The 142,894-nt window shown below is 45.6% G+C and overlaps 3 protein-coding genes and 1 long non-coding RNA gene across 5 annotated transcripts; 1 reads left to right on the top strand and 3 right to left on the bottom strand.

The window, feature by feature from the left end:
* Window positions 1-24,300: 24,300 nt before the first annotated feature.
* Window positions 24,301-37,086, bottom strand: PARD6B (par-6 family cell polarity regulator beta). Its single transcript, XM_014876089.2, has 3 exons — window positions 36,896-37,086; window positions 32,099-32,321; window positions 24,301-25,515 (listed from the first exon to the last, which is right to left on the bottom strand). Exons 1-3 carry the CDS (start codon window positions 36,959-36,961, stop codon window positions 24,686-24,688), a joined length of 1,119 nt encoding a protein of 372 aa, XP_014731575.1. The 5' UTR covers window positions 36,962-37,086; the 3' UTR covers window positions 24,301-24,685.
* Window positions 37,087-47,308: 10,222 nt separating this feature from the next.
* Window positions 47,309-89,210, top strand: RIPOR3 (RIPOR family member 3). 2 transcript variants are annotated; one of them, XM_014876083.2, is made up of 22 exons: window positions 47,309-47,461; window positions 64,898-65,022; window positions 68,961-69,107; window positions 71,275-71,353; window positions 71,723-71,746; window positions 71,880-71,933; window positions 72,608-72,757; window positions 73,179-73,242; window positions 73,637-73,680; window positions 74,149-74,274; window positions 75,210-75,355; window positions 80,098-80,227; window positions 80,593-81,150; window positions 82,267-82,403; window positions 82,641-82,773; window positions 83,221-83,329; window positions 84,404-84,568; window positions 84,725-84,883; window positions 85,629-85,831; window positions 86,556-86,639; window positions 87,396-87,486; window positions 88,244-89,210. In XM_014876083.2, exons 2-22 carry the CDS (start codon window positions 64,922-64,924, stop codon window positions 88,339-88,341), a joined length of 2,802 nt encoding a protein of 933 aa, XP_014731569.1. In that variant the 5' UTR covers window positions 47,309-47,461; window positions 64,898-64,921; the 3' UTR covers window positions 88,342-89,210. The 2 variants fall into 2 exon arrangements, with proteins under 2 accessions (XP_014731569.1, XP_088031229.1); XM_088175103.1 differs by having other exon boundaries at window positions 47,375-47,451.
* Window positions 48,144-56,992, bottom strand: LOC148221835 (uncharacterized). The gene is made up of 3 exons (XR_015807365.1): window positions 52,393-56,992; window positions 51,434-51,480; window positions 48,144-49,845 (listed from the first exon to the last, which is right to left on the bottom strand). It is a non-coding gene; the product is annotated as an uncharacterized LOC148221835 (long non-coding RNA).
* A 461-nt stretch (window positions 89,211-89,671) lies between the features above and the next one.
* Window positions 89,672-120,839, bottom strand: PTPN1 (protein tyrosine phosphatase non-receptor type 1). The gene is made up of 9 exons (XM_014876088.2): window positions 120,686-120,839; window positions 99,624-99,714; window positions 98,292-98,392; window positions 96,992-97,090; window positions 95,382-95,519; window positions 94,704-94,913; window positions 94,141-94,302; window positions 93,289-93,524; window positions 89,672-92,808 (listed from the first exon to the last, which is right to left on the bottom strand). Exons 1-9 carry the CDS (start codon window positions 120,746-120,748, stop codon window positions 92,604-92,606), a joined length of 1,305 nt encoding a protein of 434 aa, XP_014731574.2. The 5' UTR covers window positions 120,749-120,839; the 3' UTR covers window positions 89,672-92,603.
* Window positions 120,840-142,894: the final 22,055 nt, after the last annotated feature.

Here is a 142,894-nt window from a genome sequence, read left to right as displayed (position 1 = left end):
CCTGGATGGGCTGGAAGTTACCCACATTTCACAGCCCCTCTGCAGGCCTGGAGCACATCCTCACCAGTCAATACTTGACCCTTTGACACGGATTTTCGTGGCAAACCTGAATACTCACCCAGTATTTTTATAGAAGAATTCTGTCATTCTTGCTATAAGAAATGAGCAAGTTTCAAATACTCATTAGTTCGGTTACAGGAAAGTTTCCCATTGTGTAGAACACACATTTCACACACTGCTATGGTAGGAAAACAAATTAATTTCCATTTTAGTCAGAACCAAAAGATTTCAGAAATATGTCATGTGCTTTGTCTCTCCAGTTTTGTTAATAAAGAAGCTGATATCTGCCTAAGCAGATTGGTATAACCAGGAGTATTTTGTCTGATTTGCCTCTCTAACCCCTCATTTGTGATGATCCATTACAAGAACCTGCATTGCAGGGGCAGAGGCAGCCACTCGCTCTTGTCTCTATTGCTTTATATTTTAATTTGACTTTATCTTTCATCATCAGTCCCACTAATAAATATGAAAAGGTTGTGTTCATTTATTTCTGCATCAGAAGAGCTTTGGTCTCCATGGTTACAGCCATGCAGCTTTACTTTCACCATAAGCTTGGCTTTTTTTTTTTTCCCCTTTACAGACTTTGCAGTGGGTTCTCCATCTTGAGCTTCTCCACAGGCATTTGTAAAACAAGCATTTTTTTCCATTTCTCCATATTGTACTTGATGCAAAGCCAATCATCTAAAAGGTACATCCCCTCCTTGGTTCCCTGTTAAAGAACTTAGGGGGTTCAGTGTTCCTGGGCCTGTTTTGAAGTTAAAACCTCACAAATGCTGCAGTGCAGGGATGGGCTGTGCTGCTGCTGGTCCTGCCTAAATCACACCTACACTGCAAAGTGACACATCCAGAGGTCCAGAACATCTGCACAGACAGAAAGTTTATCTCTGTCATCCAGGTTATATCACACAACAGATTGTAAAATACTGCTCCTGGTGCAAAGTGTGCTGGAAGCTTCAGCCACGTGGTGTTTGTGGCATTTTAAAATTCTGCCATACACTTCATGTTCTCTTACAAAATCTGAGTGTTTGTGGAGCTGGCAGTGTTGGCACAGGACTGGCAGGTTTGACAGGCTGCACTAGAGCACTCCTCAACCCTCTGATCATTTCAAATATAAAACATGAAGGGAAACAAAGTGAGCTTTTGGACATTGTCTTCACTGATTTTGGAAGCTCAACCAAGTACAGACTCCTGGGATCAAATCTTGGAATAAATCTTCCTTCTCCACAGAGCTACAACAGGGTCAGAAATGTGTGCTTCCCCTTAGAGCTGCCAGCCAAAGCAGAGATGTAACAGTCAGGATATCCTAAAGTAATGAACCTTTACGAATAAACTCAGGCACCTTTCCTAGAAACCTCTTGGTTATCAAGAATTACTTGCTTTGATTTTTGGTACCTGCACAGTTCCCAGAGAGAAAATCTTTAGCTGGGGAAGGCTCTGCAGGTTGGAGGGGCGAGGTGCTGCCAGGGGCTGTCAGAAACAGAAACAGGGCAGAAATTCAGCTTCTTGCTCAAGAACATGAAATAATACTTGAGGGAATTGTCTGCTGAAAGAGACAAGGAGGTGGAATCATCATCTCAGAACTGAAGTTGCTCTCCAATAATAATAACTGACTTTGTAAGCAGTGCTGAAAATGTGAAGTTGTTTACTCTCACACCTGATTCTACAGACTTTGAAATTGTCTTAGCTGGGTTAATATTGAACAGATAAAAATAGAGTAGAACACGGGGGAAATTAGTTTTAAAGCACAGAGAAATGCAAATGGATTAATACCACTTGAAAATACTGACTACAGAAGAAATACAGAATGGGATTTGGGCTTGCTTCTGGGGGTTTTTAAGAATTCAAATAATTGATTAATCCCGAATTGAGGAGATAAAATAATTTCTGTAGTGCAGCAATCCAAACCTCTAGCTAAAATCCCAGTCTTGGTGGAAAAGAAAGAGCCTGTCTTTCCCCTGAGGTTGATGCTCTCCAGGATCTAAACTTCACCTATTTCCAGAGGCCAGTTTGCTATTTAGATTAAATCCTCCCGTGTATTTATGTGCAATTCTCATCCCTGTGTTTCATCACCTCCTTCCCATGGGCACAACTTCTAATGTAACACAAACCCAAGTTTTTCTTCTCCGACTCAGCCTTCACGAGCACTGGGAAAGACAAGCTGAAGAACCTGAATTGATCATGGAAGTGCTACTAGTCATGACCTGCACCCCTGTGAAACAGAAAGGACAAAAAGCCTGAAGCAAAGAAACTGAGAGAACATCCAGCTGTAATAATTCATGGTGGAATATGAACACTGCCATTGTCTTCTCCAAAATAAAAGGAGAGAGAAGGAAAAGTTCCAGATCACTCAGCTTTCCAAGTAAAATAATCTGCCTCATTTCTAGGGCAGCACTGCCAGTGGTCAGCCCGGGAGCCAAGGGCAGAAATGGGGCTGTGAATGACAGTAATTAGGCTTAACGAGCTGGGTGCCAATCTGTGCAGAAAGCTCTGGCCAGAGCAGCCCACGGGCACAGCCTTGAAAGCAGCCTCGGGCTTTCCCACAGCTCATGAAACCACTGTCCCACTCTGGTTTGGAACCACTTACTTGAGAGGTAGTGAGAGCACTTACTATCCAAAATTCCTCCAGAAAGACGATGCCACAGTTGCAATGAGAATTTACTATTTTTTTAGATTCCTGTGATAGTAAATCTGATACTTTGATGTCTAATACCTTACTACATCTATAATATTGCAGCTGTTTTGACTCACCTTCCCCTCTGACCTGCAGGTACCACGTGTTTTCTCTGTACCCCCTTGCCATGGGGCGTTTTTGGGGGTGATTTCCCACAACTGTGCCATAACCACTTCCAAAACCACTCCTCCTTTGACTGCATCCACCAAACTCATGGAGGAACTCTTGTTACCAGCCCGAGTTAAAGAAGCTCCTTCACTCTTACCTGAGGTTCAGCTGCTGAATCACTGGGAAATGAGAGGCAAAGCTCCCAGTCCATGCAAGGTTTTCCAAAGAGGGGGCCAAGGAAAGTTTTCCACAGTGGAACAAATGCCCCCAGGGCAGGAGGAATCTCTGTGCTGTGCACAGCTCACAGGCTGAGATGAAATAATTCCTTTGTGGTCAGGCTGCTGGGAAACTCAAAGGAGAAGTGAGGGGGTTGCCTGCTAAACAGGAGGGGGATGTGGGGAAGAGGGAGATGTCTTGAAATTTCAAAGGCTCTTGAAGTGATCAAAAGAGAAAGGTTTAAACAGAAGGAAAGCGTTTTTGCCTCCACATCATTCCTGTGTGTCCCCAGATCATAAAGGCCAGATCATGCTGGCTGCTGGAAGATCTCTCTTGATCTGCCCCTGTATTCTATTAACTTAAAGATCCAACAATAAGGCAATAAACTGAGAAAATCAAGATTAAAAGAATTACAGAGGAATTTAGCATTTGGAAGGCAGCATAGCATGTTCAGATGAGGCCTGATCAAATAATAGTAATGAAAGGATTAAAACATTTGCGAGAGCTTTTGAAAAATCAAGTACACACAGTTCTGCACTTGCAGGCAAATAAAAGCACTGGCATGTAGAATCATGCCTGGAAGATTAAAACTTCTGGTGGCAGCTTTAGAGACTTCAGTCAGCTGCATTTTAACAGGCAGCCAGGTTATGCAGGGAGACAAATTGTGGGCACACTGTGGAAGGCACTAAAAGCAGCCTGGAGAAATGCAGCTGGGAGCCCCCAAGACCCAGTCCCAGAAGGCACAGGAAACACAAGGAACAGTAAGAAAACGACCCTTTAAGGGCAGAGTGGCCACTCTGAGCACTGCAGCCCAGCAACAGAGCAAAGCTGGGTCTAAAGGTGATAATTTCCAGGGTACAGCACAAAAAATTCTCTTCAGGACAGGAGTAGTTTCTGTCCTAAGGCAAACGCAGCAATGTCAAACCACTCCAACATTCTGAGCACAAGCCTTGGAGCCCAAGTTTTGCTTTCCTCCCACACTGCACATCCTTCACCCAGCATTCCTTGCAGGAGTTGGATTCCATTCTCCATATGGAGCACCTTTACTACCACAGACAGGTAAAGGAATCAAACTACTGCTCTGCAAGACCAAAATGACTGAATGAGGAGCACAAGCTGCAGAATTTTCTTCCTGGAGAAACACAAAAGTCCTTTCCTTCCTGTTCTAAACATTTCTGTGCAAGAACTTTGGAGCAAAGTCAATTCCATGCAAGTTCCAGAAAGCATCACGTAGATCTTGTTGACTGAAACTGGTCATTAATGACAACCTTTCACTTACAACATATAATTTCCTCAAGGCAAGGATAAATCAGGCTTCCCTTGTGAAATACAATACCATGAAAATACAAAAAATCTGCCAAAGAGTTATTTGTATTTCATAAATAATAATGAGATGCATGAAGTCAAGAGAATTTAGAAAAACACAGGAGAAAACCCAACAACCATATCCCATTTTCCACCCTCAATCTCTCCATATCTGTTCAGCAGCTGCAATAATGATCTGCACAAATCAATAATCTTGCTGAAGCCTTGGGAACTCAGTTCACTGGCTGCTTGGTGAGGAGACAGAGAACAAGGATGCACACAGGAGTGTGGGACAGCCCCCAGGAGCTCACACAAAATGTGCTCTCAGTGTACAGTGCCAGCCTTGGTGCTTGTTCTGTTCTGTTACACAGCAGGTGATGGGTTCAGCTCCTCACTGACACAATCATTTCCCCAAGATGCTGATGCCAGAAGGAGCAAGTCCTTTCCAGCAGGAGGGCTGGATGTGTTTTGTTGCCATTTGTGGCTGGTGTGACAATCTGTGTCTGTGAGGATCCTCGGGCAGCCAGCCCTGGCTGTGCCTGCCCAGACTCCCAACTGCCTCGTGCTCAGCTTCAGGAAAGCCAAAAGGGAACAGGAGTGAAACAAGAATGAGGCAAACCAAGGGAAATAAAAACCAACATTCTGATCATTTCAACCTTCAGGAGCAGCACAGGCAGAGACCTTCACAGCGCCCTTCTACCACAAATACTCTCATTTCATCAGTCAGGTAACTCCTTGTGTCCTTGGCTTTTACTGCCAGCTCTGTTCTCAGGTTCCCAGGTCCCTGTCCAGTGGGATGGGCAGATCCAGAGAGGGACTATTACAGCAAGCTGGTAAAAAAAGAAAAAAAGAACAACAAACACTAACAAAACCTTTGGGACCAGAGGATGCATTTGGGGATGCTAAAGCTGCTGGTTCACATCATTGTGAGGCTGCTGTCAATCACCTGAAATGTCAGAGCAATCAGAGCAGGTTCTTGATGACTGGAAAAAAGCCAAATGTCATGTTCAGCTCCCAGAAGGCTGAGGAGGAACTACAGGATGTTCAACCTAACCTCAGTCACAAAAAAACCAACACGGGCACACTTACAGACACACACAGGCAGGCAGACACACAGACAGACACACACATGTCCTGCATGCCAGCTCCTGGAAGCACTGGGCAATCCTTGCAGGTGTCCCCGAGCAGGCGCAGCCCAGCAGGGAGCGCGCCCCAGCCCGGCCCAGCCCAGCCCGGCCCGGCCCGGCCCAGCCCAGGTGTGAAATGCTCCCCGGCACAGCCGGCTCCCTGCGGCGTTCAGTGAAGCACAAAACCAAGGGCGAACATGCCACGCTCACACCTGTCTGTCTTTTTTTCCCCCCCAACTATATTGACACATGGACTCTGCGACAAAATGAATGCTACTGAAGCCCAAAAATATCTGCACTGACTATAAATATATTATGAAAGAGCGTTAAACTGTGCCCTAAAGCACTGCCGATTGGCTGCCTGTGATGTCACACAGCCCCGAGCCCGGGGAAGCGCCGGGCTGGGCAGGCTCCGCTCCGAGCCGAGCTGCGGGCAGCGCGGGGACAGCCACGGTGTGAGCGCCGTGTAACCAGAGCGTAACCATGGAGGAACCAGAGTGTAACCGTGGTGTAACCAGAGTGTAACCGCAGTCTAACCAGTGTAACCACACTGTATAACCAGATTGTAACCACGGTTTAAACAGAGTGTAACCATAGTATAACCAGAGTGTAACTACATCGTGTAACCAGAGTCTAACCACCCTGTGTAACCAGTGTTACCAGGGTTTAACCAGAGTGCAACCACACTGTATAACCAGAGTGTAACCACGGCATAACTGCACAGTGTAACCGCACGGTGTAACCCCACTGCAACCACAGTGTAACCCCACTGTAACCCCACGCTCACTGTCCCACAAGCACAGCGCAGCTGCAGCAGACCCTCACCTTCCCCCAGGACCCGCTGTGCCCTCAGGCCCTGCTGTATTCACAGCCCGATCCCAAGGCACAGGACAGCGTTTTACTTGCAGAGAAGCTTCCTAAAGGGTGGAGTAAATCAGCGTTTGGGTATTAAAGACGCATTTGAGCACATGCAGAGGAAGCAGTTTGTTGTTCCCCTGCAGTGGTGACCTTACATTTCAAGTCAGAGGTGAGCTAGGTACAGCACTCTTCCCTGTCCCAACAGGAACCTGGCCTTCAATCCTTTTGAATAAACTGCTATGGGAGTGAGGAAAATTTTACACAAACACCAACAATACCATTGTCCCAGGCTGCTCCAAACCCTGTCTAACCTGGCCTAGGCACTTCCAGGGATAGGGCAGCCACAGCTCTGGGCAGCCTGTGCCAGGACATCACCACATTCACAGCAAAGAATTTCTTCCCAACATCCCATCTAACATTGCTCTCCAGGCATTGCCCCTTGTCCTGTCACTCCAGGACCTTTTAAACAGTCCCTTTCCATCTTTCTTGTTGGCACCTTCAGGTGAAGGCTACATGTTGTTATACACAGTTGTTCCTTCTTCCTTTCTTTGCAGTTTCATATTAAAGACAAATGTGCTAAAATCAGTCACAGGAAAAAAAAAAAAACAAACCCTTTCCTCGATTACTCCTAAAGGATCTCTTGACCGCTGAACCCAGTACATACCATGAGTTACTTGGAGTGGAACAAGTCCATTAACTTGTAAACACTCCTGAAAACCGGGAGGCAGCGCCAGCCCAGCTCCGTGTTCCCGGCTCCAGGCAGAGCCGCAGTCCGTGTGTTCGCACTCGCCATCTGCTCGGCTGCGTTCGTACCGCAGGAAAATCGGGACTGCTGAGTAAAGACACCTCACAGGCTCCAGAGGAGGAACCCGAGCTCGCCGAGCCATAAACTCGGGGTTGTTGGGGTTTTCCTCACAGCCGCACACCCCCCGCTCGCTCCCCGCTCAGCGCACCTGTGTGGAACGGGCTGCTCTGGGAACGGCCACGCTGCGAAACGGGAAAAAACAGCGGGGCCCGGGCGTGTGGAGTGCGGGGAACGAGGGACAGGCGGGGACGGGCGGGGACGGGCGGCAGGAGGAGCGCGGGGATGCGAGGGTGAGCGCAGGGATGCGCAGGAATTCGGAGGGATGCGCAGGATTTCGGAGGGATGCGGAGGATTTCGGAGGGATGCGGAGGATTTCGGAGGGATGCGCGGTGAGCGCAGGGATGCGGAGGATTTCGGAGGGATGCGCAGGATTTCGGAGCGGTGCGCGGGGGCGCTCAGGGGCGCACACGGAGCTGCCGCTGCTGCGCAGCAAAGCCCCTTCCCTGAAACACTGCGACATCAGCTCAGAGTGCCCGAGGCCACGGGAACAGTGATGGAATGTGCTCCATTTCGGGAAGCGGGCATGGGTTAAAGTCACTCTTTTCCTAAATTAGATTTACAGTACAACCCCCTTCTCACTCCCTGGGAAACTAAGGAAGATCAATACTTTGCCCCAAAAGTCACACACAGCTGAACAAAAGGGCTGTCGCAGGACATTTGATGCCACAAACACCTGAGCACAAGGCATTCCTCAGACTGAAAAACGCTTCACCTGGTCCCAGACCCTTCACCCTTCACACTCAGCCCTTTCACTGCCAGTCCAGCTCTTTCCTCTGCACAAAGGAGTCCAGGTGTTTCTTGAATTCCCTTTGCCTTTCCAACACTTCCCTCATTCCCATATTAATGAAACCCATATGGTTAAGTATTACTGCCCTCCCTGTTTTCCTCGAGGCTCTTTTCCAGAGACTTGAATTCACTTTATGAGTAGCTTTCCCTGTACTACAAAAACTTGCAGAGGCTTTATGAACACCTTTCACAATTCTGAAGGCTACTATAAAATAGTTTATTTACTCGAGCCCATTTGGACACAAGGAATCAAAGATGAGTGTCTCCTATTTTCAAAAGTACCTTGGTCCAAGATCACCCCTTTTACAGCTTCCTACTTAAGAGCCACTTCAAGAATTAATGTGGCAGACTGCATATATTAAACTGGAAGCTCAGAGACAGAACAGCTTGCATGAAGACAGCTGCAGTGATTTTCAACCCCAATTGAATCCTGAGTATAAATTATGAACTTGTTTTTATAAAGTAAAATGTTTGTAAACAGATAATTTTATGGCTTTTTTTTTCCTGTGCAAAAATAAAAATAGGAACAGAATAAACACAGTAATTTTTGCTTTTGTCACACTGAGACCACACTTTCCACAGACATTCCTCTGATGGGACACCATTCCAAAAGTATCTATTACATGGTTACAGCAGTAAGGAGAGGAGCATAACGTGCTTGGAGTCAATAATCCACAGAAAATTGGTAAAACAAAGTTCCCAACACGCTCACCACAACTATGGCTGGCCAGAACAGGAATTCTCAGTGTACTAAAATCCATGTGAGATGTTTAACCCCAACATCATACAGTCTGCAGGATGTACCCTCAGCTGGAATGTAAGGTGTAGCTGGTAGAGCACAGACCCAGAAAAACAGTTTAACCAAAGAGACCCTGAAACAGGAAACAGAGTCAGCCTTCCCTGCTAAGGCAACTCTAATATTTGGGAAACGTGGTTAGTTTCTCTTAATAGCAGCTGTATAAATGGCTCACTGTAGCAAAGTTACAGCCCAGGTTTATGAAGAGGAGCCCTGACCCAAGAGTATTTCACAGACATTGTTTTGTAACACCGAGCACACCCAGCCCTGCCTGAGAGTGTAAATGTGGCACTGAGCCTGCACTGCAGACAGAAACACAAGTAGAGACAGCAAAGCTGCTGCAGCTGCAGCCACCCCCCTGGACCAGCAGCCAGGCCTGCTGAGCTGCACTGGAACATGCAAACACTCCCATCAGTGTGAGCAGTGAACACAAACACTCCCATCAGTGTGAGCAGCACACACACAAACACTCCCATCAGTGTGAGCAGCAGTTCTGCTCCTGCATTCCTGGCAGCAATACCTGCTGTGTGAGTAACTCACTTTAACTCTGCACAGGGCACTGTTATGTAAAACGCTGCCGAATGAAGATTTTTCCTGCTTTTCAAGAGCAAGCATTAGAGCCAGCAGCCGTGTGCTGCAGAGTGCATTTCAAGCTGAACTAACCAATAGTCCCTGGCACTGACACGGGGGAGGAGCTCTGGTTCCTATTTTCTGGCACAGATCAGACCAGCTTACAGAAAGGCAGCATTTTACAAATCTTTACATATGTAGCCAGAAGCTTTTGTCAGTGAGCTCCAATTATAGCTTAAAAACAATTCCTATGACAGAAGGAGACGAGAGCTCTAATGAAGGTGCCTCTCTGACAAATCAAGTTTTTTCTGGTTATTTTTGTACATTCATTTGATCTCAGTACTGGAATTTTGTAACAAAAATTGGTTCAGTATCTTTCAAAACATAAAGGGCCTAATCCCTCCCATTAGAGAACAGGAAGTCAGAAGCCAATCTTAGCACTGACTAAAAAAAGGAATCTGGATTGTTATTTTAACTTCTTTGTGTCACATAAATGAGACCATTTTTTCCCCTGGTGCCATTGCAGCATGATGGCTCAATCAAAAGCTGATTCTCCCCAAAAAGTGGCACCTGTTTCCACAAGAGCTTTGTCTCAGGTGCAGTGTCTGGAGCAGTGGTGGCCCTGCAGTGTCCCCTGTTGCTGTGTGTGTAACTCCTGTGCTGCTCAGACCCTGATGGTTGTGCCTGTGCTGTCCTGTCCTGCCTGGCACAGGTGACAAGGACACTTCTGCTGTAAATCCTTTTTACACTGCTCTGAGTGCAGTCAGACACAGTTCAGGTGGGACAGGCAGTACTTTAGTATTTCAACTTCAGTTCCTGCCCACTTGAAATCTGCAACACGACAGCTGAAATCTTGACTTCTGGGCCTACTGCATCCTCTCCCTTGAATGTTCCCATTTTAAACTGTTTTCTTTCTCAGCACAGAAGCAACTACAGCTTTCAAACCAGTTAATGCATCAGTCCAGGTCACAATGGAACTGGATGAACTTCAAGCATAGCTGCAGGTAAAATAAAGTGAACATCCCCCTAAAATTCTTAACATTAAATATTTAAACATGTGCTAGATTTTTTTTATTTTCCACATTATTAAAAATATGGCCTGTAGTACTCAGCACTTGAAAATTAATGAGTTTTAAATATGAACATAATGCACCCCCAGCTTTGAAATATTCTGCTCTATTTTCCCTCCTCTCATCTTTCCCGTCTGGTATGGTTTAGTATTAATTTAACAAATATTTTTCTTCAAGGCTGTCAGAAAAATCTCATAGCACTTTGAAAACATCAAGTATTATCTCCTGAGGAAAATTAGAACACAAAAAGTAGCATGACATACATGTGATCACACATTGTCAGTGGCAAAGAATAACAGAAATTGCAATATGTGCTGCTCTGGAGTCTACAAGAAGAGAAACTGCTAATACACAGCAAAGAGTGAGGCTGACACCTCCCTCGAGTTACATTTGAAGGACGATTGCAAAAGTTAAAAAGTGCAAAGTCTCCACACAGGAAAGATTTCTTACTCCTGTGATTTATTTCTGGTAAGACACAGCTTCTACATGAAGCAGAGCTTGAACTCCACAGAGCTCCTCAGCTCTCCTGACCCCAGAGAAGGGGTCTCCTGTCAATCCACGGAGCCTGCAGCCAGCACTGAGGGATTCCACAACCTCTGGGAAGCACTGCTAAGCACTCTAAGATCTCTTCCCTAGACACTCCATCAATAACTCGTGCTCGTACTGAGCTCAGGTGAACCAGTAAAGGAACACAGAGAATGTTCCTTATCCCACTCTTCAATTTCCCTCTTCCATTTTTGAGAATCAGCTCCAGGTGTCAGGAAAAACCAGCAGCCAGCACCCTTAGCCAGGAGAAGAGAGCAAAACCCCACCTCAGAGGAGCAGCTGCTGGTCTGCAGATTACAGTATTTGTACAGGTAAAAAGCCTCCAGAACAATTATCTAATAAATGTGCACTTTTTCTTCATACCAACAGCATGAGATTCTTTTGGACATTATGTTTTATAAGTCTGCAATTATACAAGGGTTAAAAAATACTCTTAAAAGAAATATTTGACGAGATTCTCAGCCAATGCCATTGAAAGTGACTTTCCAGCTTTAAGAACACAACAGCTATTACAAGCTGAAAACAGCAAGAGTTGCTAATGTGCAGCTTTCTTCCATCAGAAGATACAAGTGGTTTCTTTAAACTCCACATGCTGAAGTTCTCTAAAATAGATTTCCTGTCCTTTTTCTAAGACTGCTGCATCCCATTCAGCCAGGGCACAGATAACAACTCTGAATAAAAATGTCTGAAATCACAGTTTCTCCCATACGAAGTTCAAGCTTTACAGCAGAAAAGCTTTTCTGCCGCAGAGTTGCAAACTTCACAAGAGAAGGTTCCTTCCCCTGTTCTGCTCCCTCTGGAGGTGTTTTATTCTTCCAGCCCAGCAGACTTTCCCAGCCATGTTTGTAATTTATATTTAGCACAAGGTCCTTTCTGCTCAGCCCACCTCTGGATATTGCAAAAACACAAAGAGTGAATCCTGACAATTACTCATTTTTCTCTTAGGGATTAGATCCCTTTCTCTTTTCTTCACTAATGTCATCATTCCAAGGTGCTTGCAAGCATGAGCACATCGTTATGCAAAATTTCGATATTTTTCTTTAAAAATAAATAAATAAATGAAAGCACTGTACTTGTTCAAGCCCAACTCAAGGAAGTTTCTGTTTTTCCAGCCTGGCCTTCGTGTTCTTGCTGGTGTCCCAGTTACACAACATTGTTTGTATGGGCAGCCCAGCCCTGCAGAACCTCCAGCTTTGATCTTTTCTCCAGATTGGGTATTTGCTGCAGGTTTAACAACTTTAGAAAGCTTTAGGGAATAAAACCAAATCAATTCAGATAATGAAATTAAGGAAAAGTATGTGTTGTTTAGCTCTTTTGAAAAGCCCCAGTGCCTCCATAAGCTACAGCAGAGATTTTAAATTGGCAGAAAACCACCCTCATCTGGGACATATTTTCCCATTTCCAGGAAAATATGACCGAATTTGGCCAAGTTACAATTCTTTACTGAATTCTTTACTCTGTATAAACTGTGTTCTCCTGAAGATTCACTGGAGCTCGACAGCTGAGGATGAAATCAATGTGCACCATCTCCTGCCCACGCCACTCTGAGCAGCCATTATTGTCTTGGGCAGCTCTTCTTTTCCTGGAGCTGCAGGAACTGAACAGAATTCTTCCTGCAGCTGAAGCTCCCAGATCTTGCTCTGGCACGTGGCAGAGCTGTGGATTTGTGCTGCTGGACCCAGCTCACTGGCACCTGTGAGGAATGGAAGGGCTGCCTGGAGCTAAAAGTAAGTCTTTAACCACACAGAAAAGAGTGAGGATCTTTCAGCCAGGATGGAGAGAACCTGGCTCCAGGCTAATAGTGCAGGGAATTCTTTGGGCATTTTCAGGTATTTAATCTAGAATCTCAAATAAAGCATAAATGACCGCTGTAGGTAATTTAATCCATGGGTCAAGCTTTATAAACTCCAACAGGTACTTGCACATTTTAGTGGTTTACTTGTACACTACATTTACATTTTAATCCAACAGGTACTTGTACATTTTTAGCTCCTAAAAAAAGCAAAGACACAAATGAGTCACACTTTTTCACAAAATGTGACTCATTTGTGTCTTTGCTTTTTTTAGGTAGTTGTGCTCTTAACCACTGAATATAAACAAAACAATATAATATATAATTACTCCTAGTAAGATTTTATGGTATTTTTATTCCCAGAAGGAGTAGATCAATGCAGATCAAGTGCTTTTGTAGTGCTCTAAGTGTTGTGCAATAGCAGACCAAACAGTAGAAGCTCTCTCCAGTGAACAAACCAACAGTGTCCCCTGCACTGCTGGTGTCAGCACTGCAGCCCCAAATGCACATCTGGCCACTCCCCCAGCAGTGACACCACTGCAGCCCGGACTCTGGGGTGTCTTCACAGGATGTGCTGCAGAGCCACCAGCACAGACACCCAGGGTGGGACCCTGCCAGTGCAGGCAGACTGATGTTCCCGAAGGTTAAATCAAAATACAGAATTAATACAGAATGGGGGAGACGAAGCAGATTGATTTCAGGTTTGTTCTACTGAATTGTTTTGGGTTGATGGCAGGCAGGAAAATCCTCCTCTATCATAACACACGTATGAGGAACAGATTGGTGGGCTGGGGTAAGGCTTATATTCAGGTAAACTACATCAGATTTAAATTTGAGCCTGGAATTTCCAAACATAATAAGAAAAGAGTAGGGAAAAGCCACTCCTACAGCATAATGCTGCTGTAATTGATGTGATAACTGCTGCAATTCTGAACAAGAGCTTGGAACAGAGCCAGAGAGATGGTGCACAAACCCAGGATAACAACGGCAGACCAGACAAGAAACAAATTTAAATCATCTTTCTTTGAGGGTAAAAGAAAATGACCAATCCAAGACCCAAGAGAGCTGCTGTTGCAGCAGCAGCCTGTGCTGGAAAGAAATGAAATGCAAATCTGGTTGCAGAGTGGTTGTGCACAGCCTGCAGAGCCACAGCCGGGTTCAACAGGAGTCAGTGCTGACAAAGGGAAGGGATGCTCTGGGTGCAGCCACGAGCTCTGAAACCCTCACTGTGAAACAGCATCGATTGCCCTTGGGCTGTGTATTTTACTTCATCTTACTGAAGATTTACTCAGCACAAACATCAGAGCACAACAGTCCATGGGAAAAAAAAAACAAACAAAAAACCAAAAACCTGTTTCTCTTCTAAGATTTTACTGTGCTAATTGGAGAAGGGAAGTTTTGACTGAGCTTTGTCTTCAATTCAAATCAGAAAGACTAAGTTTTGTAACTGCAGAGTATGGCTGAAGGATCAACACATGCATTTAAAAATACCAAAAAGTATTATCAATGCAAGCAGGGATTTTGTAGCTATCTGTACATCCTCTTCAAGGACTAGGAGCCAAAGAAATGGAAACAGTGAATTTCCACTCGTAACTAAAGCAGCTGTGCATGTCTGAGTAACCACCTTTTCCAATCATGCTGTAACACAAAAAATCCTGTCTCAAGAGGTAACCAGCACTTACCCATGGAAACAATAAGAGAACAGCAGGTACAAGAGTCTGGGGTAGGAAAGCCTGGCAAGAGAAGGTTCACAAAAGCTTCAAAAGCTTGTGGGACCCATCTGAACAAACTTGTCACCTACCCTTCACTGGAGCTAGAAATGTGATGGCACAAAGCACCAGGAACATAAAAAACCTTAGCATGGGCTCCCAGCTGGGCGAGTGAACCTAAGAGCAAACCAGGCAGAACAGAAGCAGCAGTGCAGAGCTATTGATTCAACCAGTGCCCCTGAGCAGGCGTGCCCTGGCGGTACCAGAGCAAGCAGCACCTTCTGCTGGGAAAAGAAACCAAACTCTCTGTGCTGCACTCAGACGAAATGTGCCCAGTTTCCAGGAATCTGTAGGGGTGTGCAGGGGTCTGTAGGTGTCTGTAGGGGTGTATAGGGCTGTGTTGGGGCCCATTCAGGTCCACAGGTGTTTGTAGGGCTGTGTCGGGGTGTGTAGGAGTATTATTTGTAGGGTCCATAGGTGTTTATTTGCAGGGCTGTGTTGGGGTCTGTACCTACCTGTAGGTGTTTGTAGGGCTGTGTCAGGGTATGTAGGGGTATTTGTAGGTGTTTATAGAGCTGTGTCAGGGTGCAGAGGAGTATTTATAGGGGTATTTGTAGGTGTTTATAGGGCTGTCATGGTATATAGAGGTATTTGTAGGTGTTTATAGGGCTGTGTCGGGGTCTGTACCTGGCTGTAGGTGTTTGCAGGGCCGTGTCAGAGTGCACAGGGGTATTTATAGATCCATAGGCGTCTGTGTCAGGGTGTATAGGGGTATTTGTAGGTATTTATTTGTAGGGCTGTTTTGGGGTCCGTACAGGTGTTTATATGACTCTTTATCTGTCCGTATTTGTAAGGTCCGCAGGTGTTTATTTGCAGGGCTCTGTCGGGGCCTGTACCTGTCCGTAGGTGTTTGTAGGGATGTGCCGGGGTGCAGAGGGGCATTTATAGCGGTATTTGATAGGTCCGTAGGTGTTTGTAGGGCCGTTCCGGGGTGCAGAGGGGTATTTTTAGGTTATTTTTAGGTTATTTATGGGGGTATTTGTAGGGTGTTTGTTCCGGGCCCTGCCGCTCCCCTCCCGCCCCTCAGGCGGCCCCGCGCGCGCCCCGGCGCCACCTGGCGGCGGCGGCCCCGCAGCGCTGCCCGCGGCCAAGATGGCGCCTGAGGGCCCGGGCCCAGAGCAAAGCCTGGCCAGGCCAAACCCTGCCCCGGGCACAGCCGGGCCGTGAGGGCACAGAACCTCGGGCACAGCCGGGCTGTGAGGGGACAGAACCCTGAGCAAACCCAGATTGTGAAGGCACAGAACCCTGGGCAAATCCAGGTTATGAGGGCACAGAACCCTAAGCAAACCCAGGTTGTGAGGGCACGGAACCCTGAGCAAACCCAGGCTGTGAGGGCACAGAACGAGTGGAACAGCAACAGAACTGTCACAGCTCTGCCCAGGGACACTCGTGTCAGCCACCACGATGTCCTGCAGCAGAGGTGTCGGAGTTTCCGCTGGGCAAAGGCTTCTGCTGGACTGGGCAAAGCTCATGGGGAGCGCAGCTTCACGTGCTACAGCTGCTACACAAAATTAAACACCCCAATGACAGAAGCTATACACTATAGTGCTATTCCTGATTGAAAATGTAAAAAACACAATGCTAAGGCAACTCTCTGTGAAAAGGAACCATTCCCATTTCTGCTGTGCAGGGCCAGGCCCACCCAAAGTGATGCTCAAGAAGAAGCAGCCACAAAAGCTGTGATCAATTCCCAGACAGGAAAACACCCAAATTACACGGCTGCTTGGAGATGTGCAAGGATCAAGAGAGGTCGGCAGTAAAACAGGTGTTTAATTTCAGCTGAAGAGGTCTGAAGGAAACAGAATGACTTCCAAGCAGCAAAGAACACAAATTATTTCTGTATTTCTCATCAGAACTAACAGGCACTCACTTGCTGTACAGCACTGTACCAGAAAGTCGTTTGTGACTTCTTTATTTCTTATTTAATGCCAGTACAAGTGGCACTTGACTAAACCAATAGATTCCAGCTGACATGAACTAATACATGAATGAAACTTGTTCCCTAACAAGTAGTTCACTTTGCAGCATCATCTTAATCAAGCTTGAAAATCCATTTTTTGTAAATGTAAAAAGCAATAACGAGATTTGTGTCTTCCCAACTGCAGATGACAGAAGTAAGACAAACACTGTCAGTGGTTTAACCACATGAAAATGATGTGGGTATCCTGCACCAAGCATTGTGTCATCACCTTGAAAATGCTGAACACAAAACCAAACCAAAGATCCCAAGATGTGGGTACGTGTAAGTGGTCTGACTTACTGCAAATCATTGTCAGCCACATATGAAAAGATGATGTCAAGGAAGAAGCATGGGAAAAAAATTCTCTGAATAATGAAACAGAGCATTTTTTTTCCTTGGAGACAGAAATAAATCACATCAACATTTTACTGTCAAAATGAAGGAAAGGGGTGAAGGGGAAGCTATTTAAAAGGTTGGTTTAGGAGCATCTTTTGTCATGACAAGAGAAAATTTTAAATAAACTGCCCCAAGAGAATATTACCAACTTTACATCACCACCAGGCTCAGGTGGGATATCGGCTTCCTGCAGGTCACAAAGGGAACACTCCCAAGTGTTCCAAGCCCACTTTGGGGCTTGGAGCCTTCCTCTCTTTTTTGGTGGTGGAAGGGAAGTGTCTCAGCCTACAAAAGGGCAACTTCAAAACCTCTGTCTTCGCCTTGAGGGATCCCAGGTGTGGTCCGTTCCTTACCAGTGGAGCTCAGAGCTGGAGGGGAGCTGGCTGCACCTCGGACTCTCAACCTGCACATGGTCCCACCGAATCCCATCGGCACTGGAGCCCAGCCTCACACACCAGCACGCTTCATTCCTACCAACCAAATAACCAGTACCAGGAGCAGTGATTGACAAGGAAAAATATTCTAAACAAACAAAAGCATGCAAATAGTTATTCAGCAGCAGCTCAGCTTTACCCAGTGCTGCATCCCAGCCACGGCAGTTCCGCAGACCCGACTGTGCTCATGCCGAGGGCCACAGCGGCAATTCACGGAGCATCGGCCGGGCCGGGGCCGCTCGTGGCACGGTCCCGCCGAGGGCTCGGTCCGGGCACGGGAGCTCCGCGGCTGCAGGGGCTGCAGCCCCCCCGGTGCCGTCCTGCCGGTCCTGCAGCCTCCCTGGCGGTGCTGCCGGTGCCCGCGGAAGGAGCTGCTCGGGAGGCAGCCCCCGCTCCGCACCCACCTCCTCCGGCCGCGGCATCCCGAGCGTTCCCGGTGCGCTCCGGGCGGGGACTGCTCCAGCCACGGCATCCCGAGAGCTCCTGGAGCGTTCCCGGTGCGCTCCGGGAGAGGACAGCTCCGGCCGCGGTATCCCGAGCGATCAATCCCGAGCGCTCCCCGGCGGGCATCCCCGACCGATCAATCTCGGAGCGCATCCCCGGAGCGCTCCCGGCGCGCATCCCGAGCGTTCTCCGGCGCATCCTCGGAGCGCTCCCGGTGAGCATTCCCGAGCGTTGTCCGGCGCATCGCCGGAGCGCTCCCGGCGCTCTCCGTGCCCGGCTGAGCTCAGCGCGCTGAGCGCAGCCCCCGGCGGTGCGGGCGGGAGCGGGGCGGGCTCGGTGCTGGTTTTAGTGACCGGGAAATTAAAGGGCTGCAGAGGAAAATGCAGCTCGGAATAACTCTGTCCTCGTTTGTGGGTATTGAAAGGATTTGAGGTTAGAGATGTGCCTGGCTCACAACCAGGTCTTGTCCTTATCCCCTTTCCTTTCTGCATTCCTTTCTACACTGTAGAGATCCAGTTATGAACCACCTGAAGCATATTTGAAAGACAGTAAATACATTCTGATGTTTAATAAAACCCAAATGGTCTTTTGCAAGTAGTTTTTGCTTTAAGTTTGAGCTCATTTAAAAACTCCTGAGTTTGCAAAAATATATCTACTTTTCTCACCTTGCTGTGCAGGAAAGAAAGAATATGAATGGCAGACTTAGTAACAAGGTTTTTATAAGATTTAAGCTATTAGGATTTTAAATTTCAGAATTACAAGACCAAGCATTTTATGTAACCTCGTGCAGCATTCAGAAAGTCACAGAAATCCATGTTTCTGTATTCAAGTCATTTGAATTTCAAATCATGTGTGCCTTCCAACAGAGAATCCCACTTTTTTTTTTTTTTAAATTGGGTACACAATATCCCGAACAATAGCAAAGAAGTGAAGCAAAAGAAAAAAAGGCAAGAAGTCTTGAGAAATTCTAGTGTCTCACAAGAAGAACACTCTTCTCATGCCTAGAATTTACTGCTACAGCTGTGAGGTCTAAAGGGCTCAGGCTGGCAGAGTTAGGATCTTTTCTTTGACCTTTTCTTATACAGCTTCATGGAATAGACAAACTTGTGGCCATTGCAGAATTACATTTTCCTTTCTGCAATGTGCTGGGACTCACCTCCTTCATTAGCCAATCTCCCATTTGCTTCCCACTCTTTACTTTTATCTCCATTTTCTCTTGCAGCTGTGGGTAGTGAGGCCACTTTCAGCACTGATTCAGACAGGACAGACTGTGATACACACCGAGCAAATGTCATTTACAAAAGCACGACCCCTGCACTGGGTGGTGTCTTTACCTGCTCTGGCTCCTTTCCCATCAGCTGCTGTTCTCTGCTCCTCAGGTTCTGAGTGCTGCCATTCCATTTGTGATTACAAAAAAGCCATTATCAGTACCCAGGCATTGCCAGGTGCTCACGAGAGCACTCTGGAGAAGTCACTGCATCACACAGGATGAGAACCACGTTCTGATGTGGGGACAATAAATACACTCATACACCTTCTTAAACATAACACCACAGAGCCTGAAACAAGGCTCTCACTGATGAAATGCAAGGTATTTCCTTAAGGTATCAGGTAATAAAATAGTAGTTCAATAGAAAGGAATGTTAATTGGAAAGACAGGAAATGATATCTTATTAGCAACACTTCTGAACTTGGGATAAGAACTGCTGGTTTAATAGCACAGCACTTCTTTAATCGCTTTGTGCTTCATGGCTCTAAAGCACTTTTAAATCAAGCACACGACATTAAGTCCCCAGAGACAAATTTATCTCCTGTGTGAGAGGAAAAGTACACAAGTGATCTGTCAGAGCTGCACAAGGAGTCTGAATTCCTACATCTTGGCTGCAGTCTCGTCTCCCCAAGGACCAGCAGTGCCATTTATTGCATACTTCTACAGCATCCAAGAACATTGTTACCATCCAACACATCTTCCCTCGTGTTAGCATTGGCAGCCAATTATGAAGCTTAAAGATGATTTTTCCTCTCTAGCATTACCACACACAACTACATCCCCAGTATCTGAGTGTGACACTTGCATTGTGTGAACACGTGCTCAGAAGACTCCTGGAAAGTCTCTAACTAGAATGCCAAAGATAACAAAAATATTTCAAAGGGGTATTTAGCACTAGTCTAAATCTTTCTCCTTTTGGCATACCAGGGAGAGAAGGATTCTCACTTCATTACTTATGAAAAATCCTGTATCTGTAAGCATATATGAATTTTCAATCTCATAAAATAACCCAAGTCCTAATGCCTTGTTAAGAGCTCACCTTGAGAAAAGTTAAATGCTGCTGGGTTTAAAGGACAGATGCAATTAACAGCTGCATTCCTTCCTCAAGGAGGCAGCAGTAGGGAAAGTTAGAGCCTTCCTTTAAATAAGTTTCTCAGTTTTAAGAAAACTACTGTAGGTATGAGTGCTCTGTAAAAGCAGCATTGCTGACCTGTGTGAGTGCACTCGAGCCTCATTCCCTGGGTGTCCCAGAGCAGCTCCTGTGCTGTGCCTGCTCTGCAGAGCCAGCCCTGTCAGCCTCACTCCTCCTCACAGACAGAGACATTCCCAAGGAGTTCTTCAGTGGGTGACCCCACAGCCCGAGCCCCAGAACACTGAGAGAGCTCACACCATTCCAGGAGTGCCACTCTGATTCCAGCATTCCTTCCAAGTGTCCTGTGCAAAGACAGGAGAACTCTTCCAGCTGCAAGACACTCAAGCTCCAGTGCCCAGAGCAGCAGCCTGGATTCTTTGGGCTGCACTGAGTCAGTGCTGATCCCAGCCTTGCTGAACCCTCCCCAAGGCTCTGACTGCAGGGATGGAAAGCACGAGCACACACACAAACCAGTCCTGCAGACACAAAGGAGGGCAGAGCAGAACTCTCCATGTGCAGGGATGGAAAGCACTGAGCACACACACAAACCAGTCCCACAGACACGAGGAAGGGCAGAGCAGAACTCAGTGCTCAGCCCCAGAGCAGCAGGAACAAAAGCCACACGCAGAGGGGCTGAGCACAGCCCGAGTCTCTCCTCCCTGGGTAAATGTTTACAAGGGCTGCCAAGGCAAAAGAGGTGGGAGAAAACATTTGCAAGTGAAATGGGTTTGAGTTCAAGCTGACACTTCCAGAGATACTCACGGCAGCAGTGATGTCCCCAGCAGCAGCAGCACCTGGTGCAGGTGACAGCAGGAGGGACCTGCACCTGTCCCAGGAGCAGAGCTCAGCAATGCAGCCATGCAGGGGTCCCTGCTGCAGCTGCAAGTGCAGCACAGACCTGCTCCAGGCAGGGCCAGGGCCACGAGGAGAACACTGCAGGAAAACAGCCTGGTGTGCTGGCCAGGAGAGAAAAATTAAGCCTACCTGTTGTCACACTTGAGAAAAAGAATACATTCTTCCTCAGTTTGATTTATCTGACAAAATAATTGAGAAAAAAACATTTCATTTCTATATCCATTTATTATTTTGGTCTGTAAAAATATAAGACTAATATACAACTACATCTAGCTTGATTTTTGTAAAATCAATCTTCATTCGGTGAGATACCAATGTACATTATACATTAAAGTTGTAAGAAAAATACTGATATTTGACATTTTAAACAAGTTCATTCATGTAAAAATCACATTGCAAGTAAAATTTAATTAGAAAATACATAATATTCACAAAAATACACATGTTAAAGACAGCTTGTGAGAACATTGTCCTAAATTTAATTCAGGTGTGGAAAAAAACCATGATTCACAGTTAGGCTTGACTTCTCCAGTACCACTGCAGAACTTCAAAGTAAATGCATCTTAATTCTATTAAGAATTTGTTCTTCTTCCTATTAAGGTGCACTTAGATCTCCCAGTCACCACGGAGGAATCACTTTCCCCCTCTGTGCATGTACACAACATATAACACTAGTCAAAGGAATTTTAGTTTTTCATTCCATTCTGAAATAATTTGGAATATCTCATAAATTAATTTATAAAATCTGGATTGAAAATACAATTTACACACACAGGATACTTAATACACAGATTACATCAATAGCAGCGGAATATTGTCAATCATGCGCAGCATCCTCACTAGCACTTCTGGATTTTCTTCTCCTCTTTTTAGCTATAGATAAAATCTATATAAAACAGTCAAGCCTTTAAGTATTGTCTTCCAGGGAGAAAACAGTATAGATGTTAAAAATTTAGGAGGTAGTGAATGAAAGGCTAACAATATCAGCATATTTTAAAAAACCTTATACTGAATCCCGGTATCATTTATATATAAAATTAAATTTAGCCACTCATAATCAACCATTGATCATCCCGAAATAGCAATTTAAAAATCTTTTGTAATTAACAGTGTATGTATTAGTAAGATATGGAAGAACTTTAGAAACTTTATGGTAACTGCAGCATTAAGCAATTACATGCCGTGCAGTCTGTCATTGTAACTGTAAATATACATTTTTTAGATTTATTTTTTAAAGTTTTTATCAAGTCCCAAATGCTTAGTTTTTACTACATGCCACCAAATTTCTGTGAAACAGAACATGATCTATGTCATAAAGAACATTATGTCACGTTTAGATTACTCAGTTTGCAGGAAAGGTCCTAGAGATGAAGTCTCATGCAGTTTAGGGTAGGACCCCAGTTCAATTTCTACAAGTCCTTAATACTGGCATAAATACAATTCAAAGTACCCATGCACGTGCCTGGCAGCACAGCAGCCTCGGGGGGGAACCTGCCCAGGCTCAGCCCTCCCAGATGGTCAGAGCTGCAAAATCCTCGTGGACCACACCTCGAGGTGGATCAGCACGGAATGAAATCATAACACCTGCCTGAAGTGCACTACCAGCTCATTCTCTGCACCTCTGGACCTCTCTTCTCTTCCCATCCAAGTGCCTTTATTCCTTTGATTATTCACAATACATTCAAGTAAACCAAAGGCACAGAAGTGCAAACTAGCAGAATTTTAAGTCTCACCCTCCACTGGTGATTTCATACAGGAAGGGAAGTCTTTTGACAAAGGAAAATAAAAAAGATATTTTCAAAGTAAACAATCTTCCACAAAGAAAGGAAGTGTAGAGCAGCGTTGAGAGAAAACATGTCCAGGTAAAGTCTCCATGGTGCAGAATGAACATTTCTTTTGCTCATTTCACACTAACTGGATGTAGTTACTTCATTTTTAATAATTATTAGCAAAACAAGTGAAACACTTGAAAGATCCTGCCCTTGTAAAAGATTCCAGGGCTCTCCACACACACACACACACAAAGAAACCATAAATAAGAGTGACAAAAGAGCCCCTCACCTGCATTTGCAGAGTACCACTGCCTGCTGTGCCTAACTCCACAAATCCCAAAGGGAATGAATGCCTCTCCTGGCATCTTGGACTCCAGTGGCATTGGAGCTTTGAGAAAACTACTGCTCATCAGATACTAATCTCAAATGTGCACTTTGTAACATCAAACAGCAGGGATTTGTTTCTGCAGCAGAGTTTGCATCATCACAAAAACCTGAAACAAACACAGGTTTAGCCTCTTGACAGTCTGTGAAGACTTTTACAGATGCCCTAACATTAAACTTACAGTTGGTCTCCTGTTAGTAGAGGTAGATTTTCCTCAAATAGACTGAGGGGAAAAAAAAGAAAGGGGTGAGTCTCCCTTCCCACTCATCCCACCTTCCCAGAGGGTGGAACACTCCCAAGCATCTGACTGCTGCTCTGGGGAGCACAGGACACAACCAGCAGCACCCCACTCCTCCTGACAGGCCACAGCATCCCTGGGGACATCCTTCTCCCAGTCCTGTCAGTCCCCAGTTCACTTTCCTGCCACAGTTATTATCACATGGCTCAAACAAGGTGTAGTAAAGCCTCATTCTGATTTAAAACTTGTTTTTTTAATTCAGGGATTTAACTTAGACTGTTCTAACTTGTTCAGGTTTGAAGAAAGTCACTTTTATACAATCCAGACTCATTCCAACAAACCTTTGCTAGTAGAAATCTTTACAGTTTCTACTAGGACTGCAATTGTAACAGAGACTATGTTATGCTATTTCCATAGCATTAAGTTTACCTTTGTTTGTAATTTACTGGGATTAGTAACTAAATCCAATGATATTCTTAAATATGGCAAACTAGAATGAGAACAGGTCTTTGATGCATTAGTGTTAAGACTTTCACATTTGAATTTCAAAATCAGAGTCATTAAAAGTAAGCTTGCCTGGCCATTAAAAACAGTAATGGTGCCTGACTAATGAGCCTGTGGTTGCACATTCACTCACTAAGGAGCAGTGCCCTCCCAAGCCCCAGTGCAGGTGCTGCCCACAGAGCCCTGCTGTCCCTGTGTCACCACTCCCAGCTCTTCCCAGCCCAAGCCAGCTCTCTCCCAGTTTCCTCTTGCCCAGAGCCCACGCACAGCTCTGCCAGTGGAGCAGCAGCCAGGACAGCAGTGAGGGGCTGGAGCAGCTCCATCACACGAGAGCAGCACTTCAGAGGAACACCAGGTGAAACCACAGTCCATGACATGGTCAGCCTCACACGTGAGGAAGTTTACTTCCATAGAACCAGTAGTATACGGCATTAAAAAAATAATAAAAATCAAGTACCTTTAAAAGAAAGCTCACAGCCATCTCTTAGCTATCCTTCATTCTCAATTTAAATTTTCTTCATTCAATTTCAGCTATTTATCAATTATCATCCAGCTTTGTGAATTATTTACACTGAAGTGCAGAATTAATGAAGTTAGTCAACTTACGTAATTTTGAATTTCTTGTATTTACTTTTTTCCCTCCTTTTAATCTAACTGCAGTGCTTGGTAGATGGAGAGGTATAAAATGTGTTACATATTAAGCCCGATTAAAACATGTATGGCATCCTTACTTATCCGAAGTACACCAATGCCATTTCATAGTGTTATTATAGTTCCATCTTCTTCTAAGGACTTCTGCCCCTGCTCTGGTACTTCATACTCCATGCTAATGCTGCCTGCTGAGTGATTCAAGTTCATCTCACTGGAAGGAAGGAACCCATTTTGCGTGGACTCGTGGAGCAGTTCAATTTGTGATAAGGATTCTATGCTTTCGCTGGTGGGCGCAGCTTTTGGGATCTGCTGTGGCTCACCACTGTCTTCAATAATAATGTCCTCGTCATCGCTCTCCTCCTCTCCCTGCAGCACACTGCCCAGGATGTTGGGGGTGCTGCTGGGAAGGCTGGACTCAGTGGACTGGCCAGAGCTGCCCGAAGTCCGACTGTTCCTCACCACGTTGTTCCTCTGGTTGGCGGGTCTGACCGTGATGATCAGGTTGCGGCTGTTTGCAATCATCATGTCTGTAACTTGATCCAGGCTCTTCCCTGACACCTCTATCCCGTTCACCTCCAGCACCTCGTCATTGACAGCCAGCAGGCCCGTGCTCTGAGCCAGCCCCCCGGGGACCAGCCTGGAGATAAAGATGCCTGGCACCTTCTCCAGGCCGTGCGGGGTGACCCTGACGCTGGAGCCGTCGCGGATGTAGAAGCCCAGGGGTTTGTCGGTGCCGTACTTGTAGAGCCGCACCCTGCGGTGGGTCTCGGGCAGAATGTCCACGTCGATGATGGATGACACGGGCCTGAAGTCCTGGGGCATGCTGATCACAATGTGGGGCTTCTTCTTGTGGTTATCTGGACGTAGCACGTTGGATAAGACGTTCTTCTTCCTGGTCATGGTGTCTGTCCCGAAGGCACTGTAGTCTGCATCTTCTGTAAGACAGAGCACACGGGGATCAGAGCAGGCACAGGTCACACTGCCGCCACGTCAGCTCACCCAAATAGAAGCTGTTAGCCTCACTATCACAGAAACCCTTCATAGAAACCCTTCTCTCCACTCACGAAACAAAAGCTTTAATGTTACAAGATTCAAAGTTTGGAATACTTTTGGTTTGCTTCTACCGAAGGGAAGAGCGTGCACAAAAGAAATTAAAGCAAGCTAGCAGCAGCAGATACAAAGAGCTACAGCTGCCTGAGAAAGGGTAGAATGGAAAGAGTGAGTACATTCCTAGAAACATTTTAATTTTATTCAGAGTAATTCCACTTGCTAGTTTTCTCTCCTCAGGTTTCAGATCATTGGAAAAGAAAGAATGAAAAAGGGAAAGCAGCCAGTGTGCCTATTATTGCCTAGCTACTGGGAGCCAGCCAAGTGACCTGGATTCAAACTCCAGAAAGCTTATTCCATTCTGCACTCTTCCCTGCCCCCATGCCATGTAGGTAAAATGGCTGTGGAGCAGAAACAAAGAGACCTTGCACACAAATACTCCAAGCAAAACTGTTCATGCAAGCAATGCTGTAACTGCCACAACTTAGTGCAGGAATAGGCAAATGGCTCAGAGCTTAAAAAAACCCCAAAAGAAAACATATTACTCCTACAACTACTTGTAAGGGAGGAGAAAACATGTTCTGTGAAAGCAATACTGATTTCTGAAATGCTTATTTACCAAAGGTTCCAGTTGTCTTTTTAATATGCAATAACTCACCAAAAAGAATGAACCTAAATACATTCAGATCTGATCTTCCTCAGATTTACACTCGTACTCATTGCACACATCTTTGTTCTGCAGGGGAAAACCCGCAATAATCATGCAGACCTGGACCCAGGGAAGTTGGGATTTCTTTGTATTGTCCCATTCAGAGGCCATTGGTACAGCCAAGGAAGTGGAAGAATGGCTATACATTTCAATCTGTGCACTGGGCTGACTGTGGCAATGCTGCCCTGGTGGCATTTCAGGACAGCTGCCAGCTGCTGAGGAAATCAATGAGTGCACTTGTTCCTGAGGCTGAGACATACAGACACGAACCCTCAGATTTGGACCCCTCCGATGCTTTAAGCAAAACAGAACAGAGAAAGTATTCCTGGAGCAACAGGCTAACACTACTGCAGCATGTAACAGCAACTCCTCCCTTCCCAGCCTTCAGGGCTGGGAAAACAACAACAGTCCTCTGGCCTGCTCTGGGAAGGCAGCCTTGGACCTGCTACTCTAAAAGATAAAGAACAAGTTTAAATTAGCCCACAAAAAAACCTCAAAGGGATTTATTGTCAGCTCCTTGTTTGTGTGTACACAATAGTTCATCAACATGTTTAAGAAAAATATGTCCTGATGATGGCCTCATTTACATTTCTTTATTTCCTTTGTTTAAAAAAAAGAATTACACCATAAGGAAGGCAAAGCTCTTGCTTAGCTGTTTGCTAAACGCAGAGCATCTTTTGCACTGCTGTTTACAGCTAAAGTTGTTCAACAGTTTAATTCACACAACCAGGAGTTATTTCTGAAGATGCCCGATTGGCACAGCCCTATTATAGCCTGAAGTCACTTCCACAGCAATCTCGATTACGTTGTAATTGAAAGTTTAATTAATATAACATTAGATCTTAACATCAAGTACAAAGGCTTTAAAAATAGCCTAAAATCTGATCTTCATATGTCTAAGAGTGTTAGGTCAGTTGTGTTGAAGAGTTGGTGCATTAAAAAAGAATCCAACCTCCCCAGCCAAAGTATTTTAACAGGTGAACTGTGTCTGAAGTGAAACACCTACAAAAATGCAAATTCAGCCTTTTTCTCTTAGAAGGCCCTTTGGGATGTCTGAGATCAGCTGGTTAAACCCTGCACTCCACTGCTGACAAACTAATATGCTGACTTTTCAGACAACATGGAGAAATTCTTTTCATGTTTGCTAAAAATTTATGATCAAAGAAAAAAGTGAGAGAAGTTTTGCCCTTATCTCTCCTGACAACCCATCCAACCAGTTTCCAGTTAGACATCTGGTGTTTCATTGAAAGGATTTTTGCAATTCAATGAGGTGCAATAACGCCTCTCTTTTTTTATTTAGAACTGTAATTGTTTACAAAACAACCTGGAAAGGACAAATGTGAAATCAGATCCTAGACAGGTCTTGCTTTAAATACAAGCTAACACTTGCACTCATTGCTGCTGACAGCTCCAGGACACGGGTCCCCACAGACTGGAGCCAGCCAGGCACTCTGCTCCTGCTGCTTTTAGTGCATCAGCTGGTTTAGAAAAAGACTCGAGAGAACAGGACAGCAAAGCTTTGTCAGGTCTGATTTTCTCACAAGTGCTCTCCCACATGCACTGCAACGTTTGAAGGCAATCAACTGGTGGCGTTTTCTCCCTAAATTCAAAGCGCACAAATTCAGAGGATCAGACAGGCTCTGTGGTGTTTTACCCATTCTGTCAGATCAAACATGTAAAGCATTCAACGATCCCAGCTTGCCACAGTGGCTATAAGGCTTCTTCACCTTCATGGCAGGCCACACACCCTGCAGGACGTCTGCCATGAACTGGATATACAAACACGTTTATTACATCCAAGTAGATCTATCATTTCCTGTAAATTATCAAAGACAGTTTGTGCTCTTTACTCAAGTTAGATTTAGAACTGTTCCCAACTTCCTTCACAGAGATCACCTCCCAGCCTGCCTTCCACAACTATCAGTTGGCAACTTCTGTCCAAATCAATTTTTCCAGTTAGCAGAGAAACATGAAAATCGGCTCCAAGAGGACTGGCTTTGAAAGGAATACTATGGAAATGTCTGTATGTGAAATAACAGATTCAAAAGGGTTTTTAAACATAAACTAAGATCAGAAAAACGTTTCTTGGAAAAGAGAGGAACTTTACAAGTCTCTTTCAGAAGACAAATATACAATCAGAAATCTTAAATTGAGCAGGTGCTTCTCTTTTTAGTAACTTTAAGTTACAGAACACATGGCTGAAATAAAAGCATCCCAAGACTGCAAGCCAGATGTCAAAACATTTAAGAAATGACACATCAGAGAATAAGGTTTTTTTTATTATAACTGCTCTTAATAGCTTAATAGTTTAATAATTCAGAACTAGCACGAACCTTAAGATAGACAGTTAAGGTTAGAGAATTTGTGAGGAAAAAAATAGTGAAAGGTTGATAAACTCATCTCCCCAAATGTCAGCAGAACTGCACACTCTGGGTAACCTCTCTTCCACTGCTGAACAAGTTTTCTACAGCAATACTCTCAAGTACAAAGGCATCTTTGTTCTGGCACCTCACTAATCAGTTTAAAGCCCTGGCAAAAATATTTTGGCCTAAAGCCAAAGGACAAGGTGTTAAGTGCAGACAGTGTGAAGGAGAATGGCCACACGGTGAAGGAAGGATTTCTCCCCCCAGCAGCTTCAAGCTCAAGGTGGCACCAAACTGTACAGACTTATTACATGAAATTGAAAACAAAAGCCTGTGAATGCCAAATCTGGTTGCAATTTAATGTTATTGAAGACAGATTTTTAAAATATTTTCCTGACCCATTTGCAAATCAATGTAGAGTTACCCCTTGAGAATTAAATTTTCATAGCCCCCAAGCAGTTAGTGTATTTGAGGAGATGCAATTTAGCAATTTTAAATACGACCCAAAAAATCTCCTCTTATTTAGTCACAAAATACAACAACAACAAAAAAACAACCTGTGTTTTTAGGAAGAGGCCTCGGAATAGCTAGGCTAGTCCACAAAGAGCTGTTTTAAAAGCCAACTTCTCTTACTTCTCACCAAAGTAAAGCTTCTCAGTGACAAAGTCTCTCTCAAGAGGCACAAGTGGATTAATCATAGAATCCACTTCTCACTAAATCCAGCCACATCCATGCAGAACTTGCAGGAGTTGGATATTGTAATTTAGAATGCTGCAAGGGACTGTTAGGGATATTACAATGAAATGTATCTTCTGTTATCTCTACTGTTCTCATATTTACAATGCAAAGTCCCCCACATCAAGCTGCCCTGCAGCCTGTGCAGGCTGCTCCCTCCATTTTCTCTTCAGGAAGGTTTTTCTCACAGACAGAGTGACTCCCATACATCTGGATTTAATCACAATACATCAGTTTAACCTTTAAATACCAGATGTCAACAGTACCTGTTAATCTGTTAAACTGCAGAATGAAATTCCAGCGAGGAATGTTTTCTGCAAGCTGACAGCCAATCCTGACTTGGGAAACATCAAGGCCCAGTTTAGATTTAGCACTGGAGCAGTTTATAAAGTATTTTAAAGGAATTTGGTGAAATACAATTAGAGGAGTCAAAGGCAAATAATGTGATTTCATTACAGGACCTCTAGGTTTTTTATCAAATCAACCAAGACACATAAATGTTCAGGGCAAACAGAGCTTTCAGGAATGAGGAGTGAAAAAATCAAACAGGAGAGGAAAGAGTTCTTACTCTGACATAACATATCCCAAATTCTGGACTCCCATTATCACAACCACCACTTATTAATAAAAGCAAAACCACTTTGCAGCTCCCATTTCAACCTCTCAAGGTGTTTCTTGGATGCAGTACACTCAGAAGTTAACATTGTTTACATTAGATTTCACTGCAGCCTGCTTGTACCTCAAGTTAGCTTTGCAGAAATTACATGTACTTTCTAAATAGTTAAGAGAGAATGATAAAAATTTCATCTATTATAAGGCATCAAAACATTTTCTCTCCTCCCCACAGTGGCTTTTTGTCAAAGATCTTAAATTCCCAACTACTGCTGCTGGAAACATAAAAGAAATCAAAGTTCCATTACAAAACCCACAAAAACTTTTCAGCTGATTTAAGAGAATGCATGAAAACCACGAGTAGCCTTGCAGGTGGAAAAGTAACTTGTGTCATTTATTATAGTTCCAAACCAGCCCAGATGAAAGCAGCTCCATCGATAGCAGGTATCTGCTCAGACATTTCTTTTCCATTTCAGAGCCAGTAAAGTTGCTGCAATCTATGAATTAAGCACACTTAAACAAATAATGCTGCACAAAATGTGAACCATCCCTAATCCAGCCTTGGTTACAGGCAAATAATCACAAATAAAATAGGGAATATAATTATTTCTCTATTTTCTGTATATCTACTCCATATGGCAAAGATGCCAGTGAAGGCAAAGCCTCAATTTCATCACCATATGTGATCAGTGTGATCATAACTAATTCCTAACAAAGTGCAGTGGGACTGTGGTGCCAAGCCTGGTCCTTAATTCCCTCCAACTCCACAGGCAGGAAGCTCTTGTGTCCAAGGGAAGGCACTGACACCTGGTACTTTCTACACAGCTTTTCCTGCTCATCCATTCTTTTTCTGATAACTAAAATGGATTAATCTTCTACTTCTGTGCATTACATCAACTCCTGGCACCAGGGTAGAAACAAATAATGCACCTGGATGAAATCAAGAGATATGAAGGTGGAGAACTAAAAAAGCATTACAAATGTACCACTAGAACAGGCAACATCAGACCTGTCACACCAGGAACAATCTACAAACATATGGTGTTAAAATATAAACTGTATAATCCCAGTCTGACAAAGTGGCTTATCCCTGCCTGTCATATGGCTACTGTAGGGGATTAGATGGAATCCCAGGCCTTGTGTCCCTCCAGGTTCTGCTAAAGCAAATGGTGCATGCCTTTGGCACTCCAGCACCGAGAGCACAGGCCTTACCATCTATACCATCAACACAAACAAAACAAACACTTGCCAGCACTCAGCCCCTGCCCAGCTGCCACACTGGTTATGAATACTGGGTCTGTGTCAGGCTCTTGTGGAGCTGTTCACTTTTTGGAGCAGGAGTTGATGCTGCCCAAGCATTTTCTGAGGAAAAGATGCCTGTCTTAGCAACAACCAGCAACACCATCACAAGAACAAATACAAACTTATAATTGGATTTTTCCCCTTCATGAACAAAGGAGACAGTAGGAACACACAACCAGAGCAGACACACTACTTTTAAAGGCAAACCAACAAAGCAAGCAGCCCTCATTCCTGAGGTTTGCTAACTGAAAGGAGCTTGTCAATTGAAACTTCAGAATGTTTTATTAGGAAAGTGTGATAGGAGTAGCATATTATAAAGTTAGTATTAAATTTAGACTTTAATATTGCATTTAATACTCCATGTGATAACATTTTAAATATTATTTTCCATCCTGTAATGGTTTCTCTTCTTGTCTGATCAAGATAGGAATTTTAAGTGAAAAGTATCCATCACACAGAGCAGAAAACCTTAGAAGTTAAAAGTTTGTTTTCATTTTCTTACATAAAACCAGGAAGAAACATTTGCTAGAGATTTAACTTGACTTTAACTCAACTAAATATAAGCAAAAAATCATAAAGTATAAATAGGTTGCCTGAGGAAACCCTTTGCAAGAGAGACAAGTTGTGAATACATGAAAGGTATTCACATATGGAATTTGACATGATGAAATAGGACTGAAGGGTTTTTTCCTCCATACATCACACTGTAGCTGGACAAACAGATGGTTCACATTCTTCAGGTGCTCTTACCTTTTCTCTGAATGAAAATCCTGAGCAGAGGATTGGCTGTAGAAACTGCTTTGTGATAATTGTCATCATTATTGATAGGCAGCAGGTCTCCGTGAATGTCCGTGTACCCCACCAGAACATCAACGTTGGGGATCTTGTGCACGTGCTGCAATAATCCATAGAACTCCTCAAACTTGCCAGGTTTGGATCTCTCCAGAGAAAATCGTCGAAATTCTGCCCCAAACTACAACAAAATGTATCTTACATCATGAATATGGAAGCAACAGAATTATTTTACGTTCAACCAGAAAAATCATGGAATTAAAATACGCTAAAAACTACAACAAACAATTTGGATGTGGTATCAAACAGTCAGTTAAAATAATTGTTTTTTTTCCCCCAAAGCTCAAACTAGTTTTGTACCTGGTAGAAGCTGTACCCTGGAGCATGCCAAGGCTGTTTCACTGCTCCATTTAACGGGAGCTCATCAGCGCTAAGGTGACAAACCCAAACCGTGCAGGGATTCCTGCAGATTCTCACAGGCTCATGAAGCCACCACAGTGGGCAAGGGACAGAACTGAGAGGTAGCATTGCTGTGGTGGCTCAAACCAGCACTGTGATTAACATCTTGTGGTATGTGACACCCTGTGGTATGTGACTACCTGGAATTTGGTTCCAAGAACTAGCAGTGCCCTTGAGAACAGAGTGTAGAGATGGTTACACAACTGTGGCTCACCCACGCAGGGCTGAGCAGCCTTCACACCCCCAGCTGTTTGGGCAGGAAGCGAAAATGCCACTGGGATGTGAACATCACAAAGAATTGCTGCTGCTTTTCAGCACAGCCCACGTGCAAGCCCAGCTCTGGGGAGCTGATCTCAGTCCACTCTGCTCCTACCTAAGGAGAGGTAACACAGACAACCAGCCACCACCTCCAGAGCATTCATCTGCATGAGCAAGGCTCAAATCTTGATTGCAACAGTCTTTTAAATCAGGGCTCTATCCAGGGTATAGAACCTGGATTTTCTGAATTTGGCAAGGTTCAGAAAATATGGAAAAAAATTAGTCACTGACACTTCTTTCAGGGATAGGATTTGCTTGTAGTCAACATAATCATTCAACAAAATACCCAGCTCACAAATCCACTCAAGCTCAGTCTCCTAAATCATCTCTAAAGCAAAGACTTATTAAAACATGTTGCTTATTAAGGCAATGATACAGTGGGGGCAGGCAGGAGACTCAACTGAGTGCCAAGAAAAGGATGAGCATTTGATGTAGACTAGACAAATTGTGATTTTTACCACACGTAGCTAGTAAAACGTTGGTGTTCTGCCTAAAAAGGGCATGACTCAAAGCAAACAGAATATTGGATAAAAATTACTCCAAATCCTCCATATCAGGCACATACACAACATACCAGAGATGTCAAAAGGAATTCAGAGATAGCAGCAGCCAGGTTACAAAAACCAGAACAGATTGCATATGAGTCAAAAGGATAATAAGCAAATAATTCTAAAAAAACTCAGTTGGCTGTTTTTTTTTTTGTGTGTGAATTCTATTGCTGACCTGAAAATAAAGACTTTAAATAATTTCTTTAGCAAGTTTAGTTTTAAGCAGAGCAGAAGGACACGTGGAACAAAATACTCTTGAGTGCACGTTGGAACCTCAGTATCACATACTTAGGTGAGTGTTCCACACAGGAGGTGTGGAGGTGCACTTTACCTCCCATCTGATTGCAATCTTCTGCAGAATAAAAGCCTTGGAGCTCTCACACACAAACAAAGGACTGAAAATCAGGAGACAAGGACCCCGTTGTTAGCACGTTAACACCAACTCAAAAGTACCTACACCTTCACCACCCCACCTTCCTCCAAAAGCTCCAAATAAAGGAATTATCTGGGAACATTCCTGCTCTAAAAAACCTGCAATTACCCTGACATTAACTAATAAGATAGAAGGGATGATTCATACCTGCTTACAAACAAAAGCCCAGCCCACAGCAGGAACTCCCATCACGTCAGAGGCAGCACAGCTCAATCATGACATCAGAGAAGGACTTCATCCTGTCTCAGATCCTTCTCCACCATGCATGGCAGCAATCCAAATTGTTTGGCTTTCAAGGATTACATAGTTCAAACATAATTCAGTAATAAAAGTCTAAAAAGCCAACAACCTCACCCTCAGGTTGGAATAAATGTTGAATCTTAACACAGTAAGCAAAGGGTCAGATTTTCAAACGTGTGATTTTTTTCCTCCATGTTATTTTATACATATTTGGTGCAAGTACCAAAAGACTCAATAACCCACTCGTACTTCCTAACACAGTTTGCTCAAGACTATTAGAAAGCAGGTAAAAGACAAGTCCAACTGTGCAATTCCATTATTTGAATCGCTAAAATGTCTGCATTTTCCATCAGATGCTGCCCTCCATCCCATGAAGCAGGCCTGCACTTGATGTTCTAGAGGAGATGAGACTCTGGAGGAGTAACTTAAGCAGAGAAGGCTCCTTGCCACCTGAGCTCTTTCCAAGCCCCTGCTGGTCCCCTGGGAGAGGCAGGGGAACCATGGCAGCACACCAGGAAGTCACAGGGAATGCTCACTTAATCATTTATGGGTCACGTTTTTAAGTCCTCTGAAACACAGAGCTGCTCTAAGCAAGTCTCCATCACTGAAAGAACGTGAGCTGCAGTGACCTTCCCTGGCTTACCAGTTATTAAGATTTTACTCAGAAAAAAAATAGTATTCCAAGTCATGAGAAAGGGGGAAAACTTGCATTCTAATATATAGAGAAGTAGAGGCTTATTTTGGGGTTTCCACACCATCACTAGGAACTCTAGCCTGGAGTATAAAGTTTTATTTTCCATGACAAGAAAATGGGCTGACTGGAATTCAAGTACTATGGGGAATGGCCAGGGCAAGCTCAGAGCAGTTACCCAAACTGAATAAACTAAACCAACAAAAGGACTGTGCTCATATAACTGCAACCACAGTTGGGCTGTGCTGGCCCAGCCTTGTCAGCTGAGGCACAATTATTGATCTGGAATATCTAAATAAAGAGCTGTACATCACTGAGCAGCCTTCAAAGCCCAGGCCACTCCACAAGAATGGCTCCCTCCACGTTCCACACAGTCCTTTCTTCTTTCTCTTCAGAATTGCTCATTTTCATAGAAGGAAGATGACTCCTCTGCGATATTAAATTGAGGTGCTAGTAAATAATGCATTAGCAACAAGTGGTTCTAGGAATGCCTTGAATCCTGCTCTGTAATATGCACTTGAGGGACCATCCCTATTCATTAGGGCTACATTTCTCTGTACAAACACCAGGAACACATCACACGGCTGATTCCCTAGAATATTTTAAATCAAGGAAAACACACAGCAGGGAAACAGCGAACCTAGAGTTTTGGGCTCAGGAAACAAGTGATTTGGGTTTGTAAGCACATCGCACTGATTATTTTCAACCTTACAGGAGCATAAATAAAAGACTTCACCATCACAGTACTAACTCAACTGGTATTTGAAATAACAGCTACCAGATATTCCCGTGCTTGCTGGTTTAGGTCACATAAAAAACGAACACTTTAAAGAAATCATCCTCAATTAAGCTGTAGGGATCAACCACACACTCCCCAGAAGTTCCAGAACTATGATGTGTTATCCTTAAAGATCCACAGAGCTCAGGTCCTGACTGCTGCTCTAACACTTCACCAGCAGCAAAGGAGGGCACAGAGTACAGGCTGCTCCCCACTCCAAAAAACAACCCAGGAGACCCACGTGTCCACCAATGGAAAACACATTCCCATGTGGACGCACTTACAATCTGCTTAGAAAAGGGGTTTTAACTCAACATTTATTTAACTAACAGTGATACTCCACCTCATACTGTACATCCAGCAGTTTTACAACTGGAAACTAATGCAAATATAAAGCAGAAAAAAAACCCCAAATTAATTTACCTCAGAATACCAAAGCTTTGTCAGAAAAACTCTGCCTAACCAGCAAATAAAACTTAAAAATAGAAGAGGTGTGGATGCACACATGGGAGAATTTAAGAGCTGGGCAAAGCTGTGAGCACCTGACACCGGTGATCTCTGCAGGAATATGCAGGTACACACTCCTGAAACTGCCAGGGTAAAAGTCTCTCGGGGCTCTAAGAGAAGGCAAACTCCACTTTCGGGTAAGCCAGCCAGGGCTCACCTCTACTGTAAGCCTACGCCTTGTCCCACAAAAAGCTACAGAAAGACAATCATTAAGGGAAAAAAGGTAACTACAGAAACAGTCACTAACGAACACACTCATTGCAATTCGGACAAAGAGCGCGTTTTGATGCTTGTGAATTATCACAGGATTGTCAGGGCTGGAAGGGACCTCTGGAGATCATGTAGTCCACTCCCGAAGCATGTCTTTAAACACCTCTTTTGGCCCAGCAATCCCACACTTTCCCCAACACAAATTTATCTGCACGTCTTTTAGTCGGTCCAGAAACTTAGGGGCCAGCTCCACTTACCTGTTTTGTTTTGTTTTGTTTTGTTTTTTTAAACCACTTCAAAAGCATTTATATTTCCTCCCCGCAGCCAGCAAGACCCCGGCCCGTGGGGCGGGCACAGGTGCGGGGCCCGCCCGAGCCCGGGGGCCTGCGGAGCGCTCAGGCCCCGGCGGGGCCGTGCCCGGGGGCCCCTCGGGCAGGTGAGTCAGCAGCAGTCCCTGTCCCTGTCCCCGTCCTGTCCCCGCAGCGACACCACGGCCAGACGGCCCCGCAGGGCCGGCCCGGTCCTTCCCCCCCAGCGCCCGCGGCCCTCAGGCGGCGGCGGCGGCTCCCACCTTGCTCTTCACCTCCATGGTGCCCAGGCCGCGGCTGCCCGCGGCCCCGCGCTGAGCCCGGTTCATGCCGAGCTGCGTCCGCTGTTCTCTCTGCTGTGTCCGCCGGAGCGCTGCGGGACGGGCAGCGGCGCGGCCCAGCCGAGAGCCCCCGGTACCCGCGGCCGCTCCGCCGCCTCCGCCCTCAGCGCGCCCGGGCCGGGGCGGGGCCGCGCGGCTCCGGCACCTGCCGGGCACCGGGGCGGGGCCGCGCCTGCGCCGCCTCCGCGGGGCCGCGCACGGGCGGGGCCGCGCACCTGCAGCCGCGGCGCAAGATGGAGGCCGCGGTGCGGGAGCGCTGCGGGGTTTTCTGCTCCTGTCCCCTCCTGTCCTCTCCTGTCCCCTCCTGTCCTCTCCTGTCCCCGCAGCACGTGTGGGCTGTGCCTCGCCGCCGTTATCCCGCAGCCCCGGGGCTGTTCGCGCACGGGGCTGGAGCGCGGCTGGGCTCCCGCTGCCTCCTCAGGCACCTCCCGCTCCGCGGAGCCGCCATCCCGCACCGCCCATCCTCCTGCGGCCCTCAGGAGCTTCCATGCCGAACTCCCGCTCCTTCAAAGCCCTGAGGAATCAACCCTAACCTTTCCACAGCCCTCAGGAACCTCCATGCCGAACTCCCGCTCCTGCCCAGCCCTGAGGAATCAACCCTCACCCTCCCACACTCCCCAGGACCCTCCATGCTGAACTCCTGCTTCTGCACAGCCCTGAGGAGCTGAGCCTAAGCCTAACCCTGACCTAACTCTCCCACAACCCTCAGGAGCCTCCGTGTCGCGCTCTGCTCCTGCACAGCCGTGAGGAGCCAACCCTGACCCTAACCCTGATCCCAACCCTTCCCCTTCCACAGCCCCCAGGATCCTCCATGCTGAGCTGCTCCTGCACAACCCTGAGGAGCTAAGCCTAACCCTGACCTTGACACTGACTCTAATCCTCACCCTAACCGTTCCACAGCCCTCAGGAGCCTCCAAGCTCCACTCCTGCCCATCCCTAAGGAGCTGCCATCCCTGCACCCCTCACAGTCCCCGGGCCAGGCTGCCCTGAAGGCTCCGAGCCCTCGGACATGGAGCTTGGGCATGGACTGAGTGATCTCCAGAGAAGGATCCCCCTTCCAACCCCAGCCATTCTGTGATTCGGGGACCCACAGATGTAACACAGCAAACTGCACCAGTGTTAGTTGGTGTTTACACTTTACATAAACAAACCTTCGTCAGGCCAAAGGTTTGAAGTCTCCCTGTCAGGATGTGGCTCTGTGTCCATCCTGAACGTAAAGGTGTTCATGGAGCTTGTTTTCATTTTAGTCACAAATAAATGGCAGGATCTGGTTATGTCAGAGCTAACCTTCCTGATTATATTAATTCTCAGACAGATAAATTATTTTCATTTAAAGGCCAGTTAAGCTGCCCTGACAAAAGTACAAAATCCAGAAGTGAAGAGACTGTTAACTGTCTGGAAGAAAAGACTTTCTCACTTGTGTATGGGCAAGAACATGTACATTAATCTCATTATGTCAACAGACCTTTGAATTACAAGTCTCTCCATAATCTATAAACCTAAAGAAGAGAGCCTGGTGTGAGGTTTCCTCATGTAGATCTTGTGTGGATTGATGGGAGCTCAAACAATGCCTTGCAATTGAGGAAAATCCATGGGTGTCTAGTCAGTTCTCAAGTCTCAGCTGGTAATCAGTAATTAAATAAAAAAGCATCCAGTGCTGAATCACTTCTAAGTCAGTGCTGATTTTTGTACAGTTGATCTTCCTCCCATCACGCCAAAGGCGAAGGAATTGCAGCTCTCACTCGAGCCAAGACAAGCTGTAATTAGCACAGAGGATATTGTTAATAGTTAAGTATAGTTTGCTGCCAGACGGTGTCTAGGCTGATTCAAGTCTTCTCGTCCTTTATCCAGCATGTTTTGGTTTTACACTGCAGAAGGATGCATAGAGAATTCAGCCTGTAAATTCAGATAGAATCTGTGATCCTGGCGCACTAGAATAGGTTACAGCTATGTGAGAAAGACCAGGATAAAACCTCTTATTCTGTCACTTTGTAATTATAACATCGAAAAGAGTTTGGACTGCTTTCCATATCTGTCTTCTACAGCTCTGTTTAACGAGCTGAGCATGGAGAAGAGTGCAAGAGACAAGGGAACTGTGATTTCTCTGGGGCTTTAAAGCTGTTGGGTTGGCTCTTTTCTCCTGGAGAAAGGGAGGAAAAACCTCCTGAAGCTGATTTCTGCTTGGAGCAGTTAATTTTATTACTATAGATTTATGAGGTATCGCCTAAGATAATTTGTTTTCTATTGTGCATTCCTAGCATGGCTGGAGTGCCAGGCAGTGGGTGTGGGAGTGAGCCTGAGGAGTCAGGGCAAATTCATCTCAAGTCACTGGAACCAACCTAATAAAATGTATTAATCACTGGCTGGCTTTCATCACAAGGAGCTGACGTATGAGGAAGGAATGTGATAAACAATTTGATCTCAGATAAAGGTGGGCAGTGAGGCAGGCTCTGTGTGCCTGTTGTAAGGCAAGCTTACAGAGCTATTTTAGTCACAAGTTCTGTACAAGCTGTGATTCAGACCTGATCAAGCTATTCGTGGCACGTTCAGTTTCTGAGAAGTTGAAAGACAGGTTGGGTTTCCTGATCTCTGAACTGCTGGGGAGGGTTTTCTGGCAGGCCTTTTTTTAATTTTGTTTGTTTTGGTGTAGAAATTCCATCACTTATGTCCACCATGAAGTGTAGTGAGATTCTGCTGTGATGTTGCTTTCCTATCCCAGGTTTCCCACATTATATGTGGAATGGGATTCCATACAGCCCTCCTGGGAGTTCAGAGTACTTCCAAGAATAAAGCACAGAAAATTTCTGTCAGCATAGGTTGACTGTTATTAATGATCCACCTAATATTTTATTGCATAGTTCAGGGCTTATGCTGATTCCATATTTAACATAAAGTAGTCTTTATTTACACTGTCAGTGCCAGCTCAGAGGAGTGATTGTTAGATGCACTAGATTGTAATCTGGTCTTGTCTTGGAGTTGATGAGAGACTGGACAGTTTTCTTGATGGGTGGGGAAAACTAAAAAGGAAAAAGAGAAGCTTTATTTTCAAAATAATAAGAAGGTATTGCATTCTTTAAAAATAAATTCTGTACTTACAAGCTTTCTTTTTGATAGCTTCTGCAATTTTGATACATTAATCTTGTGTCCCAGTTACATTTTCCTACAAAGGCATTTTCAGCAGCAGTGCATGCACTCGGATACTCCATTTCCAGAATATTAGGGACCAGTGTGACCTCAAATTGCTTTTGCCTTCCCCTTGATAAGTGAGTGGTGCAGACAAACCAGTGCTCTCATGAGGGCATCTGATGTTGACAAGTGCAGAGATATCGTAGAGCACTTACAAGTCCCTGTGAATCCAGGGAAATTCATTCCATACCTTTCTGCTGATATTGCTGATCCTGAGGCAGAATGTGTGAATTCACAAATGCTGCATCAGAGAGGAGGAATCTGACAAGGGGAGCTTGTTGTATTTTATCTCCATGGAACACACTCCATACCAACAGCTCTACACAAACACAGGAGCAAAGCTCAGCAAGTAAACCCCAGGGCATGGCAACTTAGCTGCTTTATTCATAACAGGAGTATTTAAATAGCACTCGTGTGATAAAAATGTTATTTCTTATCCTGAAATTGTGACAGTTACAGGATTTTAATTTTGGGGTGGTTTTTTGTTTATTTGTTTGTTTGAGTTTTTAAAATTTTATTTTATTTTATTGAGGGGGAAATCAACAGTTGGGTTAGTAATGAGTTTTTGTGTTCTGCTTCTGCCTTTGCTTTCTTTTCTGCTGTCAGCAAACCTAGAAGAATTTTTTTCTTCCCCAGTCCTCTTCCAGGAACCTTTAGCTTTGCTTTGATGCAATATTTACTTACCTGTGACAAAATGAATTGATTGTTTTTAAAGTTCATATATGAGATCTTTTGCAATAAAATATTTATAGTTTCCTGGGGTTGGGGTTCTTTCTTTCGTTTTGTACTTTTATTTTGTCTGGCTTTGTGAGAAAGGTTGTCTTCATATCATGCTGCCTATCAAAGAAACATTTGTTTCAGGTGTGTTATAATTCCAGTTATAAACTTGGTCCAGTGATAAACTCATGAAATTTCCTGAAAATACTTTCTTAGCACATAAAAGCCGATAGTGATACATTAATTTAAACTCTCTGAGGTTTCGAACTAAAATAATGAAAAGCTTTTAAAGCTTTTTCTTCCCCTTCATTTAGTAATCCATTTGTGTCCAATGACTCTGAATGACTTTGAAATTCCCCTTGTTTAAACAGGCCAGTTCTGACACCTCATACTTGCACTCGTGTGTGGGGTTTAATGATTTAACTCTGCTGCCCGAAGTGATCACAGGAAGCCACGCTGGTGCTGACCTGTCCAGGTCGATAGGTAACACTTCAGGGCTTCTTTACACGAAGGAATTCCTGAACATTTCTTGTTTGGTTTTCCACTACTCGCTGAGTATTACTGGTCCAGATTTTTGGGGAGGAAAAAAGGGCAAATCAAAGGAATAATTGTTGCAAAATTTACTCTAAACATCGTTTGGTACAGATTGGGACTTTGATTTTGTCATATTCTTAGATAAAAATCTCTGCTTAATAAACCTTTTAAAATAAAATCTTTGGTGTTAAGCTTATCTAGAAAACATGTTATGTCTATTTCTGAAGGAAACTCTGCCCTCTGCTAGTGACTGTCACCCAGTGACATAAATGAGACATAAGTGAGACTTCTAAGTGTCAGCACTATTTATGAAGAAAACTTTGCCCTCTGCTAGTGACTGTCACCCCGTAAATGTGACATAAGTGAGACTTTTAAGTGCCAGCACTGAATAAGGAGCACTTGTGCCTTTTGCCACAAAGGAACATTTTTACACTAATGGTGCTGGATAGACCTCAAAATTAAAGTGAAGGAGCCTCTGTGGAGTCCCCAGTTTAATTTTTATAAACACCAGCTCCTGTTGCACAGTGCCTGCCTGGTCTCCCAGCTGCAGTGCCCGTGCTGTGTGGTGTCCCCTGTCCCCAGGTGTGCTGGCTGAACACGGGCTTATCCCGACCTCCCTTTGTGAGTTTGTGTTGTGCTCTCCTGGCCAAATCCCTCCTGCCCCACGTTTTCACAGGAGCTGTTCCAGAAACATCATCGAGGCCTTTTCCCGAGCCGACAAGTTTTTAATGTCTGCCTTCTTTCAGAGCTGCTATAATGAATTTGTGCCCTGCTAGTCAAAGCAGAAACACGTGAAGAGGGGAGCTCATGGCAGGCACTGAGACAATGAATTCATTTCACAAATGATTCCTGCACCTTGCAGAAATAGCTTTTATAAAGCAATGAACTATTGCTTGTTGAGATTGAATTATTATTGGATGCCACGCGAGTCACACAGGAGCGGCCCCACAGGGTCAGAGCGGGGGCTGTGCTTGTGAGGCACGGAGAGGGATCGGACACTTGGGAAGGGAATCCCTGGGGATTGGCCTTTTCCTTGGCCTGGGTCGCCACTGTCGCCACTGTCGCCGCTCTCTCGCGGGTGCAGCGGGAGCCGCCGCCGCCAGAGGGCGCCGTGCCCGCGCCGTGCCGGTCACCGGGGCTGCAGTGACCGGAGCGACGTCCGTTAATTACCATTAATTACACCATTAATTACACATTAATCACAACGTTAATTACGCCATTAATTAATTGCAACAGCGGCCTTGGTTGCAGCAGGCTGCCCAGGACATGAACTGCTCCCATAGCCTTACCTGTGTTTGTAATGCAGGTATTACATTACTCTCACTGCACTTTAAAATGTCACTCATAAAATCTCAGAACGGCTCGGGTCGGAAGGGACCTTAAAGCTCATCCCGTTCCACCTGTGCCACGGGCAAGTTCCACTACCCCAGATTGCTCCAAGCCCCATCCAAGCTGGCCTAGGACACTTCAGGGATGCAACATTTCCAGGGATGGTGCACACTCATTTGATTTCTTTGATTTGTAATAGACTTCTTGTTGTAATCATAAGATGAAGTTACCAAGATTTTAGAAGAATGTAAAACCATTACAAGGAAAAATTTAGGGAAATATGGAACTTTGATTGTAATTAGACAGCCAGATTAATTAAGGCTTTTTTGTCTCAGTGTCCATGCAGTGTCCAAGCCAACCCCCTGTGAGACCCCGGAGTGTGAACAGAGCAGGTGTGTACACATTAATGCAATATGTTTATTAAGCAGATAGTGGTTTAATGGTGCAATGGTCATAAGTAAAACTACAGAACAGTACAAGCCAAGGAGACTTAAAAAGCAATTCAGTTTTTCCATGCATTTCACATTTGGAAAGAGTGAATCCTGTGAGTTCAGCCACTGTCCCAGCTGGGTTGAGGTTTTAGAAGATACTCTTTGCTTCTGTTGGCAGATCTCTTTGTTTCCCTCCTGAGTTATAATACCAGGGGCTAAAAACTCCAGCACAGATAGATGCACAAAGAGGGAAAAATAATCATGTGCTTGAAGATGTGTATTTAGAGTTTAGGGTTTATAACCCCCCTCAGAGGCTCAGAGAAATTCTCTGTGGGATGGTTTGCTGGAACATGCTCTGCAGTTTGTCATGGTACAGCAATGAGAGTGCCTGGTTCATATATCGATAGACTGAGAGATAATCCAATTCTATGCAGATTACTCCACATTATGAAGATGTAAGTGGCATCCTAAAATTAAAAAATACAAACTAGAAAAGGGTGGGGTGGAGCCACAGGCAAATGTTGGCATACATACTGCTTGCATTAAGAGAAGCAAGAATGATTTTCTCTCCAAGTGAGCCTGGTGCAAAGGATCACAGTAACAGGCCCAGCTACTGAGTTATTAGCTCTTGCTTTTATAAACAGAGTTATGGTTTACAGCAGCCTGTCTAAAAGTCAGTTTAGTCTGGATCTTCCTGAGAAGGCTGGGCTGGTCTGCTCCAGGATTGGCTGCCTGTAATCTGGTCCATTTAGAAAACAAACAAAACCTACTTTATTCAGGACTTAAACAATAAAGTTATGATTAATCTGATTATGCCAGAACGCTGGTGATGCTGAAACATTGAATGTGTAATGTTGTTGCAACCACGGTGAATGCTTTGTTGTAAAATGATCTTTGTGTATCATTGGCTTGTATTGATGGATGTTGAGTGGCTGAATTTGGGAAGGGTTTTTGTGAAGTGCTCTGAGATTCTGGACTAAACATACTGGCATTTTTTTCATGTCCCTTTAGGTCTGAGACACATCAGAGTGTGTTTTATTTTTTTCACTGTAAATATTATCGTGGTGCCAGCACTGCAGTATTTACTGCTTTTCATATGCGTGAGAATATTAAACATATGTATTTCTAAAGGAAATTCCAGAGGAATGTGAAACTAGCTTGTAGCAATAATTTGTAGGTCTGTGTCCATTGTTTTCAGGAATATGTAAATTGTTACATTATAGAACTCACTTTGAACCCAGCTGCATAATTAGCTGCACTAAACATCAGTATTCAATTTAGGAAATCTGTGGCCAAGTGTTTTATTAGAATTTCGTGGAAAAGGAGAATGTGAACAAAACCATAGAGCAAATGATCTGAAATGCAGTTAAAAATAATGAAAACCAAGCACCAGCCACATAAACACACCAGATGAAGACACAGCAAATGAAGATCATAAAAAATAAACTGGAATAAAAACACATAAAGCCATTCCTCAGCTGAAGTAAATGGGGACATCTGCACCAGGAGTGAGGGAACCGTGGTCATTGGTGTTTGCTGAGAATTTTTTCTGCTCTGTGAATTTTGTTAAAAGGCTCATGGTTAGGAGGAAATGACATTAACAGTAATGGCTTTTTGGGCAACTGGTTGCTCAGGGCTCCAGCAGAGATTTGGTGTTGTGACAAATGTCCTCCTACAAATCCAGCTGATTTCAGCTTGTCCCAGTGTGCCCCACCCTGCTGTGGGGCCAGCGCTGGGGACAGGGAGCTGCTGCAGTGGCAGCAGTGTCCCAGCTCTGTGCTGAGCTGCAGGAGCTGCTGTGGCACCGTCCTGTGCCTGGGACTGGGGCACACACACACTGCTGCCAGCCTGGAAAACCCCACAGAGCTGCAGGAGCTGCTGTGGCACTGTCCTGTGTCTGGGACTGGGGCACACACACACTGCTGCCAGCCTGGAAAACCCCACAGAGCTGCAGGAGCTGCTGTGGCACTGTCCTGTGTCTGGGACTGGGGCACACACACACTGCTGCCAGCCTGGAAAACCCCACAGAGCTGCAGGAGCTGCTGTGGCACTGTCCTGTGTCTGGGACTGGGGCACACACACACTGCTGCCAGCCTGGAAAACCCCAAGAGCTGCAGGAGCTGCTGTGGCACTGTCCTGTGTCTGGGACTGGGGCACACACACACTGCTGCCAGCCTGGAAAACCCCAAGAGCTGCAGGAGCTGCTGTGGCACTGTCCTGTGTCTGGGACTGGGGCACACACACACTGCTGCCAGCCTGGAAAACCCCAAGAGCTGCAGGAGCTGCTGTGGCACTGTCCTGTGTCTGGGACTGGGGCACACACACACTGCTGCCAGCCTGGAAAACCCCACAGAGCTGCAGGACAGCTGCGGTTGCATTTGCTGGGGTGGATTCTTCAAGCACTCAGTGCGTGTGATCATAAACCCCCAAAACACCAGGAAAACCAAGCTAAGAGTTAGTGGAGTTCCAGTGGTTGGAATGTCATGTACTTACCTGTACAAATCCATGGATTTGCATCTCCTGGCTTAGTTTCCCAGGTACCCAGCTGTGACATCCATGCTGTGCCATCATTGCCATTTGCAGTGCTCCAAGCCCTGACCGTTTTGAAGACCTGGTGTGAAACCCACTTTTGCTTTCATCTCAGCACAGTTCTTTCTAACACAAATAAAACCCAGAGTGCTTGAATTGTTTGCTCGGGCAACGCCATCTGCCCATCTGCTTTTGTGTCTTACTGCTCTCACTTTCATGTGTGTCAGTTCCCTCATGCCTCTCCTCACAAGCCGTGCAAGAGATCTTCTGCCTCCTCCAGACTTCCCTTTAAACATGTGCACAGGAAAATACCAATCCTGACCATCTTCATAAAGAACTGAGAAAGAAAAGAGTAACCCTGCCCTGAGAGGTTCTTGTATGGGATCTCTGGTCAGCTGGAGCTTTGAGAACTTCCCTGTGTGTCTCAGGCCCCTGCAGTGGGGTGGGTTTCAGGGTGTGTGTGCTGGATGCTGCAGAGCCTGCTCCAAAGGGAAGCAAACACCATTACTAATGAAGTTCTGGTAAGGGCATGGCCAGATTCCATGCAGTCAGCTCATTTTCCCCGTGGGGAGTGTCTGCCTTGCTGTGCTGTCCGTCAGTCTGCACGGGGAAGTGCTGCTAAAAACCAGGGGCAAATGGAAGGTGGATGAGCCAGAGCAGAAGCCGAGGTGCTGTGCCCAGGCAGGGACATGTCTGTGTGTGGTGTTTGCAAAAGGCCCAGCCAGGCATTGTTCAGGAGAGAGGTGTGGGTGCGGGGGGGCATGGGGTGGGACAAGGAGCAGGGAGATCCCAGCCTGCTTTCCACATGGCAGTTCACCTCCTCCTGCCAGGATTACCTGCAAGGTGTCTCGGAAGTGGCAGGAGGGAGCTCGTTCCCAAGGAGCTGTACCTGCCCAGGGAGTGAGGAGGTCAGTAGTGGGTGCAGCAGGAAGGACTCGGAGCAGGATTTGAACAACAGAGAATCGAAGAGAGTAAATTACATTTCCTCAGTACCAGAAAACTTTGGAAGGGCGGGATGGGGAAAGGCAGGAAGCAATGAGAGGAAGATGATGATGCTGATGCTGATGCTGATGCTGCTGATGATGATGATTAGCGCTGTATGACCGAGGGCTGCAAGAGGAGGGAATCTCTAAAGGGATGGTGACGAGGCCGTGTGGGGTAAGGGCAGAGGAGGAGGAAGCAGTGGATGGGGAAGGTGGGAAAGGCGGGATCTGGGCACGGCAGGAAAGGTCTGAGCAGGAGGGGTAAGAGCTGCGGAATTACCGGGGGTGCAGGGACGGTGTCCTGCGGGCTCTGCCGGGCTGTCACTGCCCCGGGGCGCTGTGGGACCCGCGCTGGAGCAGCTGGAGCGAGCAGAGGGCGCCTGGGATGCTCCTGATGAACAGCAGAGGGTCCGGGCCGTGACCGGCCGGCCGGCATGTGCTGGAGCGCCGAGCGATCCCAGCCCCCCTGCCAGCGCCAGGGGGGTCGGAGGGGGAGCGAGGGAAGGAGAGAGGGAGGGAGGGAAGGAGGGAGGGAGGGAGAAGGGAAGCAGCGAGCGGGACGGAGCCCTCGGCATCCAGCGGCAAACGAGCGCTCCGGAGCCGCGGCTTCCTGGAAGCGGAGCCCGGCTGGGCGGCGATAAGCGGCGATAAGCGGCGGCTGTCGGGGCCCTTCCGACCGCCCGGACCCGCCGCGACAGCCGCGACAGCCGCGACAGCCGCCACGGCAGCGGAGCCGAGCCGCGCTCCGAGCCCGCCGGGCTGAGCGCAGGTGGGCACAGGTAGGGACACACCTGGGCACGGAGCGGGGCTCGGGGGCGCGGGGCACCCGCAGGGGACAGTGACCTACGGGGATACGGACACCCGAGCCGGGACTGGGTCACCTGCGGGGGATACGGTCACCTGCGGGGAGATATGGTCACCTTTGGAGGGATATGGTCACCTGCGGGAAAATACGGTCACTTCTGGAGGGACGCGGTCACCTTTAGAGTGATATGGTCACCTTTAGAGGGATATGGTCACCTTTGGAGGCATACGGTCACCTTTGGAAGGATATGGTCATTTCTGGAGGGATACGGTCACCTTTAGAGGGATATGGTCACTTTTAGAGGGATACGGTCACTTTTAGAGGGATACGGTCACTTCTGGAGGGACGCGGTCACCTTTGGGGCAGGCGAGCATCTGTACCTGGGCAAGGCTCAAAGGATGCCAAGGCTCCTGCAGAGGTTGCAGCCGCGCAGAGGCTCGGGAGTTTTTTGTCCCGGGTTAAGACATTCCCGGCAGGAAACACCCCCGGAACCCCCGGCAGGACAGCACCTGGCCAGAGCAGGTGGAACAGTGAGAGGAGCAGGATGAGGTTTATGCCATCCTGTAGAGTTTGTCTTTTGGAGGTGTCGTTGTGTAAGCTGGTTATATTTTAGTTAACTCTTTTTGTCTGTGCAAAGATTACATCTTATTTGCTGCTTCTTTTTTTTTTTTTTTTTTTTTTTTATTGCTTATTCGTGTAAATACAAGTTGAGGTTTTGGGTCACAGCCCAGTTACATTTTGATTCAGACAGAGTTTAATTTCCCCCTTTAAAAAGTGTTTTAAATAAGTTGGGCCATATGGAAGTAGAGTTGTTCATCAACCAAAGAAACTTGAAGGAATTTGAAAAATAAGGTTATAAATTTCTGGAGCCATTTCTTGAGTATTGAACCAGCACCAGTACTCAAACTTCTGATTCAGTCATTTCCTTTGTTGGGATCAAGACTTAATCCATCCATACCTGTGTTTTCACAGCTGCAAAATGGGAGCTACACCTATTGATGAGATGCTTTACATATTCTTTTTTTTGGAAAGGCCTTAATTAAAAACAAGAAAAGCAGAGGAAGATCATTTGCAAGGGTAGTAAACAATGCAAAATGCTGGGAGGAGAGGCACACCCGAGAGATGCTGTGGCTAAAGGAGTGTGCAGTGAGAAACTCCCCCTGTGCTGTGTTCCCGTGTCATGCACTTCATCCCTCCCCTGCTGCTGCTCGGAATCCTGCACAGGGAATGACACAAGCACCACGTGCAGCAGTGCAGGAAAAGCTGCACAAACGCTGCCAGGATGGGCTGGAGCTGTCGTGGAGTGGCAGGCACAGCCTCTCTGTGCCCCAGGTCTGGAGAGAAATGAGTGAGCTGGTGGTGACCAATGATCCTGGCAGGATTTTCCTTCAGTCAGAGATTGGATACCTGTGCAAGGGCTTCCCTGGGCTGCCAGGTCCTGCATCCTGAGCCCTGCAGGCAGTCAGGGGCTGCAGGGGAGCTGCAGGGGAGCTGCAGGGCTGTTCTGTCACAGCTCAGAGCAGAGAGCCCGAGCAGGGAGTTGTGTAATGGGCTCCCCAAGGGATGGGAAGGGTGGGATGGTTTCCTTCTGTCAGGACAAAGAGCAGCTGCACAGTTGCTCTGCCGGGTTCTCCCCAGCCCTGGGTTCCTGAGCAGCAATCCAGGCTGGGAGCTGGGATCCTGAAACAGCACATTCACTGTCACTTTATTCACTTTAATGTCACTTTATTCGCTTTAATGTCACTTTATTCCCTTCCTCAGCCAATTCCTCTACAAATTCACTTTCATGTCACTTTATTTCCTTCCACAGCTAATTCCTTCACAAATGCTCCTTTTCTTTGTCCTCATAAAGAGTGTGAGAAGTGGAATAGAGCCACTCTGGCTGGGAAGGGAAGCCAGGCTCAGTCTGTGGGGAGGGGAAAGTTCTGATCCTCACGTGTCACACTCCCAGGAGTGACAATGTGGGGTTACAGAGCAGCAGGACAAAGCAGAGGTTCTGCCTATAGAAAGTTATCCAAGATAAAGCAAGGGAGGAGGAACTGTCTCAGTAGGGTTATTAATTTGTTCCATTTGGATGAAATAAATAGAAATACTGGAAATGAAGGAGATAATTTATGTAAAATAGTAGGTTTAATATTATTTAAATCTGCACACTTGATCTTAGCCAAAAGACCGAGAAAGAGTGAACAGGCAGAGTTGAATTATCCAGACTGTTGTTGGCCAGCACTGGAGTTTGGAAGGTGATTGGCTGGTGGCAATCCAAAATTACAGACAGGGAGTCGTGCAAAGGACATCAGGCAGCCTTTAATGGCCACAGGTGCTCAGGACCTGGCTCCAGTTCCCACCCTCGGATGCTGCCTCCGGAAGCACAAAAGGGACATACATATTTATGAAATACCAGTTTTTATCCACTTTTTTTTTCCCCAACTTTTCCATTTCTGCTGCCAGTTTATTCTCCCTGAGGACAGACTGCTTTAAACCAGTATGTCTTCAAAGATAGAATGACTGAAAACTATCATTTTTATTAAATTTAACTTTTTAGGGAAAATCTTGGTCTTCAGACAAACAGGGCATTTAATCACCAGTAATTTAGAAGATCAGAACACTAAGATGATCTTGCCATTAATACAGAAATACCCTAAGTGTAGTTAGCAAACAGATTTTTACATAACTGCTCTAGATATGAATTTAGCTGTTTCAAATTAAATAATAAAAACTATTTTATTAAGAACATATGCAATTATTATTGGGACAGTAACTGTGTCAGTGGCCTTTTATTGCTCATCAGATATGTTCTTTCCATGAATCCATCCCTGATGTGCTTGATGAAGTAGCAAAAATCTACTTCCATTATTTCCATAATGTGGAATCTATTGGTGCTCAAGAGCTTGAGGAGCCCAGGGCTGCACGTTTTGGGAAGAATTTTTTCAGTGCAAGGGTGGTCAGGGCTTGGCAGGGGCTGCCCAGGGAGGTTTGGATCCCCATCCCTGGAGGTGCCCAAGGAATTCCTGGAGGTGGCACTGAATGCTCTGGGGACAAGGTGGGGATCAGGCACAGCTGGGATGTTCTGGGAGGATTTTCCCAACTTTGATTCTGTGATTCTGAGAGGAGTAACTCACCCAGGGCAGTTTTGCAGTTTTACAGACATTGAGGGGTTTTGGCCCCACGTGCTCCTGATGTGTCACGTGTGGAATGGTGACAGTGCAATGTCATTGTACACAGCAATGTTTGTGCAGTGCTGGCACAGCAGAAATCAACTCCTCTGCTCCATTACACAGGGACAGTCATGTTATGATTAGGGAGTGACCCTTGTCCCTCTTGGCTGGATAATTTATTTATTTCACACAGTAGGAACAGCAGTAGCAAAGCACTCATCATTTCATTTTTACAAACCCCTGGCTTGTTTGCCATGAGAGTTCTCTCTAACCATTGCTGAAATTCTCTAAAACTTGCAATTTTCAGCTCTGCACGAACAGCCATGGCTGATGTTGTGTGTGCCTGGCAGGGCAGGAGGGCTGACCTGGTTTCGTGTTCACAGATCTCTCTCTGTCCGTGTTCCTGCAGACAGAACAACAACACAACTTTCTTCTTTCAGGATAGTTCATGTTCTGGCCCAGAACTACAGCACCAGATGTGTTGCCACAGAAACCATTTAAAGGGAGAAGGAATTGTGAGCAAATTGTCTTTCTTGTGGAAAATGTTTAGAGCCTCTCCTTGGTTTCCCTGTTTCTATCTGTGTGTGCACAGAAGAGAATAAGGGAGAATTTTGCTTTTGTTTTGTACATCTGCTAGTGGTTTAAAATCCTCTATACAGGGTTGAAAATTGAAAAATATTCTATTATGGGCATGACTTACTTACCTCAGAGACATTTTTTATTAAATCCTGATTCATTTTTAGAAACTTTTTCCCTTCAAAAATGTGCTGTGTGCTAGCTGATTTACTTACCTCCACTTGCAACATGCTTTGGAAAATATTTCCAGTCACAGTTGTTTCTGTGAAAGTAAGAAAACATTTGAGTTTATAAAGTTATCCCAGATTTTGATGCTGAGAATTAGGATCACATTCTCCTTACTACAACTGACATGCTGATGAAAAGAAGGAATGTTTACAGGAAATATTTTGATTTAATCTTGCCTAGGAAGCCTTAAAGTAGCCCAAGTCCTTGATTTTAGCTAGAATTTCTTTTCCTCAAAACAGTGGATGCTCTATTCAACACACACTCTTTTCTCTACTCTTATGAAAATATTTTTCTGAACAAAATGCAATCTGAATTACCTTAATATGCCCTTTTGACATTTTTGACCACAGCACAGCATCTTTATCCTGGAGGTTTGAATTCTGTTTGGGGAGAGTAACAAGAGGAACATCCAGGAAGGTCCCAGCCTTGGCCAAATTTTAAAAAGGCCACAATGCACACATAAAGAGCCTTGTTTCCACAGTTCTTTGTGCTTCATGCATTTGGGAGGTCTTTGTCCCTGCACATTCTGAAATACTGCTGGCTGTGGAACTGAAAGAGCCATAACTGGTTTATCTCACCAAAAGCCAAAATGAGGTTTGGGTCTCTTTGAGTGATGGAAAGATTTTGCCATGAGCAGTTGTTTGCAGGATGCTGCCCATGGTTTGGGAGGGAATGGGCACCCAGGGTTATCCTGAGAAACCTCCTGCCCTTAATTGTGTGTTTAGTATTCCCCTCTGTGAGATTCATGATCATTAAATCTATTTTCTTATAGCCAGACTTTCAAATGCCCCAAGTCTGGAAATACACCATTTATTCTCCTTTTTTATTCATTGTTACACAAATCTCGGATCTTCCTTCTTCCTTTGATAAAAATTATTTATAACAGAAATATATCCAGGCATCCCCGAGTTAGGAGCATTGCTTATGCTTTAGAAAGCAGCTTTACCTTACTGCAAGTGTCCTGCCAGAGCTGTGGATTGAAATCTCTGGAGCTAGGCTGCATGCCATGTCCCACATTGGAGTTCTGGCAGCTCCACAGGCATCTACATCACCCAACAAGATCTGCCAGGCCGATAAGAAACTCATTTCTCTCTTGCATTCCTTCTCCAGGCACAGCTCCAGCCCTGGGTGTGGAAGGAATGCAGAGGCTGGAGCTTGTGTCTGCACAGGTTAGAAATGAACTTGCAGTGTGGAAAGTGGCTCAGAATCTGCATCCCCTGTGCCTGGGACACCTCAGCTATTTGCATCCAGGTTTCTGCTCTGGGAGCTCTTTGGGGTGGAACCAGCCCCTGTTTACAGGCTGATCCAAAGGTGCCTTTAATGAGTTCCCATCTCTGCTGTTTGATCCCACCAGAGGCACTTTGGTGTTTCCTCAGGCACCAGAGCTTTCCCAGACAGGCATTGTAAACTGGAAATATAGGTACTTGTGATTTTCTTAAAAACCTCCTTTGGGCCTGAAATGCCTTGTGCTTGGTTTCAATCCAGTATTGACTAAGGCTGGAAAGTGTGAATAATGTCAGTTCAGCTGTATTGCAGTTATTCAAATGAATTTTAAAACTATGTCTTTCCACTTATATTTTTCCATAATTCTCTGCACTTACATAACCTCTGTTTTATTATTGAAATTTCTACAGACTTGAAGAGGGAAATATATTTTTCCAATACTGGGCCTGAACAGATAAACAGGGAGGCAATTCCAAGGCCTCAGTGTGCTTTAAAATCTGAATGTTTGCTGCTTTAATATTGGTGTGAATAGGTTTGTACTTTTACTAGTGCAGAGGAAACACCACCTCAATAACCTTCAGTTTCCCTGGGCACTGAATTTCTGAAATGTTTCCATTGTGTAATTGAAATCTTACAGAAAGAGTTTAGAAGATTTCTCCAGATTATAAGGAAGGATTTTGTTTGATGAGACCTGTAAAGTTAAAATCGGGTTTTCCAAAGGGATATTCCAAATGCAGCTGTTGGAGCAATCATTGCAGTGCAGTGCACGGATCTGGCTGGGACTTGATCTGTACAGAAAGTTCATTGGCTTTTCTGAAGTTTTGAAGGTTTGTGGGAAGTTAGAGGCCTGGTTTTGTACAATGGCAGAGCAGAGAAGAGAATTTCCATTGGATGGACCACATGGAAATGCCTGGGTTTGGGTCCTCCAGAGCACCCAGTGCTGTGTAAGTTTGGTGTCAATGTAGCTGCGCATTCCTTGGTGCCCAAACTGGGTGGAAATGTGTCCCTGCTGTCTGAGATGGAGCCCCAGACACTGATGTGGAAGGTGAAGAGCCCTGACACTCAGAAATGTTCCTTCAGCCAGGCACAGCAGGCTAGAGACAATAGAGCTGTCCCTTGTGGAACTCTGCTGAGGTCACTGCAGCTCCTTCCTAATTCCACCGAGGTCGAGCTGTGCCTCTCCCTTCTGCTGAAGGCTTCACATGCCAATGTGTTGTGCAACGATGTAATTTGTTAACAAATAAAGAAGAATTTAAATAACCTTAGAAAATCAGCGCCGGGCATCCCAGCTGCCTGCAAACAAACAGCAGAAGTGCAAAACATTGAAGTAGCCATGCAAAGTATCTCAAAATTGCTTGGGCTTGGGTTCCTCAAGAACAAAACCACAATTGTAAGGAGAACACGCTCTGCAGGAGAAGGCTTTGGATGAGAACACACACTGCATCTTCTGGCAAGGTCTCCAGTTCAGACACAATTTCTGTGCTGTTTTCCCCAGAGCTGTAGTAACACATGATGAATCTTTTCCCCATGTGTTCATGTATGAATTTGACTACTTTTAGTTTCATTTAAAGCAGTAAGGGAGGATACTTTGACCTGTAATTGTCAAATTATGTTTACAATCCAGTAAAACTGTATCTTCTTGGAAATATCTCTCTTGAGGAAGCCAAGTCACATGGAGCAGAACTCCACATTTCTGTTAGAACCTCGAATGCACTGCCTGCCCTTGTGCTGTAGCTGTGCCAGAGTCTGGGTTTAATCCTTTAGGGTGTTGCTGGAATCACTTGTCAATATGTTTTGTGTCTGAATGGCCATTTCTGAGGCTTGAGGGTGCCTTTCTGCTCTGTGCATTGTCCATGGCAGCTCTGCACAGGATCTCCAGTGGGAACTCAGAACATCACTGTCCACGGATGCTGAGTAAACCAGCCCAAGGTCTAAGGAAATCTCCTTGTGATGCTGAAAAATTGGAAACACTAAGCAGATGTGGTAGTGGCAGTAAAAGCTTTGGGTCCTCAGGGAACAAACAATTGGGTTCAGAGTCTTTGAAGAAGTCTGAGACAGAGAGCTGATTGATTTTTTTTGTGCACAAAGCTGAAATGCATTTCCACGAATGACTCTTGCCGTGTTTGTTGATGGTATTCATAACATTTCAAGGGACCTTAAATTACATTAGCTTTTGGCCTAAACCTCGAAGTGGTTTGCTCTTGACTGATCCTGCTGAGCAACTCCTGCTTAGCACTTCCAGTTGTGTCTGCCTTTTCTTTGCAGTGAGCAGCTCTCGTGTGTTGGGCTGGGTGTTGTGGGGGCCCTGACATTTCCAGGAATTTGTTATCTCTGGCAGAGGCCTCGTCACTGACAGTCATTGATAAGTGGGAAAGTAAAAACATGTTGCTGATGAGACAGTGCCCCTTCAATGGCTGAGCACCAGTCTGATTTCACTGCACACTGTGGTCCTCCAGAGAAAAATTCTTCTACCACTCATTAATTTTTAAAATTGTCTTTATGGTATGATTTTTGTTATAACTTATTTATTTCTTGCTCCCTTTTAAGGTAGAGAGTTTTTTCTCTTTTACAAATTTCAGTCACGTTAGAGCCATCACTTCCTGAGTCTTGCTAGAAATACTTCTGCAATAAGTGTAGCAACTATTTAACTTCTAGTGAATATGAAGAGGGAGTTTTCACATGACCAAACAGATCCTTTCTATTTGCTGCCTGTGAAATGCTCGAATTAAATAGCAATAAGAAGGGCCCAGGGCTGAAGGAAGGGTGAGAGAGAGGCAAGGCAGATCTCAGTGAGCTCCTCTGATGGAAGCACAGCCCCTCTCCTTTGGAGATTGCTGTCACAACTGGTTCTGTGAGCCCTCCCTACCAGACTCGCAGGAAAACAACTGCTCAAGAAAAACCACTTGAAACAGCCCTTGCTAGGATGTGTCCTTTAGGCTGGAGGAGATTTTAGGGGCACTCCAGGAAGCAGCAGCCACTGCAGGTTTTGTAGTTTTTCCTGGGCCCAGAAGTCAGTACACAAGTTTGCCTCCTCTGATTTTATAACTTTCCAGAGAGTGTTGCTGTAATTCTGTTTAGGCTTGAAACAATCCAAAGCTGTCTTCTAGGCAGGGCCAGACTGACTAAACTTGAATATCTGGTTTAAAAGTAAATGTAGTCCAGTTTAGACTGCATTTTCCTCAGCTGCTCACTGCACCATTTGTACCCTAATGCACATCAGTCTTTCAGCTGTTTCCAAAGCCATGCCCTTTTGAATGTTTAATATCTAAGAACCAATTAGTTCCATTTTGTTTTCTTTGGATAGTTTGCAATTAAACATTCTTTCAAGTGGGCTTTATTTAGCTAATTCCATCACAAAAATAAGCTCTAAGGGAATGAAGAGCAGTTCAAGCTAGCCAATGTTTATTTTTATTATTAATAATTTATATTATGGGAGTCCCCAGGGGAACTAGGGCCCCACTAAACCCATGCATGTAAAGGCTGAGTCTCACAAGGCTTTATTCAGCAGAAGATTCCTTTTTGCTGCTATGGCTCAGTGCAAGGGACCTGCTCCACACTGCAGGGAAAGGACTGATGAAGAGCACACAACAACAAATCAAGAATCATTGTTTTAAAGAAGCTTAAGCTAGGCACCAGAGGGAGAATCTGATGCATCTTTTCTAAAAAAGAGAAAAAAAAACCCACACTGATGTATTTTTCCAGTTTGAGTGCCAAATCCTGACCTCCAAGGTCTTGCTGATCATCTCTGAAGTGATGGCAACACTCCCAGTGACTCTGATGGGAGCCAGGCTGGGCAGAGCAGTGATGGTCCTAAAAATCTTCTCTCTTTCTGAACTAGCAGAAGAGGACTCTGTATTTTAAAAACATATTGATGGGTAAAGTTAGTTTAAAAAAATATTCTTCTTTAGTTAGATTTCTATCAGAAGTGATGGTTTTCCATCAGAAGTGATGGTTTTTCAAGAATTGGTGTGCTTTGTGTTTTACAGAAGTCTTGAGAGGAGTAATTTCGAGTCCCTTCAGAGCTGCTGGAAGCAAAGGTGACCCAGAGGCAGCCCCTGGGTTTGTGTCAATGGGTGGAACAGGGTCAGAGCAGTTCCCATCACTGGGGATCCCTGGGTGGCTTAAGGGTGGAAGTGATTTTGGGATGAGCAGGGCTGTGGGGTGCAAGTGCAGCACTGCAAATTTTCCTCCTGGAGAAATTTCCCTGCTCCCTTTCCCTGCTGTGGAAGCATCAGGCTTTGCAGCACTCTTTCCATAATTCCAGAGGCAAGACCTAGACAGGAGTTTTCCTGCCCATATCCCTGTCCTCATTAGCTCAGTTTAAAGGGGGTGAGACATCTGGTTCCAAGTACAGCTGTGTGGTTAGGATGGAGGCCTTTTTCTCTCCACTGAAAAATTACTAAATCTGGCCATTTAAGACACAAATTTTATAGGAGTTAGAGCTGGGCTGTGCAAAGTTCACCTCATTAAAAACAAGCCCAAACCAAATAAAAGCAGAGAATAACAGTGTAAAAAAATGTGGGCCATGGATGTCAGAGCATATGTATTAGGAACTGGTAAGAAGTGAAGGGAAAAGTACAGATACACCCACCTACATTCAAAGTTCTTGTTTTTTTCCACAAGTAAATATTTGGCTTTAAAGCACAAATGTTTTGTCCCTTCTATTGCTCTCTTCTATGATATTTTATGTACCTTTCCTCTTTTTCCAGTGTTCTTTGGGATACTGATCCTAACTTAGCAACTTCTTTATTTCTGGGGCACAGGGTTATTGTGGTAACATTTTTGGGAACAAAACATGGTTGCCAGAGGAAAGGGGATGGATGGTTCAATTCTTACTAAAGGGACAATTTTCCTGGCCAGACAGGTCAATGACACAGGGTTTGTCCCACTTCAGAAGCACCAGGATATTGTGATTCACAGAATTACGTTTTTGAAGATAACAAATTACACCCCCCACGCTGTTGGACATCAGATTTCACTGCTGCTGGAAGTTTGTAATCTGATTTGGTTAAATACTCTTCTCAGTGTAACAATCAAAGCATTTATCTGTCCATCATGGAGCTGCTATTGAAACTTGGCCTTGGGACTTTCCAGAGCCCTAAGGCTGAGATAAAGGACCTTCCTAATGTCCTAATTAACCTGGAGATGAGCTCCTGCATGAGAAGGCTGGCTGGAGACATGATCACACCTGATAAATCTGTTTATAACACCCATTCAGGCACAGGCTGGGGACAGCAGGGAGAATGAGGTCTGTGCTCCAGAGCAATGATCCTTGGGGCTCATAATTAATGAGGAGAAATCTCTCAAGGCCAGAGCTGCTGGGATTCAGTCCTTGCTGCCAGGACTTGTCCCAAGTGGAGGAGCCTGTGTGGAGCATCCCTTGTGAGCTGCTGTGCCCTGGGCCCCTCCTGGCTGGGGTTTGGGGCAGTGGCTGAGCTGTGCCTGCAGAGCTGCCACACTCCTGGAGCCCTGACCCGGCCTTGCAGGGCTGCCAGCAGGCTGCAAATCGAAACCAGAGGAGCACAGAGAGGCTTGTGCTCATAAATCAGCTGGGAATGGGTGAATTGTGCCTCCCCCAGAGTCCAGAGGGCTCCCAGCACCTCGGGGAGCTGAGCTGGGAATGGGGCCAAGGGCTGTGCCATGGGCTGGCACAGGATGCAGAACAGGACTGGGTTATGGGCAAGCACTGTGGCTTTTGCTAGTCCAGCATTGCCAAATGGCCACAGTGGGGTTTCCAGGCAGCTGTGATTCCCTGTGCCACATTTCCATGAGGGAAATGGGGTGATCCATGCTCAGCTCCCCTGAGCTGCTGCTGCTGGGGCCAGGACATCTCATCCTGGAAAATCATTGCCAGGTCATTAACGAGGTCAGGCCAGCTCCTGCTGCTGGATTCTGCTGGGAATCTGGAATAAATCCTGATGAATTTCCTCTGGATGTGCACACGGTCACTGAGGGAAGGTGATTGGAATTACAGGAGCATTTGGGGTGCAGGCTTGGAAAGCAGCTTGCCCTGGATTTGAAATTTGAGTCCTGTGTTCAAAGAACCCCCCCAGAAATGGGGCCATCAGACCTGACCTCCAGCATGGGACAAGCTGTCTGAGAGCTCTGCCTGTGATATTCAAATTTACTGCAGCCCAGGAGCCCTGGACTCCAGAATGCCATTTCCAGAAGCTGGCATGAAGCTACAGGAGGGCCTAATGAGGAAAGCAATAACTTGGATCAAAGCTGTTTATCTGATTTTCTTTTAATGGCTTAAGTATGGCTAGGAGGAAAGTATGTCAGATGTGCAGTATTTAAATATATATTCAAGAGTTGAATCTGCATAGATAAAATTTGCAAAAGTACCAAAACTAGTTACACACTGAAGTCCTGTCTTTCTAAATAATGCAAGCTCTGAATGCAATTCTTATTAAAAATCACTTGAAGTAGCTCTTAAGAGCCTAAAGTACCTATGAGAGTGGGATTATATTCCTGAATCTTTTGACTTTTTCAAAATACAGCTTGGCAGATGTAAGTTTGGTGCAGAGTAAAGGGCCCATCTCATAATCTGAGTTACACAGGCTTGGGTCAGGGAGTTCTGTGGAACATGTGCAGCTACACAGGGGAGCAAAAGCCTCCATCTACAGCAGAATGTGATGTAATTGCTCATATTGCTCAATCTTAACCCAGCAGAAATGTCTGATGAATGGGTGGAAGCTGTTTGTGACCCTTCTCTCCCTTCTCACAAATCTGTTTTACCAGATAAACTCGATATCAAGCACGCAGGCTCTCCCCTGTGTGTGGGGGCACTTCCAGCTCCCAGCAGCTTCTCAGCAATGACAGGCACAGGTCAGAACCCTGCTGGAGGGAATTCCACCAAACCTGCTCAGACTCTGCTGGGAATCCTTGTGCTGGGAGCTCTTGCCACGGGCTGGATTTGTGTGAAGCAAAGACCCCTCTTTGGGTGTGATGTTGTGTTAAAATACCCATTTTGAGATGTATTCTGAGAACAAGGGCACCGAGTGTCTCCCTAGTTCAAACAATATTTCTTCTTTTGAAAGATAAATCTTTTTAGTTCTGCCCATAACTGAATAAATAGAATGTTTGTCAAACAGCTGAACAAAACCACTTAAAAATGCAAGGGGTCTGCATGATAAATTTGGAATGTTTATGTAGCACAGTAGACATTGCTCCTGAGGTCAATGGTTTTCCTGAGGAATGCTGGAGAGCAGAGAATAAACTCAGAGTGTATTTTCCCAGTGGATTCAGCACGGGGCTGTGCCCAGACAGCCACTTCACCCCTGCTTCACCCAGTCTTCATCAGAGCCTTCATCAGAGCCTTCATCACCCTCAGGGTGGCAGGGCTGGGGCAGGACATCCTCACCTCTCATTCATTTCAGCTCTGGATTCTTCACACATCCAGCACTGCCAAGGAAGTGCCAAGGCTCAGACATTTCCACCTATTCCACACTGCATTGAAATTACAAAAACTTCACTGGGTCAGGCCTAGAGCAGCCCTGAGACTTTGACAAGGCTGGAATCCAGGGTGGTGATCTGTTTTTTTTTTTCTTTATCGGTATCAGGAAAGACAAATGCCATTGTCTGCTGTGATGCCACCCCTCAGCAGCACCCAGAAGGGTTAAATCAGTTAAATACATTGTCCCTGTGTTTTGAAATCAGCAAGAAAGAAAAAAACTGTGATTACATCAATGTGATGGTAGGCAAACACAGCCCAGTTTGCAGAATCAGTCTTAAATTTAACTTATGCTAAAGATTTTTGGTGTAATTATGCTGAGGTTGTTCTTTCCACCCATGAAGTGCTTGCAGTAGATATTTCTTACAGCTAAAACCCTGATCCTGTTGCAATTGTAGCAGCAAAACTCTTATTCTGTTAGAATTTATAGTGAGTTCAGGGAAGCACAATGAAAACCTAGCAGGTTTGACTGATCTTTTTTTAAATAGCTGCTGATGAGTTGGAAACACAGCTCATCCTAAAGTCCAGAGAAGGTCTCTGAAGGCTCTAAATGTTCCTGCACTGAATCACTGCTGATTTTGGTTCTGTGCAGTGAAAGCTGAGTTTCAGCAGAGATGTGCAGAACCAGAACATCCCAATGTCACCTTGGTTTGGCTGGAAATGAATTTTATAAAACCATGCTATAAAAGACATAAATTCCAGGTGGTAACTCTGCAATAAGCTTCTGTGTCTGCTGTGCATGAATCCATGGGAGTCTCCTGATAGGCACAAATCCAAGCCCCAGATTTTAGCAGGAAGGCTCCAGTCCCTCCAATAAACTGTTGGGCTTCCCACATCCTGAATTAAGTATTATGTTGTGATAAAACAAAATGAAATCAAATCTGTTGGGCTCTCACAGCTAGAAGATAAAATGGCTCTCTTGTCTTTCCAAGTAAAGTGAGTGTAATATTTACAAATGAAATTATGTGTAGTAATAACAAGGATTTAAAAGTGGAAGGAGAATTGTCCTGACCACATAACATATTCACAATCACAAAGGTGAGCCTCAGCCACTGAAGCTATTAACAGTTGATGTCTGTCAGTAATTGTGTTTATTTTCTATAAAGACAGGAACCTGCTTGGTTTCAGCCTGGATTTTGTTGCTCCAGTGAGAAGAAAGGGCCCCAGTGGTGAGGTCTGGTCTGGAGCCCTGTCCAGAGCTGAGGGGAGAGCAGAAACACAGCCAGGAGAAAGTGTCTCCTACCCACTGCCCATTCCCAGCTGGAACACTGCAAACTTGAGGGAAACAGGAATCCTTTCCCCTAGCAAGGACTCACCTCTCAGAGATGCCTACACAAAACATGGCTGCTAACTTAAAGCACAAAACACCAGCAGAAACATTTTGCAAGAAGTCAGTGAGTCATATTTTCCTCATAAACTGTTGAAACCATTGTGCCCAGAAACAATTAAAGATGTGAGTAGGGCTGGAAAAGTTTAGCCATAAACACAAACAGACAGCATTGTTTTGTTTGTAGAAGGTGAAGGTCGTTTGGCTGGAGGAACACCCTCAGCCTCAGAGAGAGGGAGCAGAAGGAGCAGCCTGTGTGTCCCCAGCCTGCCTGGACACTTGGTGACACCAGAGCTGAAACACCAAAATCTGTCATGGCAAATGGGCCACTGAAACAGGGCCAAACAAATCTACTCATTTCATCCGAAAAAAAAAATAAATTCTGTTTTGACTTAAAGACTTTCTGAGGCTGAAGTGTCAATTGGACAAATGACAGGTATTGAACCATCCCAGCCTGGCAGCTGGGAGCTGTGCCCAAGGCTCACCAGCTTTGTAAAACCTCGTCAAGACTCCCTGGATTTTCCAGCAGTTTGGAGTTCCAGCTGTCCCTGGCAATAGACTCCTTGATTTTCTCCTGCTGTTTTTGTGCTCTGCGTTTGCAGCCCCCGGCTCACTGCTGTGCTCACCTTCCTGCTTTTGGGGAAGGGAAAAGGGAGGAAGTTCCTCTGCCCCCCAGGGGACAATCCCTGCTTTTAGGAGGTTTGGACACACTGGCCAGCACAGCAGAGCTGACAGGTTGGAAGGCACTTTTGAGCTGAGCTTTGTCAGGGCTCCTTCTCTGATTTATTTCTGCCCTGAAGGGAGGGTAGAGTTTGAGATGTGTCCAGATGCTTTTTCTCAGGGGCACTTGTGTAGCTCAGCACTTTTACACAGACACTCCAGCTAGCAAACCTTCTCTGCTTAAACAACTTCATTTATAAGTCTTTCTTACAAATAAAATGTTTTATTGACATCCAGCTTATGGTCTCCTGCTCAGGAGTGTGAAATGAGCTGTAAGATTTCTAGGTCACAACAAAAAATCCATAAGCAAGTGTGTATCAAGAGGCATTGACTTTGTTGGCATTTTTTGGAAGTGATAACCCCTTGAATGGTCCTTTATCAAATTCTCTGCATTCTTAGGGAGTTGGGAAGATTTGTTTGTGAGTTCTTTTGAGAGGAGCAGAGCATTAGAGCAGGACAGGGCAGGGTCAGTGGCCTTGGGGACTGAGCTTTGGGCACTTACAGAAAGCAAATGACCCCAGAGGGGCTGAAATGCTTTTGGCCATGCCCAAGGCATCTCTGGCTTCTACTGAATTGCAACAGAGCAAATCCAGAATTGCACTGGGTTTATAGACACACATGGTCAGGTCCACGCAATTTGGGTAATTTAGGAGTTTTGGGGGTCTGTACATTTCCCACTTAGTCCTTCACATCTAGACTTCAGTCCCCCAGATTTTACTTCAGGATCCTTCTCATGATTTTCCACTTTCTGCTCCCTGCCAGAGGTCTGCCTGGTTGAGTTTGTTCCATATCTGTGTGCCCCAAAGGCTTTCAGTGTCAGCTGCTCTTGCACTTTCCTCCTCCCTTATACCCATGAACTGAGTTTCCCAGGTTAAAGAGCTGAAAAATAGATCCTGGGAATCTGGCTTAGCCTTGATGAGGGATGTGGTCAATAACCACAAGGCTATTCCTTTAATTTCTTCCTTTAACAGCTTGTTATGCAATTACATTTTTCAGTAAGTTGCATGCTTTCTTCAGGCTAATGATCCTTTTGATGGGGTGACAGTTCACAGACTTACAAACATCTGAAAACTAGAGGGAAGAATGGAAAATATTTTGAAACTTCAGCTGTGATATGATGCAAGTCTGAACTCTGATCAAGGGTGTTAAGGAGATCTCTTCAAACAAGACAATATAAGTGCTGCATGGTTTGGCTAAGAGGTGGGGAAGGAGAACCTGAATTTTCTGTGTAAGAGATTTCTGCGGATCCTCCTGAGGCTGTGAGGTCCTGTGGGCTCTGCTGCCCTGAGCTGTGAAATTCCTGGCCTTGCCCAGCACCTCTTTGCACACTGCAGACCTTACAAAGCAGGTGTCTGTTGGATTTATCATTGTCACCTTGTTCTGCAGTGTTCTGCCTGCTTTTGCCAGGTTATTCCTGAGCTTGGCACTTAGAACAGGCAGGAGATGGGAGCTTAAACCTCAGCCCAGGGAATGACTGAGAGGATTCTGAACAGGCAGGATCCCTGCTCCTGGAAATGCAGGACAGCTTTTGTTCCTGCTTCAGGTGATGGTACCAAAGTGTGGTCCCTGGCAGAAATTCCCTGTACTTGTAGACCAGCCCACAGTCAGCAGAGTGCTCTCAAATCCCTTCCTCCCGGGAAGTCTTGAACCATGCAGCTCTTTGCAGGCAGCCCTTACAGGCAGGGAGGAGGTTGCTCTCCAAGTTGGTGGCAGAGCCAGGAAAGATTCCCACATGACATTTCTGGGCTTGTAGTCTGGCTAATGGTGGCCAGGCTAAAGGGATCATGTCAGGCACAAGGGCTGAGGGCAGAGTTCCTCTCCAGCATCCACTCTGATGGACTGAGAGTTCTTCAGAGCACATTCCATAAGGTGGGACACACCTCTGCATGGAGCATTCAGAGCTCCTTCTTGGAGTTTGTGCTTCTCCCTCCAAACATTTCCTCCAGCTTTTTGTTATACCCAGATTTACTCACTTGTGGTGTTTACATTACACCAGCTTGAGGGGGGAAGGGAAGGAAGGGAATTTTTCTGTATATGAACTGTCTGGGTGATTTTCTACAGCTGCTTTGAAGGATGTGTCTGTTACTTGTATTGGGACTTGGATTCTGTAGACATATGGCAGAGAACACAATTCTCCAAAAGGCAAAAGAGTTTGACTGATGGAAAACAAGAGAGCAATCCAAGAGAAACCCTGCCAGAGGAGGAGCATGAACCTGAAATTTACTGTTGAAACCAGACTTCTGCCTTGGGCTTAAGCACCAATCCCACCACTGAGTGCAGTGTGGCTCTGCACAGATGTAAGGAGCTGCTTTTTGGACCTGACTGAGTCTGGAGTTGAAGTATTGTTCTGGCATCCACCCTGGTTTGGAAATGCTCAGGTTGGCCTGCACTCCTGAAGCACTGGGACAATTACAGGGTTTTTAAGAAGTCAGAAATGTAGAGAGCCTCTGAACTGAGGCTATTCTGGCTTTTGCATAGTGAGTTTGTAAAATCAATCAGAAATGGAAGAGGGCATGAGAGATTTCATTTTAGACTGTTCAGTCCCTTATTAATTGCACCGTGGATGGCAACACAGGAAACGTGAATTGCAGATGAGCCTTTTTTTCCAATTTATTCTGCTGTGTGCTGTTTTGACTTTCCACTTCCATGCAGCTCACCCCTTGCAGCAGCACCAGAGCTGCCAGGAAGCTTTGGCTTGATGTGTTTTTGTGGTTTTTTTTGTTGCAGGAGCCAGCGGAATCTGACTGAGCCATGTCAGTGAAGCTCACGTTTGTGTCCCCTGGGGACGGGGGTGGCATCAGCAGGAGCTGCTCCTTCACTGGGTTCAGCACGGTGCAGAGCAGGAAACTGGCGTAAGTGACACCTGGCAGGGCACCCAGGGATCCATCCCAGGGATCAGTCACCTGGGGCAGCTTTGTGCAGGTCTTGTTCCTTCACTCCACCTGAAAATGGAGTGGCCAGCAGCACCAGGGAGCTCATCCTTCCCTGTACCTGGCACAGGTGAGGCTGTGCCCAGTCCTGTCCCCTCATTTTAGGAAAGACATTGAGACACTTGAGTGTGTCCAGAGGAGGCAACGAGGCTGGTGAGGGGCTTGGAGCACAAATGAGGAACAACTGAGGGAGCTGGGGGTGTTTATCCTGGAGAAAAGGACACTCAGGGGTGACCTCCTCACTCTGCACAGCTCCTGAAAGGTGGCTGTGTCAGCTGGGGCTGGGCTCTCACCAGGCAGCTCTGACACAACCAGGGGACACAGCCTCAAGCTGCACCAAAGGAGATATAGGTTGGATATCAGGAAGAAATTTTTTACAGAAAGAATAATGAAGTATTGGAATGCTTTGTTTGGGGAGGTGGTGGAGTCACCATCCCTGGATGTGTTTAAAAAAAAAAATAGAGATGGGATGTGGCACTTGGTGCCATGGGTTAGTTGAGGTGTTAGAGAGTGGGTTGGACTTGATCTTGGAGGGCTCTTCCAACCCTGTGATTCAGTGATTCTGTGACTCTGTGATTCTGTGTGTCTGTGGGTCTGTTATTCTGTGTTCTGTGATTTTGTGATTCTGTGATTCAGTGATTATGTGGGTCTGTGTGTCTGTGGGTCTGTGGGTCTGTGAAAATGCTGGGTGTGGTGGCACAGATGAAGAGCTGTGCTCCCAGGACACTGCAGGGTCCCCAGGTGATGGCCAGGCTGCCACAGTCCCATTTCTGCTGGGGAAATGAAGGGGCTGCAGCCCTGCCTGCCGAGCTCTGACCAAACCTTCCAACAGCCACGGGAAATAAAAACCTCCTGGGCACCTTAATGGTGAATCCTGGCAAAATCTGGGACTGAGCAGCAGAGCAGCACCTCGGGGAGGAAAGGCAGTGTCCTGGCAGTGCCACAGGATGGGAAGGGACAATCAAACCCTGCAGCCCAGGATTCCAGCTCCAGCTGCCTCTGGAGCTGCTGCACCCTCCTGCACTGATGTTCCCATCTGCCTTTCCATAACCCATTGGGCAGCATTGCTCTGTGTAGTAACTGCAGCTTTTCCACCAAAAACCCTGTGCTGTTTGTGAATTCAGCAATCCCTGTAAATCCCTGTAAATCTTGAGTGTCTTTAGAAGAGATGACCTATAAATGGAAAATGAATACAATCTCTGACTGCCAGTGCATGCTAGAGCAATAACAAAGTGAATCATTTAGCAGCACCATATAGAAATATTGGGAAGTGTGCCTCAGGAGTATTGTGCTCAAAAAAAAATCCTGTTGTATATCAGTAAAATACCTGACTCATGTAATGAAATATCCTTTCAAAGAACCAGATGACTGAATTAAACTTTTGGTTAAACAAAGCATGAGCAAAAGTATGAGCAAAAAATGAAATCCCTGTATGATGCAATTGAGGAGTTTTCAATTTGAATAAATTAATTTGTTGGTGAAAGTGAAAATTGATGTTACCCCTAGCAAAGATCAGGTATCTAAAATCACACTAAGTGCTAAGATCTGGAGAAAAACTCTGTGAGATTTTATAGACAGGCTGGAGCTGCAGTCCAGAGTGGGTCCTTGCAGGGGAAGGATCTCCAGGAGCAGTGGTGAGCAGCTGCTTCTGCAACAGGCACAGTCCCAGGGCTCAGAATAATAATTCACATATCCCTTAGGGTTATCCCCTTCTAGCTGCAAAGCTTTCCTTTGTGCCTCTCTTTCATGATGCTGTTTTTCAATATTTGAGTGTTTGGACAGACAGTTTTGTTCAGGAATCACTGCAATAAGGAAGATTTCTGTCCCAGACACTCAGTCACAGCCCAGCGAACATGAGAGCCTGTCCTGGCATAGACAAGAACATTTTTAATCACCCTTTTTTAACTTATCTCTCCCTCAGGCACTGTTGCAAAACTCAGCAGGAGCCTGCAGGGGCCCTGTGCAAGGTCTGTCCAAGGATGACACAAATCAGACCCACATGGACATTCTGCACCAGATGCTAAATATACTTTTGCTTTTTCTTTAGCAGCTTCCCCTTGGGTCTCTCAGTCAGACACAATTTTGTATTTCCCCACCACGGTCTCCACAGGAAGGAAATGTTATTGCTGTTATCTGTAAAGTGGGAAATCTGATCCTTCAATGATCAGGTTCACAAGGGAAAGCAGCATGAGAAAATTCAGCTTTTTAGCTACTGGCCCTCCAGGACATGTCAGCTACTTCACTTCTGTGTGAGATGTATGGAAATGGGATTCCATACATTAATATCAGTGCCCAGGTGGGCTGCAGCAGCCAGTGGGAGATACTGAGGAAAAGGGGGAGAAGTAATTTCCAGAATTTAGGAGAATTCACTCCAAAAATCTGAAGGTAAATTCCAAAATTAAACAAAACCCAGGAGCAGTTTGGGCTTTTAATTTAAAAACAGAATTATCTCCTCTAGTTGGTATCTTGCTAATTAGATTTCTCTAGAGCCTGGAATTAGATGCTATTTCTTCTTAACATGAAAGAATTTTAAGCAATGAGCATTCTAGAAAACTCTTTCAGCTCTTATTGGTCAGACTACCCCTTCCAGTGTTATTCCTGTTGAAACTTTCTCACTTTGCATGGAATGCCCAAAGATGCATTATCATAATAAAGAGAAGTAATATTAATGTAAGGTTCTAATTTAACAATTATTTTCCTTGTTGTAGAAAACCTGAGCTCCAAGTGGTTTGGTTAATTAATACTTTTCATTAAGGCACCATAAAAAAAAAAAAGGTAATCAGTGGTGTGAAGAAATTAAACATCCAGCAACGCTTGGCAACACCTAGTTTATCAGATGTTTTGCAAAACAGATGTTAAAAACTGGAGTTAAGTGGAAATTTAGGACAAAAATAATTAAATTAGGTACTCAAAGGCTTCTCTAATAGGAGTAGGGGCAGCTCTCAGGTGTTCTGGGCTTTAATCACCAGCACAAGAATCTCCTTAAGCCTCAGTTACAAGCCTGGAACTGGGACCAGCCAGGGGGGAACTGTTGAGCCTGATGGAGTTCAGCATTTCTGCAGGTGAGCAGGATTTAAAAGGGAAATTGCAGAGGAGCTGGAAAGTTTTTCAGAGAGTGACTGCCTGGTTTGGCTTGCTTTGGGAGATGGGCAACTTCTCTAGGTAATGTTATTTTAGATGTTTTACTTACAGGGATTATTAACAAACCTATATAAAAATTACCAGGGCTTAGGGGAGGATCTAGAGGGAGGCAAGCCAGGCAGGAATTCTTTGCAGAGAAATTTTCTGCTTCTAAGGTATCTCAAACTGATGGTTCAGGGTGTTCTAACTCCTTAGGCTGCCACAAAAAAATTCTATGTGGGGGGACTTTGGGTAGAAACAATCTTTTATTTTTATTTTGAATGTAATTAGCTGAGGTGTTAGATGCTGAAAAAAAAGCCCTTGATCATTATATCTTGTGTGCAATCTGAGCCTGGCACTTGGCTTTTCCAAACTGAGTAGTGCTCTGAGCCATGATTTAAATAGAAGGAAATAACAATTTCTAAAGGCTCTTCAGGTGAGCTTTGCTTAGCTGAGGAGTGCAAGGTTTGTTGCCTGGATTGCAGGTGGGAGTCAGGGAGGGGCAGTCCTGGCCCTGCAGGGTCCCTTTGGTGGCCCTGAGGGTGCCCCAGGCTCTGCCCTGCCCTGCTGGGCACACTCAGCAGCTCTGGGGGGGTTTCTGTTACTGCCACAGGTGCCCAAAATCCCGGTGACTTTGGGTGGATGTACATGGGACCGCATAGAACTGAACCCTGAAGTTCTGTGCCTCAGGTAAGTGATGGGCTCTGCACCTTTCCTGAATTTCTTTTCTTTTCCTACAGCAAATCCCTCAGCAGGAGTTCAGTGAGATCAAGGGTGTCACTGAAACCCCCCAAGGTCTACAATTCCCTGCAGAAAGGGGCTCTCATCTGGGATCCAAAGCCACTGCAGGTGAAGAAAATTTTTGAAGCTTTGAAGAAAGGACTTAAGTAAGGATTTATTTTTTTTTTTTTCAATATTGTCATTTGCCTTGCCTAGTCGTGCTGTTTCAGTCTGTGTGTCACTGTGCTGTGTCTCCATCTGGCATCTCTGAACTGTGTGCTGACTTCCCCAGAGCTGGGACCTGGTCAAACGAGTTTCATTCACTCTCAGCCCGTTTACAAATGCTCCGATGTTTCTGTTTATTCAGTTTATTGCACTGTAAAAGGTCAGTGACAGGGAGAACTCTGAGGAATTGTCCTGGGAAGCAGCCGAGCTCCCGTGGGGAAGGGATGTTTTTGGGACTGCCAGACCTGGGGAGGGACTGGCAAAAAGCTTCTGGAGGGGGAACTGTGTGGAGTTAGCTTTGACTCGAAAAGCTGACTTAAAGTGGAGTCTGGAAATGAGGGTGTGCCCTGCAAAGGGGGAGTGGGGAGCCTGGTTCGTCAGGGACTCCTCTTCCTCTGCTAATCACTGAACACTTCCAGAGTGAGCTGCTCTGGATGGTGTCAGGATGGGTCTTTTGTTTTTTTCTTAATTTTCCTCCCTCTTTTTTAATAAAATTAAGCTCTGAAGTTCAAAATTACTCTGGGTGTCTTGTAAGGCAAAGGTCTAAGCAGGTTCACCTGAAAGCTTCAGCCTTTTGATTTCTCAGAATGTTCTGAGTCTGTTATCACAGGAACTTCATTTACACCCTGCAGCAGCTACCAGAAGATAAAATCCCTTTCCCTGGATTTGTAAACCCTGCAGCTCTTTCTGCTGGCACTCTCCTCACAGTTCCTGCAGGGTGTCACTGCTGTCCTCCACGTTTTGCTACTGTCTTCATCTTGGTCAGTTTTTCTTCAACAAAGGACATCAAATGCACTGTAGTAACACTTTATAAAGTCACATGTGTCACATTTTTAGTCCAATAAAAGACTATGAAGTCTTCACTCTAAAAATACCCACCAATGTCTAAGTAGAGGATTTAGATTTAAAAGCAACAAGAAAACCAAATGTTTTTGCAGAGCTGAGAATTTATCTGTGCTTAGGGAGGAGAAACCATAAAGTGGATCAGAATTTGTTCCCAGTTTTGCAGCGAGTGCCACATGATCATCCTCCTGCCAAAAGTGAGTGGCTGACTAATTGACTGAAGTAACCTACAGAAAACAACTGTATCAAATAGCAATGCAAAGGCCAAATTTTAAGTAAATGCAGACTAAGTCCACTCGCTGCTGGAGTGACTTGAATTTTTAGTACAGAACATATTTTACGTGCCTGGTTCTTTATAGCTGTAGAAAATAACTTGACTCTGTTAACCATCTGGCTGCCATTCCATCAGGCTGATAATTCTAAATACTTGAAGCTAAAAGTGATGGAGCTTTTCTGAAAGGTGAGTGAATGTTTTTGTGCCTCCAGCCTTGGCTGCTCCTGCTCTGAGCTGTTCCTGGGCAGGTGTTGAGAGCTGAGTGCTGCACACTGGGATGGCTCAGGGGACCTGCTTTTGGAACAGTGAGAAAATGAAATGCATCAAAGCAAATGTGAGGACGTGTAGCTGCCTAAAATGAAGTTATTTTGACTGCTCGGAGACTGTGTCTAAGAATGTGGTGTTTACCAGGTGATTCTGGTTCCCTTTCAAACATGAGAGGAAAAAGTTACCTAAGTCTGCTCTGTGTTAAAAGCAAAGTTGGAAGAGCCTCAGCTGAGAAGGTTTTAGGTTCTGTGGAAAGTCCTAAAGCACAACCCAAGCATGCAAGCAACTCCAGAGAGGCCAACTGGCACCAAGTGCTTCACACCTTGCAAAAGAGTTCTTATCCTGGAAAAGGGAATTGCTGCATTCAGAAATTGCCTTACCAGGGTCTCCAGCTCTGTTTGCTAAACCCTGAGTGGCACCTGGCCCGTGCTGGAGCTGGGTTTGTAGTGCAGGTGTTCCCTGTGCAGGTCTCTGGTTGGGGAGTTCCTCCTCCTCCTCAGTCCCTGCGAGCAGAGATATCCGCAGAAAATGAATTTTTCTGCTGCCTTGCAGGCGAGGGGCAGGGAGGAGCAGAGAAATCTCAGAGAGGGAGATCTGTAGTCTGTGTGTGTTAGAACTTGGGATTCTCCTCCTGCATGGTTTGGACCATTCTGCTGAGAGCAGCTGCCCAGAGAATGTGCAGTGAACTCAGCAGGAGGGTCTGACATGGCTTTGTCTCTCTGCAGTGAGTACCTGGAAGCTCACCAGGCTGAGCTGGATTATCTCTCTGGTCGGCACAAAGATACCAAGAGGAACTCTAGATTGGTAAGGTGTTTTCAGTGTTAAATACTTCAATAAAAGTCACAAAAGTAGGTGTTTTCTCCCACCTGGGGCTGTCCAGTTAAAACACTGAGGTGGGATCCAGCAAACAGCACAATCAGAAATTTCCCAAGCAAGGTAGCCCCAGCTATGAGAGTTTCACTTGAAATTTCTCATTTTCAATACCCACCAGTGCTCTTAACATCACATTTCTTTACTGGGCTGAATCTCCTTGTGTCTGCTCAGTGATCAGTGCTTGTAATATTAATTTAGTGACAATTGGGATGTTCCTAGTGAGTCTTGCAGTACCTGTGAAAGCATCATGAATGGTACAAACCCAGGTGCTCTCCTCAGCCTGTGCCATTTCTCTTTCAGGCTTTCTACTATGACCTGGACAAGGTAAGGCTGTTGGGGATGGGATGCTGCAAGTGGATGGAAATGAGTGACTTTCTATCTGCTGTGTTACCTAATGGACATTTAGGAAATAATTTCTTACATCCCTTTCTCTCTCTCTCTCTGCCCTCCTCAAAAGCAAATCCGTTCTGTGGAGAGATACATCAGGAAATTGGAGTTTCACATCAGCAAGGTGAGGGGTTTATACCTTGGACCTGTAAGGGGTCTATCCACATGGAAAACACTCGGATTATAATTCATCTGAAGGAGGGAATGCTGGGGACTTGCTGAAAGCTGGAGCCAATCTTTTCACAGGAGGAGGGGATTTTTATTTATTTATTTTCCTGAATGGCTCTATTCAGGCTGAATGTTTGGCACGACCCAACCTGAGTTTTCCTGTGAAAGCCGTTTGCATTTTCTGCCAGTTTATTCAGAAAACGCTGCTCTGGGAAGGCTGATGTGTTCTCCTCCCCCCCAGGAGGGGCCACAGGGGCAGTTCTGTGTCTGCTGCCTGCCAGAGCTTCCAGAGGGCTGAGCCCCTCCCCTGGCACTGCTGGGGTTTCTCTGGGCTCAGGGAATTCCTGCCCTGCTCTGCAGGTCTTGTGAGCCAAGTGTTACTTCTTGTCTTCTACTCTGGAAGAAGCAGAGCTGGTTGTATTCCTGAAAAAAGCTGAAAAAATCTGGGATATTGAGAAGCAAACGGCTGCACTCTGTGAGCTGCAGGAGCTGCAGCATCCTGCACTGCTCTGACAGAGGGGTTTGGTTTGGTTGTTGGGTTTTTTGCCAGGGAACTCTGCTGATGTTCCTTTCCAAAACTCCTGAGCCATGCCAGGGTAATTCCAGTTCCTTCTTCCCTTTGTTCCAAAGGTAGAAGAGCTCTATGAGGCTTATTGCATCCAGTGCAGGCTGAGGGATGGGGCCACCAACATGAAACAAGCCTTCTCCCTGTCCCCTTCCACCAAAGCCTCCAGGGAGAGCCTGCTGGAGCTCTACAAGAACGTCCAGGAGTGCACAGAGGTAGGAAATCCTTCACAAAAATGGACTGGGAGATGCTGCTGGCTTTTATTTTTTTTTTTTTTAATGATGTGGGTTAAAAAAGGTGTGTGAATAGAATACAGGTACACTGTATAAAAAAATCCTTAGTGCTGGGCTCTCTCATGACTTCCACTGGAAGTGTGAGATGGGAGTTGAAGGAATGAGCTCTGCTGTTTTTACAAAACCAGTGATGGAAGTAACTGAGTGATGAGCCCAAGGAGCTCCACTCTTCTGTGGAAGATTTTCTGTTTTACAGAATCCATTCATTTTACTTTTATCTGCCTTTACTGGTGAGAATGTTTGTGTGACATTAAAAAAAAAAAAAAAAGAAATTTAGTCCTTTAAAGGAAATAGGATGTGTGGGTCCTCTGCAGTGCTGGTGACTGTGCAGCTTTTCTTTCAGGACATGTGCTTTATAGAGGGGGCTCTGGAGGTGCACTTGGGAGAGTTCCATGTGAAGATGAAAGGTAGGTTCCTTTCTCCTTTCCTTCAGGGCCCCTTCACTTGGGGTTTCATTGATTTGGGGTTTTTTTTCATTGATTTCTGGGTAGCAATCTCTGAATAACTGGACTCTCAGTGGCTCAGAGACCTTTAATAAAATCCTGTGTTTTGCTCCAGTGCTATAAAACAGACCTGCCATGGTATTTTATATTGGAATACAAAGCTGACAAGCTTTCTCTTTTTCAGCTCTATTAAATGTTGTCCTTTTAAGAGTGTGCTGGGCTGGTGGTGCAGCTTCTGCACAGAGCTGAGGACAAGAGGGGAGTGTTCCCCAGAGAGTCACTCGATTTATTGCAGGCTGAGGTGCTGGAGGGGTTTGTAAAGCTCTACAAACTTCAGGAATTTTCCTTCTCTTTCCAGGGCTGGTGGGCTTTGCTCGTCTCTGCCCAGGAGACCAGTATGAGGTGCAGTACACAACTTTTTGTGCGTTTTTGTCCTTTCTTTCCCTGAGTGAGAGTGGAAGGTGTTGCAGGAGAGCAGACTGTGATAAGCCAGGCTGTGCTGTGAGGAGGGCACTGGCACACCCACTGTGCCCAGGGGGGGACAGAGGGGTTGGGTGGGCTTTGGGTGTTTTGGGAGGGTTTAAATGATGCCAGGGATTGCCTTCAGTGGCTCCCTGTTTCCTGGGATCTTGGCCCTTGGCAGGATGGGAATGCACTCAGTGTGTTCCCACCTTTCCCAGTGAACCCCAGTCTGGTGCCCCCAGTGCAGGGCAGGGTGCCCTGGGCTCCTCTCAGGGCTTTGGGTGCTGACTCCAGGCTTCCAACCTGCTCCCCCATCCCTGTCTGCAGTTCTGTGTCCAGGGAAAAGGGGCTGGCTTTGCTTCTGTGGGCTGTGCTGGCCCAACACCCTCCTGTCCCTGTGCCCTCCAGGTGTTTGTGCGACTGGGGCGCCAGAAATGGAGGCTGAAAGGCAAAATTGAGACTGATGACAGCCAAACGTGGGATGAGGAAGAGAAGATTTTTATCCCCAATCTGCACGAGAAGTTTGAGATCAAGGTGTGGTGTATAATGGTTGGGTTGGAAGCATTGGGTTAACAGGGCTGCTGCTTCCCTCTTTGGCTACCAAGGGTTTCTCAAAATTCCTAAATAGTTTTCTCTTTCTAACTGTGTGAAAAATATCAGTTAATCCATGTTGTACCTAGTGAAGGACGTTGTTTCTGATTTTCCTTTGCTCCTGGCACTAATAACAGCATTAGTGCATCTGCTTGCCCACATTCTGGGATGTGTGGTTGTGTTTTGGGTTTTTTGTTTACTTGGTTTTTTTTAAAAGAACTCCTAGATCAATATCTGGGAATTTCTAGGGCACAGCCTAGATATGGAGACACAGATATTAATAATAATAATAAGATATTATTATCCCCCGTGTGGATGTTGAGTCCCTGCAGTGCTGCAGCACCATCGTGCCAGCCTGGGCTGTGCTGGGTCCTGTCCTGCTGTGCCAGGGCAGCCCCTGGGCTCTGGCAGCCTCTGAAAGCAGCTCCTGCAGAGCTGTCCTGTCCTGGCAGCAGGAGCTGGCTCACACAGGAGACACTCTCTGCCTTCTTGCCTTTGGAAATGGCTTTATGAGGGGGTTTTTTACTTCCCCTGCACAATGAGCATCAGGTGAGAAGCTAATTCAGATTCCTGTTTTGCCATAGTTGTTGCAAATCTCGTGTCATTTGTGTGACAATGAGAGTTTTACTCCTTTTCTCAGCTGATCAAAGTCGCTGACAAATGTCCCTCCACACCTCCTGCTCTTCCATCAGTGCTCAGAAATCTTTGCACAGCAGCTTTAGAACAAGTCGGTGCTGCCCAGCTCCTGCACCCCTCTCCTGTGGGGTGTGCAGGTGGGGACAGGGGCTCACAGCTCTCACCTGGGCTGTTCCCCTGCCCGGGCAGGTGAGCCAGGGCTGCCTGGTGAGGTGGATTTGGCTGTGTTTGTGTCTCTGCAGGTGACAGAGCTGCGGGGCCTGGCCACCATCCTGGTGGGGGTGGTGACCTGTGACAGCATCAACTTCTTCACCACCAAGCCCCAGGCCATCATCGTGGACATCACTGAGCTGGGCACCATCAAGCTGAGGCTGGAGGTCCTCTGGAAGTAAGTACAGCCCCAGACACGACAGCTAGAAAATATTGGAAATAATTCCAGGCTCCCAAGCGTGTCCCTGAGCTGCATTCAACACCATGGTCCTCTTTCTGTCTGAGAGCAGGGTAGAGAACAGCCCTGTGCTCCCTGGGCAGCCCTGGGCAGGACCTGATGCTGGCACCAGGCAGGGCAAGGGGCTGAAGCTGCTCCTGTGACCTCCCAGCTCCTCCTTTGGTGCCACCACGGCTGTGCCACCTCACCTGTGGCCTCTGAGCTCCCTGCTCCTCACAGGGAGCATCCACTCTACCTCCAAGCAATGCATGTGTGTCTGCAAAGCACTGAAAATAATCCTGGAGGGGATGAAATGAAACTGAAAGTAGCAGTTTCATTGGACACAATGGGAAAAAAAAAAAATTCACAGCTGAAGTTTTAGGACAGTCCTTGCTACCAGGATATTATCTGTTAAAAAGCAGCTTTCCCAAAGGCTTGGCACCTTTGTGTGTGGGTACAAGGTTGTTTGTGCACTCCAGGGAAACTGCTTGCAGGTGTAATTTTAAATAACTGAGCATTGTCATGGTGCCTGTGATTTGTTAAATTGTTTTATATTTTAAATCTGTAACTTGGATTTTTTTGTAGTGGACTACTGCTGTTACTAAAAGTAAATTCTCACTGTTGTGGATGGTGCAGTGGCACTTACTCCTCCCTCCAGACTCCCCAGCACAGGCTTTTGAGGTGGTTCTGTTATTTCTGCTTTATGGCACTCTTGTCTCACACAGAGAGATCTGTCTGCAACAAATCAAGTTGGGTTTTTGTTTTTAACCTGTTTCCGTTTGCACTGTGCCCCTCAGTGAGCAGGGGACACTGCACAGGTCCCTCTGCATCCCTCTGGGCTCTTCCCAGCCCTGCCCAGAGCCCCCTGAGCACCCTGTGACCTGTGCAGGCTCTCACCAGGAAAACCAGGAGCAGCTCTGGTTCTGGGCTGGGGAAGGAAAAGTTTTCTTGCCCCAGTGCCATTTTCTGAGTATCCCTTGTGCCTGCTGTGTGACACTTGTACCTGCAACTGGGCTGAAAAATGTGTCCTGAAAATGATTTTCAAGCACAGATTGGTTGAAGTCAATGAGAAATAAACTCACCTTGGCAGAGTTTTGCTTTCCCCTGTTTATGATGCTTTTTCCTCCTGAGATCCAGCAGTGGCCACAGTGTATGGAGTTGATGGTCTGGGAGAAATCACTTTAGCTCTGTTTGTGCCCCCCAGCAGTGGCAGGGACAGACAGAGTCCATTCACCCTGCTGGGTCTGCTCCCTTCCTGCCCTGGTGTCAGGACCTTCAGAATGAATCATGCACAAAGGAACTGGATGAGGAAACCCCCTCCTGTTCTGGGCTATTGCTCCTCCTGACCTGAACCTCCACAGAAAGTTGTATTTGGGGTGAAACTTTGTGGAAAACTCCCCTGGCAGTGCTGCTGCCACTCTCTGGCTGTGGTCTGAGCTCAGAGTGCAGCTTTGGGCTGGCAGCAGGACTTGGGACAGCATCACCCAGCCCTTGGAGCTGGCAGCAGGGCTGCTGGTGACTCATTTCTTTGGGAATTAATCCCCCCTTGGAATTTCCCAGCCCCTTAGAGCCCCGGCTCTGTGTCTCTGCTGTGTTTAAGTTTCCTGAGATGTGTTGGGGTCCCACCAAGTGGATTCTGCAGAATTCTTCAGTGCAGAGCTGGCCTCTCCTCTCTGACAGGCTGTTTGCTGAGGCTGTTTACAGAAAAGAGAGGCTGTGTGGGGATAAATCAGGGTGTTTCTGTTTTCAGAGATAGAGCACTCATAATCACAGCTGCTTTTTCCTCTGCTTTAAGAGTAACTAAACAAATCCATCTGATTTACCCGAAATTCCCTGAGAGGCAAGCTTTCAGTCTAGACCTGCTTTGTGAGAAATCCAAATGGAGATCTCTCTTCTGCTTCTAAATGTACATTTTCTTTAAATAGGCCTCTGGTCTTCTGGGCTCTAACAAAAGTGCCTTCAGCTCCTTTATAGATTGTGCCATGAGGAGTGTGAATGAGCTTGGGGCCGTTGCAGAACAGCTTTGTTGGCCAGTTTGGCAAAAGGCTTTGGGTTTTTTTGCCAACCTAAACAGCAGTCTGAGTTCTGTGTCTCACATGCAGGATAAAGAGAGAGCTGTATTCTCTTTTCAGAGCTCCAGTAGTGCCCTGCATTGGGGTCCAGGGGCACCATCCAGTCAGAACCACTCTGGAGCCTGAGCAGGGCTGGCCTGGCTCTCAGGGGCTCCTGGAGCAGCAGCACAAAACCTTAATGGGGAGTAAGAAAGGAAGGTCTGGCTTTGATTTTGGGATGAATACCTACTGCCAGTCCTGCTCTTACAGATACAGATGTGGGTGAGAGGCAGTTCCTCCTGCAGGACCTTCAGGCAGTGATGCTGTGGTGCAGCTCTGTGCTCACAGCTGGTGCTGAGCCAGGCTCTGTGCCCTGGTGCTTGTTAGGCTGGAAGGGGTGGGTGAGACCCAATTCCATGGGCATTTCCCCCTGGGCTTAGTGGGGGAAAGAAAAATCTCATTATTAACAGCAAGTCCAGTTGATGAGAATTGGCTTTTTGGGGGGTATTAATGTAAACCTGGATTCACAATTCTATCCACACTTCTGGTCTGGGACTATGGAATCCATGGAGTGGCTGGGGCACAGAATGGGGACAGCAAAGATGATCAGACTTGTGGGTCACTTTGGGTTTTGTTTTTTTTTTTTTTAATGGAGTTTTTCAGTCCTGAAAAGCTGTCGCTGGATAATCCTGTGCAGGCATGTGGATGTTGGCTGGGAAATGTGGACAGGAAATGTGGAGCCACTCTTTCTCTCAGTTCAGCCACAGCCACCCCACACCCCCCATCAAAGTACTTGCTCCACAATTTAAGGTTAAACAACGACATTCCTGCAAAGTTTTTACCTATGCAGAGGTTTTATGTCAGTGATTCCAGGAAGTGACTAAACAAACTGAGGAAAAGGCAGTGACAATTAAAGACAATAGTCTGCTTGCAAAGTCTGCTTCGTGACAGATGCCAGCTATGGATTGCCTCCAAGTGTCTGGGGAAAGCCCCCTGCATCCCACTGAATTCCCCTGGTTTGCCCTGGAATATCCCCATGGCTGTGTCAGAACGCTGGGGGAGATGGATTCCTGGAGCTGTCCCAGAGTGAGGGTTTGTTTGCTGGAGAAATGTGGGGGGAGATGCTGGATGGAGCCCAGGGAGCTCAGAGCCAGGAGATGATAGAAGCTCCAGAGCAGAATCCATCCTTGCTGTCCCCCTCTGCTCTCTGTCATTCCCTGCAGGACCAGGAGCTTCTGAGATTTTGAGAGCTGCGTTTTGCTGGAGCCTTTCAGGAGTTGTCAAAGAGGCAAAGCAGCTTTTGTTTGTTCTTGTTCCTTTCCTAGAAGTGTCATTTTGCATTACTGCATCACAGTGTTTAAAAGCTAAAAAATGAAAAATCTGAGGAATGGATCCCTGTGACTTTTGTTAAGAATGCCATGGGTAGGAGTAATTTGCTTTCATCAGTAAACACAGCAGGCTTTGGCTGAAAGGCTGCTGCTGTCAGAAAGCCGATTTATTTCTGCCCATGAGTCAGAGCAGATGTTGTTCTGTGGTTGAGGACAGGGCTGATGGAGCCCAGCTGGTGACACTGCCTCACTCGGCCACTTCACCTGGCTCGGGGCAGCTCCCAGAGCATTGGCTGAGCTCGGGGAGAGCAGAGAGTGCCCTGCAGGATGCTCTGCACAACCTCCCTGGGCAGCTCCAGGAGCCAGAGAGGGCTGGGGCTCTGCTCTTCAGCTTTGGCTAGAGAGCAGAAATTCATTTCCCTGCACTTGATGAGTCCTCGTTGTCACTCCTGCAATACTCAGCTGATTTTATCCTGCTCTTTGCTTGTTATATTCAATCAGATTTGTTGCAAACAATTCACTTTTTTTCCAAAACGCCGGTACTCAAGTAGAAAAAGAAACTTTCTTTTGGTGCCATAAGGCATCTCAGTAGGCAACAAAAAGTAACACGTATAGAAACCAAACTTGCTTTGCTTAACTGGAAATGTGTTTTCCATCTCCTGGTTAGCTGAGTTGCATCCCAGGGGATCGTTCATGGGAGTTCCCTTAGACTGCTTTGCAAAGAGGTTGAGAAACTAATGGCTGAGATGAAGCCGGTAATTAGGAAGTCTTTGGAGCAGCATTTGACAAACCCCTGCAGACCACAGGCAGTGTCCTCTGGGGCAGTAACTGGCTCATCCCTGCCTGTATGAACCACAGAAGCTGCCAAGAAGCACTGCACAGGCTTCCTCTGCCAGCCAAAGGAATTGTGATTAATAGGGGAGGGATAATGAGGGTTTTTATTGGTTTTTCCAGGTGGTGTGTGCTCTGCAGGAGGGAAGTTGGCAGCTCTCCTTTATTACACGTGTTGTGTTTCCTTCCTCTGTAGTTTGTGCCTGTGTCCCTGTCCAGGGACAGGAGGACAGAGCCCCTTGGGGACTTTGGGCTCCTCTTCCAAAGGCTCTGGCACAGGTTTCTGTCTAAAGGTGTGGAGAATTCTGTGTAAAACCCACAGCCTTTTTGCCTGTGTCTTTCTCTGCTGGAGCAGTCAACAACACTGGCAGAGAGGCACTTTCTGTTTCATTTTATTCCATGTGCTGCTGACTGAACGTCCCTGTCCAAATCCTCCCAGCAGCTGAACCCCTCTGTGCTCTCTGCTCTCACTGACCTTTGTTTTCTGCTGCAGCCCCTTTGACACTGAGAACCTGTTCCTGTCACCTGGAAGCACTGCCAAGTTCTCTGTGGGCAGCAGGAAGAGCTCGTTGTACAACTGGACCCCCCCAAACACACCCAGCTTCAGAGAGAGGTATTACCTGGTGAGTACAAGGGGGAGAGCAAAAGGCAAAGCACAGACCTGGGGCTCGGGTTTGGGATTTTGGATGTTCAGGAGCACACTCAGAAATGTGAAAACAGCACTCTGACACCTTTGCAGTTTATTTTGGGGCTTTGTTAATTTTTTTATTTTAACACCTATTCTTTTGAGTTCTACTTTAGATTTTGTAAAACATTTTTAGAATCCCTCAAGAGAACTGTGCTCAGCAGCTGGAATGGGGGGTGTGGGTGTGTGCTGCAGCAGTCTGTGCTGGGAATCAATCTGGCAGCCAGGGGAGCAGAGTCCCCTGTCCTAGGTGGCACCTCGGGCTCTCCAGGTGACTCCAGCTCACCTGGGATCTCTTTGCAGTCGGTTTTGCAGCAGAGGCAGAGCCCAGGGGAGGAAGCTCAGCCTCCCAGCATCCTGAGCTACCTGGCCGCCTGTGATTTCGATGTCCCTGGGAGGAACAAGCCCCACAACCCTGCGGAGACGAGCGAGGGAGACTCGCTGAGCTCCGAGGATCAGAAAGGGGCAGAATCCAGGAGCACAACCCCAGCCCTGGACCACAGGATGCTGCCACTGGTGATCATCCAAGAGACTGGAGCAGAAGAGCTGCAGCATCCTGTCGCAGGTCACAGCACTCTGGACATCCTGAAGAAGACCCCGTGTGTGGAAGGATTCCCCTCCAGCTTTCCCAGAGGCAGCAGAGACTCGTCCAGCCACGCCCGGAATCGCCGCCTGGCAGAGCAGGAGAGCATCAGCCAGAAAAGCTGGAATGCTGCACACGAGCTCCGAGCGGAGGGGCGAGCGAAGCCGATGGACAGGACTCTGCAGGAGCTGCTCCAGCTCCTGAAATCCCGGGATGAGGGACAAGCCCAGCTGGAGAAATTGGAGTGCCAGGTTTCATCCCTGAGGGATAAATTGAAGGTACGGCTGTGTTTCGCTCTCGGAGGTGGCGTGGCTCCCTCTGTCACTCCTGGCCGAGCTCGGTGCCCCTGTGGCTGCTTTGTGTCACTGCTGGCACGGCCCCAGCAGCGGATTTTGGCCACCAGAGGTCAGGAGGGGCTCGGGGAAACGGCAGAGCCCGGAGCGCAGGGAGCGGGGATGGGACGGGGAAAAGGGAGCGGGGATGGGATGGGGAAAAGGGAACGGGGATGGGATGTGAGGGAAGGGAAGGGACCAGAAAAGAGATGGGATCACAAATGGGATCAGAGAAGTGATGGGATCAGGGAAGGGAAGGAGCTGCAGCCCTGGTGGGAGCTCTGCTGAGCAGAACCCAGGCTGTGTCTGGGTCTGTGCCTTTGGGTTGGTTTTGGATCTTTTGGTGTTTTTTAAGCTCAGTGTAGCTCGAGGTGAGTGCAGGAGCTCATCCCAGCCTTGTCTGTGCAGCTCCTGCAGCTGGGTCTGGCTGCTCCCAGGTGCTGGACATTTCTTTCCATAGAGGAAAGATCCTGCAGAAGAGCAGGCAGGGCTGGAGCACAGGTTTGGGAGCAGGAACACGAGGGCTCGGGAGGGGATCCAGGCTGGAGGAAGAACTGGTGATAGCACAACTGCCCTGGCCTCCTTCTCCAGTGAAACCCCTGGAAAAACAGAATTTAAAACCCAAACCGAGTACCCTGAGAGCAGCTTTTCCAAGGTAGTGGCTCCATGAAATTCACCATTGTTAGGAAGCTCTTGGGTGCTGTGCTGGAATGCCACAGCCCCCCAAGTTTGGTGCTTTGAGCTCAGAAACAGGGAATGAGAGAGAACTGTGTTAGTGACAGAAGGTGCAGGGAATACCAGCTCTCACCAGCCTCAGCAGGCATGGAGATAAAGGGGAATCCACAGAGTTTAAAATATTGAAACATGTCTCGAATTTAACTAGCAACTTTATTTTGGGGTCGGGGCACTGCACCAAGAGCAGACCTCCCTGACGTGTTCAAGATGAAATCAGAAAAGCAAAGTGATATATTATTAGGAGTGATTTCAAAACCAGAAAAGAACAAGTACAAAATGGCTGGCCAACTATAAATAACAGCATTTCTGCTTCCATTTCACCAACAGCTAAAGACACTTCACAAACACTCCTCGATGGAGAGTTTAATGGTGGAGACAGTGCTGGAGAGTTTTGATTTCCTGAACGCTGACTGCAGTGCTGACGAGCTGTCCCTGTTTGGGAGCACAAGGACAGGCAGTGTCAGGTATGTGCTGCACACCTCGTGGGACAGGCACAGGGGGTCCCACAACAGCCACACCCGGCTGGGAAACAGCTCTGCTGTCAAATCCAGCACAGAAACCTCTCACTGTGCTTTCAGAGAGGGTTGAAAATGCTGGTTTCTGTTCAATGCCACCTGGTTTATCCCACAGCTCCCTGCTGACACATCTTCAATTCTATTTAGTGATGAGACTCGTAACTCTCTTTTCCCCTCACCTCACAGCACGTACAATGACAATGTGCTGCAGTCCCTGGGCTGTGACACGAGACCAGAAGCACGAGATGTCACTACTGGGGATGACAACCTAGACATGCTGTTGATAACACACCTGAGGCTGTGCAAAGGTCTCCTGCAGGTACAGAGCAGCCTAGGGGTTTCCAGGGCACAGGCTGTCACTGTTTATTCTGATTACAGGAGGGTTTGATATGTTCTGTTTGTTTTATAACAGCAGAGAGACTCAGAATGGAAATGTGGGGCATTAATGCAGTGTACACGTGTGTGCACACAGAACATGCCATCCAAAACTCTGCTGCCTCTGTTCAGCTCTGGGGTTTGTGAAGCTCTGAGCAATGCCCAAAGCAGGCTGCAAAGGCACAGGCTTGGCTTGGCTTGGCTTGGGTGATGTTTAATGAATGAAAAACTGCTACAACAGAGAGCAGGTGTCTGATGGGCAGGGGCCTTCTGAGAGCTGCTGGGGTTGTCTCAGCTGTCTTAAAAGTTGGATTCTAAGAAATAAATCCTGATTTGTCTGGAGCTTGATCCTGCCCTAATTTTATTTCCTGAGTTTTCTGTTGCATTTCAGAAACTGAGGACACCAAATGTAGCCCAGGTGGTCCAGGAGAGCATTTTGGAAGAAGTGTCAGAGCAGACACGAGTGCTGGGGGATGTCCTGGATCTGTCTGTTGAGAAAAGTGAGTACCTGCCTTCCTCCAAGGCCTGCAGAGATGGGAGAGCTGCACCCCTGCTGTGTCTGCTCAGACCTCTCCAGACCCAGGGGTCTCGTCCTAAATTCCTTGCAAACACTGACATCATTAAACCTGCTCTTCTATCTGGATTCTTAGGAAAAACAGGGCTCATTCTTTGGTTCATTTTTTTCTTCCACAAAGAAGGAAAAAATTGGAGATGGTGGTCTCAGAGTAGCTGATCTGGTATGTCTTAACCAGGGATGTTGTAGATGGTGGAGTTTGCAGTCAAAGAACAACAGAGCAGCCCTAATAAAATCCTCTTTTCTATCTGTGCTTTTCCTTGGTAAGCAAACTGCCCAAATTCTGTGCCCATTTACCAGAACAGTTTGGTGGGCACAGAATTCTATCTCAGATCTTACTAAATTCTTCCACTGGCTGTTGGACAGGACAAAATGATAAAGCACAATGAGAGGCTTGGAAGGCTTTTGTTCTCATCTTGGTAAATACAGCAAGAAGAATGCAAATTTTAGTTGGAAGCATTTGCTGCCAGATTTTATCCTGGAGGATGTGAGAATAAACTGTTCCCTGGAGCAGAGCTGCAGAGGGGCTGGTACAGCGTGACAGGGGAAGTGTGGGAGTGTGAAATGCAGGAGCTCTGTGTCTGGAGGTGAAAGTGAGGGATGAAGGGTCTGAATGAGGAACCACAGGGAATTAATTATTGCTCTGGGGCTCTGTCCTGGGCAAGGAACACGAGGCAGGATCCCAAAAACCTTTGGCAATGGCACCTCCTTGGCTGACAGAAGGGAAGCCAGGTAAACTCCCAGAATGTTCTGGAACTGACTCAGGTGCTGGGATAAAGGGAACAATAAGAGGCAGAAGAGCTGCTGATGGCACTTTAGGAGCTCAGTGCTTGCAGGTGTCAACATGTGGGCAGCAAATGTCCCGTTTTTAGCTAAACCATCTCTAATGCAAATCCAAGTTAGCACTGCCCCACCCAGCTAAGCCATCTGCTGCCTGATTTCTCATGTAAAATCCCAAATCTGCTCGAGCTCGCTGACTTTTTAAAATGTTGGGTTTCAGTTATTCAGAAGATTAAAAAGAAGAAGCAATATCTGAAAATCTGGAGTGATCTTGCAGAGCCTGGCAGCAGCATCCTGGTGACCTCAGCAGAAAGGTTCCGCCATGCACTGAAGTACACAATGATGCTCAAAGTGAAGGAGAAGTACCCCAGCCACCTGGAGACAGGTACCACAGAGCACCAGGCCACGCTGAATCGTTGCAGTGCAGTGCTGAGAATTGTCCCTGTGCATTAAAAACCCTCAAACCCAAACCTGTCACTTGCTTCCATCAGCTCCCATGTAACCAGCCTGCTGTTCTCTCTGTGCTCCCTGTTCCCTGCAGTGCTGCAGAGGCTGCTGGAGCAGATCCTCACCTGTGATGGGCTGCTCCCCTCTTCAAGTTTCCAAACAGAACCAGTGACTTTATTCCAGTTTTATCGTTACCTGGAGAGGCACCACATTGGCAGCCTGGAGAAGCACCTGGCCAAACTGGCTAAAGAAGGTAATGGGGCAGAGCTTGGCTCCTCCTGCAGGGCTGCTGCCTCCAGAATCCTGCTCCAGGTACAACTCAGAGCAGGAAACAGCCCAGCCCTCGCACTGACAGCTTGTTTCCATTTTTATTCCTCTTATGACCTGTCATTTTAATCAGAACAGGAAAAGCGTGCTTGACTCCCATATCTGAGCATGTGCAAACAAACCCCGTGTGAAGGATGGGCTTATCTTTAGTGGCCTGAAAACTGAGCTCTGGGATATTCCAAAGCTAAAGCAGGCACAAAGTCAGGAGCAGCCTCCAGCTGGATCCAAGGACTGAGTGCACTCTGTGCCTTGGGCTCACTGTTGTAGCTGGACTCAGACTCAGAAAAGAACAATAAAATTGCAGAGGTTACTAACGAGCATTTTGTAGCCTGAGGTAGCCAGTGCCTCACCAGAGTCTTGTCCAACATGTGAAAGTGCTCCAAAATTTTCTCTGCAATAGAAAAGAATTATTTAAAAATAATCCTGGTGTTGGCTGCATCTTCAGGCTTGTGCTGATGCAGAGGACTCGTGGAGGGTTCTGAGAGCTTGAGCACTGCTCTGCTGTCCCAGGCTGGACACAGGGACAGTGACAGGGGAGGAGGCAGGGTTTGGTTGTCCCCTGGTTGGGCTGGCAGGGTTTGGTTGTCCCCTGGTTGGGCTGGCAGGGTTTGTGTCCCCTGGGAGGTGTTTCTGTTTCCTCGGCTGAGCCAGGCTGCTCCTTCCCCCTGCAGTGATGCTGATCGAGGAGCTGCAGTGCCCCGGGAGGCTGAAGACGCTCAAGAGGCTGAAGGGGAAGAGGCTGAGCCGGCTGCAGCCTCTGCCCAGGACGCTGCAGCTGCTGGGGCTGCTGCAGCTGGACGAGAATCACCGAGTGAGCAAAGCGGCCACGGCGTGCCTGGCCCGGGCCAGCGGCAGCGGCAACCTCCGGGCACGGGTGAGAGTGGGGACAGTGGGGACAGCAGGGGGACAATGGGGACAGCAGGGGGACAGTGGGGACAGTGAGGCTCACCCTCACAGGCTGGTGAGGAGTTTAGAACACAAACCCTGTGAGGAACAACTGTGAGGGAGCTGGGGGTGTTTATCCTGGAGAAAAGGACACTCAGGGGTGACCTCCTCACTCTGCACAGCTCCTGAAAGGTGGCTGTGTCAGCTGGGGCTGGGCTCTCACCAGGCAGCTCTGACACAACCAGGGGACACAGCCTCAAGCTGCACCAAAGGAGATACAGGTTGGATATCAGGAAGAAGTTTTTTACAGAAAGAATAATGAAGTATTGGGGAGGTGGTGGAGTCACCATCCCTGGATGTGTTTAAAAAAAAAATAGAGATGGGATGTGGCACTTGGTGCCATGGGTTAGTTGAGGTGTTAGAGAGTGGGTTGGACTTGATCTTGGAGGTCTCTTCCAACCTGGTTATTATGTGGATATTCTGTGAATGCAGGGGGACGGTGGGGACAGCAGGGACAGTGGGGACATCGGGGAGCTCCCCTCGGTACCACGCTCCTTTCCTCACCTTGTTCCAGCCGGGAACGAGCCCCTAAACACAGCAGTGCTCCCCTGCTCTCTACATTTGCTCATTCACGGGGTAAAATCGCTCCCGTCCCTCGGCTTTGGTTGCTTGATTACCCTTCTGACTGTGTTGTATGTTTGTGTTCCGTGCAGGCTGTGCTGTTTTACACGGATGTTCTGTCCCACTGTGATGCCAGGCTGCAGCAGGCTGCGTGTCTGGCTCTGAAGAACCTCAGGGTGAGCTCCGGCTCTGAGCTGCGACCGGGAAATACCGAGTTCTTTTGGCTGCCAAAGAATCCCAAACGATTAATGCCATTATTGCCAGGGAATGGAGAGGGAGCTGTGGGCAGCTGGGAGTGTCTGACCTGCCAGGCACAGCACTGGGATGTGTGAACTCTGATACTCAGTGGGGAAGGGCAGTGTCTGACTCGATAAACGAGCAACATTTCTGTATCAGTCAGTTCTAAACGTTGAACTGTAGAAATCTGAAGTTAAATCAGGGGGTGTTTTTAACAATAGCTGATTGAAGTCAGAAAACAAAAGTAATATTTGCATTGCTATTATAAGAAACAGCACAGATTTAAACCTTCCCAAGAGCCCTAAGTTTGCACACAAATAATAAACCAATGTTTGCAAACAGGTGCTCATACAACAGCAAACCAGGGCCTTAAAGCTGATTTGCAAAGCACCAGGTGGGATTAACCCTTTCAGTGAAGGTCCTCGTTGGGTGGTACTGATTTAATAATCCCACAACCCTGACCTGTATCCTGGAACTTTTACACTTTCTGATGCCCTAAAACAGGAGAGAAGGAAACAGAGGTGAGATCATGGCAGGAAATGTAACTGCATCCCAGTGGGCTGGGGAAGAGAAAGGTCCTGCTGGAATTGGGATGTCAGAGGAGATGGGAGTTTGTGTGTCTGTGTTTGTTTTATAAAAAATGTCCATCAAAAAACTGCCGAAAAGCTGAGGCAAATTCTTCTTTTCTCCAACAGGCTGTGGAGAGCATTGAGCAGGTTGCACACCTGTGCCAGTCTGAAACAGAGGAAGTCAGGAATGCAGCCAGGGAAACCACACTGTCCTTTGGTAAGGCTTTTGTACAGCTTTAAAATGGTCTGAGAGAATCCTGTGAAATAGTGCAGGACCAGGAGGGGCCTCAAGTTCAGCCTGAACACATCCAGGACAGAGGGAATATTTCATGAGCAGCTGTTTCATACCATGAAGATAAACTTTACATCCTACATAACAGCCAAGGGCCCCTGATGGAGTTTATAGAACCAGACCAAGGAGAACCTGAAGGATTAAGTGCTTTAGGAACCACTGAACCTTTTGAAAAGCTCATAGATAAGGATTGAAAGTTTTATGCAGGTTCATTACTTGTTACTTTGCTGTAATCCAAGTGATAAGTGATTGACAGTGGAGTGGACTTTATGAAATGTCAGCGCTCCCCATCTCCTCCTGCCCATTATTTGTGCATTTTCTGGGGGCTCAACAGCTGGAATGCTGCCAGAGCATGGCCAGGTCATGCAGGACACAACCATTGCCCTGTTCTGTTCTTCCAAAGCCCACCTTGAGCCAGGCTTAGCTCTGGGGATCTCCAGCCTTGCCCCACAGGAACACTCAGGCATGTCAGGTTTTCCAGCTGTGATGTTCCAAACTGTTCCTCATGGAAATCCCTGCAGGAGGCCTGATTTTCCATGGTTGTCTTCTAGCTGGTTTTGGGAAACAATTCCCTGGGGGATGTGTTGGTCACTCTGAATCCTTCCTTCCAAGCCAGGCTGTGACAGGAGTGTCCCTCAGGCTGTTCCTGTCCCTCAGCAGGGGCTGTTTTCTCTCTCCACAGGGGAACGGGGCCGACAAGCCTTTGAGAAGATGGACAGGATCTGCTGTGAGCTGAGAGAAACAGCTCAGGAGGCTGAGATTGAAATCACAGTGTTTTAGTAGTGGGATGTGAGGAGCTGGATCCCGTTGTCCTCACAGTGTCCTGAGGGTACCTGAGGGTTTGGTTTTTGTCTGGTTTCCTTCTGTTCTGTTCTGTCCCTGCTGCCTCCTGCCCCAGGGCAGGTTTTTATTTCCAAAGGGGACAGTTTGTGATCTCCATGTGCAGCCTGGAATGTATTTTCTGTCTCTCAGCACATGAGGAAATACCAAGTGCTGGACAAATGAAAACTGGGATCTCTCAGAATGTGGATCCAGGTTTTAACTGGAGTTAAAATCCCCATCTTGCTGGAATTAGCTGCCCTTGCTCCAACTCTGTACAATATAATCTATTTTCCCAGGAAGTGATTTATTAATTTGGCATTCTCCAAGGAGAGAAATGATCACTCTCCCAGTCCATCAATGGCCCTGTCAGGAGAACAAATCCAGCACCTTTGCTTGGTGGTTTCCTTTGCTTGGACAATCTAACTGCAGAAGCAAGATATGGTCCTCCCTAAATCACTTAGTTTATAATTCCTGCAGCTCAGGCCAGGTCCAGCAGGGCCTGGCAGGCTCTGTAAGGTGTGTGTGCTCAGCAGCAGGGGCTTTGCAGGTTTGACTGAGGGAGGACAGGTTCAATTTTTAAAATCCTGAATTTAGTCACAGACCAAGACTTCTCCTCCTGCTCCAGCCATGGTGGGGCTCATCCCCAGGCCTGGCTGGCAGGGTGCCCATGGGGAGCAGCCTGGCTTCAGGTGCAATACTTGAAAGGGTTGGGCTTGTGTGTACATATTTATATATATATATATATATACACATAAAACTTTTCTATTTGTATTTATTTGTTGGATTTCATACTGTTTTCTAAAGTTGTAATAAACCATTTGAGACAAGTTCCTGGGAGTGTTTCCTACTGCTGTGCTTGCAGCCCTGGGACAGGTAAGAGGCACTGAGCCCCCAAAGGCCAGGGCCCTCATCTGCCCTGTCCTGTTCCACTTTGGTGGACTCTCTCCTCCAGCTGTAGGTTTCCTTAAAAACATAAACTAAAGTACTGGAATTCAAACAGCAGGATGTGCAGGCTGCAGCTGCAACCAGGGTCAGCATCAGCTCCTGCAGAAAGCAACCAGGGTGCTTGAGTTCCTGCACTTCTCACCCTTAAAATGCAACTGTTGAACGTGAAGGACCAGAACAGGGAAATGGAGGTTCAGGCAGAGATGGGGATGCCTCCAGGAAGTCCTTACAGTTACACTTAAATCCCTTCACTCTACAACCCCAACCCTCCAGCCCTCATGTGCACGTGGATCAAGCAGGAGCTCATGGATCCAGCCCAGAAGCATTAACACATTCAAGTGAGTTCTTTAAAAAAAGAGTTTTATTGTTACAACTAAAATGAGAACTGAAAACTTGTATGGGAGATTGAAAAACTGTACAGTTGTACTCTAACCTGGGAGGCCCAGCAGCGGCTTACACAAAAGACAAGATACCTGAAACTGTATTATACCAAAACATTCAGCTTTTTTGTTGAGTTTTTACACTTTTTTTATAAAAGTTTATTCTATGGCAATCTGTAAAAAAGAAAGACCTGATGAGTAAATATTTGCTTAAGGCAGATAGCAGAGCAGCTCACTAACTTTCTAACGAGTCTAACATGGATGTTTGTCCATTTCCAAGAACAGGTTACCCAACACCCCACTGTGCTACGGTATATACACCCCCCAACTACCACAGACAGTACAGGACAGCAAACAAAATGGGCACAGCTCAGGCTTGCCAGCCCTGCCCACACCTCCCTGGGCTCTGGGCACAGCCACTGTGGCCCAGACAGGGTCAGAGCCTGGAACACAGGAAAGAAACAGGCACGAAGAGGATGCTCAAAGCTCTTCTGTCATCTGCAGGAGCTTTGTCTGGGTGGAATCATTTGTAACTGGATAACTCTGTATTCAAAGGAAGGAGCCTTTGCTTTCCTGCCATACCTAAGATGTCAAATATTCCCTGCTGGGAAGGTGGTCAGAGGTGGGTTGGGTTTGTTTCTTTCCCCGGATGTCCCAGAGCTAGGGGAGGTGGGGAAGGGCAGCCTGAGCTCTCTGGAATGTCTGTACTACACTCACTCAGCTGAAAGGAACATGCACCACCGGGCACACGGAGCACAGGGACCCCAGGGAAGTCATGCCAAGGATTAGGCGAGTACATGGGCTCTGATAAACACCAATCAGTGCTGAACAGAGAGACTCAGCAACACCCTCTGAACCACAGCCACTAAGGATCAGGTCATGCAAGTATCATTTGGGCACATCAGGAAGCAGGAATATAAGTTCTGTCACCTTTCAAGCACGTGGTGTTTCATCGGGACACCGCAGACTTCACATGCACTTTAATACAAAGGGGTACAAATGGTGCCTCAGGGCAGGGTCCTGCCCAGCTGCAGAGAACAGTGGGGACAAAGCAATCACAGAATGTATCTTAAATACACAGATGAGCCATTATATATTACCATTTTTCTATACTCATTTTTTTCCCGTTTCCAATAATATAACTAAATATTGACTGATTACAACATTCCTCCTTTCAAGTACTGGTCTGACCAACAGTCTCGCAGGTAAAGGATTGATTCCCAGTACTACCTGAGGATTTATTATTGTACTCTTGAAAAGCCCTTGATGCAAGCTTAACAAAACACAAAATAGAAGTAACTCCCACCCCCACCCACCCCTTCACCTACTCACCCACTGAAGGAAGAGCTACACCTACAGCCAGCTTGGCAAAAAATAAATATGGAGTGGAGGGGCTCCCCTGGGCTCCTCCACTGCGAGGGCTGCACTCAGGGTGGTTAAGTGCTATCAATCTACAAAGACTTTAGAAATAAAACAAATCAGCAACACTGCTGCAGATCAGCTGTCATGGGGCAGTTCAATCATTACAGCTCCCAGGAGTGAGTTTGCTCCTGTCCTCTGCACCACGACACAAGCAAAGAACTCTTTGCTATTATTGTTGTCATTATTAAAATTTTGGTATTACCCCGAGGAACAGCACTGGGTGCTTGGTGCAATGCTGCCTTCCAGTGCCTGTCCTCCCCCCTCCTCCCCAGCAGCACTTCACCCCCTGAGCCCCGTGGGACCCCAGGGGCTGAGCAGAGCCAGGACTGGGATCTCTGCTTCCAACAAAGCAGGACACACCAACGCTGCCACCATCAGCCAAGGGGTTTGTCCAGAGCCCAGCACGGCTCCTGCTCCTGCTCCTGCCTCAGGGAAGCTGCTCTGGGTCTCCCCAGAACTTCCCTGCTCAGAGCCCCTCACTGGGCCTGAGGGAGCAGCTGCAGAGTGAAACTGCATTTTACATTCCAAATGCTGAGGTTTAAGGACTGGTCCTTCCACAGGCCATGGGCATGGCCCTACTGCTGGTGGACATGGTTTGGTTGAATTTCCCTTCCTGTTTCTCTCCCTCCCCTCAACCTCTCCCAGAATATAAAAGTAAAAACAGCTTTAGAAAGGATGGTGCAATGTAAAGAGGCATATGTGCAAGTAGAGTGCAACAAAAGTCAATGAGGAGATACACTTAGTAAAGAAAAAAAAGAAAAAAAAATCCAAGAGCTGGATGTGTTGGGATACCCTGAGCAAATGCAGAAGCCTGGTTCTATCAACACAAGTAAAACAATCAGCTCTTTAAGAACAGTTATGCCAAGATTAAATATATCAATACCACAGGCACTGCCCACAACTCAGTCTTTAAAGATGAAGCAAGTTTAAAAAAAAAAAGACAAAAAACAAACCAAAAACCAACCACAAACACCACCTCCCCTTCCAAAAGTTTACATTCTTCAGGTATGTGGGTTTCTTTTTCATTTTTTGGGAATTTGTCAATGTAAGTCATGTATTTGGTTACAACACTTGGAGAGTACAAGCAAGTTTCACTTGTGCCTAGTTTTTCTGAAACAAAAGAAAATGAACTGGCTTTTTTTAAAAAGGCTAAAAACAACAATGTGTTGTAATTCTATTATTTAGTTTAAAAAAAAAAAAAAAAAAAGAAAACAAAAAAGGAAAACAGACTATTTGGCATTTTCTCTGCTTACTCCTGAATATTTCAAGGCCCTGAGATTACAATATTATGTTCTTGGGACCACAGGGCTGGATAAAACCCTAGTGCATCGATTCTCTCATGAAGCCCTACCCAAAGTTCTGGCCTTTCCCCCTAAATCTACCTGCTGTGAGCCAAGGCTGCCCTGCCTCGAGGGGCTCCGAGGAGCCGAGCACGAGCCGGGAGCGGCGCTCCCGTGGCCCAGTGCCCACTGGTCAATGGAAACACACCCTGTAGCAGAGATAAGCTCCTGCTGTGAGGAAGGTGAACATGCAGATATTCACTAGGAAGGGCTTCCAGGTGGCCACCACGTTCTCATCCTCCTCCTCCGAGCTCTCCTTCACGGGCTCGTCCTTGCGGGGCAAGAGCCGCGCGTTCTCACCAACAGTTCTCCTGCGGGCTTCAGTGTCGTGACTAGTGCTGGGGACAGAGGAGGGACATTCAGAAATGAATATTCCAGGCTGGATTGGCCATGGAGGAGAGAAAGGCAAGGAACACCACAGAGCTGGAACCCTCTTGGAGCTGCAGCCACCAAAGCACAGCCTGTCTCCAGTTAGGACACATGTGGCTGCTCAACAGAGGTTTAAGAAGAGCTTGGGAGGATTCTGTGCCCTTTAAAGAATAAGCTTTAAGCAGCAGCTGCTTTCACTGCTCACCACAAATCTGCACCAAAAGAGGCAGTGAATGAACCAAGCTCACACCCACAGCAGGTCAGGGGAACACTGAAGTTCTAAACCCAAGCACCTGCCCAGAAAGCCAGAAAGGAATGGAACGTGGCTGCTCCTTCAGCTCCAGCTCCCAAAGAGCAGCTCAAGGTGGAGCAGAGCCTCTCCTCCCCTGTGCCACTCCCTGCCTGTGGCTCTGTGTCCAGCCCCAGCTCTGGGGGCAGGAGCTCTTTACCTGTCTGTGCTCAGGGGCACGGCCGGCCGGGCTCTGCCATCTGGAGCTGTCTCCTCCACGCTGCTGACTGAGCTCCTGATCTCCTCCTCCACCTCCTGCTGCTTGGGGAGGAACTCGGGGTGCTCGTGCATCCTCCCGTTGTGCATCTCTGAGGTTCTCTTGGGGGGCCTGGGAGGTGGGGGGGTGTGTTCAGGGGGTGGCTCCAGGTCTTCATTGGAGAGCTCCTTCCACTGCTCCTGCAGGGAAGGACAAATCCTGTTAAGCTTTTATCTTTTGTGTAAACTGCTCCAACATTAAACTTTACCAGGGCAGAATCTTTATACTCTACCTTAAAGTGGCTCTTCATTGGCATTAAAAAAAAAAAAAAAAAAAAGAAAAACCAGATACAAGAACTCCATGCCCAAGCTACATCCACTTCACAAAACATACTGGCTATAAAAGCAAGAAATTCCAATCTGCTTCTAAAAAACTTAAGCAGCACTAAATAAAACCTATTTTGCTGGAGTTCTGCTTACCATAAAAAACCCCGATGAATTTTATCATGACACACAACTTCAGGCACATTAGGAAACTTGCACTGTCTGAAATGCCAGGGGAGGCTGACACAGCAGCTCCACCCCAGTCACTGTGCAGGAAAGCAGAGGAGGCACCTGCTACATAACAGGTACTTTTGGAAGGAAATAAAATACAGCACTTTAGGTTGTGACAGATTGTAAAGCTCTGTAACTAAAAACCCCGTAATATAAACATGATGTACTGAAGCTGAAGCAGGCACCAAATTTGAAGCTTCTTTCCATCCTGTTCCTCCCACCCACATGCTGCAGTTCCCTGGCAGCTGCCAGCAGCACTCACTTGCACTGAAGCATCTCCCATGATGAATTTTGCCCCTTCAATAACAGCTAGGTAGGAGAAGCGGAGCTGATCTGCAGTCTGGATGAGCCCCATCCTGTATTTCCTCATCTCCAGGAGAACCTGCTTGACATCCACGGAAGAAGGATCTTTCCGTTTGTCCATCTGCAGATAAAAATGTGAAACACGTTTTCAGCTCTGATGAGCTTCACTGCAGTGACTCATTTTGTGGTAGGGCCCTCATACCACGCTCCACATTACAGAATGAACCAAGTCACACACAACTGGGATCAGCAGCTCATTACTGGGTCTCCAAAAACACAGAGGGGAAAACACTGAGCCTCAAAAATGCTGCTTTTCCCTGAAGGCAAAGCCTGTCCTCATGAATCACTCTGAAAACCGGAGACTTCTCTTCCCCAGACTCAAAATGGGCACTTAGGAATGAGATCAGCCTCGGAGCGCGCTCCCAAAACAGCGCAGTGAAACAATGGCAAACGCCGGGGAACCCTTCCCAGCCCCCTTCCCCAGCTCCTCCGACGCTGCCCCGTGCAGCAGTGGCCCCTTACCAGCAGCAGGCAGGTGTCCACCAGGCAGAAGGTGCCCGACCTGCCGATGCCAGCGCTGCAGTGCACCACGACCGGGCCGTGCCCGGGGCTCAGCGAGCCCGACTCCCGCACCTTGAACAGGAAATTCAGGAACGACGCCGGCGACTCCGGCACACCGAAGTCGGGCCAGGTGGTGTAGTGAAAGTGCAGAATCTCTCGAGTTTCCTGGCTCTGCAAAAAAAACCCCAAAAAACCCCAGGGTTTGGGGACACTTTTAGTTTGGGTATACATCGGTCAGGAGGATTGGTGACAGCTGAGTGCAATTCTAAGGACAAAGTTTCACCAGTCAGAGGGAGATTTTACAGCTGCACAGCCAAGAAATGAATTACAAGTAGTGGTATCTTGTTTTGAAGGTTTCCACTGTGAGCAAAGGGAATGGGCTAAGTTAATGGACTTATTTAGAGTTTAGTTATTTCAGTACAGTTCCTGTGTCACTCTGGGCATGACTGAGACACGAAACTGCCTGGAGGGTCCCCAGGTACATCTCATAAACATCCAGGAGTTTCATTTCCACCACATCTCATGCAGAATCATCAAATCCAGGACAATTCACGACCACCAGTTTCAAGCCCTTGTTGGTGAGATGAATTTCACCCCAAGGAGAACAAGGACTGGCACTGGATGAGATCTGGTACTCACGGTCAGGTTTTCCAATTCCAGCTGTCGTACTGTGTAGTAGGATTTTATATCTTCAGATATCAATGTTAGTTTTAAGTTTGTATCTTCAAAAAACATTTCTTTATCCTCCTTCCGTGGCCAGTACTGTGCACACTTTATCTAAAACCAAGCAGGAGACACATAAATGTCATTACCCACTTCTGACTGAATTGCAATTTTCCTATTAAGGTCTCCCAGAGAGATGAGCTCTGCAGAGACTGCTGCATGCCAGGGACTTTCATGAGCCAACCAAATAGGAAAGCAGCACACTTTGAAGTGTGCAGGAAAAACCTGGAACTAAAATACTGATCGGCAGCATGAAAAGGAAAGTCTGCACCCAAACTTCTGACAATGAAACGTGGGGACCCTGTGCCTGGAGAACTGGGCTCCCCTGGGATTGGGGTCACCACCTGACCCTTCCCTCTGAGGCTCTGCACATGCTCTGGCCTCTTTTGACAAAGGGCAAACAATGTGGCCAAACCAAACGTGGAAGAACAATGCTAAACCAACAGCAGGCTCAAGACTTAAGATGATTTCTGACAGCATTTTAATAAATAGAAAACCCCTTCAGCCTTTTCTTCATAGGTAGACTAACAGTGGTTTTGCTCAAACTAATTCTAGTTTATTTTGAAAATACATCCTCTTGTTCATCAGAGTGTAGAATGGAGTTATAATTCTCTGCACTTTTTGTCTTTTTGTCTGGATTTGTATTAATGTTAAAGTTACAGAAATTGCCTTTGTGTCTAATTTCTCCACAAATGTGTCTGCAAACAATATTTTGTTGTGTTCCATTCTAAGTCTCCCACTGCTCTTTGCTAAGGAGTGTAAGCATTGCCCTAAGGGATCAGAGTAATTTGTTTTGTTCAGAACTACAGTTTGTGCAGAGAGGGAGCAAGAATGGTTGGAAAAAACTATTGAAAAATATGGTTACTGAATCTCTTTTGAAGATTAAATTTCACTTGTAGTACAAAACCCAGCAAAACACTGAAAAATCCAGACTGCAAAACACAGCTCATTGCCCAAGAATTTTCCTGATTATTGGGAATGTTTTCCTGATGATGCAAAAGCATGTACCACCCAGCTGTCACTGGTGGATACCCAATACACTCACTGCCCTCCTCCAAAACGTCTTTATACATTATTGTACTTTATTCTGTACTACAGTGACACTGGAGGGGACAGTGCATGATCAGGGCTCAGCGTGTGATGGAAACCTGGTGCCCCAGAACTTCTCCCTCTACTGCAAAACCACTTGACATTGCAGAGCCCTGAGAGGCACAGCCTGTGTACTCTGAGAACAACTCCAAACCCCCTGGTGAACAGCAGAGATTTCCATCTATGTGGAGTCACGTTGTGTTTGTGCTTTATTTCAGCCCAATTCACCAGAAATTAGGACCTACAATTACAAACCGAGTGATTTTCTGACTGCTGTAACATCAGTTCACCAGGTATTCAATTCCAGGCACAATTTCTTAGATAAAACTACTTGCAGTCATCCCATCCCATTCTCTGGGTTGGTTTTACTTGGGTTTTTTTATTACAGAAAACCATAAATGTGATGAACACACAGCTAGAATTGGGTGAGTACTCACGGATCCCTTTTCCATCACTCTGTTCAACATGACAACACCACGGCTTTTCTGTTCCCAAACCATCTCCCAAAAGTGACCACAAGTATTTGGCAAAGGTCCCTGCAGAGACAGAATCCCCAGAAATAAGCATTATTTTCTGTAAATGTCAGTGCATTCCTCCCCAGTAGCAGTCCCTGCACAAGGCAACAGATTTAAACAAGTAACAAGGAACTTCTCATTTAAAACTGTAAAAAACTGCAGTGAGACAGCTTTAAGTTCCATGTTATGAATTTACCCATGAAAGCATGGTTAATATCTTCCCCCATATATGAGGAAGAGAGACACAGTCTCATTTGTGAGAACAGAACTGGGAGTGAAAGATGCTGCATTTTCTTAGGAAAGGTATACACAGGTCATGGGGAAATAAACCCCACTGACTAAAAGCAAAAATAACATCTGTGTCAAAGTACCTCCTCCTTATTCATGATACTTGAAATGACTTGACTAAATGATAACATCCAAAAGACAGAAAGGACGCAAAATCAGTAACAAATTATATGGTTTTCCAGAATCTTCACAGATTTGCTTTATGACTGAATGAAATTGTGACTCTTTAAAGAAAATCTATTCCCAAAGTAGATTTCCTTGTAACTTCCTACTTCTGCTATGTTCCTTTGCTATTTTCTACTCTAAAGCTCTGAAGTTTGGGGTTGATCCACTCCTGTGCCCAAACAGAACAGCAGATCCTCAGAAAGAATGAATGGATTTAAATAAAGCCATTAAATTTGGATCAGGACAGTAACCAGAATCAGCCAGCTGCACTATTTTTATTTGACTATTCCACCCAGAATTCACCCCTGTGATCAACCCCCCCTGTCCTGAGGGCAACTGCACACTGCTCTGCCCATTTCTTCCTGAGAAGATTTATCTTTATTCTTTAGAAACAGGAAGGAAGAGCTGTCACTTGAAAATATTAATCCCAGTCCACCTTTATCTAAAGTGTGGGAGGAAGGGGTAAAAAAAAAAAAAAAGCCAAGATTAGAGATCAGGACAGTTTCCAGGGAACTGAACACTCAGGACAAACAAGAAGCCTGGCACAGTTGCTGGCTCTCAGAATAAGACAACAGGGTATGTGGGTACTTTTAAATTTGTTATACAGATAAGTGTGGAATTGACAGATTCAGGGAAAAGCAGTGACTTTTATACACACACAGATGTTTGTATGCACTTCAGTAGCTTTACAATAAAGAAAACAAACAAAAAACCCATGAAAAACAACTCCAGCCATGTAAGATTTTTATTATCCACTGCCAGCAATTACCTGGGTAAGGATGTAGCTCCTTTGGGCCTCTTCCATTTTTATCAAACTAGCATTGATATAGTCATTGTCACCTTGGTTTAGCTTAATTCGACTGTGGTCAACTGCAGCACAAGGAGAGAACACTGGTTAATTGATACAATTAACATTGTAATGGCCTCACACGTTGTGTGAAATTGTGAATATGAGCACAGCACAGTGCATGCACATCCTGAGCTGTGCTGGGGAATGGAGAGCTCAGCCCCAGCCAGGGCACTGCAAGAACAGCAGCTGAGCAGAGCAGTGAGCTCACACCTCACACTGCAGCACTGAAGAGTTTATCTGAAATAATCCCCACTGAATCTGCAAACCAGATCACACTGACCTATTTATACACTTACCAACTTGCTTGTTTTAAATAAATGTAATTGCACAACTGCTTATCTTTTCAGCTTTTTATATTTATTTTCAGCTCTTTTTTTAATCTTTAACAGCTTGTTCAAGGCTGTTAAAAGTTTATCTAAACATATATTGGGCAAATAGGACAGAGACCTTTTATTCTTACTGACATTTAGCTACTGTTCCCAACCTAGCCACCCTTTCATGTACAGAAAAAATTACCAAAATTCCAGAAATACAGCAAATGGAAATTATTTGCTCTTTTGTTAGCCACTTGCTTGATTTGGGACTAAAGAAACCAAACCATCACCTAAAAAAATCTCAATACACGCAAGGGTTCCCACATTTTGCAAGAAAGCAAACAGACTGGGAACAGGATTATCTAAAGGCAAGAAGGAATTTGTTACTCACAACCTCAAATATTAGAACTGCTTAGTAAAGCAAACTATGTGCAACAACGTTTCTCTTCTGGTCAACTGCCCCACAGGCTTCAGCAGCTTTTAAGCACCAAGCCAGAAAAGTTTTGTGCCACAGAGCAGCACTCTGGCCTGGGACAGCAGCTGAACATCTGGCCTGGGACAGCAGCTGAACATCTGGCCTGGGACCTCCTGGGAGCTCCCTGCAGTGCCACAGTCATCAGATATTATTTCTGGACCAGATCCATCAGATATTATTTCTGACCATGTGACTGCAGCCCTGGATGCCAGGTGTGGGCAGGTGGCAGTGGGACTGTCCCTGTCCCTGGGATGACAGGAGTGTGTGCTGCTCTAGTATAACCCCGTGGGTATAAAAGCATCCTGTGACACCAATCTCACAATTAAATAAATTAATAACAAAGTGAGCTATTTTGGGTGATTATTCACCTAAAAGAATCTTGTCCTTACAAAGAACATTTAGCTGTGAGAAGTTATTAGAGGTCAACTGTCTTACAAACAATGGAAAAGAAAGTGTACTTACAGGGGCTGACATCTCTGTACCTATTTCTATTTTTGTTTCTGGGATGTTTGGCCACTTTACATGGAAAATCACTGGCTTCATGCTTGATGTCCTGAAACAAAGAAAAAAACCAACCCAGTTAGGTATGAATCCATCTAATTTCATACCATCAGCTATTTTAAGCCAAATACCCATCTGACTTCACATCTCCATGTGAGGGAATTCTGGACAGAAAGCACTTTAGGCCTCAAATTAAGAATCCAGTTTAAATTTCTCAGAATACAACACTAACATTAGTTATTAAAATATTATTAGTTTGCATAATAAAGTAGCACAACATTCACCAGACATAATGCCTTTCAGCTCCTGAAGGAGCAGGGCCTCTGCCCCAGAGCACTTCCACACAAACTGCTTTAAGCCTTTGTTTGCAGCATCAGTGAAAATGTCAACCCTGCAGTGAAAACTGTGATAGAAAAGAACTTGTTTACCCCCCTTGGCATCACACACACACAGAGGTGATTTGTCTAAGACCACTTCCATCATTATCTTGAGTTATCAGTAAGATGTTCCTGGTAAAAGTCAGTTGTACCAATTCATGTGCTCAGCTAAAAGAGATGTAACATCTCAAACAGATCACCCAGTTAGGCTTTTTCAGATGCATGTAATAGCTCAGCTGAGACAATTTCAGAAGTTAAAATAAAAAGAATTCTGCTGTTCTTGAACAGGAGTTCTAATTTGCTGAAAAAGAATTTCACATTATAAATAAATATTGTGTAAGCACAGTTCTGCATATAAAGAATCATGTACAACACTCAAGATTTTTTCAAGTGGGCCATCCACTGCAGCACATTACCTGCTTATCTCTTCTGCTGCATTATTCAGGTATGTACCAATTTATCCTGAATGCTACATGTCAGCAGAAGAGTTCTGATTTACATAAAGCTGCCCAAAATTAGCACAGTATTCTGAAACTGAAATAAGGGCTGACATCAGCTGCCAGCTTTTTATAACTGAACACATGGCTGCCAGTATTTCTGCTTATGAAGAATGCAGTCTGGAGAATATGATCTGGACTGTCACAGCCTAATATCTCAAACATGAGGCAGCTAAAAATGGGTGTTTTCAGAAATCTGTCTATGACACCAGGTTGGTGACTCGTACTTGACAGGGATTTATTCTTCTGTATTGATTGTACAGGATGAACAAGAGAAAAAAAACCAGGGAACTAGGAAAAATGGTTTTCTAGATCACTAACCACATTTCCCAAATGTGTTAAAAATCCCTAACACCCAAAACCAACACAACTCCCTCCCACTTAGGATTCATATTATAAAAGCATCAAAATGCAAACCAAACCAAGATCCCAGAGGAATTTTTCTGTAAATACTGGGCTGTTTTAGCAGCAGCACTAATACACAGTTTCATTTCACAGCATTAACAGATTTGAAAAAAACTGTCTCCTCTTTTAAAACTACATGGACCAAGTGCTTCCTTACAGAAATGGAATTATACAAAGGAACTCTAATACAAAAATATTACACTGAAGCATCCACATATATGTGCACACACAAACTACTGCCAGTCCCCAGGAGTTCCACAGATTCAAACACCAACATCAAGCATTTCAGGAATTGAAAGTGGCAATTTATTGTGCAGGGAATAGAGAGCTGGCTATTACCTCACCAGCAAATATCAGATCTTTTTCAAGATGCCACGGTGCCTAAAGGTACTTGGAGAATAATGGAGTTCTAGGAGATGCTGAACTCCCATAGGCACAGAGAAAATGGAAAGAAGTCACTTGTGTGCCTGCAGCAGACTATTTAAAAACAGCAGTGTATTTCTGGAGCATGTTTCAAGAAACAGGAAAAAGCACAGGGCGGGGGTGGGATGGTAACAAAAGAGGGATGGAGATATGAGATATGGCAACAGGCAAGCTGCTGCCTCGTGTGAAGAGCCAGCCAGCACCCAGCACTTCCCTGCTGAGTGTGATGGACATGGTGAAACAGAAAATCCTGGACAGCAGGCATGCCTGGACATCACACAGGGCACATTCTCCTCAGCAACGTGGGGGGAAGTGCTTTGGAGCTTTGGTTGGGGATTTTTTTTTGGATACAAAAGTTGCTAGAACATCTAAAGTGACCAGAGAAAATTTCTCATCCAAGGTCACTTCCAGGATGTGAAGCTGACTTTAGTGGAAACGTAATTGCTTTCCACGGAGAAAAAGGCTGGAGAGAAACAAGGCAGTGCCCGTGGGAGTCACCCTCAGGAGCTGTGCCAGGGGTTTGAGCTGGTCAAACACTGCTGGTCCTGGTCGCTGGAGCCACAGCATCACTGACACCACTTCACTGCTGTCAGGGGGGTGCAGAACATGTTCCTAACAGTACCACAAGGCTGGAGAAATCAGACTCATCCACAGCATGGAATTATTGTGCTCTGAGGAACTTGAAGCCAGTCATGTCACGAGAACTGAAGGTAGTGGATGAAGGCAGGGAGTTACAAAACACCTTCTTGAATCACACCCAGTCACACTGCAGAGATCCTGCCTGTCAAAAAGGAAGCTCGACATTTCATTGCAAAGGTCATGCAATATAAAACTTTAAAGAGGAAGGGCTAGAACTGAAGTCAGTTTTCCAAAGTCAAATGCTTTGGGTTTGGAGCATGAGTCACTTCATGTCACTCATCTCCTGGTTTTGAGTCCTGTCCCCCAAATACTTCAGGGGTGGAAAGAGGAAGTCCTGCTGAAGCCCTGTTCTTCTAAAGGGAAGCTCCTGCAGCCCTGAGCACATTGGGCTTCACTTTCCCCATCCTGTTCAGACACCAGCAGGAGATTCAGAAAGAGAAGATGCACCTAAAAATCTTCAAGTAAATATTGTGTAATATATTTATATCACCACCACAGGAAGAGGTGGCCATGCCAACAGCCACTCAAGCACACTGTGTAGATTTGTGTATCAGTATTTAGAACAGAACTAAAGGGGCAGTCTCAATGTCTTCAGCAGACACTCCCCGGGAAGCCTTGCAGCAGGGCTCAATTTGATCACAGTTTAATTGCACCACAAACCCTGGAGCAGCTCAGACTCACAGATAACAATTTACTGTCATTTTAGCAGCTCTGCTCCTCCGGGAAGCAGCAAATGCCAAGATCTTATCAGTGGCTGCAGAATTGTTCCTAATCCATCTACTGAGGCACTCACACTAAGGAGAGCAATTCACAAAAATTATACAGAGACTTATATAAAGAAGTAATCTTAGCTTAAAGAACAGGTTTCCTCTTAAAGCTGCCACTGAAAAAAGTGATGACACGATACTGCTGGAAAAGGTGGAAGTTAAGAAGGTACAATAAAGTCAAGTGGAAGGTGCTCTTTTCCCAAGATGTCACTCCAGGCTGGTTCAGAATGGAAACATCCCTACAATCCAATGAGGCTGCAAAGCCCTGTAGAGAAGAGCACAAGAAAAGCAGCAAGTACCAAGAGATGCACAACAAACACCTGCTTTACACAAATGGGAAAAGGTCTTCAGATTGAGCACGGGAGAGAGCAACCTGAACTCACTCTCCAACAAAAGAATTCATGAAGATATAATGCACACAACTGCTCGTGTAACCCACTCTGACAAGGAAGATTTGATTTCTTACCCTACATTAAGCTTTACATCAGGATACTTGGGCAAGAACAAGAAATGAAGATGTAAGCTGTAGGTAAGAGGAAGGTCATCTAAAGATCAGATAAATGAACAGACAACTGCATTACACAACATAAATCTTAACAAGCAGCTGCAGAATTTTAGCCAGCTAAGTGAAATAAATGTGGATTTTAATACCCTTTAAAAACATTTTATCTGGTCTCCTAGTTTTGCTTTCAACCAAGATATGGTAGAGTTGATTTGCTTACTAATCTCCCTCAAAAAGAAAAAAAATAAACCAGTTGCCTGCTATGTCAAGCCTCTCCCTGAGGTAGAGCAGCACAGAGAGGAAAGGACAGGCTTGTTTAAAGTTCAACACCACTATAACAGGAGGTTAAAATAAACAAATAAATAAGAAATCACACACTTGCAACACGGTTTCCTAGAAAGCCCCCTGCTAATTCAGCAGTGCCCGGGCACTGGGAGCAGGCTGTGGCACAGAGGGTTTGTGACAGCAGGCAGCTGCTGGGAGCACGGAAATAACCCCCCAGGAGAATGTAAACTGGCCATGACTGCCCTATTAAATCATATCAACACGTGGCAAAAGTGGGCTCATTTTTCCCAGGCCCATATTTATCACAGCTAGCAGGTATTACAGATTGTCTCTCACCACTGACCAGTTCCAACATGCCTCACTGGAGAGAGAGAGGCTTCTGACAGCAAACCCTGCAGTGCTTTATTTATTCCACTTTATCAGGGACATAACTGCACCCTGGAAATGCAGGGGAACACCTGCACCTGAATGGCTGTCAGGGCTTGGCTGTGCTTCCAGAAGGGACAAAGCCACAGACTTGTGTCACTTCCAAACTTTACCAGTGCATTTATTTTGCATCTTCCCAGAGGGAAGGCACTGCTGTCAATAAACCACAGCAATACTGCACAATTCAGCTGCTCAGATTGCTTCAGTGCCATCTGCAATGGGCAAAAACTGATTTTTCAGTTCTGGTTCTTTTGAATGTTGCAGCAGGGACAGAGAAATCAAAGAGCTAAACTTCAGTATCAGGTTAAAGAATTACATGAGACTTCTCAAATTTCAGTAAGTTCAAAATATAGTTTGTCCTTGAAATTTATGACCCATAACAGAAGAAGTTCAGAGCTGCTGGCAGGAACACTCTACTTCTGCTGTTTTGTAGCCATGTACTCACTGCCAAAACAGGAAACAACTGAATAGAGTGTGAGAGTAAGAAAACAACTCAAGTTCCCTTCTTCTTCTTCACATCCATCCCTATTTTTCCTCCCAGATAGTCAGTCAGCTCCAGAAGTGCATCTTGGACATTATTGGAAGGATAGAGACATTTAAGAATGTGAAATGGCTTTTTCTTGACAGCTGCTGTGCAAAAGCAAAGCTTTGCTATCTGTATCATCAAACAAAGTCAGTGCCAGGAAATAAACCACACTCTCATTAAAGTGTCAAGAGGTTCTAACTCAGTTGCTCTTCTTCTGTAAGAAAAATAACCACGGAGATGAGATCCAGATCTTGGTTTGCCCAAACATCAGGGGTCTCTACATAAAGAGTTTTGGTTTAACCTCGTCTCAAACAGACTGGTGCATCCCACAGACCAGATATCCACATAACTCCTAAAGGAATTTAGTCTGCATAGCAAATCCAGACCTTAATTTGTTTGCAGTATGGGTTTTGTGTGAGTTTAAAAATGTATCATTGCTGGCCTGTAGGGTATTCCAGGCTTCACAGACTGACAACTGTGGTTATAAACAGTCCTGCTTTCCTAGTTACCTAATATTTTCATTCTGACATCTCACAAGCTGTCTAAGAGCATTATAGCTTTTACAGAGCTACCATCAAAAAAAAAAACCCCAAACCCACGAACAAAATCCAAGGCTTTGGGGCAGAAAAAAAGACAAGAACTCTGCAAATGCTAGAATGTAAGGGAGGGATAAGAAACACTTCTCACACCTTTCCACGTGCTGCATATCAAAGGTATTTTCTAGAATTCAGACAAGCTGCAAATCGTTTGATTCAAATTGGAAACAAAAGGACAAGAAATGCCCTCCACTGCAGAGTTTCTCAAGGGAATCTCTCGCTTTATGAAATAGGAACCATGGAATAATTTACCATGGAATTTTCACCTATACTCACTCAGAGTCCTCTACTCTCTTTCAGAGATATGGTGCTGATAACCTCAGTTCATGTTAAGAAAGCAAGACTCTACTGTCCCCCAAATCTTGCATAATCCATTACCACCATGTAATCTTAAAACAAATGAACGAAACTGATTAATAAGGAAATAAGATAATCAAATGTAAGCATTGCTTCCTCACCAGGTAACACATTTGAAGCCTTACCAGTTAAAAGCTGAGCAGATCTTTACAGATCCTTTTTCCTTTTCTCCCATTTTTGATCCCAGTGTATGAAAGACTCTTGGCTCTGAACACATCCTGCTCTTCCATTCAGCTGGGCATGCTGGCACACTGCCCACTGCGATAATACCAATGTGCAGAATATCTGGCATCACCTACAGCTGAGGAGGAACCTGAAAGGCCACTGCAGAACTAAGTATTGTAGCAGCAGAGAAGGACATTGCCACCTTCTGCCTGAGGAGATTGCAGGCCCTTGTTTAGTGCTGGATCTGTCATAGCTGAAGGCCCCCTAAATTGGGGAAGATCATTAACACACTCATCTAATGAGCTGTGCCAGCAGCACTGCAATGAGCAGGAGCACACAGACACACAACAAGCTCTGTGAGTAATATCACAAGTGAGCTTAAAACCAGCCCTAAGTATCTGAGTTCCACTCTTCCTATTCAGCCTCGATGAAGATTTTTAAAAACAGCCTTCACTTCAGATTAGAGAAATGCACTTCACATGCACTGAGCTACAACCGAAACTCGTCTGTGGTGTTTGTGTCCTTTCACCTTTTCCTGGAAAGTGTGTTGACTAAAAGCCAAACAAACAGCACAGCACTTTAGCTGTTTAACACACAAACACCGCAGTCATTTCACTCAGGACAAATATTTTAAAGAAACAAAATAAGATTGCAAATGTTCGATTTATTTTTCAAAAAAGAAATGCCAACATTTGTGTAGTTGTCTCATCAGCAGTTTAAACTCACACAGTTGCAGAACTGCCACAGCATTCTTTTTAATCCTTTTGGAGATTACATGAGTTTAACACATCTAGGTTACCAACTGGTATCTCTAAAATGCCAGTCACAATAACAGATAATTAGACAAGTCCAATATTCCCCATCCACACTCACATCTGCTCATCTGTGATGTGCACATTTTGCTAAAATACCAGAAATGTCAAAGAGGAAAAGGCCAGTTTGCAATTCCCAAGTGACCTTAACCTTGTGGAGATCATTTCCCACACAAGGTTCCACATGTGAGAGCTCCTTGCCTGGCACCCACCATGCTCAGAGAGAAAACCAAACCCACCTGAGCCCAGCAGGGCTGGCCAGAGGCAGCTGCATTCCCAAAACACGAGCTCCCACAGCCTTCCTGCTGTGCTGGGAGGTTTTTCCATGAAAGCAAAACGCAGCCCAGAGCTGCCGAGCAGAGGGTGATGCCCCAGAACTGCCATGATCCACTAGTGAAGGGAAAGGACAAACCTTCCCAAAACACCACCACACCTTCCTGGGAACACAGCCTCACCAACTCATTAGCTTTCCCTTTCATTCCTAATTGACACTAATTAGGGAGCAGCCAAGAAGCACCAGGAGTTGAGTCAGGAGTAAGGCTGTGACTCCCTCAGGGACAGGTACAGGACCTACAAATGCACAAGCACCTGTGCTGTGGCTAAAACTTCCAGCTACTACAAAGCCAGCATCTCTAAATCCATCATTTTTGCTTATCCAGTAGAGATAAATTATTTGTCAAGCTTTGGGACATTCTATAGTTCTAATCCTCAAGGCAATCCTAACAAGTCAGAAAAAGTGAAGGTTTTTTAAATGGTCTCCTAGTGGTGATGATGGTGTTTTTTTCAGTTTGATTTTATACCCATACATTTAGCACTAGGACAATTCCCCGGAAGGCATGTGATTCCCTGAAAAAGATCACAAGGATTTTTAACCCTGCATTTAGCAAACGGGACAATGGTTCTCACATTTCTCAGCCCACTCTGCAGCACTGATTGTGTCACAGAGAAATGAGGAGGTTCCTCAGAAGAAAACAAGACACCTCTCCTGAAAGGGGCCACTGACTACATTAAAGGGGTTACCAGTAATGATGACCAAAGTAGTTTACATTACTACTTGAAAAAAGGAAATAATCTGACCTCAGAAATTCTGGTGGGTGTTCAAAATACGTATTACAAACTTGTCTACACAGAGACAGTGTGAGAGCAAAAAACTTTCAGAGGCCTTACAGAACCACGTGTGCCTGAAAACAGAAAATCTGAGTTGTCAAAGAGCTCCACACTTCCCTTATTTACTTATCAAGCTCTTTACAAATTCAACAACTTGACTTGGCACCTTACAACACCTCCCAAAACCACAGGACACGCAGTGAGTAATAGGGGAAGCAGGAGATTTTGTACACTCCAAGACTTATCATCAATTCCTTTTTGTTATGCTGTTAACACACCATCAGCATTTGCTGCAAAGGGAAAACATGGGCTGGCTGTGAGAACGTGCACACACAATATATTTTGCTCATCAGAGACTCAGAGCTACAAAAATATACTTCTAAGGTTTACAAAGCAAAATACCACAGATTTTTTCACATCACTGCTACTGTCCTTTGAATACCCTAATGTCAAGTTTGTTGCTGTCGTTATATTCCAAAATAAACATCTCTGCCTTCATTAAAGGGTTTCAGTGAGAATGAGACCTTATTCTAGAGCAGGGATTTTGATCTACAGCCTCTGCTCCAAATTTTGTGCTCCCTGAGGAGGGTGCCCAGGACAGTCCCCAGGCAGGAGACACCTCTTGGTGTTTGTGCTAAGGGATGCTGCTGGTGCTCTCCAGGAGGATTAGCTCTCTGGGATGCTCCAACCCCTCGGTTTCTCACTTGGGAGCTCCTCACCACCATTCCAGGACTCCATCCAGCCCTTGGCTGTGACCAGCAGCTGTGCTGGGACAACCCTGCAGTTCTCCTTTCAGGAGGGAGGCCATTTCTCCGGGCAGTTTTTTAGGCTCTTGTAGGAATGCTTTTCCTCCCTGGTTCCTGGAGGCAAGGGAAGAAAGCTTCAGATGAGCTCCCCTGCCCATCACGAGCGCTGTGGAAAAGAGAACTGGCCCTGGAAAGGAGCACAGCTCAGAGCCTGCCCTGGGAATCCTGCAAATCCTGCATTCCTCTGGCATTTCTGCTGAGGAACTCCTTTAAATACAAAAGCACTTCCAGATTAACTCTCAATGGTGCATTTCCTGTGATGACACAAAGCCAGAAACAAAAGGATTCTTACCTAGGAATCAGAACTTCGGGAGTTTGCCTCACTTTTATTTTCTTGATTTGAGTTGCTTTGAAAGTCTATTACCATCATGGAAACAGGATTTTGTGAAAACAGAATAAATCGGCGAGCCTCATTTTCTACCCCCAAGACGGACTAAAACTAAACTCAGATCTTATCTATTATAATTTATAGGATAGGGTAAGCAAGCTATTGGTGTTCACAGAAGAAAATACAAATTACAATGGTTTTTCTTTAATACTTATCTGGAGTTTAACGAGGTATATATGCATTTAGAAAGTACAGCCAGTTAAAGCAGTTTTAGACACCAGCTTACCATATGCTATGTTAAAATTAGACTGATTTTTTTTTACAAGCAACAAATTTATGCAGGAAGTAGGTCTATTCAGATTTTGAGGAATGCTTTTTCTCATCCAGTAATCTTTGCAGAAAGTTCCAAACAAAGCTTAGTAGAGAATGTGATTTTGAAGCTATCTTCAGAGTATCTCACATAACTGCAAACACTTTGCTCGATTTAAAAAGTAATGGACTGCTTGCACTAAAAATGCTTATTGTCAGGGTGATAAGTACACAACAATATAATTTTTAGAAATAATAACATGGGTATCATTGAAAACTAGAGACCTTGTAAGATGACTAAAAATAGTAATTTGAATTCCTAGCTTAGTCAGCTTGGCCAGAACCAGCTGTATTCACTGTAACCTCTCATTAGTTTGCATATTATAAGAGCCCCAAAGATTCCTTCCCTCTCCAAAACCTACTAAATTATACTATCATACTAAATTAGCCTTCACAGCACAATGCTGTTACCACACCAGATGCAACAGAATATTCAGACTTTAGAGACTCCCCACGACTCTTTCTGAAGTGTTTCATTTATAAAGGCAAATATTCTCATTTGATAAGGTAAACTCCCCTCTACCTGGAGCATTCAGAAGAGTTTGCCTTGAAAGGGAAAGACAAGGCCCAGTTCCCACAGAGAAAGGTAAACTGCTCATTACTTTGAAACACTGAGCAAGCAAAGTCAGAATTTAAAGTCAATTTCTCTTCCCTCACGGCTAAGGGGTGTCCTTGTGCATAAATAATTTCATTCACACTGAGTACTCCAACGTGGATCTAAAAGCTAAAGTGAACTTTCCAATGTATATGCACACATTAATGAAACAGTCACAGCATGGCTACAGTGGGGCACATGTTCAGACCATGTCAGTGCTATTTTTCTGTTTAGAATACCATGGGACAAGCAACAGCCATATTCCCAACTTTCTACTAATTCCATCGAAATTCTCCAAGTTTAAGTTTGCATGTAGAGGAAGTACTAAAACACACCAGAAAGGGAGTGGAGGAATTGTTATATAGGAAATTGTGAACTTTGTTTTACCTTTAAAAAAAAAAATATCATCATCTACATCTTATTCAGTGGCAAACTCCATTTCCTTGACGATGTTTGTCCTGTGCACTGCTTTACTGGCTTTCTTGAGATGCAGTCTTTAAGTCAGATGCATGGGGGGAGAAAACTGAATTTAGGGCCAAGGAACCCCATGCATTTAGTATGATGAACCATGTGTTACACAGGTACCAGCTCCACAATGTCAGTGGGTCTCTCCCCTGACTTCTGTTTGCTCCCTACAATTAAAGGTGTAAAACTAAACTCCAGCAAGTTCTGATCTATGGCAAAAGAACATTTCACCATGCTGGCCATTAGTAAGTAGACAGGCCATGGAACTGCAGATTCATTCTCCAAAGCATGCTCATTACATTGTTAATAAAAGCTTTTTATCACTTCTAACCTAACAAGATTCCAAGAGTTTAAAGAGAATGTACAATTACCAGGATTGCACAATGCAGGTTCATGCCTCTGCATGCAGGGAAAGGTCAAACTCGAGCTCAGCTCCTGCAGCAACACCAGCACCCAGCCCTGCTTTCAGCAGCTTTGGCTCTCAGCACACTGCCCAAATCCCTCTTTGGGAACTTGAGGTGGCTGCAACTGCTTAACTACTATTTCCAGAAAGAAGGTTTAAGTATCTTTGTTAAGACAAAGACTTTTGGACAACAATTGAAGGAATTTGCTGGATTAAAATGTGTAGGAACAGCTTGCTTCAGTTGGGATCTGCTTAACGTGGTGGTTGCAGTTATAATCACAGATGCCCACTTCACTGTAGTTAGAATATTCAAATTTGGAAAGGAAAATTGTAGTGATGATTAAAACCATACTGAATTCACTGAATGGTGCAACCTACAGGTTGCCAAGCTACTGCAATGCACACAAAAACCTGCTGAGAACAAACAGTACTGCTGAAAACAGATGTTAGATAAAGCAGAATTAGGATACTCCTGGTTTTCCACATGACCGTCTAATTTGTGTTTAGGAAAGCAATCTAACTAAGCTGGGTTAATATTAAACCTCACAGCATTTTGAACCTGAGCTGCTCAGATCCCAGTCCATGGCCCAACCAGAGTTTTGGGGTAAGTCAAACACCTCAGTTGTTTCCCCACCCACCCCTGTGTGACTGGCCAGGGCATGGTGGCAGGATGGGGACAGCATGGTGGCACTGATTGGGACATCAAGGACTGGCCAGCCCCCACTGGCTCTGGGGCAGGATGCCTGGACACCTCTGTTCTGCACCAAGGTTTAACAGAAGTTGCACACAAAAGCACAATGTTTATCCAACTACTTCCAGAGTAGTAAACTGCTCAGAGGGTCAGAGAGAAAAAGCCACTATGTTTTTTGGAAAGGGAAACTTAACCCTTAAATACAGCAGAGATGCAAATGTGTAAGAAAATGTGTAAGAAAATCCACCTATGGAAAACAAGCCTTGGAGCTGGCATAAAGACAACCCCTCCCATAACCCCAAACCAGCCAGACCTTTAAAGCTAAAATGTATTCGGTATTTTTAGTTCTCCAAGCTGCAAAGCAATGATTCAAGACACTGACAGAACCAATCCTGTGTTTTTAGAGGATGTTTTCACAGTCACTGCAGGGACAGAGAGCTTTCATGCCCAGATGTAGAGGACATCTTCTCATCTGAAAGCAACTCAGAGTTTATAAAAACAAATGTCAGTGTTAAACAGGGACATCACATCATCAAGGTAAGTGCTCACAGACATCCTAATGCAGGACAGATTAGCACTCTGCACTCCAGCACATGAAAAACACTGCAAAACTTGACAAGCCAGGCCTTCAAAGGACTGCTGAGTGCTCCCCATGCTAATGAAACAGACTGCAGTGAGAGCCAGTTGTGTGCATCAGATGAGATAAACACTTCTGCCACCTCATACATCTACTCATCCTGCTAGTTTAAACTTATTAATTCTGAGAACTAAACCAGCTGATTTAGCAAAGCCAACCAGCCCTCACAACTTCTAGCTCCTGTAGTGGCAGTATCCTCTCTGGGAACACATGACTCCTGTTACTTCCAGCACTCCTTGCCAGCCCAGACAGGGCTGCACTGAGCCCACCACACCCCAGCTCCACCAGACTCTTGCTCATCGCGTGCTCCACTTCCTGCCAGCCAAAGCCAGTTATCAGTTGTGACTAAACATGCTTTATCACTTGATGTCTACCTCAAATCCTCATTTGCAGCTGTAGAACAGATCTGGAACACTTACAGAAAAAAAAGAATACTAAAAAATGCAGTAAATATCTTTAAATAAACCCTTCGCACCTATCACATCCCTTTCCAATCCCCACCCCCCAAAAGACAGCTACACCAAAGGCTTCTGAGCACTGATCCACAAATAAAGGTTATCAGCTATCAGAATCACACACAAATGTCTCCTTTCACATTAACAATGCTGAAGGCAAAGCATTTTTAGATTATTCTTCTGTAAGTACTTCAAGACACAATTTTGCCTGTAAGAGAGGGAGAGTTTAATATGCAGAACACATTGTTAGCAAAGACTTTGGTACAAGAAAATCCAAAAGATGTAGATGCTATTACATGAAAGCAATCAATGTTTGAGTCAACTGGGTAGCACTATGAACTTATTTAGCTACTTTTAGAAAATAATAAGCACATAACAGTTTTACCACCCCAAATTTCATGTGGTAGGGAACTCAGCAGGCAGAGCAGCACACGAGGAATTTCCTGCTGACAGCCAGTCAGTCACAGAGGAGTATCCTGTACACTGGATTGTGTGGGCGACCAAGCAAAGCCTTGTCTGACGGGCTGGGCTCCCAGTGGAGGCTCCTGATGGTCAGCTTTCCACAAATGATAAACATGAAATCAATGACAAGTAAGCCATAAGTCAGGAGTTTCCATGAAACCTTTCTGCTCCGTCTGCTTCCTGACAGGCTCTAAAAAGTCTGGTAGGATTAGACCTGTCCACTAATGCTCTCATGTGGGCTAATAAATCCAGCAACTCAGCAGCTCTAAAGACTCCACATATTTTCAACCTCCTGTTCCAATTTTTTGCCTCTACTGAGCACCAGACGAGTCTGATGGGCACAGGACAAAGCAGCTCCAGAAGTTGGGGAGAGGAAAACAGCCCCTGAGCCTTTCTCCAGAGAAAGGCTGAGCACCGTGGGCTTTGTGCCTCCAAGTGCTCAGAGCTTCCCTGTGCCCAGGCCAGCACTGGGCAAGGCAGCAGAGCTGTGCCCTGCTGCTCCCAGCACCAGCCAGGCTGCCACTGCTGCCCAGCTTTACCTGCCACGAGGTGTGTCAGCTACCAGGGACTGCTGCAGAGCACAGGGCAGCTGCTTCCAAAGGGAAATCAGGAACGAGCCAGGCAGGGAAGGCTGCTCAGAGCCAGGGAGCAGTGCCCCAGTGCTCACACCAACCCCAAGCCTGCTCTGCCAACACCACGGAACGTGCAGGGACCAGAGGAAGGGGTTGGGTGGTTCCCAACACACACTGCCCTGCACTTCCCTACAGGAGCTCTGAAACAGCACCAGGGCAGATCTACTCTGCTCGAGAAACACTTGAGGCCAGTTCTGAGAAGGTTTCAATACTGGGAATAAAAAAAGTACAGGCTGAAACACAATTCTTGCTCATGACATCCCACAGATCACGAAGTTGTAGGTAGGAACTGCAATTTACTGTGAAAGTTCTCCACTGGCACAAGTTTAAGAAAGAAGTGACAGTGTTGATTTCCAGTTTAATTAAACTCGTAATGAAGAAAACAAAAACATTTTCCAGAGTTGGGTAGCTGTCCACTCCCACTCCTTTACTGGATAAAATTTCCCATATCTCTTCCACTTCTGGAAATATTCGGAAATCCTGTCAAATGTGTCAATATGTATTTTAGCTGTTTATTAAGCTATGTACTGTTTTTCCAGTTCTTGCTCCAATGACCCACCCTTTCCTTCTTTCCAGAAGAAGTTCCTCTTACTAAAACCAACCTCTAGCTTGTGTCAGAGTTGTGTTTTTCCTGTAGCCCCCATCTTTAGCCACTGATGGCTGTGCAAATGTGAAGAAAGGAGATTCAATCCCTCATAAGGATGGCAGAGGTTCGGTCCTACTTCAAGCAGCTGCAATGACTGGACAGAAGACAGTGGAAAAAACAAGACCCACACAGTAAAATGGAATTGAGATCTTCTGAACAAGCATGGGTTATTTTTCCTGTCAGAAAAAGGAAGTATACTCTTCCTTAGTCAAAGATGCATTTTTAAAATAGATTTCACATTTTACTTCCTGCCATCGCATTAAAAGGTCACGCTGTTTATGTTACTGTAACCTGTTACTGGGGGATCAGGAATGGTATAAACAAGCAATGCTCACTGAACTGAGCACAAGGGAAGAAGGTTATGAGAACATTCCTCTTTATCTGTAGGATACTTGTTCCATATAAATAGAAAAAAATCTGAGAAACAGAGTGTCTTTTGTAGGATGGCTCTCAGCATCAAGTACTTGACAGATCAAGTACTTGACAGAAGCAGCATAAAATTCTGGGAACTTCAGATACAAGCAAAAGCACCTGACAGATAACAACCACAACAGCTGCTTTAAGTTCAGAATAGTACTATGGAGCAGCATCTTGAAGTAGCAATTATTTTATTTTAGTACATGAAGGACAGAGAGCTTTCAGCCCAGAGGGGAGGGTTTCCTCTGCCTGCCCAGCTCCACACTCACCCCTGTACCCCACAGAGCCCTTTCTGTAACTGCCTAAATTGGCAGAATGCAAAACCTGCTGTATTGGAGCTTTATTTTCTTTTTCTATTGATGTAGAAACTGTCTTAACCTTCTAAGGAGAAGAAAAAGACTGCACAGAAAAATGGAATCCTGATTAAATGATCTCTTCATCATTAGTGAAACAGGTAAATCTTCACCACTAATCTCTCCACCTTCAGTGCTGAAGGTGGAGACTTTTGACCCCTTAACTACACGTTCCTAAAGCATCCACACCAAGACCTGAGACAACTGTACACATGGAAAGTGTACAGAATTAAAAATAAGAAAAAAAAAGAAAAAACAGAATTAAAAACATGTCTAAAAGTTTCAGATTATGCCAGCTCATTTTCCTTCCCAACCAGGATATAAAATTTTCACTACTGTTCTATGAACTTGCTTTCTTAAATGCAGAAAATACAACCCAATTTGAAAGTAGATCAGCTATCACTATTAGCAGAATCACATGCATTTCCAAGAATTGCTTTTACCAGTTTTTCTCGGTATAATATGACAGGCAAGCTGTTGAATCTTAGCTGTATTCCGTGTGGGTGAGAGAAAAAGCACATCTGAATTCACAGGGTTTGGTAGAAAATGAATTGGCATTTGTACTACACGATCTACAAAGTGAACACACAAAGGCATTTGGATGCTCTATCAAAGTGCCTCTCCCAGTCCAACCAGCAAGGGCATGTCTCCTGGCACCAGAGAGAAATAAACCACCTCTTCTGCAAATCAACATGGAACAAGTTGACCAATGACTAAAAAAAAAAAAAACAAAAAAAAAAAACCCAGAAAACCTCAATGGTAAGTGCTGCAGCCACCCAAGCTCAGAGATCAGATCAAGGCTGTGTTTGTTGTGAGCACTGCAGAGAAGAAATTACTGAGTACCTGCAGGTATTTAATGAGGCTAAAATCACAATCCAAACAGATATTTGGGTCATGCAAGTGGCACTGATCTAAAATCTGGTAATTTTCATGTTTACAAGAAAGTAGCTGTGATATTTCAGTGTAAGTCACATCTTATGAAGTCTCAACTAAAGAGAACCCTTGGAGAAAGTCTATTTGCAAAGCAAGTATTACAGGAAAACATTTAATTTTAATGTTTAGTTAACTATAGGATGAACTGTTATTTCAAACCTACCCAGCATATTTAAAAACTTATTTTAGTTTGAAAAAGATTTGGTCTGCCACTACCACATTTTATTTATCTCTGCTTACAAGGGCTATTTCTATTTGAATTTACCATCATTTGGCATGTGGCCAGCACTGCTTTCTCCTTAACAGTTTCCTTCCATACATCTGTGCTTCCAGCACACAGAGCAGGCAACAGTACCATGTGGAAGAACACACTAACACCATAAAAACCCTTCCAAAATGCTCAGAAGCAGGTCAGCACTGTGTGTACACTGTATGATTTCTATATTTTTAGCAAATGATAACCACAGCAGGCTCCGTTTTTCCATGCTCTGCTTCCAGCATATCACAGAAGCTCTGGGTTTAAGTATTTAGATTTTAAGCTCTGTAGAAAAAAGCAAGGGTAAGAGGCTCAGTAGCTGGATATAAAGGACTTCCCCAATCTCTGATCTTCCAGCAGTATACAAACTGGTGCTGCTCTGAAAAAACAGCAGTAAAACCCAGCTCAGGCAGCAGAGTGTCCTGAGCCAGTCCCAATGGCACCAAGGTGCCAGCACCTGCAGCCAAACAGCAGCTCTGGCTTCCAGGGAGGATCCTTGTGAGCCACAGCCACTTTGCTTCTCCATCACTAACCCTGCACACGTGGAGGAAGACTCTGTTTAACACAGGAAAACATGGAATATCTTCAGCTTATTGCAGGAACAGAGACTCCCTGCAACCCTGAGCTCTAAACCAGCTTTCCACAACCAGAGCCAATTATGCTGAGCCTCGAATGAATCAACAGAGCACAAATTAAGCAGTGGCAAGGCACTGCAAGCAGAGACCTGCAGCTAGAACTGGCAGAATAAAGCACAAAGATGCATTTATAAAAAGTCATGTTCGTGCCACAATTTATCTGCTGCTTAGCACCCAAGCAAAGGAGTAACCCAAATGCTCTCAGACTGCAGCTCCTGCAGCTTATAAACCAACAGCACTTGTAGGGCTTCCTGTCCATTGACTTTAAATACACAACACAACCATGCTGTGACGAGTCTTCAGGGTCAACCATTCCACAGTTTACTTTCAGCACCAAAATCCATCAACATATACTACAAATATTTTTCCAGAGACAGCAAACACCTAAAAACCTTCCCATGCCTTTTCCCTCTTGACATCCAAAATGTCCATGATACCTTACTATCGTCCTCCCATGGGCTGAATGAAATTCATAAATTCTCATAACTTCTAGTATTTTAGTTTAGTTTAGAGAGGTTTGAAAAATTAATATTAATGTTAATATTTGGTTAAAAGACCCTCAAAAATTAACCAAGAAACACTTATTTACAGCCTCAAACCCAACTCCAAGCACGCTTCAGCTTTCCAGAGAAAGGTAATTCTGTTTTTCAGGATATTCACTTCCAAACATGCTGAAAAATCTAAACTATATCCAGTTCTTTCTTATTATATATTCCACTACCTATAAAAACTAGAAAAGAGCGAACATTTTAGTTTCATTTTGTTACCTTCACATGGAAAACTCTGCATGAGCTGACCCCAAATGTCAGCTCTGTCTCCATGCATAGTGAATGGAATCCCCAGTTGAATGGCACATCAGTAAATAATTCAGAGGTATTTTTACTGCTCCCGATAAGCACAACAAAGTTAATATCATTGGCCAACATACTGAAGTCAACATATCTGGTTTATATAAACACAAGAAGCAACTCTACCTGTATTTGAGGGTTGTGTTTTTAAGATAATATCTCATTCTATCACCCTGTGTAAGCAGTTAGGGAACTTAAGTATCTCCTGAAGTTCTGAAAGACTTCTGCTTGTAAAATTACTATAAAAATCTGATATTGCACTCACCATGAGCAAATGACAATCCAGTGTTGCTTTGATATTTTGGACAAATATCTACTTTTCTCCCCTGCTCTAAAAGCCTCAACTGTGCTTTCCTTAGCTTTGGGGTATGGGTTTTTTGTTGTGACATCTCCACAGTGAATGCTTTTCATTCCAATAGATGCTTCTAACGATATTTCTGCAGGGTGCATATCATTCACTTACCCTTAAGCTTTGTTTTCTGTTGCACACCTTTACCACAGTTAGCACATGGTAAAGCTCACATTCCTCTAACTTATTGTTTTATAGAAGAGGATTTTAATTCCAATGTGCCTTTCTTCTGCTTATGTTTCTCTAAAATACAAGCAACAGCCATAACCTGACCAATTCCTTTTCTCATTTGGCCTGAATAACCTCCACAGGATTTCATGGCTCATAGTTCTTGTAGCAAATAAATCTAGAGGAAAGTAAGGGACAGAAATGGGTATTAAAAACCAGACAAACCTTCAAAAAACTCCTCAGATTAACAAAACACAAAGAACTTAATGACTGTTCACCCTGCTCTGACCAGCTGCATAGAGAATGGTTCCACTATTGTGCAGCGCCCAAGATACTGTCACAAAATCACCTAAACAAGGTCTTCATTTTGAAATGTTGGTGTCCCCATCCTGTGATTACTTCTGCTGAAAAAAAGAAGGTAATCTAAATTCTCTTCTTTCCCAACTGTACTATCATAGCTGAACACAGCTTCCGCTCGTCCAAAAAAAAAGACGCATGGACAATTTTAACCCTTCCAAGTCATGTGGCACCCAGACAAGTCTCCCTCAGCCACACCTCCCTGGCCACTGCTAATTCCTCCCGGAGATGCTGGGCTGTATCTCAATAACGCACTGAGACAAGGAACAGGAGCAAGCTGCAGTGCACTTCACCTGAACACTGGTGAACATTTCTGGATTCCAGCAGTTACAGCCTGAACACTGAGGTACCAGGAACAATCACCCTGGGGGAAGATGTTTTTCTGCACCCATCACATACGTTGCTCTACTTACTGCATTCTTCAGCATTGGAGGAAAACTGCTTTGTTAATATCACAGCTCAGACACCGAAAGCACAGATTATAGAAAAGTACATTGTTCTTCCAGAGGTACATGACCTGCCAAGATGGTATTACCAACAGCTTATTTCAAAGCAGGATGCCATTGAGAAACTGAATTTCATGACATAGACGCACATATTTACTGATCAATCAGGGAAAAAAAAACAAGTGAAAAACACACCCCCTGTGTTGTCAATAGCTGGATGCAAATCAAGGAATCACTTTAGTCCTTTTTTAAATTGAATTTTAGTCCTCAATCAAAGCTCATGCTGTGCCACAGACTGACCAGGCCACTGAGTCATATCATTCAAAGAGAGCAGGACAAAAATATCACTGAATGCTGATCCCTCATTGAAAATTGGCCATTCCCTCATTCTGCTTAGATATTTCACTTCTGTAATTAAATTGTACCTGTAAAAATGAACCGCTTCAATTACAAAGCACTATTACTCAAAATCATTTCCTGAGCTCTAAGTCTGCAACACACCAAATCATCCAGAACTGTTCAGCAAAAACATAACGTCATATATCCACATGACTTTCAACTGATACAGTCAGCAAGCACTGACACTGGGCAGGGAAGGGAAATGTAGGAAATGGACCTTCTGAAAAGCACGCTCAACATTTCATGCTTGTTCTCTAAATGCCACACAACTGAAGATGTTCACCCTGCAAGCTACTGCTGCTAAAACTTGCCTGCTGTGATTCTGAAACTGAAGTCCATTTATTTCACTTCTATACCACTCCTCTCACTGGTCTATTGCCAGAGAAAATCACACCTAAAGAAGAGAAGCTCAAGGTCTGTTGCAAGCATGAACTTCAAGTCATTCATTTATGCAATATACCAGCTTAAACATTCAAATGGATGTTACAGCAATGCTGCCTGATCTGACTGAACAAATCCGCCCAGTCATTCATGTATTTCAGCTTCTCTTAAACTTCATTTCAGATAAAGGTGTGAAGAACTTTTAAAGATAAAAGCATTAATTTCTTGTACGTGAAGCTGGATGCAGAAGGGGAATACTATTGCAACCATTCACGTTTGTCACAGGGTTCTTTTAAATATCACCAAAAAATCTAAATGCAGTAAGGATACAATAAAAACCCAGCACCAGCTAGCTACACAAGTAATGCCAGCACGCTGTTCCAGGCTCTGATCTGTGATTAAGGTGACTGAAAAGCTAAATGCATTTTGATGCCCCCTTCGCTGCTCTTCTAACTCAAAGACAAATCCGATGGATGGCTCGGGAGGGGCAGCTCGAACAGCTCCTGCGGGGATGTGCCCAAAGCCGAGAATGTGCCCCTGGCCGAGGATGTGCCCCTAGATGAAAATGTGCCCATAGTCGAGGATGTGCCCCTGGATGAAAATGTGCCCCTGGCCGAGAATGTGCCCAGAGCGGAGAATGTGCTCCTGACCAAGGATGTGCTCACACCCGAGGATGTGCCCAGAGCCGACAATATGCTCCTAACCGAGGATGTGCTCACACCCCAGGATGTGCCCCTGCCCGAGGATGTGCTCACACCCGAGGATGTGCCCCTGCCCGAGGATGTGCCCCTGCCCGAGGATGTGCCCCGCCGCTCGTCCCGGGCGGGCAGTACCGAGCAGCGGCTGCCCCGCGGCCCCCGCCCTGCTCCGCTGTGCCCGGGGGTGCAGCCCGGCCGGGGTCCCTGTGCTCCTGAGGCGGGGAACGAGCGGTGCCCGGGCAGGGCAGAGCAGGGCTGGGCTGGGCAGGGCTGGGCTGGCCCTCGGGGCCGGAGCAGCACCGGCGGCATCGCGGGCAGCGGGAGGAGCGGGAGGCTGCGGGAATCAGCGCTCCTCAGTGTTCCCCAGCGTTTCCCCAGCGCTCCCCGGCGGGCCGGGCGCTGCCCCTCACCTGGTAGATGCTGGCCCAGCTGGCGGCCTGGTCGAGCCGCTGGAACTCCTTCTCGATCTCCATGGCGGGGGCCTGGCGCCCCGCGCCGCTCCGGCAGCTCCGGCTGCAGCTGCTGCCGAGGCCGCGGCGGCTCTGCCCGGCCCCCGCCCTCCTCCCGCTGCCGCCGGAACTGCGCACCCGCCCCGGCCACGCCAATTCCGGGGCGGTGGGAGCGGGGCCGCGCCCGCCCCAATGCCCGGGGGCTGAGGGGGCATCGTGGGCAGCGAGGGCCGAGGGGGCAGCGAGCGCTGGGAGCTCCGCCCGGGCCCCCGCGGCCCCCAGCGGGGCAGGCCCGGAGCTGCCCGCGGCTCCCCGCGCTCCCGGCCCGGCCCCGGCCCGGCGGAGGAGCCGCAGGGCAGCGGCGGCAGCGAGGACACGGCGGAGCGGAGCCGTTCTGCCCCCGGGCTGGGCTGTCCGGGCCGCCAGCAGCGGCTCCAGCCCCGTGTGCAGGGCCTGGCGTTCTCCTGGGGGCACAGCAAGGGCGCTGGGGACCGGCGGGGGGGTGGCAGTGCCAGGGCAGAGGGTTGGATGCGAGTCCGTGTGATCGCTTGGCGATGGGCAAGGCATTCTGTTGCTGCGGTCAGAACAGGGCAGGGTTTTCGCTCTTACACAGTCTGCAGGATGAAATGCAGTCGTGTCAGTTGCACCTTTTGATCTCAGAAATTCGACAAGCTCCGCATGGTGTTCGGTCATCTGTTCTCAGCCTTGCATTCCCACTCTGAAATTGACATTACTGTCCAGGAGCGATAGTTCTGGCCCAACAGGTAAACCTGTCAGTCTGCCTCAGCTTTTTCATAAAGCCATTCATTTCCAAATGGAGTTGTAGCTTACACAAAATCGAGAGCCCCCATCGTTACTCCTGGATTTGAAATCCAGGTATTGCAACCATACAGAGATATCCCAATCAAATCGATATTCAGCTGAAGATTTCACAGAGAAACCTAGAAAATCAGTGTATCTTACATTTCTTCATAAATCTCTGTCTATCATAGTGGCAATATGTGTGACAACGTTTTAAATGTCTCGGTCTATTTCAAGAAATGATTTTATTAAATAACTGCAGATTTTTGGGAGGTAGACTACTTAATAAATATTTGCTTTTACCTGTATATGCCCATATAAAAGAATTAAGAAGCAATTTGCAGCAGTGACACACATTGTGACTCGTTTTGCCAAAGCACAGCAAATTGATGGATGTGCTATGGAATTCTTGCTTTTCTTTTACATGCAGTGATATCCAGGGCTAGAAAACGGAGACCCTCACAATATGTGTATACCAATTTATGCCAAATCACAGAATCATGGAATCATTTGGGTTGGAAAAGCCCTCCAAGCCTATCGAGTCCCAGCTGTGCCCGATGCCCACATTGTCCCCATCCCAGAGCTCTGAGTGCCACCTCCAGGAATTGCTTGGACACCTTCAGGGATGGGAATCCAAACCTCCCTGGGCACTTCCAATGCCTGCCCACCCTTTCCATGAGAAATTCCTGCTGCTGTCCACCCTGAGCTCCCCTGGCCCAGCCTGAGGCCGTTCCCTCTCCTCCTGTCCCTGTTCCCTGGGATAAAATCCCAAATCCCCTCGTCTGTCCCTTCCTGTCAGGGAGTTGTGCAGAGCCAGAAGTTCCCTCTGATCCCCCTTTTCTCCAGGCTGAGCCCCTTCCCAGCTCGCTCAGACCCCCCCACAGGACGCCCCGGACCCTTCCCAGCTTTGTGGATATGCTCCCGCATAAAAGCTTCGTCTCTTTGGCACCGTAAGACACCCAGACATCCCATTGGGATGTTTTTGGGGTGGCCTGGTTTGCCGGAGCGTGGGAACAGCAGCAGCTGTGAGGGGCCGGGGGCGCCTCAGGGTCCGCACGGGGAGCGGGGCAGGAGCCGGGCGGTGTCACACGGCACCTGGGACAGCCTGGCACCGGGGACAGCCTGGCACCGGGGACAGCTTGGCAGTGTCACACAGCATCGGGGACAGCCTGGAGTCGAGATTCGGCTGGGACAGACCTGCAGGGGACAGGTGAGCAGAGATGAGAGTGAGGACAAGGAGATGCGGCATCACAGATCGAACCAGGGCTGAATGCCCGGCCAGGGGGGAGCGGGTCGGGGAGCCGTGTCACACCTGTGGTCCCTCAGGTATGTGAGGATTTGGGGGGGTCTCTCAGGTGTACAAGGGCCGGGGGAGTTACACAGGTGTGTGAGGATCTGGGGTCCCTCAAGTGTGTAAGGGTTGGCACGGGGTCCCTCAGGTGAGTGAGGACTGGGATCTCCCAGGTGTGTGAGGGTTGGGGGGATCCCTCAGGTGTGCAAGGACCGGAGTCCCTCAGGTGTGCAAGGGTTGAGGTCCCTCAGGTGTGCAAGAACCGGGGTCTCTCAGGCGTGCGAGGACAAGGGTCCCTCAAGTATGTGAGGATTGGGGGGGTCCCTCAGGTGTGCCAGAGCCGGGGTCCCTCAGGTGTGCGAGGGTTGGGGTCCATCAGGTGTGCCAGAGCCAGGGTCCCTCTCGTCACACCACAGGCGGTTCTCGGTGCCCGGAGGAGCTCGGGCCAGCAGCCCCCGGCCGCAGGTCGCCTGCAGCAGCGTTGGCAGGAGCCGCTTGGTGTCACTGCTCCATCGCGAGTGCTGCGGGAAGCGGGGGGGGGGACGCTGGAGCCAAACCCCGCTCGCCCCCGCGCCTCCTTCGGCAGCAGCGCCGGGGGCAGGTGCGGCACGGAGAGCTCTTCCTGCCGGCTTTTACACCATTTCTTCCCATCCCTCATTGTGAAAATGTATTTTTCCGTTGGCAGAATATTTCAGTCTGAAATGCTTCCGCAGGGAAAATTGGTCGTGGCATAGTTTGGCTTGTTTTGTAAGATTTTTTTTTTTGGTGGCTTCTGAACTCTTTCCTTCTTAGTAGGAAGCAGGGCAAATTAAAACAAATAAAAAACAAAAACCAAAATCAAACAAACAAACATACCCCCCCAAAAAACCTTACAGTACAATTTAGTGATGATTAGGATGGAAAAGGAAAGGCAATAGGAATGTCTGGATTGGAATTGTTACAGGAAGGTCTGTTTTCATGACATTTCCAGTCCTGGCTTGCAATAGAAGAAGGGTAAAATAATCTCTGGATTTATAACTCCCGCTGAAGCCAGAGGGGGCAATACCCCAGTGTTTACCCCAGTGCTGAATTGGACTCAACTGGCTCCATGCTTCTGGGTGCCTGTCCCAGCAGAGCTGAAGGTCTGAAATATATTCCAGCCAAGAATATGGGCTGAAAAGGCCACTTGAATCAGACCTCTGTGCCCTACAAACATGTTCACCCTTTAATGGATATTTAATCCTCAAATTGTGCCTCCACACAAGTGTAGAGTAGCAAAAAGTTTCCTAACAGCCTCTATGAAATTTATGATCTACCTTACAAAATACTAAAAGTTGCAAAATCTGCAAAGCATTGCAGGGGAAAAAAAAAACACAGAAGAGATTAAAAGTATTACTGGTGACTTAAATCCATATAATAATGGAGGATTAGGTAAATGAAAATGTTCTGTGGTCTCAGGACACAACCCTTCTTGCACTTTGCACAGAAGAAGGCAGTCCCTTCCCAAAATAATTCCAAGCTGTACAACCTGAGGCATGTTGCTTTTTCACCCCAGTATAGTCTGATACAGAGGTTTTAGTTTTCAAATTGTCCACCAGAGCCTGGCCCTTGAAATGACAATGAGAATCCAGGGAAAAGGGTTGGATCATGTTACTTATTTCTGCTCCATAAAGAAGGCAGGTGCTTGTCCAAACTCAATCCTACATTTCATATCCTCTCTTCATCCTCCACCGTTCAAAGCAACTTGATGGAGAAAGTTGCAAATCCACAAATGCATAAACTACACTGTGGAGTGGCAGGATATGTAAATTCAGGGCTCACTGCTCTGTCAGGCTTCAGCTTTTGGGAAACAAGTCCTGGATGGGATGGGGATGGGGATGGGATGGGATAATGGGATGGGATGGGATAACTTGAATGCTGTAAACAAGAGTAGGATATCGAAAACTCTGCTTACTGCCTCTGCTAAAGGAGAGTAATAATAACTCTGTGTGTGTGCGTGCCTGGGTACCTTCACTGTTTCAGATGTTTTAGAGCCTCCATGGGTTTGTTTGCAGGGTGTTTCATCCCCTGCTGTGGCAGGAGCAGGTAGAGGCAGAAATCTTTAATCCGAGCTGTAAATGACTGTCTCACCGTTGGATGGCACTCCAGTCCTTACTGCTCGTGGTGATCACAGCCTGGATTTTACTCGTGCACAGGATTTTTAAGTCAAGTAGTAACGATTAGGAAAACTATTTTTTATTGCTAATGTGATAATAGAGTAAAATTACACTTGCAGAGCTGGCTTTAGTTTCACAGTATTAGGCTTTAGGAGGTCTGTGTTGAAATCTTGTCAGATTGTTTAGTTTTCTAAATAAAGATTTCCAGATGCAGTTGGTTCTGTCACAAGGGACTCAGGTGTGATTTACTCTCTGGTGTCAGAAGAGATGTGTGTGTGTTTATGATTGTAAGGTAATTTATCCCCGGGCTTTCAGTCACTGTTTTATGCTTTATGCAGTAGTTTAGATTAATGAGAGAATGTTTTCAGCAACCCTTTCCTGAAGTGATCCTTTTTCCTTGCAGCAGATGCAGCATCCCTGAGCCTGGAATCACCTCCACCTCTACTTCCCAGGCCTGCAGAACGGTGAGTGCTCCAGTCTGGCAAGCAGAAATGTGTTTCCCCTCGCACTGAAGACACAAATATTCAAGGGAATGTCTGCATTTCATTCAAAGTTGTGACTGTTAGCTCAAATGTGAGTTACTGGTACAGCACTGGTTCCTACTGGGGCTGCTGTGTCCTTGGTGTCACTGTGAAATCAGGGCAAGATTTACCTGGGATTTACCAGCAGCCTTAGCTTGGAGCAAAGTGAGTTCTGTTTGTGCTTTGCTGGCTGCACTTGGGGCTGTGTGTCCAAGGCAAAGTGTGGCAGCAATACTGACCAAGCCTCTCCTCCTTTGCCACCTGCTGCTGGTTTCTGTGGTTTCCCACCCCTGCAGTTCTGCCAGCCCCAGGGTTTGTGCAGCTGCACTTGGGAATGGAGTCGGGAACACAGCTACTTTAAAAAGAAAAACAAAACCAAAATCCCCCAAAAAACACCACCACCACAACAACAACAACAACAAAAGTTTTCTTCTGGATTAGTTTTAAGCAAAATTTGGTTTCTAGTACAGTGAACCACATGGCACATAAACAATATTTCTAGAACAACAGAACATATTGATGCTGGGGCAGGAACAGAATAGATTAATATCAGTTCCATAAACCATTATTACTACTCAAGACTCCATCCTGAGACACCCTGGCCAATTCTACAGTTTCAGTGATCCACAGTAAATTTTGTTCTAAAATGTTGTTATTTGTATATTATTATTACTACTAGTAGTCCTACTATTATATTTGTGACAAAATCCATGCCAGCCATAAGTAAGATTGTAGTTACTACAAATATCTTGTGTGGAAAGAAGAGCCTGAATTTCTTTTTGTCTAGGACGAGAACAAGAGCCTTCTCATTTCAGGTAAGCCTTTAAATGGAAAAAATAGTGATAGGAAAATAAAAGCTTATCCATTTTAACCAGTATTTCCTTGGAACAAATGAGACTATTTTTATATTGTCCTCTAAAGAGCAGTTATTTCTGGAGGCACAGCTTAATACTTTTACAGTGTGAGAGTTTTATCACTATTTATTTATTCCCCATAAAGGAAGAGGAGCTCAGATCAAGTCCCTTTCGCTGAGTCCGAGGGGCTCAATAAAACTGCTTGGGAAGCTACCAGCACATTTGGGATGGCAGCAGGGAGATTTACACATTGTATTTCCCCAGCACTGTATATAAACAAGTATCTTCCAGATGAAACATTTTTTTTCCAAGTGAGATACAGTAAAAAATTCAAATCTGGCCCGGTTTGAAAAGTAAATGAGACGGAAAAATTCTTCTGGGGCAGGGCAAAAAAACCTCAGTGCATGGCTGGCCTTGGTGACCACCTGCCAGGAGAAGAGGGACCTGTGGAACTTTCTTCTCATGGATTATCTGAATCTTATCTGCTCAAACACTTCAGAGTTCAGGACAAGCAGCCAAAGTCAATTTCTGCTTAGAGCGTTTAAAACGAAAAATAAACAGGAGGGAGAAGTTGTGCGTGTGCAGGAGGAGGCGCTGGGGTGGGGAATGGGCAGGGTGGTGGGACTGGCACAGAATGCTTGAACCACATTGGCCCTTCTGGAATCCTCTTGGATCTATCCATCGTTTTCTCAAATGACAACGGGATTGCACAATCCATGATTGTGGTGGTGGAGAGCTGCTGGTGCTCTCTCTGACCTGCCAGGTAGGTGAAACAATTGCCAGTGTCAATTAGAGAACTGACTGTGTCATTATTCGAGGACAGTTATCTGATTCTGCAAAGCCTGGAAATGCCTTCTGAAATGTGTGAAACAGGAACAGAGCTTTCAGGTCTTTGTTAATATTTTAAAGTGCTAAAAAAAGTCCCAAACCAAGCCCCTTCACAGTGTGCACTGTCTGATGATCGAGATATCTGCTCTGTGCCTCCACCCTCCCACCTGAACCAGGTGTTCTCAGCCCAGACACCAAGCTACCTTAATGCTGAATGGAAATTTCTCTTTCAGCCTATTAACACCTTATTTATGGAATGTAAGGCCTTGTGTTCTTTGCTGTCCTGTCACCACTGCCTTTCAGAGCTGCTCTGTCCCAAAGGAAGCTCCAAGAATGATTATGGCCTTAGTGCCTTTACAAATCGGTTGCTTTCTCTGTCTCAGCACACCACATATGAATCCTCTCTGAGTACTCGTGATAAAGAATTTAATCACAACTTCTTTTCTTTAGAAACAAAACCTTTCCAGCAGGAATGAATCTCTCTTTTGTAGCTGATAAAATAGGAGAAAATTTAACCAAACCAATTTATTCTGGTTCCTATGAAAAATGTTGTCTGTGAAAACATGGAACACTTACAAAATATCAACATTTCACCCCTATCTGCATGTAGATCAATATGAATGGGTCACAGTGACCTCTCAGGGAGCAGGTGTGCATGGCAACCAAAACTAATATGTGTTTTAAGGACTAAGGCCCTTAAAAAAACAGAAGCTACCTTTATCCACAGAGGATCTGTTCCCAACAAGAAAATTTCTCTACTATTTTACAGTTAGTTTCAGGGTCATTTTAGCTTTTTGTTGTTGTTGTTGTTTTCCCCACAAGGAATTTTTAAGATGGAACAAGGGACTTAAAATTTCTGCTACAGCAAAGTATTTTCAAAGTGCTTTCAATTAGAACATCTTGTTTTATGAGGTGAAAAATCTCTGCTGCCAGAGTGCAGTCTGAAGTGCAGGAAAAGGCGGTGTCTTCACAGCAAATTGCAGCTTTTCAATGAAGCAGCATGTCTGAAATGCATTCCACCATGCAACACTTCAGTGAATCACAGTAGTCTGGGGTTCAAGGTTTAGTTTCCTTTTCTGAAATGGAAATATGTGACTGAGCTTGGAGGAGCAGGGATTGAGCAGTGCTTGGGAATGTTTTAGCAAAGCATCCTTTGATGAGAAAACACTTGTGGATGTGTACTTTTGACAAAAAAACGTCTAAGCCTCAGGTGTAGCCAAAGGAAGAGAAATGGAAAATGGAGAGGTGCAGTGCTTGGTGCAGCCCAGCTTTGCCTTGTGCCTCCTGTGTCTCACAGAAGCGTCTTAAAAATTGTCTGTTTGAGACTTGTCTGCCTTATACAAGGGTTATGTGCTCGTGTTCTCCTCTTGGAAAAGATTTGGAAGAATTTTAGTTTGTGTCAGATTTTGATACTTCAGGATATTTCTCAGGTGTTTATTCCTGCCCAGCCCCAAGTGGTTCAGGCAGTGTTACACCCCTGGCTTTTAGGCTTTGTGCAGTCTCACTGTGCATCTTTTCCACTCGTCCTCTTTGGGAAGGGCACCCTGCCTGTCCTGCATGTGTTGCCCAGATGAGCAGAGCCATGGGATGCGTGATCCACCTCGTGGCTTGGAATTCTGGCACCCTGTCCCTGCTTGGAATAGGTGGGGCTATGCACACCCAAAACCAAAATTGTGTGTTGGGACAATAAGACAGTTGGGGCTTGTTTGTGTTTAGGTTTGCACATTCTGCACATAAGCCATTGATCCCGAGTAAATAATGGACAAGAGGAAATCCATTAAATATGTTATTCAAAATATCATAGAACTTGTCAAATTAATGATTTCACAAGAGGCATCCAACCAATTGTTTTTTTGCAGTACAGCAGTTTTTTAGGGATTAGAGAAAATCCAAGCTGTTGGCAGGCAAAATCCAGCTGAGGTGAGATCAAAATTTTGCATTAGAGCTTAAAAGTATGGAAAATGTTGAATTGAATAATTGTCTTTTTTTTTTTTTTAATTTTTTTTTTCTTCTCTCATGAAGAAGCTTTTATCAATGCAAAGCCAGGCATGGGAGAAGGATGGATATGTGAGACTGAGGGCAGTTGCTGTTGACCAAAGAGTGGTAAATGCTCAGTAATGAATCTTTGGTCAAAGAGAAGTTGCTCAGTGAGATGTGAAGCTAGCAGAGCATCCATTACAAATTGAGAGATAAATCTGTGGCTACTTTGAAAATATTCTTTATTGCTCAAACTAAGAGCAGTCAATAAGAATATCTTACAAAGGGGATGGAAAAAAATAATGTTACAATTATGGTTTAATTGCTATGAGATTAGAAAACTGAAATGACTTCTAATTTAGTCATTATGAAATAATGTCAAATTGATAGGTAATCTTTTTTTCCATGTTGGGGTTTTAATTCAAACTAACATTTCTGAGGCCAGGATAAGCTTTCAGTGATAGTGTGACTTGACAAAAATTCCCTTTCATTTATCCATAGATGTGGTGGGTGCAGCTTGCAGTCCACTGCAGACACTGTCCCGTGGTGTTCCAGCAGTGCTCAGTTTTATCAGCTGTCATAATTAACTGTGCCTACACTGCTCCTGCTGATTAGCAGGCATTGGATAACGAGATAACCAAGGTCTGAGAGGTTTATTAGACACTGGCAGCCCAGTTAAAACTCTCCATGGACAGATATGTGGGCTTGGGCAGGGCATTTTTTCCATGCAATGTGGGGATGCTATTGTCCAGATTTGTCTCATTTCAGCTTAAATAGTTCCAGATTTCAACGAAGCACAATGTTTGTGAACTTTTTCCACTTTGTTTGTCCCTGATGGCTGGGGATATTCAGCTGAAAAGGGGTTTGGACACTCCACTCACTGGTGCTGTGAGTCTGGTGACCCGGGCCAAGGGGGATTGCTGAAATTGGCTTGGAATGCACAGGGGATATTCGTGACTCTGGTTTAGCCTCACACTGTGGAAGGAAGGGCACAACTCGTTTTGTCCTTCCTGCCTGAAGTGAGCAGGAGCAGAGTCCTCGAAGAGACACTGAAATTCAGAGAGTGGTTTGGGGGCATTTGCTGAGCAGCCTCAGATTCCAGAGGAACTGAAACTCAGAATTTTCTGTGAGGAGCCCAAGAACTCCAACAAACAGGAAGGTGATGGACATCTTCAGAAGAGTTTCTTGAGGATTACATTTTAAGTTACTGTCATAAACGTTTGTTTCCAAAATTAATTTCATGATAGACTACCATAAGATTCATAGTTCAGGAAATTCCTCCTAGGAACTTCTACAAGTCAATGGCTGCAATGCTGCAGCTGTGGGTTTCAGTGATGGAGCTCTGGTGGTTGTCAATCTGGCATTCTAAATTCATATCAGCAACACCCATTGCAGTTGTTGCTATTCCAATATTTCCTACTCTTTTTTATAGTTATTATTATTTTATTTCTGTGCTTAGCAGTTGGTTTGGAAGCCTGTTGGTCTTTGTTTTTTACCCAGCACCTTAATTATGGCTATGAAGAGACTGACAAGATTGCTTTTCTGTCCTTAAACCACCTTCTGAGTTTTGTGTACTAACACTGCAAAGTCTCTACTTAAAGACCTGTTTAATATTTAACTCAAATAAACAGGACAAAGATTTTAAAAATACAAATCTATTGCAGACCAAAAAAGAAATCTTTGGATAATTGTGTTTCAAATAATTTGAAGTAAAAAAGCAAGAAATTACAGGCCTTTTGGAGCACTTCAGCAAGTGCTGCAAAGAGTAGAATGGAAAGTATTAAATATTTTAGGAAATCTTTTTTGCTGTGTGCTGCCTGTGTTAATAAGATTGGTGCTTTGGAGTAGTAACCTAAGGTGCTGTGCAGAAAAACAAAATATTGGACCTGGCAGAGCTGATTGGATTTTCTGCTGATTTTCCCTCAGCCTCGTTCTCTAAACTCCCTCTTCCCAGCCAGGGTGATAAGTTTGTGCTTGTTGCTGTTTTTTTCCATGGCAGGACTTCTGTCCCAGTGCCAGCACATTATGTTCCTGGTTAGAGCCGTGACGTCAAATGGCACCTGGCTCCAGGCCAGGGAATGCTGCTGGGAAGGGCTGAATGAAGAAATGAATGAATGAATGGATTTTTCAACTCACATTGTAGCTGCCTCTTTGGGAGCCAGGAATCCTCTGCAATGTTCAGTCAGCTGAACATTTATCAGTGCTCCTCTACAGAACTGCGAGGAGCTTCAGTGGGGATTCACGATTTGGGCAGCAATTCGGGGAAAATGTTGTGATAAACTTCGTGTTCACAGCTGGGCACAACAGGAGAAGCATGAAGGAAGAGAGATGTGATTCAGTGCAAAGTGGCTGCTAAATTCTAAATATAGTAAGTGGGAGAAGCCTGAGCCTGGAATAGTCACTGTCGAGTGCTCAGAAACTGAAACAGAACCACACATTCCAAATTGTAAACATTCCTGTGAGCTCACCAAGTATACATTTCTTTTAAAAATAATATCCTTATCTCTGCATGACAATACACTTCTGTTACCTGAACAATTGCAATATGGAGGGATCCAAATTGTAAAAATTCAAATCAGGATTCACCGTGATTGTCTGTAGGAAGTTTTAGCTCCTGCAATCTGTTTCCCTGTCCTCTCCAATGCCCAGCCTTGCATGGAAGAGATGATCTTCCTGTGACAGTGCTGTACCTGCTTGCCTTCAGCTTCATTGTCTGCAGCTCCTCAACAGCTGCTTGCACAGAAAGAGTAAATGGAATTTTAGAGCACCCTCAGAAGTTAGCTACTGCTCAGGTTTGGCAGGAGAACAGAGCACAGCCCTGAATTTATAAGGGAATCCACAGATGGAAGCTGCACGGATGGAGGATGTGGCACAACGTGCCAGCTGGGCCCTTGTGATGTGCAAACCCAGGAACTGCTGAATTTGGGGCTGTCTAGTTATACTCAGAGTTCTAAGAACATCATTGAACAAGTCTGTGCACTCAGAGTATTATAATAAATGTTTTACTCTTTCAGAATTAAAAGTCCCTGTAATCCAGAGTGAAGAAGAATTCACACTACTAAATTAATTTTGCTAATTGCTGTTGCTCTTCCATGAATATAAAGGTGCACTTCTAAGTCTTCCACTCATTAGGAAGCAGTATAACAATTATAACTAATTTGGCATCCAAGAGATGCACAATACCCTGTTGTAGAAAAATACCTGTATTCTTGGACATGTTTCTTTGAAAGGATTCATGCACCTCAGAGAAAGCACGACTTCCTGAGTATTGTGTAAAGTGACAAATACGTTTTTTCATGCCAGATCGATCCAAAGATACATAAAACTCATTGTTCCACCTAAGTGACTACATTCTCTAATTAAGGCATAATGCACATTTATGTGTGTGATTGCCTTCCCTCACTTGGGCCATGCCCATGAAATTGGGAGTATTTGTGACAGAGTTAAGGACACACATGAGGATGTGCAGCAGGAAAAGCCTGGGTTTAAACACCAGCCTCTAAAACCATGGATGCTCTACAGTATCAACTGATTAGTCAGGACAATGGAGGGAAAAGCTCTTTTGTGATCCTTTTTTTTTTTTTTCTAATTCTGACAAAATGATGAATTGAAGAAAGCCCAGGGCTCTTCAGTGCTTTGCTTTGCCTCCTCCAAGCCCTTCTCATGCCCCTCTTCACACCTCTCACCTCCCCAGAGGCCCCAGTGCAGACCCAGCCTCTGGCTTTAGTTCTCCAGGGCTCCTCTGCTCAGACTGAGCAGCTCCTTTATTCCCACAGAAATAAAGGGAGCAGTGGTGGGTGTGGGAATTTTGTCATGGTTGGACCTCAGAACTTCATCTTTTATTTGGGTTGGTTCCCCCAAATTTCCATGCTGCTGGCCCAACAATTCAAACTGTTCTGCTCAGCTGATGATAGGGCTGGACTCTATGGTGGCACTTTGGAGTCCAGACAGTGTCACAACACATGACTACAAAGAGGTAAAAAATGACAATTAACTGGACTTCCTTGAACCTTCCCAGAAATATTCTGATTTATTCATAGCAAAGGTTCCGAGCTGCTCATGTTTAACTGAACCACTTCACTCATCCCTAAATGAAAACAGTTGCAAACAGTGTCCAACGTACATAGCCCCAGGCACTGCAAAACAATCAGATGAAAAGACTTTTCTTTGTCTTATTTATTTACTTGAAGCTAAAGAAAATGCCAAAATTCTGCCCTTGAATAAATCACCACTTTTTACATGCTTTACCCCAGGCACAAGTTCCAGTTTTTTCCTAACTTATGAGTTGTTTTTGTTTGTATTTGTGTTTGTGTATTTTTTATATCTGAGTTGTTTACTTTTCCTGCTTCTTAAAATTGTCTCTTCTCTTTAGAAGTAGGGGAGTAGGAAAGAAATTGAGGTGAAACCACAACATGTTTTCATTTTCATGTAACAAACAGATCTTTTTTCACAAGCTTCTTGAGGCACTAAATACCAAATATGGCTTGGGACAATAAATTATAATATTCTTCAGAGAATGCAGGGCTGGGAAAAGAAGAAATTCAAGTGTTTGCAACATGTTTTAAGAGAGATAGCTGACTGAGATTTCATTAACTCTACATTGTCTCATCATTTGTATTTGTAAAAGATGCTCTTGGTGTTATTTATCCTTTTACTGCTCACTTTCAGTGGGACTGAGTCCTTGCAAGTGTATGTACCATTATTTCTGGTTTTCAAATGCATCTCTTACAAATTTAGCAAAACGCCCATGAGGCTGAGGCTGCCATGCTCAGAAGGAGTGTCCTGTGTCAGTCTGCACTAGTGGCTGCTTGGTGAAGGCTCTGTGGTTTGGAAATGGAATTTGAGGAGTGCAGCAGGTCAGGCAATCAGCACCAGAGCAGCCTCTGCAGGGGCAGGTATAAAACTGCTCTTGCCACTCATTTCACAAAGGGCTGAGTTACAAAAACGTTGTCCAGGAGTGTTCCCTGTTGCTGTCACTGCAGTGTGAGGAGCAGCAATCAGTTTGAACCATCCAGGGGAAGGTTCTGCAGGAATTAAAATGATGCAAAGGAGTCTCAGTGTAAGGAGACAGAGTTTGGGTTGTTGTGAGTGGGAAATTACTCCTTGGGTGCCTTCTGTCAGAATCTATAGATACCTTCACATCAGGATTAGATTTAATTTCCTACAGTCTCTGTGGGGCATGGAGCTGATCCCAGTGTTCCCATGTCCTGCAGGGACCCAGGGACACTCAGCAGAGACAATTTAGTTTCTGCACCCTGATTCTGTCACTGTGTCCTGGCTTCACCTCCTCTCGCCCAAAGTAGAATTCTTTCCTTCCTTGATCACTCAGTGTAACATTCATTTCTTATCACCACATGAACCTCACATACCTATGTGCTCAAACAAACTGTGCAAAAATTAGCTGGGCAGGTCCTGCAAAAGGCCAAAGCATTTAAGGTGTCCTGCTTTAACAACCTCCACTGAAAAATGTAAATGTCATTGATAATGAGATGATGGATGAGATAGGGAACAATTCCTGTCTTCTGCCTCCTCCTGCTGCTGTAGAACTCAGAGGTGAACTCTGCATATTGAGGTTTGTCCTGAGAAAAATGAACACTGAAAAGTAAATACTTGTTTATTAGGTGAAATGGCTTTATCAAGGACTGCACTGATTATTTTAATTATGAATGGGAAAAAAGAATCTTCTGCCTTTGGAGCTCTGAAGTGGTTAAAATTGTGAACTAATTTTATATGAGACATTAATAGATTAGACCACCTGCCTGAAATGTGTTACAACCTCCCAACCCCCTCTGATGGCAGATGCTGCCTCAGATTGAAAAGCTGAACTCTGTGTTAAGCCAGACCAGCACCAGAGGCATCCAAGCAGAGCATTCCTGTGCCCTTGATGGGACAACTCCACGGTTCTCTGCCATATGTTCTTGGAGAAGCTGAGCAGTGGGTGCCAGGATTATTGGCAGGTGCTGATGAATGGGACGTGGAGTTTTTGAGGAAATGCTCAAACTCACTGACCCATACCAGCACAAGTCCCAGAGCAGCCCTGGCAGCTGCACACGCTGTACCTGGCAGCTCAGGCACCACGGGATGATTGTTTACTCTGCTGTTCTATCTCAGGAGCCGTGCAGGTGTGTCCTGTGTGGGCAGATAGCACAGGAGGGGCTGCCAGGGAGGGAATGTTTAAGAAGTAGGATGAGAACGAGCAGAGTGCTGCCTCGGGAACGTTTCACTGAGCCCCAAGTGATTTTAAAAGCCATGGAAAGGGTTTGAAGTGCTGAGAAGAGCAGCTGGGTGCTTTGAGGTTTGCTGCAAAGTGAACTCACAGTGTTCAAATACCAACATGTATCATTATGGTAATTGTGGAATATTGTAGTAATAGCGGGTTTTGCCTATGCAAAGTGCAAGTAATAGGACTTAGAACATATCTTAGCCTTGAGAGAGGGAAAAATGCAGCTGCCTCTGAGCAGATGGGAGATGTCAGTGGTTTAGAGCACGTGGTTTTAGACTCCCGAGATTTTACTGAAATCAGGCTGCACCTCACTGCCCACCTGATTTGGGCTTGGCACATTGACACATGAATATTTCTGTCTATTGACACATGAATATTTCTGTCTATTGACACATGAACATTTGGGGTTTTCTTCAAGATGTCAGCGTAGTGTTTATCTCAGAACTAACAGAGATACTGCTTGGAGGGGGCTTTTATTGAAAACTTGTTCAAACTTTTGCTGAAACAGGGCGAGCTGGGTCACTGCAGTGTGTAAATCAGAGTTAGGAGTCGCTGTACATCTGAAAATAGGGGCTGTTTGACAGAGCTGGGTGGGAGCAGAGCTTTAATTTGCATGAATACAAACCCATTCCGATTGATAAAATTCCCTGGGGGTAAATCACCATTTCTATGTTGTTTCTTGCCTTGGGGGAAGTGTAAGCAGCGTTTCTGTCACTTGAGACAGAGCTGTCAGTTCAGACAAAGATTTCTACTCTAAACTATATAAATTGAGGAGTCTTTAGTTTACAAGCAGTTACAAATTGTGAGGAATTGTTTTCCAATCACTTCTGCTGCGTTTCTACAGGTATTGCTTCAGCTGCTGCTTTGAAGCCACCCTCATTTACACCACTATAAATGAGAGGAGAAATGGGCTGCTTTGATTGCTTGGAAAATTTACCGTGAAATGTTGAGATTGTTTACAGGGGTGTTCAGTGTCTGCAGGCAGAAGCGATGCTTCCATAAACAAAAAAGAAAATTTTTAAAAAAAGTGCTAAAAATCCGCATTCATGCAAAATGCAAGACTAATTCTAGATTAAATTCAAGAAAACTCCCTTGACTCTGTACCCAGAGTGTGGAATATTTCAGGTGTGCCAGCGTGGTGGGGAGCAGGCCATGAGCCAGCTGAGCACACCCCATATGGTGACACTTCCTTTTCCACTACATTTTGTGGATATTTGCATTGAAGAGAACATTTTTGCTGGTATGGATGAAACAGCAATGAAAATATTTTTGTAGGATCCTAGGATGGAGGGTTTTGCCAGTTCATAAATGCATGCAATGGAAACAATGCTTCTGAATAAAATCAAAATGCTAAATGAACTGTTCATCATCCCAGTGTTTCCATTTGGAATGCTGAATAAAGAGTCCTATTTCTAATCCAAGGCAGTTTTTATTATCTCTCAGTGCATTTAGCACAAGCACGGACCAGTTCTGGAATCAGCCAGGGTACAGCTTGAATAAGAGGGAAGTTATTTTCTGCACAAACACTAGATTTATTAAGGTCTATTTTTTTTTCTCTCATGAAAGACTAGTTACAACTAGTTTGAGGAAGCCATCAGAACATTTTATACATCCTCGGGATCTTAGAGAAACGAAGGTGGATTGGCAGCCCTGCACAAACAGTGCTGCACCCAGAGCTGGTACATCTTCCACAGAATTCCCAGGTATCCTGCTCTGGATCGTCCATCGTCCTGCAGAACTGATATAAAACTGGGATTCTACCAAGCCCAGCGTGATTAAGTCAGGCTAAAGGTGGACATGTTCCCAGCTTTCTAAAATGAAGATGGTTTTTATTTTCTTGCCCATCTCACCCCTCCAAGGACACTCCTGACACTGGCAGGGCAGTGCTGGGTGCTCTGCACCGATGGCTTCGTTAATTACCCCGCTAATTGCCTTGCTGCTGACACACCTCGTGACTCAGTACAGACACAGAAACGGGTGATGCCTCCGACTCCACTCATCTTCATGCTCCTCAATAAAAAAAAAAATCATTTTTCTGTTGATCCCTCTCTGGGGGCCTGTTTAATGTTTCCCACAGTGCAGGAAAACTGCAGCAGAAGGTCTCAGCAGAGCCAACATCCACTGTGACCTTGTGCACAGCTTCGGGAGGGGAAACTTTGCTTTCTCCAGGAGCTGCAGCAGCTCCCTGCACTTGGCTGTCTTCATTGCTTTTATGGCTCTTAAATGCACTTTCAATTCTACACGATTTTCTGCTGTTCCGTGAGGGGGGGAAAAAAAGATTTAGATATTTAACTATTTATTATTTTTTTTCCTGACTTTTTATTAGCTGAAGCACAACTATGAAGCATTTGCATATATTTTTCCCAACACTTGGACTTAACTTAGTTTGATCATTAAATGTCTTTTAGTTGGTTGGTTTATGCTTATTCAGTAAGGGTTCCTTAGAAGATTTTCTATGGAAATTCATTAGTCTGGGTGCATTTGGAGATTGAATTTGAAGTTTATTCTCTCAGGACTGAGAGAGTTTGTTTAGCTTTGTACAGGTAATCCCCCTGACTGCCTCTTTTCCTGGTCTATCAGATACTTAATTCTGGCCAGCTGCTGGCTTTTGTAACAAGAATTCATTTTTATTGAGTTTTAAATATCTAAATAAGTTTAGAAATCTTTGAATGTGTAGGCACATCTGTATGCCTCTGTATGTGGTCACCAGTGGGGCTGACATAAAGGGAAAGGCAGGAGAAATTACTGTGCTGTAAATCTACCATCAGCTAAATCTGATTCTTTTTGAACCATTAAGCTGAACTGGTGCCAGAGAGAATTGTTGTGTTGCTGGAACTAAGTAAATGCATATTGCAGAGTAAATGGAAATGTGTAAGGAATGCTGCCTGTTTGGAAGTGCATTAATCTAACACAACTGCAGGCTGTACTCAGTGTCATGATTGAATGCAAAGAAAAACAAAATTGTGCCTGATGAAAACATCTGGGTTCAAATCTTGATGCCAGTAAATTCTTCCCCCACTGGTAAAAAAGATTGTAAAGTCACATTCTTTTTGGGTTATGTGATTCCTAGGAATTTTCTACAGAGTCCTGCAGCTCTTCTCCTAAACCCACAGCTGGCAATGGCCGTGTTTGGGATCCAGCACAGAGCAAAGGCTGTGCCTCACCTGTGCTGGGATACACCTGGGATCCAGCACAGGGCAAGGGCTGTGCCTCACCTGTGCTGGGATACACCTGGGATCCAGCACAGAGCAAGGGCTGTGCCTCACCTGTGCTGGGATACACCTGGGATCCAGCACAGGGCAAGGGCTGTGCCTCACCTGTGCTGGGATACACCTGGGATCCAGCACAGAGCAAGGGCTGTGCTTCACCTGTGCTGGGATACACCTGGGATCCAGCACAGAGCAAGGGCTGTGCCTCACCTGTGCTGGGATACACCTGGGATCCAGCACAGAGCAAGGGCTGTGCCTCACCTGTGCTGGGATACACCTGGGATCCAGCACAGGGCAAGGGCTGTGCCTCACCTGTGCTGGGATACAGCTGGGATCCAGCACAGGGCAAGGGCTGTGCCTCACCTGTGCTGGGATACAGCTGGGATCCAGCACAGGGCAAGGGCTGTGCCTCACCTGTGCTGGGATACAGCTGGCAGGGAGGGGAGAGTTCACCTTCGTTCAGGGAATTATGGACTAAATGGGCATTATCCTCCATGGATGGAATATGGGATTCACAGCCTGAGAATTCCTGCCTTCCCTGTGAGCTAGGAATTGTCTTCAGACGCAGGAATACAGAACTGGAGAGGTGGGAATGTGGGGCTGAGGGAGGTAGCAACAAAGGATAATATGAGAGTGGGATGTAAGTGTAGAGAAATGAGGGGTTCTGAGGGCAGCAAGGAGTGCAGTTCTCAGCCCCATGAAAATTCTAGAACGTGGCTCAAAAAGTTAGGAAGTGAATACCTCTGCACCTAACCAGTGCTTTTCTGGCTGTGTACACTTTCCTGTTGTAAACTGATTTGGCTCATTCTTAGTCCCCTGCCAAAATCTCCCACTCCCAGCCAGGCAGGTTCTGTGTTCTCAGCTGGGTCCCTGCACATCCAGCTGTGAGTGGTGTGCACTGCTCCCTGTCGGTGTGCAGCCCTCCCTGGGGAGCTGTGCCATGGCCCTGGAGAGCTGCCCCAGGCTCCAACTGCATCCTGAACGACAGAGTCCATCAGCTGGACATGGAAAGGTTCTTTCACTGAATTATGAGCAAAGAGGGAAGGATGGGATGGAGGTGTTCTTCCCGAGCTTTATTCTGAACATGAGAAAATGCAGAGTAGCAATCCTTGCCAAGGCTATTACGTGGTTATTTCCAGTAAAAACATCCAAACAGTTTGTGAGCACGGGGACAGTGGTTGTTATTCAGAACAAACTCCCTCTGTAACCACTCATGTTGAGCCAGCTTAGCCTTAGTCTCTGCCCAGGCCACGTTGCAGTTGGCTCCAGCAGCCCCTCAGTGCAGGGTGCTCTGTCCCTGGCCCAGGTGCTGCCAGCAGGTAGAGCTCTGTCAGGGTAACTGCAGCCCTGCAGCCAGCACAGCAGGATTTTAGGTCATGTCTGTGTGAGCTGCTTGGACTTTACTCAGCTGTAATCATGGCTGGGATCCCAATCCAAACAAGCCCTGGGGGTATGTCTGCACCAGCTCAGAGCATGAGTGCCACATGTACGGGCTTGGGAGAGCTGCCTTGAGACACCAGCAGGGGTGGAATGGCAGCATCAGCTCCCCAAGGAGTGTCTGAGCACTCTGGGGCTTGGGGCAGGTACACCAGGGCAGGTGGAATTTCAGCATCAGCTCCCCAAAGAGTGTCTGAGCACTCTGGGGTTTGGGGCAGGTACAACAGGACAGGTGGAATTTCAGCATCAGCTCCCCAAAGAGTGTCTGAGCACTCGGGTTTGGGGCAGGTACAACAGGACAGGTGGAATTTCAGGGTCACTCAGTGGAGCCTCTGGCTGCAGTGCAGGAGCTCTATAAAGCTGCTCAGAGTTCTAGAAAATAGGCCATTGACTGGAAAAAACCCCAAATCATGTAAAAGCAACTTGTCTCTGCTCCATTGCCAGGAGTGAGATCTGAAGCTCAAACCCACAGGAAGCAGTCACAGTTTCCTGCTCACTACAGGGTACATGTGTGACATCTTTTCAGGTCAGAAACGAGGTACAGGCTCCCATCATGACCTCAGTGTGGGAGCTACAGATAGTTTCTTCAGTAGTTTTTTCAGGTAGTTTTTTTAGTGTTGCTCTGGTTTGAAATTAGAACAAAGGAAGGAAGCACTTTGCTCTTTCTAGTGAAATGCTTATCTATCACAAGAGGCATGTGGCTTTAAAACTGTTTCTCTTGCTTGTCTCAGATGCAAAGAACATGTCCTGGATTTGGAGTTCAACCAATTTCTTAATTAAAGACAGTTTTATGGTCAGCTTGGAACCCTGTCTATTCCAATTTCAGTCGTTTCAGTTCACAAATTAAGTATTTTCCAATGAAAGTTTTAAGAATAGAAAGATTTTCACAGAGTAAACATAGAATTTCTGCTGGGGAACAACTGTCTCAGCAGTCCTGATAATGGACTGGACAGCGTTTTTGTATGCAGCTTATCAGTTTTAATCCAAAAGGCAGTTATTGCCTAAATGGCAATCTTAATTGAACAGCTCTTTTGGGGCCAGAATGAGACAATTGGACTAAGTTATCTTTCTAGAGGCTAAAGGTATCTATATTATAAAGTCAGCTTTCTACATCTATCTCTAGATTGAAAATAAACAGAGAATTCAGAAAGAACTAAGAAGAGTACTGAAGTATTTGAAAGGAGAAATTCATAGTGATGTGTTTATTTTATTTTCATTTTACACCCCAAACCAGACCAGATCTGATTTAGGACCCCTCACTGTTGGATATGATAAACAATATGAATTGATATTGGGATCTGAAGTCAGAAACTCAGTGACCAATGAAAAACAATTTAACAGTCAAAAAAATTGCCAGGCATTTTATCCCATTTTTTGCTTACGCAGTTCTAGAAATATTTTTCTAAATATTTTCTAATATAAATGCATCCAGTGAACTCAAAGAAACCAGTGACTGATTTTTCTGTAGCAGGTCAGGCTATGCAGGATGTCCCTCTGAGCTGCATCCAGCAGAGGTTCCTGTCACTGCATTGTCCCTGTGCTGCTCACACCTCCCCAGTGCTCCTGCAGGACTGGGGAGTGAAGGCAGGCTCTGCTCTGCTCCTGGACTTAATGCCATCAGGGCTCAGTCGAGCTTTGCTCAGCCCCTCCCATGGGCTGCTGGCTGATTTCTGCCCTTCCAGACCTCAGGGACACTCAGCTTGCAGCTCGCTGTGGTTCTGCAGGGAGAGCACACTCACAGGCTCGGGGACAGGAGATCTCAGGAAAGGAGGCTTGCAGGAATTAATCTGTTTACAGGGTTATTCTCCATCCTGCTGGGGGTAAAAGTGAGAGCAGAAGTGGCCTGGTGGATGTGGAGTGTCTCCAGGCACTGGCCAGCTCCAGGGATGCTGTGTGCACTCACCCATCAGCCAAGGGCAGCACAGAGCCCAGCCTGGCAAAACACAAACGCTTCAGATGTCACAAATTAATAAAACAGAAATTGGTTCAATAAGGTTCAGAGGTGGGTTCCTTTGGGTTTGGAGACTCAGTGGCAAAAGCTCATTTTTTGCAAGTCCTTCAGGACTCACTAGAAGCTCCCAGTGCCATTTAGCAGTTACATCTTAGACATAAAACAAGGTTTTGAGGAAACATTGTGGGGATGGAACCCAAAATCTCAAAGCAAGGTGAAAGTGGCTCCATCAGGAAAAGCAAGCAGCTTAAATGGATTGCTATTCCTGTCACAATAAAACCTTTTAGCTGCCTTTGGCCCTGTGGGGTTTTGTTTGGTAGGTCCTTGGTAGGTTTGCTAACTGACTTGGTAAAGTGTTGATTTCGTTATCCAAGAGAGATTGATACATGAGATAAGCAGATGATCTGAGCTGGCTTTTCAAGACTGCTCACATGTGTTTACAAATATTTCTGTTTACCTAACTTTTGACAGCTAATACTGACTTCCAGCTGTTTATTGTGGCTTTGTTTTCATATGCTAGTATTAAGGATTCATTATGAAAACCTGAGAAGAATAAAACAAAACAGTGAAGCTATGGAAAACCAATACAGAAACCTCTCAAATTTGTATTGTTTTGATGTAAACTGTAAATCTTCAGGCCACATCTGTTCAGAATGTAAACATTTATGTGGGATAAAATCTGAAATCATCAATATCAACACAGGAACCTTGTACTAGAGAGGGGCAGTGTCAGCCTGTGACACCAGGAGTCAGCTTCCACCAGAGATAACCACAGAGACGTAGGTTCACCATAATCTAGCTACGTGTGTGCACAGCAGGCATTGATGTAAGCCTCTGGAGGCCACCTCCTAGGTAAATAAATGACATTTGTGAGTGCTGTGTGCTCACAAGCGGTCGATAGTACCAGAGGAAGCTGTGGATTCACCAGACCTGTTTTGCCTGA

The sequence above is a fragment of the Sturnus vulgaris genome, chromosome 17, assembly GCF_052056855.1.
Source record: "Sturnus vulgaris isolate bStuVul1 chromosome 17, bStuVul1.hap1, whole genome shotgun sequence".
Taxonomy (NCBI): domain Eukaryota; kingdom Metazoa; phylum Chordata; class Aves; order Passeriformes; family Sturnidae; genus Sturnus; species Sturnus vulgaris.
This window is presented reverse-complemented; position numbering and strand designations above follow the sequence as displayed.

Coding starts and splice junctions, on each gene's coding strand:
- PTPN1 (XM_014876088.2), bottom strand. CDS start 120,748: ATGGAGATCGAGAAGGAGTTCCAGCGGCTCGACCAGGCCGCCAGCTGG. Junction 99,715..120,685: donor GCTGGGCCAGCATCTACCAG/GTGAGGGGCAGC, acceptor TCTTTGTTTCAG/GACATCAAGCATGAAGCCAG. Junction 92,809..93,288: donor GTGCCCCTGAGCACAGACAG/GTAAAGAGCTCC, acceptor CTCTGTCCCCAG/CACTAGTCACGACACTGAAG.
- RIPOR3 (XM_014876083.2), top strand. CDS start 64,922: ATGTCAGTGAAGCTCACGTTTGTGTCCCCTGGGGACGGGGGTGGCATC. Junction 71,747..71,879: donor TCTACTATGACCTGGACAAG/GTAAGGCTGTTG, acceptor CCTCCTCAAAAG/CAAATCCGTTCTGTGGAGAG. Junction 81,151..82,266: donor CCCTGAGGGATAAATTGAAG/GTACGGCTGTGT, acceptor TTTCACCAACAG/CTAAAGACACTTCACAAACA.
- PARD6B (XM_014876089.2), bottom strand. CDS start 36,961: ATGAACCGGGCTCAGCGCGGGGCCGCGGGCAGCCGCGGCCTGGGCACC. Junction 32,322..36,895: donor CCATGGAGGTGAAGAGCAAG/GTGGGAGCCGCC, acceptor ATTTTGTTGTAG/TTTGGGGCAGAATTTCGACG. Junction 25,516..32,098: donor GATTTTCATTCAGAGAAAAG/GTAAGAGCACCT, acceptor TCTGTCTTACAG/AAGATGCAGACTACAGTGCC.